The 144,179-nt window shown below is 39.9% G+C and overlaps 1 protein-coding gene across 1 annotated transcript; it reads right to left on the reverse strand.

The window, feature by feature from the left end:
• Positions 1–4,809: 4,809 nt before the first annotated feature.
• Positions 4,810–104,374, reverse strand: LOC108711531 (tetraspanin-15). Its single transcript, XM_018253385.2, has 8 exons — positions 104,168–104,374; positions 77,539–77,724; positions 59,777–59,851; positions 43,139–43,234; positions 42,227–42,343; positions 14,119–14,172; positions 11,376–11,492; positions 4,810–7,888 (listed from the first exon to the last, which is right to left on the reverse strand). Exons 1-8 carry the CDS (start codon positions 104,252–104,254, stop codon positions 7,682–7,684), a joined length of 939 nt encoding a protein of 312 aa, XP_018108874.1. The 5' UTR covers positions 104,255–104,374; the 3' UTR covers positions 4,810–7,681.
• Between the last annotated feature and the right edge of the window lie 39,805 nt (positions 104,375–144,179).

Here is a 144,179-nt window from a genome sequence, read left to right on the forward strand (position 1 = left end):
ACCACTGATAGAACATGCAGCTAATGCCCCATAGAACACAAACTGATCCATGGCAGGGAGGAATCAAATACGTTTGCTAGAAAATGGATGAATCCCTGGCTTTCCTACTTAAAGGGGGATCTAAACTCAAGCAGAAAACAAATGTAAACTTAGAGTGCTCCTCTGAGCATTTTTGCAGTTATAAATTAATTTTCTGTTTTAAGAGCAGAGAGTGACTATGTGCCATCTGTTTAATGGAACAATCAGGGCAGATTTATCAAAGGTCGAGGTGAATTTTTCAATGAAAAAAATTCGAATTTCTAGCTATTTTTTTGGTTACTTCGACTAGGGAATAGTCCAAATTTGATTCAAATTTGAAAATTCGAATATCGAAATTTATTATGTACTGTCTCTTTAAAAATTCGACTTCAACCATTCGCCATCTAAAACCTGAGTGAATGCGCTATTCCTTCGATTCGCACGATTCGAATTCGGTCGAATACGGACCTATTCGAAAAACCCTTCGACTTAGTTTCGGTTGGTCTTTTTGAATAAGAATTTCGAAGTTTTTTTAATTCGAAATTCGACCCTTGATAAATATGCCCCTCAGTGTCATCATCTTGGAGTCCACTGCCTACTTTTGTTTCAGATAACACCCAAGTTATCAGTGATTCCTAAACAGTGGAGTTGGCCCCTTGGGGCACTGGAGCAATAACTAGGTGCAGTGTGATCTCTCTAACTTCACTCTTTGAATATACCCCATAGAGTTCTCTATAGTGAAATTCCGCCACTCTCCATTCACTTCTATGGGATTTTTAAAAGAGTATTTATCAATGGGTGAAAGTGAAAGTTCATCCTTTGACAAATACGCCTTTCAAAATCCCATAGAAGTGAATGGAGAGTGGCGTGATTTCACTGTGGTGATCTCTAACTTCACTCTTTGATAAATACACCCCTGTGTTGTTTGTAGGATACAATGGGGTAAATTTACCGGAAACCAGTTACACAAAATATTTTCTTCGGACTTTTGCAGCCTATCACCCTGAAAAAAGGAAAATACGACCAGCGTTTTTGGAAGTTTTTCCACTCACAAAACATGATGTAAATCACTAAGGATTGAGAAAGATCTATGCACTCCATTGCACTTCATCTGGTCGGAGCTGGCGAAGGCAAGTCTGGCAAAAGAGGTAACGCTCAGTAAAATCCGCATTTTAGTGAATATCCATTTGCCAGAGCGAAAAGTCGCCTGGCGATAGAAGGCGAATCACATCTAGCGTCTGTCTCTTTCACTAACAAAGTGACGCCTGCGCCCGTTCGTAAATCGGCGAAGTCCCTGCGGGTAGTAACGCTGGGGGAATCGTTGCTAGCATTAGTCACTTAGTACCTTTTAGGGATGCACCGAATCCACTATTTTGGATTCGGCCGAACCCCCGAATCCTTTGCAAAGGATTCGGCCGAATACCGAACCGAATCGCAAATTAGGGGTGGGAAGGGGAAAACATTTTTTACTTTCTTGTTTTGTGACAAAAAGTGACGTGATTTCCCTCCCCCCCTAAATTTGCATTTGCAAATTAGGATACGGATTCGGTTTGGCCGGGCAGAAGGATTCGTCTGAATCCGAATCCTGCTGAAAAAGGCCAAATCCTGGCTGAATCCCGAACCCTGGATTTGGTGCATCTCTAGTACCTTTAGTTTAGAAAGAGTTGTAAAGCCAAATGGCTGCTGTTACTTACAATATAGAGGAAACCCGGCTAATCTAAATGTATAGTGCCAGTGGGTCCTAGAAAGAGTTAAAGTAGGAAATAGAGCTGACCTGCCAATACTGATCAGTCTGGAGTTAATATGCAGCCCATAAAAATGAAAGATGAGGATGAAACGAAATGAAATGAGGATGATTCATGACTCCTGCTAGCAATGTTCCTCACATGAATGACTAATCAGCCAGCTGTCCATTTTACATGAACCAAGGCACCGTCGGTATTCCACCAACTCTTCATTGTTTGTAGCAGAAGCATTGGCCCAGCAGGTTCATGCTATGGAATCACCAAAGACTCCAGTCTGAGATGGTACAGAAGCTTTGTGCAGCATATTCTGGAGGAGGTGCCCGTACCAGTGTGTTTGTCCCACTGAGACTTTTATACTGGGCAGATCTCCAAGGCCAATACCCAAAATAAAGGCCCATATCCTTTCTTCATCTTAGCGATCTCTCCCCTATAAAAAAGACAGCTGTGACGGTTCAACTGATGAATGAATGTGTTGGCCAGGAGTCTGGACTGAGGGAAAATACCAGAACGGCCAATGCTCAGGGCTTTGCACTGGGAGGCTGCAAGGAGTTAAACTTCAGATGCGCAGATCTATGATCTTCCAATTTGATCAAGTGAAGCAGAAAGAGGTTATAGGAAAGATGAAATAAATTACAATTTTAATATGTTTTCTCCCCGTTGATCTCCACGTGCCTTTCATTTCCTCTCTCTCAAAGGCTCAAATTCTCCGTTTGTTTGGGAAACAAAAGCACTCGGTGATTACCACCCTTTGACAGGTGTGAAGGCCTCATCTCCTGCCTAATAACTAATCTGTGTGTGTCGGGGCAAAGATGTGTGGGGTGAACCCTCCTCTCTCCTGACATTAGGCTTTTCAATGGAATGCAGCCGCTGTCCTAATGGAGGGCAATTCATTCTATAGATTTAGCAGTTTGTGTATTGGAAAGAATCAGGCCAATCTGATGACAGTCATAGAGCTGAAAGATGGGCAAATCAGAACAGTGTAAATCAGTTCAAATCCTATTTATAAGGGGCTTATATCCACTGCTATTGGAATTGGATTTTAATGATTATTAAACAGCGAAAAAGCCTCCTAAGAGTAGCAAAAATGCTCACCCCTTTTTCCACGATGACATGGGTGTATAAACCCCAGGTCCCACACTTCTGGACTCACACACACTATAACCATGCATGAAAGTAATGGGAAAACCACAATCACCAAAGTGGATGAATGGCCCGGGTGCATCGCCCCAAACCCGTAAAAAAAATAAAACGTTCAAGTTTATTTCAGTAAGTTAAAAACGTCACAATCCAGTGCACAATAGGCATGACTTTGTATATTCGATACGAAATGCGTCAGGTTTGTGATGTTTTTAACTTGCTGAAATAAACGTTTTATTCTACGAGTGGATGACAGGTGCTTGCCATTCTTTGAACTGAAAGATGGGGGCTCATTTATTAGGGGGGGGAACTGAGTATAACACCACTACCCTTTCTTCTTGGGGACATTACTTATGATAGTGCTCACTGACATAATTAATTATTGAACTCTGCAACAAAATATTACCATATCATGACAGTTTGGGGTTGTTCACTCATGGAAGAGACCTCTGCCCCCAGTTCCAGCTTGTATACAGCAAGGCATGCCCATTGTGTTGGGTAATCAAAAACTTTGACCCCACCCCAGATAGTGATAATAGGACTTAACGTAGTGCCCACATGAATTCAGTGCAAAATCTCCCAATCACGGACTTTAAACTATACATTAGTTACTTCCTTCTATATTAACCTTGCTTAAAGGGATCCTGTCATCGGAAAATATGTTTTTTTTCAAAACACATCAGTTAATAGTGCTACTCCAGCAGAATTCTGCACTGAAATCCATTTCTCAAAAGAGCAAACAGATTTTTTATATTCAATTTTGAAATCTGACATGGGGCTAGACATATTGTCAATTTCCCAGCTGCCCCAGTCATGTGACTTGTGCCTGCACTTTAGGAGAGAAATGCTTTCTGGCAGGCTGCTGTTTTTCCTTCTCAATGTAACTGAATGTGTCTCAGTGAGACATAGGTTTTTACTATTGAGTGTTGTTCTTAGATCTACCAGGCAGCTGTTATCTTGTGTTAGGGAGCTGCTATCTGGTTACCTTCCCATTGTTCTGTTGTTAGGGTGCTGGGGGGGGAAGGGAGGGGGTGATATCACTCCAACTTGCAGTACAGCAGTAAAGAGTGATTGAAATTTACCAGAGCACAAGTCACATGACTGGGGCAGCTGGGAAATTGACAATATGTCTATTGCTAATCTGTTTGCTCTTTTGAGAAATTGATTTCAGTGCAGAATTCTGCTTCATTTTTAAAAAAAAATTTTCCCATGACAGTATCCCTTTAAGATCTCACTTACGAACTTCTTTACAGGTATGGGATCTGTTATCCGGAAACCTGTTATCCAGAAAGCTCAGAATTACGGGAAGGCCGTCTCTCTTTGACTTAATTTTATCCAAATAATCACATTTTTTCAAAATAATTCCCCCTTTCTCTGTAATAATAAAACAGTATCTTGTACTTGATCCCAACTAAGATATAATTTATCCTTATTGGAAGCAAAACCAGCCTATTGGGTTTATTTCATGTTTACATGATTTTCTAGTAGACTTAAGGTATGAAGATCCAAATTATGGGAAGATCTGTTATTCGGAAAACCCCAGGTCCCGAATATTGTGGATAACAGGTCCAATACCTGTATTTTTCTCTCACTCTCTGTCTACTGTACCTAATAAACTTTTCTCTCAACAACCTCCTTTAATTGGCTTGTACTCCCTCTCCGTAACTGCCTCCATTCTGCATTCTGACTGCATCTCACACCCATTCCCCTATGGATTCTGCCTGCAAACTCTTTCACTCACCAGTTCCCTTCTATATTTCCACCTGCACACACTATTGCTCACTGACTTTCTCCTGCCTTCAGGCTTTCTCACTCATTGGCTTTCTTCTATATTTCACATTCTCTCATGATCACTGCACACTCACTTCACTCACTTCGGCACCAACTCCGACTGAAAACAAACACATTGCTTTGCAAAGTTCTCTCATTGATTTTTATTGTAAAACATGGTACTGGTAAAAATACCTCCATAAAATGACTTTGTGTAATTCCTGTCGTTCAACACATAAATGATTCTATTCTAATTTATTATAAAGATAAAAAAAGGCTCAGACAAAATATAAATCATCCCTTGAATTGTGAGAGGAAGTTTGGCCCTTTGGTAGTGAAGAGGTTAAAAACCCTTAACCTCCACACCAAGCTCAAGTTTTCAGCATGAATAAAGGCAATATTGACCTTACAGACAAACAAACCCCACCCAGTTTTGTCTAGGTACACTAATTATTTGCATCTACTCCTTACCACTATATAGTGCAATTGCCCCAAAAAACAAGGAAAAAAATGACAGAATTGCTACATTTTAGAACTTAAATACCACACAAACATTTATTCACACATATGCTGTTTTCTCAAACATGCACAGGGGGAAATAAGAAAGGGCTGCTGGGAGTTTTTCCAGACTGGGGCCCGCCAGGAGACCCTCTGGTACTGTTGCAGCCCAGTCCTAGTTCCCTTCTGTCCAATAGTAATGCAGTCTCTAGGCACAAGCCGCCGTGTAAGTGGTAATGTCACAACTTGCAAGTAAAGGTGGCCATACACAATAAGATCTTAATTTGCAAGTAAAGGTGGCCATACACAATAAGATCTTAATCCAATATGCCCAACAATGGCAAGGCAATATCAGGTTAATCCCTAGGGCCAAACGATTGGATGACAACTAAGGAAATGAGTGGCAACGGGGTGATGACCACATCAACTAGCCCTTGCATTCCTCGATCGCCAAGAAAAATCAAACCTGCCCAATCGGTATCAGGCCAATTTTTGGTCTGATATCGATCTGGGAGACCCGCAGGAATGCCCCATACATGGATAGATAAGCTGAAGCATTAGTCTAAAGGACCGATATCAGCAGATTTAATCTGCCCATGTATAACCACCTTAAGCCACCTATTAGCTGCCTGATCAGGGCTTATGATAAAAGCAACAGGTTCCACAAAGGGACCCTGAACTTGCCCATGAACTCAGTCTTTAGTGAGTTTATGACTAGAACAGGGTCAAGGCTGCTCTTTTCACATTCTCCTCGCAGGGGACAAACACAGAGCAAAATAGGAAATATGTAAGGGGCGGACACTGAGTAATTGGCGTGAATGTTACTGTCATTGAATGTTTGAGAGTGATGTGAAGTAAATTTGTTAATGTTATAAATCTGTGGTTAAAACAAAAGTAATGGGAATAATTGTAATGTGTTAGAATGGCCACTTTTTAGTTGTAGTTTACACCCCAGCCACTAGAGGGGGGATAGATTGCACAGGGTGTAAAAAGGGAGGACACAACCCGGGTGGGGTTCTTCTTCTCCTGGACATCGGCTGGACAAGATCAGGTAGAGTGAGGGTCTCTAGTAAGAAGTATTAGGTAGTTCAGCTAGATATGGTGACAGCCAGTGGGAACATCCTGAAACAGGGACCAGATATATTCCTTTGTATTTGTGTGTATGTTAATTATAGATCAGTTGCTTCCTTCACATGGATGCACAGTATTAAATAAGGAGGCACCTGAATCGCTCCAGGTAAGCAGGCTGTGTGAGTCGCTTCAACACATTGCAGCCTGTCTTCAGCAGAACAGCTTAGTCTCCAAGGAAGGGCATGACTGTTTGCACCCACAACAGGCCAATATAGCTATTAGTCAGAGCTGACTTCTATAGCCTGCCTATCTTATGTGTACAAACATGCATAAAACAACTGCAAATGCTACATAGAGAATTTAATTGGGTAAAATACATTTCATAAAAAATAAAAACTCTGTTTCAATGTTTTTATCCCATCAATCAACACACCATTAAAATATGCCTCCCCCTGACATGCGCCAGAGTTTATAGTTCAGCCTCATCTACACTGTCATCTCCATTCCACTGGCCAAAGAAAACATATAAGAGCACAACATTTAAAATTGCAAACATTACTGCTAATTCCTCCTAAGTGCTACACTTAATATATGGAACTAGTCCTAAGGGCAGTGATAGGCTCCCCCCCCCCCAAGTGGCACAGCAAAAACATCATTTCTTTTAAAATCCCTCTCTACAATTTAAATTTAAAATCATTTTAAAAATAAAAAACCTTCGGTCAGTTTCCTAAGTTCATGCAATATAGTACTCACTAAATATAAAGCACAGAAGTATAGAGTACTTGTCTGTGGGGGAGCAGTGGAAATACTCACATAGGCACTACAGTATGTGCTCATAGGAACACGTCAAAATTAGGATTGTACCAACACATAAAGGAATACATTCACATAGAATGAAGTCAGTGGGTGCTCATCAGACAGTTACTACTATGGAAGGTGAGATGTTTATTGGGCTTGTATTGTGGTTCATGACATTTAACCACAAATATCAACCTCAAGCGTCTTCCTTCCCTGGATAGAAGGATATAGTGACACCAAAACATTTCTGCTTCAATAGAGAAATGCCACCAAGGGTATCAGAAAGCCACTGAAGCATTGTAAACCTTCAATATGTGAGTTGGAAAGGATTCAGTGAAATACTCTTGGTTTTGTTTTCTGTTGGATAAGGCTACATATCCATGGTTTATCCATGTTATACACATCGGTGTTGTGAAGGCTATTTAGTAACTGTATGAGGTGTATTATTTTGCTACTAGAGGCACATTGCTACCTGAGGTTTGAATTCCAGCATGAGAAACTTTTGTCTTACGCACTTCTTCTTCTTCTTCACCTCCTTGAAATGTTCTGCGCAGCTATATTTTACTTAGTGAAATCTAATATTTCCCAAGTTCCCCCAGCAACGTTGACTTTAGCAGACACAATCTGCAGCTACTTTCTCATGATCACAGTTCAAATCCAGCGTTATCACTGCCCTGGTCAACAGGGAGGTATCCGTCCTCACGAGGTAAGCACAGGCACCACCCAGCACCACTTAGGTCTAGGTCATTGAATGAATAATGCTTCAGGCATCTGAAATCCACATCATCATAACGGGAGAGAATCTCCTTTAGTTTCTGCCAAAAGAGATAGGACAAGCCAATGCCCAGGCCCTAAGTGAAAAGAGAGAGTAAAAGAAAAAGGTTAGAGAGGAGCACATGCCATGCAATAATTATTAAGTGTATAGAAGAGAAGGATGAGGGATTTAGTTGGATCTGATGGATTGATCTGTGGCTGCTAAATATAAAGTAGGGTTTGCAGCCCATGGCTTAGAGATGAACAGAAGATTGACGCATGGCTGAAAGAAATACGGGCAGGGAGTGGATAATAGGCAGTGAGTAGCATTGAACCTATGGATGATCAATATTAGATGACTACTAGATGACTCATGGTTCCATGAATGGATCGGTTATGAACAGCTGCAGGGACTGAAGAAGGACATATACTGTAGATGGATATTTCATATATATAGGCTATAGATGGAGGTAGGTCATCAACTAAGCAAAATGCTGATGGTAACATGATGATTCCCAGTCTCGCTAATAAGAGAATAAGAATATAAAAAATGCTTTGATTGATAGGAGCAGTGGATGTATAAAGCCTTGAATGGACTGTTGGGAAGGGGGTTGATAAATATGTTCCTATAGGAGAAAAGTAGGGCTAATTGGTTCACGGCACAACTTCCTTATATGTCTTTAGATTATAGAGCTCCCAGACTGTAGATCTTACTATCACACAAATCTTGTATGAATAAATCATAGAGGTTGGGAACCATACACAGAGATTGTCTGCTATTATGCTTTTATTTTTGTCCACACATAAAAGCATAATAGCAGACAATCTCTGCCTAAGTGTATGATTCCCAACCTCTTTGATTTATTCATACAATATTTGGATGCCTAGGATGGAGTATCCGGGGAACCACTACACGGACAACATTTGGCTTAAATTGCAGCTGACTGTGAGAAATTACACAAGTATCACACAAATCTGACTGGCTGACGATTAAATTATGGAATTACTGCCCAGGAATGGGAGGATTAAATCATGTAGAATCAGCACACCTTACAACAGAGGTCTAACAGCTATATAAGCATGGACACGGTATCATTGGCCAATTATTTTCTTCCTAGCAAACAATTCATTTTTGTTGAAGGATGGCTGGATAAAGTTGAATAGACCGGGCATATATTATCTGATTATTAAAGGGGAACTATTGAAAAAATGAAAATGTAATATAAGCTTCCACATACTTAAACAAGAAACTTTCTAAATACAATCAATTAAATATTCTGCATAATTTCTGAAATAATCAAGTTTATCTTCACTATCCCTCTCTCAACATCTGTTTCTCTTCATTCTGTCTTCATGCAACAGTTGGGTGTCAGATATTCATTGACAGTTCGATCCAATATATCTTATAGGAGGGCTCCCTTTCCTAGCAGATGTATTAGAGCTCACTCAAATAACTGATTCCAGTACAAACACAATCTAAAGAAATAACTGCCTTTTGCACAAATCGTGCATGTAGAGAGACATGATTTCTGGTGGTTTTAATAGAGTGAGCTCTAATACATCTTCTAGGCAAAAGGAGAACTATCGTGCAAATGAAAATGTAATATAAGCCTCAGCATACTGCAACAAGAAACTTTCTAAATACAATCAATTAAAAATTCTGTACGGTTTCTGAAATAAACAAGTTTATCTTCACTATTCCTCTCTTAGCATCTGTTTCTCTTCATTCTGTTGGGTGTCAGATATTCATTGACAGTTAGAGCCAATATATCTTATAGGGGGGCTCCTTTTGCCTAGAAGATGTATTATAGGCAGAATATTTAATTGATTTTATTTATTTCAGCATGAGGAAGCATATTACATTTTCATTTTTGCGACAGTTCCCCTTTAAGCTCCTTAATCAGCCTGAGGTGGGAGCAGGGCTGTTGCAGTGTTAATAGATTAAGGCAAATGCATGTCCTAATAAAAACTTTTTAATTTTATAAATAATTTGGCTACTGCTTCACTAATAGTAGTATATTTAATTCTTTCTATATTTCCTAAACAATTGGTAACCCTTCGACTGGGGGTTCCCTGGGATGAGACAAACATATAACTTTTTCCTACAGACTTTTTGACCTGATGATACTTTGTTCCAAGAGCAGAGTCACACACCGTTGTTTATTCATTTAATGGATTAACCTTAGCCTTATGGCCTGTCTGTATTGAGTGGTGAACTGAATGCCAGCACCTGCTTAGCTCTCTCTTGATCCTGCTCAGCTTTTGGCTTGGCAGCTCTAAGTAGGCAAATTACATCAACAGGCTTCAAAACAGCAGGAGTTCAGACGCCCCAGCATTAAGTGTAATTGAACAAATTAACATGCATTAAATCAATTTCCATTCATAAGTTGGCATAACGAGTGGCAGGGAAGCTGAAGATCACTCTCGGTGCCCTGGGTCCATATGCATACTCATTTGTTACAGATGCGAGCACACACACGTCTCAGAGGTTCCTTGTAGAGAGCTGCAACAGGTGCAATGTAGAGGGCTGCTCAGAAATAGCTCCTTACTGAAAACGTCGATTGGAGGGGATACAGGAGGTGGGCACCTATGTACTACTGCCTTAAAGGTTTTCTTATTTCATGAGGCACCGAGGGAATACGTATGCCACATGGGTCATATAGTAATGGGGCACCAGGGACTTCTGTGCCAAATCATAACAGGCTTTCTACCATACCACCATTTTTGTATCACATGAATTGAGCCATTGGCACATGAATACACACTCACTATAGGCCTTCTGAACTATGGTTCTTGCTCTTAATTAGTACTAACACTCCCAGGCATGGAATTCCCATCTATATCTTGGCAAGCTAGTTTTAATTCAAAAAAATAAAAACATGAAAGTATGTCTTGCAATGAGTGTCAGTGGGCCCTCCTGCTTCAAAACATTTGGCATATTTCATGGCCATTCCCTATTTCTATGAGGACAAATAGACTAAATAGATTGAATAATCGATTATAGTATGTAAAGAAAAAAGACTAGAAGAATAGAGGTTGCGTGATGAGTAATTATAATAGTACTGAGAGTGGGCCCCTGATTTAAGATTTTTGGGTGGGCCCCTGGTGTCCCAGTCTGACACTGAATGCCATGTACATGGACAGCTGAAATGGGTTATGGAGCAAGCAAACTCTCTTTTGATATCTACACATAGTAGTCTAGAGGCTCCCTAACATAAGAAGAGGTCATTCTGTCCAATGGTGCATCTCCTGACCAGCATAGACATCCGTAGAACTGGGAATCAGTACTGACATTAGTTCTACCACAAGTCCAAGGAACGCCATACAGCTGGCAACTAGAGCTGAAAACAGGTAGAAGGCCTCAGTCTGGACAATGCTGCACACTACCAGGGTTGAATTAAGGTAACAAAAAAAAAAGATTAAATACATGCCGGCCAATTATTTACTGATGAAGGGAGAGCAGGATGGATCAATGAATAGGAGACGGATTGCAGGCTTTTTAATGCTGTTTTTGCTACTGGTGGGTTCGACCCAATCCTACTTGAGTGTTGGGTGGCCCAGACCAAGATCAAGGTATATCATTACCTGAGGTGCAAGGAAAGCTATTACTAATCCAATCGTCACGCCATAGTTATCACTGAGCCACAGGCCCACAGCATGGATGCAGCCTCTCACGTGGATAATACTGTGGACTTCCAGTCTCTGTGGAAAGAAAATAAGAGAGCTCAGCTGGAAGAATGGAGGAGGCCACACTGGGTTAGATGAATATACAGTATGAAGAGAAAGCATTTCTCTCAACCTGAATAATCCCCAAACCCACAATTAAAAGGCAACTACTGTTAAACTTGATCTTATCTGAGTGGACCCCTGAGAGGACACTCTGGTTTTACTGCTTGTGTTTCCAATAAGGCCTTTATCACGTCATCCCAAGCAAGCACATTAAACAGTTTAAAATGCAAATGGCAGAACAAATAAAACAGACCAACTGCAAAAAGCTCATACAAGACCTCTGACCATAGTGTTACATAGTTAATCGTGGTTGAAGAAAAGGAGACAGCTGTCCATCAAGAAACTACCGTAAGCTTGATGACTTTGTGCCTCTGTCCCTGGGTATTTATTACAATGTACACTGTATATATTTCTTATTCAGCTCATGTATATTGGTTTTGCATTGCACTCGTTTCTCATATTTAAAGGCGGGTGGGGGGGCCTGCATGCTCCTCCAAGGGGGGATATATAATAGGGGTATTTTATTTTCATTTAGCCAAATAAACTCTCCTTTTCTATTAATGCAGATTTGGTTTGATATGGTGTTCATTTCCCTTGGGCCCCCCTGTCTTCCCTTTGTGCGGATAGATGGTCACATATGAAATTGATTCTGTGCAATTGTGAAGTCATACAGCATTTTGGGTCGGTTATATCTATATTGAGATTGAAATTGATTTAATCAGAATAATGCAAGTGGCAGAAATTACCATAATGCATTCTCCCATCATAGTCTCTCCCTGGTGGCGAGACTTGCATAACACATAGCGTGATTGAATGCTAGCTCTCTGGCACTTGCTCAGGGACTACAATTCACTTGGAATAATAATGACCCAGTGCTCATGCTCCCACTGATTGGAGGAAAGACAAGTCGCTTCCTGCGTTCATCAAACAAAACAGTCCCATAGTAATTAAGAGCCGGTTGCCATTTCTGTAGATGGCAGTATGGGAGCTAAAATAAGTATAGAACTCATTTACAATTTGTAGGAACAACGTGGGGCACAAGTTAATCTCATTTATTAAGGCGCTTGTGGCTGCTTTGATACATATGGTGCACGGAGACCCAAAATCACTGCCTGCCTTGAGCTCCCTTGAAAGTTGCGTACATAGGTGCTACTAATAGTGCCTAATTGACAATATGGGCAAAATAAACTGGAATTCTATGTGAGAATGCTGTATTATGGTAAAAAAAACAAAACATGGTGAATATCTCTTGGTTTCTGTACTTAGCATTCATTTAGCAAATGAGCCTTCGTATATTTTAACAGTTAAAAAGGATGTGCCCGGTTGATGTGAGTAATGCATTTTCATTTCCAGGGAAAATACGTCTAATGAGCCACGGTCAACATCGAAGGTATGACTACTAATTATTCCACGAGCTTTGTAGATTACATTTTGAATCAATTTACTGGTAAGCTAAGGTGCTCAACTCCTGCCTTCGAATTAAAGGGTAAACTGACCATACTTTATGAAAAAGCACATCTAAAATTTAAAAACGAAAAACAAATATACTAAAGCAAGAAAGGGAAAGTTGTGCTTGCCACTATTTTTTTTTAAACTTAAAAAAAGTGGGGTGCAATGAGGTTGTGAGCACTCAACTTTCATCTGATTCATTAAGAATTATACTGCTTCATTATACAACTTTCCCTTGTTTGTTATAGTTATACATATGTAGCGCCCAATCTTTCTAGCTATAGTCAGGTGATCCCAGTGGTGGCCAATAAAAGGGCAACCATGTTTGGGAGTTTTAACCTTGAAAGCAGCAAGTATAAGTTGCAGGTAAAGTTAGTAAGCAGAGAAGAGTCAGCTGATATTCTCTGGCCAGTTCTTAGCAAAGCAACATCACAACTTTAAATTAATTTTCAGCTGACTGTAATCAGTTGGATAATATGAACAGCAGGTGGAGCTGTTGTTTCAAATTTGTTATATTAGTTTAAGGGCAGAGACAGGCAGGAAGATTTGAGAAAATTAGTCACCCGGCGACAAATCGCCTCTTCTTCAAGCGACTAATCTCCTCAAACTGACTCCCCGCCGGCTAGAATCTGAATCGCCGGCGGGATGGCACTTGTAGCGATTTGTTTTCTGATGTCGCCCGAAGTTGCCTCCTGAGGAAACTTCGGGCGACTTCGGAAAACGAAGCGCTCTGAGTGCCATCCCGCCAGCAATTCCAAGCAACTTACTTTTTTTAATATAGTTTTTTTTTTTAATATTGGCCTTCCTCTTCTGATTTTTTTCCAGCTTTCAAATGGGGGTCACTTACTCCAGCCAAAAAAAATATGCCTGCCTAGTTGCTAGGCTAAATAAGTCCCTAGCAACCAGCTGCTGAAATACCAAACTGGAGAGTTGTTGAACAAAGAGCTAAATAAGGAAACCATGAAAATGAAGATCAATTGCAAATTGTGTTAGAATATCAAAGTCTACATCATACCAAAGAATATCTAAGTCTAAATCATACCATACCAAGTTAATTAAAAGGTGAACAACCCCTTTAATAATTGAATATTATACTGAATATTACGAAATATTATACAAGGCTGACTGTGTAAACGAGCACAAATAATACCTCTTTATCCAGGGTCTGGTACCCGCACAGTGTGTTCTTCACTCCTTCATCCTCCTACAAAACACAATGGCAGTACATCGGTTAATGAGTTTCCAAACGCATGCAGATTTGAAGGCAAATCAATCAGTTCCCCAGCAGGATTCCCTACACTGCCTCCTCTGTACCGACCAACATCCCCGAGCCTGGAAGTTCAGAGCCGCAGGACTAATACAAATGGATAAGTCACATTACAAAAAGTTTCAGAAAATCAACAACTTCAGTGAAATACATTTAAAGAGAAAATCATGTCTCGCTTTGAGCGATGAGACGCCCTAAGTTTACAAAGCGAGATTTACAAAACTGTTTGCTCCAGCAGAGCTACTTTCTTCCGCTGGGCACGGTAGTAGGACGCCATCAGTCTTTTGGTTTTTGACAGAGTGTTTGCACGAGGCAATACGTGGGCACGGAGTCGGATAGGCCCCCCTTGGGGATTTATGTAAAGTAGGCCGCAAAGTTAAGCAACTCACAGCAATTGTTTGCTTTCAAATAGGTGGCCAGTAAATGCTAACTCCGGATTGGTTGTTATGTTCTACTAAACCAAATGCAAACATTTTTTACATTACCCCTTACGTGGCATTATAAATACAGTGCCATCCATCAGTGCAGGCATACAGAGCAGGCTAATTTGCAGGCTCAAAATATAAAGCTGTATATAATATAGCATAGATGAATCCTAAAACTCTTCCTGATAAATTGCACATAACTAGGACTGGCTCCATAAAAACAAAGGGGATGAGTGTGAAGCTTCAGCAGGTTAGCAGCATAGAAAGTTGCTACAGTGGCAGAAAGTGGTTATTGCTTGTCCCCTGGTAGAGAGGGCTTATTACTACAGCAGCCTTTTATGCACTTAAGGGCAAGGGCACACCTGGAGACTCGGGGAGATCACCTCTTCTTTGGGGGCAACTAATCTCCCCGAACGGCTTCTCCTGTGTCTTCCGTCAGCTTTAATGAAAAAACGCATGGGCCAAGGCACTCACGGCTCTTTGATTTCCAAAGTCGCCCAAAGCTTCCTCACGAGTAAACGTCGGGCGACTTCGGAAATCGAAGCGCCACGAATGCATTGGCACAGGCGTTTTTTCATTGAAGCAGACGGAAGACACGGGGAAGCAGTTTGGGGAGATTAGTCGCCCTAAAGAAGAGGCGATTAGCTGCCAGGTGTGCCCTTACCCTTATACACAGAATTCTACATTTGTGTAGCTTCTGCCTGGTTAGCTGACAATCTTGGGAGTCTTAAAGGAACAGTTGCACCAAAAAAAGGAATGTGCTTTAAAGTGCAGGTAATTAAAATAAAATGTACTATTTCCCTTAACTTGTAAAACTGATCTGTTTGCTTCAGAAACACAAATATTGTGTGTTATAACAAGCTGCTGCATAGCAATGGAGGCGATTGAAATAGGGCTAAGGGCAGAGACACACGCTGCTATTTCGGAAGTTTAGTCGTCCAGCGACAAAACGCTTCTTCTTTGGGCAACTAATCTCCCCAAACTGCCTTCCCGCCGGCTAGAATGTAAATCACCGTTGGGATGGCACTGGGATCGCTTTTGCTTTCCGATGTCGCCCAAAGTTTCCTCGTGAGGCAACTTTGGGCGACTTTGGAAAACAGAGCGCTCCGAGTGCCATCCCACCGGCTATTTACATTCTAGCCGGCAGGAGAGATTAGTCTACACAGCATGGCTACACAGCAGCAGTTTATTTATATAAACTATAGTAATATTTCTAAAGCAAACAGACCCCTTGTACCAGTGCAGGGCAACACTACATTATATTTTAATTACTTTAAAACACTTTCACTTGTTTTGGTGTAACTGTTCCTTTAAGGCAACACTAATGGAATAACAATCCTAGGTTAGCTGTCTCTAAATGTACTACTGTTCATATGCTTTGTGGAAATACATCACATACTTCTAGGTAGTTATACTTTATGTAGCAGCTACTCTCTGTGTAGCACAAGTAATCTGTATGACACATAAACAGGTATATATAAAATATAGGGACTCACAAGGGACAACCCTGTAACTATGTTAAAGGGGTTTTTCACATTTGAGATAACTTTTAGTATGATCTAGAGAAAGATATTCTGTTTTATTATTTGTGTTTTTTGACTTTTGACTTTGCAATTTCAGCAATCTGGTTGCTAGGGTCCAAATTACCCTCGCAACCATGCACTGATTTGAATGGGGTATGAAATAGGAGAGGCCTGAATAGAAAGTTGAATAATAAAAATAGCAATAACAATATATTTGTAGCCTTACAAAGCATTTGTTTTTTTAGATGGGGGTCGTCAGTGACCCCCATTTAAAAGCTGAAAAGAGTAAAAAGAAGAAGCAAATAATTCAAAAACTATAAAAAATAAATAATGAAGACCAGTTGAAAAGCTGCTTAGAATTGGCCATTCTATAACATACTAAAACTTAACTTAAAGGTGAACCACCCCTTTAAGGGTAGAACTACACGGACGTTTTCAGTGCGATCTGACGCGCTAGGACAAAACGCCTTCGACAAATCGCATGTAACGGAAATAAGGTAAGTGAATGCATTGTCGGATGAAGTCGCTGTTGATCCGTTGCGACACGACTGTCGGATGCAGACGCTGCAGTCGTGCCGCGTCGGATCAACGATGCGACTTCATCCGACATTTCTATCACTTACCTTATTTCCGTCGCGTGTTATTTGTCGCTGGCGTTTTGTTGCAGCGCGTCGGAACGTGCCGAAAACGTCCGTGTAGTTCTACCCTAAAGGCATCATATCACTGGCACCTGAAGGGTAACCAGCAGCAAAAGAGAATTTACAAATGAGAAGAAATATATAATCAGTTGTGCGGAACTGCAGAGCGAGTGTCTAGACAAAGACAAATCTGGCAGAGACCTACCAAATGCACAGCTGGTAAATAATAAATAAGAGCAATAAAAAAAGCTTTGCTGAAAAACTGTTGCACTTTACTTCTGTATCTTTTATAAATCAGGTTTAAGGATTTTTAATCAGGTTTGCGGTTTCAGCTTCTGTCAGGTTGCTAGGACTTAATTAGTCCAGCTAGAATGGAAGATTAGCAGGAGCAGGCCTGAAAACAAACATAAGCAATAAACACGCAACCTGTATCTTGGTTGCCAGGGTTAGTAGCCCTGACAACCACACAGCCTTTTCGGATGCCAGGCTGGAAATAGGCAGAAATGGAAGGCAAATAAAAAAAAATAAAACATACGAAATAATGACGAGCAAATGGCTTCATTTATCAGATACCAAAGCTAATATAAGGGTGAAATTGCAAAGGTAAAGAATACATTAAGGATTCAGCCTCATCTAGTGGAATTGTATCGTAATTCCCATCAATAACTTTTCCAGCTCAGGGCTCACATATGCTGAGAAATCTGATTCCGACATGCCAGGCTCAATTGACTTGTCATTCAGCCAATCATATGTAGCATATTAGTATATTCACTGCACATTATGGCACGAGGGTTCCAAGGATCGTTACACAGATATAACTTATTATCACCAGCTGACAATGTAATGGGACGGAAAGAGCACGTTTGCTGGGAGCGTATATTTACATTTGCTGCTAACAGAGAGAAGCCGAAAATGTTGCAGGAATCCTGCTCTGTTTTCATATAATGCTTCAGTTTACAGGATATAAAGGATCAATTACGGAGGGGGAGAGGAATGAGCATAGTGTCCTCCTGGAATGGAGTGCAAAGACTCACACCAGCCTCTCTACACAGGTTTCCATGCCCTCATGCCAAGCAACGAAAAGGAGCTAGGGGAGCAATATCTTCTGGAGTCCTGATTAGGGCAAACTCTATTGTGCAGAGGTCTATGTATTACATCTGTCATTAGCAATATATTAATTACCATCACATCACAGAACTAATGTATTTATTGGGTAAGATAGGCAAAATTTCACCATCCAGTTACTTAGTCCAGGAACCCATAGCAGCAAAGCAAATAGGATGTGGAAAGTAAATGTCTGATTGGTTACTGGAGCACACAAACATTACCCACGTGATAGGAGGTGCAAGGGTGTCTCTTCTAGTATTGGAACGGCTGATTCTGAGGTTGGTGCAACAGGGTGACATTACCATGATGCAACAATTAGGACTGCTTTAAGATTATATTGGATTGCAGTCAGGCTGTCTACGCTGAAGACCTTTTGTTTTTTAGATTATGAAGGCTACCTGCAGTGGCATGTATTTGGGGGCCCGGGCCCCCTCAGCGAAGATTTTTTTCCGGGCCCCCTTTGCACATAACCACAGGTGACCCTCAATCCCCCCGCAGTAGATAATTATGGATAACCTGCTTTCCTCAATCACACATACCAGCGACCACCCAGACGCACATACTGCTGAGGTAGCAGACCCCCTGTACCAAGGCGTGGGGTCTGCTGCCTCCGTAGATACGCCACTGGCTGCCTGGGTGAGCTTTCTTCTTGACACTTTTTTTATTTTGTCCAGTTTACCTGTTACATTGGATTAATATTGGCCACTAACCACTGCCTGTGTTCTGTACCCATCGGATCAGCACCTGCCTCAACCTTCTCTGGATCTGCCAACTTCTCCTTCCATTTCATCTATTGCAGCTGTTCCTAGAGGAGGTGTAGTAGTTGTGCTTCAATCCTGCTGGTAGTATTGGAAAACTCCACACAAACAGAAAGAGTTGGTGCCACTGCCCAGTTTTGGGCCCTTTAGACTGATTCAGCAGCTTATCTGCCCTTGTATGGGGCCTTTCGATTGGGCAGCTTTGATTTTCCCGTCAGCTAGTTGATGCGGCCCTTTCTCCAAGGGTTTTATTCCAGCCAATGCAAATCAATCATTTGGCTCTGGGATCAACGATCAGATTAAAGCCGATCACCCTGTGTTGGGGCAAAAATCCACTAGTTTTGTGCCCTCGTGAAACAAGAAAATCTTATAGTATAAGTCTAGCTTAGGGCAGAGATAGACGAGAAGATTCCGGGAGATTGGTCGCCGGGGGACAAATAGCCTCTTCTTCGGGTGACTAGCCTCCCCCCAAACTGTCTTTCTGCTGGCTAGAATCTAAATTCACCGGCGGGGTGGCAATTGGAGCGCTTAGTTTTCTGAAGTCACCCTATGTTTCCTCGTGAGGCAACTTCTGGCGACTTCGGAAAACGAAGCTCTCCGAGTGCCATCCTGCCAGCAATTTAGATTCTGGTCGGCAGGGAGGCAGTTCAGGGAGATTAGTCGCCCGAAGAAGAGGCGATTTATCATCGGGCGACTAAATCTCCCTGAATCTTCTTGTCTGTCTCTGCCCTTAAGAGTAAGGATGCAATTGAGCACTTCAGTAAATCAGCCCTCTAAATTATATTTGACTTTCTCTTTAATCACATTACTCTGGTTAAACACCACATTTAATTTGTTGTGGCTACTTGAGAACAAAAAAAAGTGTGAATTTTCTTTCTTGAGAAGAGAACACAGGTAATAATAAGGTGTTTGCTGTGACCTGTTGTTCAACCTGCAAGCTAGCAATGCAAAGCTAACGGCAGCAAGGTGATAAGCTGCGCTCCCATCACAAGGTAACCCCGAGCCTTGCTGACAAGCTGCAAAAGATCAAACACTTTGTTGGAAGATTCAAAAATAATTGTGTGTTTGGCATCTTTTATCATTCCTCAGGTCACATCTTCCACTGCTTCTAAGGCTCGGCCCCGGCTCAGGCCCTGACACTGTCACCATATCCACGCTCTGTCTGCCGAGATCAACATCAAACAGCAACCCTGGCTGGGAGTCAGTATAGCAACAACAAAGAAATCTTATGTGAATCATAGATGCACAATCTGTATGCTGTGTATGTACACAACTGTGTGTGTTATGAAGAAATTGTGTGCTGCTCTGGATTAACATGCCAAGTCTTTTGCTTGCTGTCCTTCTATTAACAACATCCACAAAGTCATGACAAATACAGGCAGATGAACCTTTGGATTCTAGTTTGAAAGTGAAAATAAGAATTTAAAAAAAGAAAAATGTATTTTTTTTTATTAATAAAGCCACCTTTTGTTGCTCATGTGTTTTCATCTTTCCCTCCCTAATTACAGTTTTCGGACAGATTTAATTTGCAGGATTTTCAGCTGAGATGCAGGACTCCTAATCTTTTGTAACATTTTATTTCCTATGGGATGAAAAGCATGGGAGATTACATTTGAAAATTTAAGTGGAAAGTGCATCAATTTTATGAAAAGTTTATATTCTTGCCTTTGGTCTTCTGAAAATATGCAACAAGTTCAAAATAACATTGGATCTGAAAAAATGATGACGTTTGTAAATGCAAGTATGGCTAAGTAAAGAGTTCATGAAACTATTAGAAATGTAACATAATAAGGCATATTATAACACATAAGCAACAATCAGAAGAGACACTAACATAGATACATTGTGCATCTATTGTTACTGGCTAAAAGATAGACTACAAAGAGTGGTGGTAAATGGAACATTTTCTAATTGGACCAGTGTTGTTAGTGGAGTACCGCAGGGCTCTGTACTAGGTCTCTTGCTTTTCAACTTGTTTATTAATGACCTGGAGGTGGGCATTGAAAGTACTGTTTCTATTTTTGCAGAGGATACTAAATTGTGCAGAACTATAGGTTCCATGCAGGATGCTGCCACTTTGCAAAGTGATCTGTCTAAACTGGAAAACTGGGCAGCAAACTGGAAAATTACGTTCAATGTTGATAAATGCAGGTTATGCACTTTGGCAAAAATAATATAAATGCAAGTTATACACTAAATGGCAGTGTGTTGGGAGTTTCCGTAAATGAAAAGGATCTAGGGGTCTTTGTAGATAACACGTTGTCTAATTCTGGGCAGTGTCATTCTGTGGCTACTAAAGCAAATAAAGTTCTTGCATAAAAAATGGGCATTAACTCAAGGGATGAAAACATAATTATGCCTCTTTATAGGTCCCTGGTAGAATTCTATTGTTTATACCTGTATATCTGACAATTCTACTCTACACGTGTGTATTCCGTGTGCTTCCATAAGTGGCGCGGTTCTGCGTGAAAGTAAAAGGAATATAAAGGTCTTGGTCTACTGAGACAAATATCTGTGGCTGGAATGTACAGTTGTTTATTTATTATGGCAGTGTTCTTAAATCTTGACAAGGTTCAATCTGTCTTCCAAGTATCTAATGCATGTGAGAAATCAAAGCTGGACATAAATATACATGTTTAATCATCTTAGGCTGTGATGATTGGTGTTCCGCAGACTGTGGAATACAGGACAATGGTGCTCTATGTAAAAAGACAGAGCTAGCTAGCACCACCATAGCTCACACTGACAGTTAGTTGCGACTACTATGAGCTTCCAACACCTTAAAGGGGTGGTTCACCTTTAAGTAAACTTTTAGTATGTTATAGAATTTTGAAACAACTTTCCAATTGGTCTTCATTATTTATTTTTTGTAGTTTTTGAATTATTTGCCTTTTTCCTTTGACTCTTTCGAGCTTTCAAATGGGGGTCACTGACTCCATCTACAAAACAAAGGCTCTGTAAGGCTACACATGTATTGTTTTTGCTACTTTTTGTTACTTATCTTTCTATTCAGGCCTCTTCTATCTATATTCCAGTCTCTTATTCAAATCAGTGCATGGTTGCTAGGGTAACCTGGACCCTACAAATATTTTAGTGGGAGCACTTACAGAACCTTCACAGGCTTCAGCATGCTAAACGTCCACCGCCATCCCATGCAGTGAGTTCAAGTCTTGAGTAGATACAAAAGACGGAGCACCGAAGAAGCCGGTTTAAAATTGTAAAAAAGTCTAAATTTATTTAGTAAGCATTAAAAACTCCAACACTACAGTCTACAGCAGCATATCTCAAAACTTTTGACGCGCTTCATGGCACCCCGCCACTTCATCAGAAATGGACCCTAGCAACCACATTGCTAAAATGGCAAACTGGAGAGCTTCTGAATAAAAAGCTAAATAATTTAAAAATCACAATTAATAAAAAATGAAAATCAATTGCAAATTGTCTCAGAATAGCACACTTTACATTATACTAAAAGTTAACTCAGAGGTGAAGAACCCCTTTAACATGTCCTTCCGTTGCCTTTATGCCAAGGAAGCACCTTTTCCCACCTACAGAATTAAGTGGTGCTTGGTTAAAGGAACAGTAGCAACAAAAAGTGAAAGTGTTTTAAAGTAATAAATAAAAATGCAAAGTAATAATGCAGTGTTGCCCTGCTGTGTAGCCATGGGGACAGCCATTCAAATTAGAAAAGGTTCAGGTTACACAGCAGATAGAACATAATGATATCTGTTATCCACTATTTAACTTTTGCCATGTAGCCATTTTTCAATTTCCACCATTGCTCCACATCAGCTTGTTTATATAAACAATAGTAGTGTTTCTGAAGCAAACACATCAGTTTTACCAGCGCAGGGCAACAGTCCATGATATTTTAATTACTTTAAAACACTTTTTTTTTGTGTTACAGTTCCTTTAAGCTGTGCCTTTTGGGCAACTTTGCCCTGGCTTCTAACTGATGTTTGAAAGTTATAAAAAAAATAGCTTGCTTAATATCACATAAATCCCAGGGCCCTGTTTATCATTAAGGCACACTAAAGGCCGTATTTCAAGAAGCGGCTCTTGGAAAAACAGCTTCTGAAAAAAAATGTTGCCCAGCCTGACACTGGATACTTGCATCTAAATACAGCACTGGAGCTGAGGAGTAGTACCCTGACTCCATAGATGTAGGCCCACGTCAAGCCGATACAGGGACTGATCCGATTGGCATTTTGGAGTTAAGTTGGCCATAGACGCAAAGATCTGATCGTACGATTGAGGATTCGTACGATTTTCGGACCATGTGTGGAGAGTCCAGACATTTTTCGTCCGGCGGAGATCGGTCGTTTGGTCAATCGACCAGGTTAAAAGCTTTCTGTCAGCTGCGGGTAATTTCTCTGCATGTATTGCGATCTTACGATTTTCAGAGGGAGACTGTCACCAGCTTTTGTCGGACATAACTATCGTATGATTGCCGTCAGGGGCAGAACATCAGCTGATTTGTTCTTTTACTACTTTATTTGATCGGAATGGTTAGTGGCAGGTCGGGAGATGGGGGAAGTCCGATCGTCCGAATCATCTTTATGTCTATGGCCAGCTTAAGGAAGGACATTTTTCCCCCTCTGAGGCAAATTGGAGAGGCTTCGAACTGAGTTTTTGCCTTCCTCTGGATCAACTACAGATAGGCAGTTTATATATAGACTTAAAAGGTTGAACTTGATGGACGTGTGTCTTTTTTCAACCTAACTTACTATGTTACTATGTCACACTATAGCCACAAACCATGGTTTCTTCACAACCTTTTATAAATACAGATTTTTGCATAAGGTACAACACAGCATCTCCTTAAACATAATCTATCAGACTGGCTCTTTATACTCCAAATAGATACGACACTACTCATAGCAAAAGTTCAGGTTGCGCCTTCATTTCAGGGTTTGAGAAAACGCCCTGCATTATGGTCAGTAAAGATTAATGATTAGATATTGGAAGCTGTTAACCAAATTTCCCTCAAGAGGGAGATCCAGTTTCTCCAGTCCTCTAAGCAACGGTGACATTTCCCAATGGATCGATATGCTACTTAGGAACTCATTTATTGCTTCATGTGTTAATATAAAAAAAAGGATATCTAACATTTTGGTATAACAGAAATCATCGACATCAAACGGGTAATGGGATTTCATTATTGAATTCTTGTTAATATGATTTGTCCCCTTTCTTCTAATCTTAAAGTCAATCTGACATGCTTAAATCAATGGCCTGTAAGTATTCCACTAGAAATATAATTATGGACACTAGAAATATAATTTGTAAAGATGCCAGATACATACCTCCCAACATTTTGGAAATAAAAAGAGGGACAAAAATATCTTTCTTCCTTCCTTTTTTGACCACGCCCATGTGTGTGACCACACCCCCTAATTACCATGTTGATTTTACAAAATTTGGCAGGTTATGAAAGTTTGAACATATTTCTGTGTTTTTTTCAGTTATTACAGTTTTGCTAATGAAGGTGAATTGTCCTTTAAGCTGTGAGTCTAACTTTTTCCAAGGGACCTGTTATCTTATATTGTTACAATTACTTTTTTGCTTATCTTGAAATTGTTACAAAAAGTATCTTATCAGCTGCTGTTCTGGGCTCTCTGCCAAAAGCCAATTAAGTTAGAAACATTGTTTCTTTTTCTGGCTGTTCACTGCGGAGCAAACTGGACTTTTCTGTACAAATGAGTGACTGCAGGTTGAGCTGTCAAAAGAGGGACTGTCCCTCTAAAAACGGGACAGTTTGGAGGTATGTCTCAGGTAAGTATCTGCACTCTAACATTCAGAGTTTATTGAAGAATGTAGTTCTCCAACATGGGTAAAACAGGTTTTGAAAATGTATTCTGCCTATTTGTTTATTATTTTAAAAATGTATTATGATATATACAAACTGATCATTGTTTTGTTTTTACCATATGAACCCCTGCCCCTCGCTTATTAGAAGAGTTTGTGTAAATGGAGATACTAATACTGTTTGGAATGATTACATACAGCATCAAATTTCAAGTCACCACTTTGAAGGTTGCTTTGTGCTACACGGCAGGGCACATAAAAGTAGGTGTATCTATACGTGTGCTCACATATGGCATATGTTTGCAAAGCTCTTGCAGTGCATTCATCTGAATCTAATTCGGGTTAAGTTTATGTTTGTATATGATAAGAAAAGTACTTTTAAGGCACTTCAAGCACAGCTCCAAATCCATATCAAATGTTATACATGCATCCTTGGTGCAAACTAATCAAGCTGTGCACACACACACACAGCAAGCGGCATTTAAAACCCCCCTGTGAACATACACGCACACACACGAAACAGTAAAGCAAATATTTTGACTTGGAGAAAATGTTGTACATAGCCAAAGTCAAATGTGGATACAAAGCCATCAGGGCTGGAACTAGGAATAGCCAGCAAACGCAGATGCCTAGGGTGCAATGGAATGGGGGGCAGTGAGCTACTGACTGGCGGGGAGAAGGCATATGGTGGCAGTTGGGATGCCACCTGGTTGGTATTTGACCATCCTAGCCATTAGATCAGCAGCTAGGGCTGGCAATGGTATTAAAAATATACTGGTAATGTATTTACCGGTAAATTTGAAATGCCTTATGAATCTCTCCTTTGCCTCAGAACCCTAGGTGGCAGGGGGAGTGGTATCCCTGGGTACTGGGCCATGGCCACCGATAGCCATATATCACCCTAATGGGCAGATTTATTAATTTTTAGAATGGTCCCAAACTGGACACTAAAGCAGGTAAGTAGGATCCCACACTGGCTCCATATGACTTTTTATAACTCACTCTGTGGGTCCCAAATATTGACTTTGGGGCAAATATCTGGGGTGGGGGAGTCATAAGGTATAGAGCAACAGTAACCTATAGCAAAAAAGGATGCACCAAATTCAGGATTTGGCTGGAGATTCGGGCAAATCCTGTCACTTTTTGTGAGAGCAAAGGGTTCGAATACGAACTCTTATGATACTAAATCTATGAGCAATTGAATGTGATGAGTTTCTGTTTGCCCATCATGCAATTTTTTTTTTTTATATGTGAATGTGCAAATCTTATTGAGGATTCATGTATTTGGCCAATCCAAAAATGATGAATATGGTGCATCCTTAATAGCAACTGTCTCTACATGATGAAGTTCAAATATTCTGTATAATTGTCCTTGTCGGTTAAATGCTTGCTCACCGTGGCTTCAGTTAATGACAAAATGAATTAAGAAAGCTGAACGTACAGTACAATAAGCTTTTTTTCCAAGATAATGTCATTATAAACCATAAAGCCCCAGTGGCCTAGAAAGCCTGATGAGTCTTTTTACACCCCGTTGTTAACTGCCCACCGAGTTAATTCACATTGAATAGCACGCAGTGAAGCATAGACAGAGCCTGGATGGGAAGAGGGGAACACATGGAAAGTAATGGAAGAGAACAAAGTGAAGCACGGGGATAAGAGTGAGAAGGACTGTGCAAAGGAGAAAAAGCAAGAAGTTGGGATGTGAAATCTAGAGAGAATATGTGCTGCATACTCTACAAGCGAAGGGACAGAAAGAAATCATGACAGTGCTGCCCGACTCTTCTTATCCACATGAAAAATGGTGTTAAGTAAAACTTCATTAGTATCTGAAGACTCCTGAGCACAAAGTCATTTCTTTGGACGTGAGGAGACACATTATGGGTGCTTTGTTTGGACCACATTTAAATAATTCAGTTCTGTCTAGCCTGGAACATTCCAAACTGTCCTCAAGCTATGCCTTGCTTGCAGCTTTATCCCACTACTATGGGGATTGATACATTTTTTACAAGCTTATTGTCTTAATAGGAGTCATCGCTGAGACAAAATTAGCCCACTCAGGAGCAAAATGCAATCTTGTGTCCCGGAGACATCGGTGCTTGTCTTCGATTGAATTGCACCTGTAAGTGAGAGATACTTGACAGCTTTCAATTGGAAACCCATCTAATTATGGCAAGGACTGTCTTTGTGGCCAATTTGATTGTAAACAAAGTGCACAGAAAAAAAATAAAATTAATATTAGTTGTTGCTATGTGATTGTCGGGGTCACACACCTCTAATTTATTATTAATATTAACATGTATTTTTAGAGCGCCAACCTATTGCACAACGCTGTAAAATAAATATGTTTATACAAAGAAATCACATGAATTACATACATAGAGCATACAGAATTACATACATAGTGACCAGTACCAGTACAAAAGGCAGGGAAGGCCCTGTTCAAAAGAGCTTACAATCTAAAAGGGGAAGGGATGAGAATTTAGTATAGCAATAAGACTGAAGCTGAAAGAAGACCCTTGAGGCATACTGTCCATAACACTTTACAAACTGATCCAGAGGAAGACATACAAAGTCCCAGCAGGTCAACAGATTCAAAAGGCAAGAAAGGCATCCAACACATTTTTGAACTCTTCTCATTTCTCATTCTTAGGTGCCTCCAGTTTGACAGTTTCTGATAACATGCCTGAATCTACCCATGATATTTTGAAGTCAAAGATCGAATACCGTATATACTCGAGTATAAGCCATCCCGAGTATAAGCCGAGGTAACTAATTTTACCTCCAAAAACTGGGAAAGCTTATTGACTCGAGTATAAGCCTAGGGTGAGAAATGCAGCAGCTTCTGGTAAGTTTCAATCAAAAAATTGAGGGTTTCTGCTCCCATTGGAGGTGCCGGCGTCTCGTTTTTGGATGCCGGCGACCATTCTTGGAGGCCGGCAACTATTCTTGGAGGCCGGCAACTATTCTTAGGCGCCGGCGACCGTTTTTGCGCTTGACCCGAGTATAAGCCGAGGTAGCGTTTGTTAAAGAGCCATGTGGCGTGTTAGGAGGATGAAGGTTTACACATGTTATACTAATCATCTCCCAAAGGGATTTACCAATTTACCCAGATTAAATCTTGATTCTGATCATATTCTTGTTTAAAAACACAATGAGATGTAGGGTTTAAGATTATAACCAAATTTAGGCCACCACTAAACTCCTATTTTAGGCCCCTACTAACCTGCTAGCAAATATTTTGGTGTTACCGGTACATTGGACAGTGTGCCGAAGACTATATTAAGAGAAAAGTAGAAAACTATACAAATACAGGTGATAAACTTACAAAATATTACTATGGTGTATTTGGTTTTATTAGCTACAATTATATGTCTGAGGGAAAGACCCAACTGGCCCTACATTATAAACCTTGCAATATCCAGCCATACAATGAGCAATTTAGTGGAGCAATTATTCTAATGACTGGAAAAAATTTTGAAGGGGTTGTTCACCTTTGAGTTAATTTTTATTATGATGTAGAGAGTGATATTCTGAGACAATTTGCAAAGGGGTTTCATTTTTTTTTTTGTGTTTTTTGAGGTATTTAGCTTTTTATTCAGCAGCTCTCCAGTTTGCAATTTCAGCATCTGGTTGTTAGGGTCCAAATTACCAAGTAGCAATAACAGTAAACTGGTAGCCTTACAGAGCATTTCTTTAGATGGGGTTAGTGACCCCCATTTGTAACCTGGAAAGAGTCAGAAGAAGAAGGTAAATTATTCAAAGACTATAAAAAAGAAAAGATGAAGGCCAATTGAAAAGTTGCTTAGAATTAGCCATTCTATAACATACTAAAATGTAACCACCCCTTTCAATGTAGTCCTTTATGTAGCACTTGTGTCTGACTTGTGCAATTGCATCTGGTCACACTTGGTTCCACTGAATGGGTCTACTGATGCCTCCAGCTTGTGCCAGTGGGAAGCCAGAAGCACACACAGAAAGTACAAGTAAGCACTTCTCTGCAATCCATTCCTCTTGTTTATGAGTCAAATGGGTTAATCTAGTAATTTTGGAACAAAGCTACACAATAGGCTTCTTTGGACCTTAGACATAACTGGGAACTCACAAGGGAACTGGGCAGTGCCAGGGCTCCAGTTGCCTTTCTTTAGTTTTTCTCTACTGTTTTAACTGTAGCCTCCAAATGATAACTAAACAATTCTGCAACTCTTGGTGTTTGCTCTGGCATTATATAAAAAAAATCCAATGAACACATACTTAGATATCGCCACCCTATTCCAGAGAGATGTAAATGCAAGGTACAAATATTACCTCCACAAAGAGAAGAGCACAATTACCAACTGACTGTAACAGACATAGGACGATGCCCTCCATATTCAGATGTGATCCTAATCGCTGGCACTTCTGCAAATAACAGCTCGGTAGGCAATTATTCACTCTAGCTACCCATTGCACATCAGAGAGCTTTTTTAAGTGTTATGTTTGTTTTTGTATTGCCCAGTGCTGTTTAATAAAGTTTATGGTATAATCCTGAGATTAAGCTTCACACTCATTAACGCTGGCGTCATCTGTTGCCTGGCACATTCCCCGTTCATAGAATTGTTACTGACATCTCTTATCTGTTTGCCTTGATGACAGTTTGTGCAACTTTTGAATCCCAAAGTATTATGCTTCTTATTAAAAAGAAAAAAATGATGTATGGTCAACCACAAAAGCACACTATTTGGATAAGTAGGAACTATTACTAATTAGTGATTCCAATACATTTGTTCATATAATACTGTGAGTATGGGGTGAAGGCAAAAAGAGTGAAATGTAAGGGTGATCCCTTTTTTATGGTCTTTGATATCCCACCTAAAACTGCCATGTTTTCATTTATCTTTGCTTTGATATGAGCTAAGCATGCACTGAACAAATGATTGGCTGTGAGTGGGTGACCTTAACCCAAAAGGTATAAAAATCATAAATTTTGTTAAATAGTGCCTAAAACAGGGAACCACTAAACTCACCACATATGGAGGGATTTATGAACTCCCCTTATAAGTGGGTGCCTGTAAAATGGTCTCACTGTATTTGCTATGAATTACCCCCACTCTCATGCCCATAAACAAAACGCAGGACAATCTGAAGGAGTGCAATAGGTGCTATTAGCTTGAAACAGGGGCAAATATTCATAAACCTGCATGTAATTAATGAAACCTAATAATTATTACGAATAACTAACATTTGTGTGCATGTGGCAGCAATGACAGTTCCCCTTTAAGAGACAAAGGCGACAATCCCCTGTCTATTCTCATGCTGTGTTTTGAGGATTCATCTCTCCGGTTCATAGCTCCACTCATATCATAATGTTGATATCATTAATCCTTTGGAGAAGAGCAGGCAAACTCCCTATCTGTATCCGGCTTGGTATAATACTGCCGCTGCTTCTGACAATATCTCTCTAATGACAGATTTGTCCCACAGCCCTTTACTCCGTAGATGCAATTTAAATGGCTCCCTTATTACATATACTGCGGTTTACTTTAAAAACAGAAATATAACAGTCCCAACTGTGCCATTCGGCCATTAACTCTTGTTCTATCAGCCGACAGGAGTGCCTTTTGCAGCATGAAAATTCTATTATGCACTAAATATTTATATGTGGGTGCGAAGGAGTATGTGTTAATTGCTGTCAGGGATAGATATAAGAGCAGCTATTTGGATACACAGCTTCATGTTTTACTACAGGTACTTGCACATTCATATAGTTACACTACTACACCTGTCCTACCTCTCCTGCACCTGCTCACACTGGGGAACTCTGGAGCTACCACCACCCGGAACATGGCAGTAATTCCACTTTAGGGGAGCCCTCCCTGTTGCTCATTTTAGGTTTTGCCTTCCCTCTCCCTGAACTTGTAATTCTGGCCTGGAACTGCAATGTTTGCCATCTTCCCTGGCCTGGTACAGGGATTACATGAGGGGCTATAATACACGTGTATTACAATGTGCTGCCAATTACATTCCATGGTACAGGACAGCAGCTTCCATTATACAACGACAGTGGCATTTTGCACTTCTCTACCAGCAGAAGACTTTTGGCATCCAGGGATCAGGGTGGCCAAGACAAAGTAAGAGACTAGGGTCATGGCAAGCTGCTACCTAATGGGTAGGACAAACTGAAAGACATTTTGTACAAAGAAGTACAACAGAAAAAATGTTCACTCTTTTGAAGGGGCAGATTTATTAAGGGTCGAATTTACATTTTTTTATGGTCAAAACTCTCAAATTTAAATTGTGAATGATCCAAACTCGATTTGAATTTGAATTCAAATTTTGAGATTTATCAAACTCTGGCCCTTTAAAAATTCTAATTCGACTATTCGCACCTAAAACCTGCCTAGTTCATGTATAAGTCAATGGGAGAGAACCAATCTGGACATGTTACTAGCCTTCCTGACAATCGAGTTGTTTTCAGAGAAAAAACTCGAATCGAGTTTTCGAGTCAGTAAAATTAGTGCGAGTTTTAGGTATTCGGTTTTTTTTATTAAATAACCCCCCCAATCGAATTTTCGAGTATATGCGAATTTAAAGGAGTTAAAAAAAAAAAACACACAAATTCGAAATTTGACCTTTGATAAATGTGCCTCTTTATGTAGCACCCATCAGGGGCATCCAAAACAAAGGGAAACCATTTGGAAGCTTTAATCTTGTAAAATAGGTGCAGGTAAACTTAGGAACTACTAAAAGATATTTGTAGAAAATGCTTAAAGGGGCGGTTCACCTTTAAGTTAACTTTTAGTATGTTTTAGAATGGACAAATTCTAAGCTGTCATTTTTCTTTTCTATATTTCTTGAATTATTTGGCTTCTTCTTCTGACTCTTTTTTTCAGCTTCAAATGGGGGTCACTGACCCCATCTAAAAGCAAATGCTCTGCAAGGCTACACATTTATGTTACTGCTAATTTTATTATTCATCTTTCTGTTCTGGCCTTTTCCGATTCATACTCCAGTCTCTTATTTAAATCAATGAATGGTTGTTAGGGTAATCTGGACTCTAGCAACCAAACCGTTGAAATGGCGAACTGGAGAGCTGCTGAATAAAAAGCTAATTAACGCGAAAACCACAAGTAATAAAACATCATTATTATTATTATTAACATGTATTTATATAGCGCCAACATATTGCGTAGCACTGTAAAGTAAATGTGATTATACACCTACATCACATGAATTACATACATAGAACATATGGAGTAACAAACATCACAATCAATACAGGTACAAAAAGGTGAGGAAGGCCCTATGCATAGGCATACAGTCTAAAGGGAAGGGAGTAATACACAAGGTGTGGGAGTGGGTGAGAAATGTGGTATTGTATTTGGTGTTGCGTTTGGTAGTTAAGCAGAGTGAGGGTAGGCTTCTCGAAAGAAGTGCGTTTTAAGAGATTTCTTGAAAGCAGAAAGGTTGGGAGAAAGTCGGACACCCCTCCAGAGGAGGGGTGCAGCCCTTGCAAAGTCTTGAATGCGAGCATGTGAGGAGAAAACTAATTGCAAATTGTCTCAGAATATCACTCTATACATCATACTAAAAGTTCAATAAAAGGTGAACAACCCTTTTAATGTCCATTAATATACGGATACTGGTGAGCGCAAATGTTCTGTCTATATAAACTATTGCAGCATCCCTTCAAAAAGTGAAAATGTTTAGTGGGAATGGGGAGGAACGTTATGTCTCTAGCAGCTATTAATGCATAAAAAGGACAAGGGCTAGAGATGTGGGGGCCAAGAACTGCAGAAATCAGGGCCCAAACTCAGGGGGGAAATAAATGTATGTAAGTCAGGGAACATGGAGATCCAGTTGGATGACTAAGGGTTGGCCATCCCTGCTGTATCTACTAAACATACCTTATTAAGGATATCCAGTGTAATATACTCGCCCTTTCAGCCTTTCCCTAAAAAGACTGACTCAATAGGAAATAAGCTAAGCTTGAGTCATTCTTTATACATTATTGTCATAAATGGGTCCCAGTATGTCTAAGGTGTAACAACAGGTGATATCACAATAGAATCACAATGAATGGATCATGTTCCTAGCTCAGTTAAACTACTCTAACTTCAGTATGTTCCTTTACCAATAATAATCTATATTATTGTGCATGGGATTCTCTATCATCTGGCCACAATCACCCAATCCTCAAACAACACAAACCTTGGTCATAAAATATGATATGTTTAATATAATCCTATAATATTAATGAGTTACCCCAAAGACCAGTATTGAGGTTAATTATTTAGCAATAGAAGGGTGAGTTTGTGTTGGGGGGGGACTGGCTCACCAAGTAATACTCTACCCTCGGCATATATCACACACCTTATCAATAACTTTCCATATTTCCTCTGTATACAACTGAATAAGCCTTCAGCCGTCACACAGAATTATCATTCCACATGTTCATCAACATCTTGTTCATGATCTTATTGCATTAATGTATGTGCAATCAAACTGATTCTGCATGTATAAGTTATAAGGAACCACTGAGTAGAAACAACATTTTTATAAATTCCTATTGACTTGTAAATAGAAGATAAAAATAATCATCTTGTTCATTGGGAGCACTGGCTAAGTACACCTGCTGTTTAATGCTGGCACAGATTGGAAGATAGGGATTTGCAGCACATAAAAATATCAGTCTTTGCTTTGAAACAAAAGCCTCTGTTAGTTACTTGCTACTGACAGTTATACAGGGGCCTCCTGAACCCTTTGTTACTGTGATAATGGCAATTAACTAAAGGGATATTAAACTGCAGAACATGAGCTACTGCAAACTACAACTCTCAGCATTTCCAGTTGGATGCAACCAGCAGCTTTCTAGTACAGGTATGGGACCTGGTATCCAGAATGCACGGGACCTGTGGTTTTCCATATAACAGATCTTTCCATAATGGATCTCCATACCTTAGGTCTACTAGAAAATCATGTAAACATTAAATAAACCCAATAGGCTGGTTTTGCTTCCAATAAGGATTAATTATATCTTAGTTGGGATCAAGTACAAGCTACTCTTTTATAATTAGAGAGAAAAAGGAAATCGTTTTTAAAACTTTGGATTATTTGGATAAAATTGAGTCTATGGGAGACAGCCTTTCTGTAATTCGGAGCTTTCAGAGTTTCCAGATAACGGTTCCCATACCTATAGTATGACAACTACACCCAACGCTGTGAAATGGAGATCAAGAAAGCTATTGAGCTATTGTATTAAGGTGGCCAAAGACGTAGAGATCCTCTCATTTGGCGATGTCACCACATTGAAGTGATATCAGCCTGATCTTATCAAGGGCTCTAGGGCCCAATGATCGGATCATAATGGATCAGATACGGGCGGTCGGATTGTGGGACCGCATAGATGCACAGATGCACAGATGCGCACGCGATCCGGCGGGATTTTTTAACCTGCCCGTTCGAGAACGGCCAGATATCGATCGGGGAAGACCGTCGGATGGCCCCACACACAGGCCAATAAGCTGTTGACTCTTTAGAAACAGTGCAGAATATTTAATTTATTGTATTTAGAAAGTTTCTTATTTCAGTGTGCTGAAGCTTATACTAAATTTTCATTTTCGCGATATTTCCCTTTTAAATTTTAGTATGATGTAGAGAGTGATATTCTGAAATAATGTGAAATATTCTGAAATAATGTGCATTTGGTTTTCATGTTTTATTATTTGTGGTTTTCGAGTTATTTAGCTTTTTATACAGCAGCTCTCCAGTTTGCAATTTCAGCAGTCTGCTTGCTAGAGTGCAAATGACCACAGCAACCATGATTTAAATAAGAAACTGGAATATGAATATGAGAGGCTTGAATAGAAATATAAGTAGTAAAAAAGTAGCAATAACAATAGATGTGTAGCCCTACAGAACATTTGTTTTTAGATGGGGTCAGTGACCCTCCATTTGAAAGCTGGAAAGAGTCAGAAGAAGGTTGCAAATAATTTAAAAAACATATAAAATAAAAATTGAAGGCCAATTGAGAATTTGCTTAAAATTAGACATTCTATAACATACTGAAAGTTAACTCAAAGGTGAACCATCCTTTTAATTAAGCCTAACAAAAGGTAAACAATAAATGTCATCAAACAGGACTGTAAAGGGTAAAATGACTAGGTTTTTCTTCTCCAAAAAGACACAGGGAAAAAGCTCATTATGAAGTGGAGACTCAGTAATTATTGGTAGCACTGAATCTGTCTCATAGATAACTGATGGCCATTGAGAGGCATAATAGCTTTATAGTTCCAAACCTGCCCGAGGGCTACACAGACTACTGATCTGATCTGAACTGCAAACATTATGTATGTATTATGTAATTGCCTAAGATACATAAAAAAATGACAAAAAATTAGGAGGCTGACTAGAAGTACTGGATTATATGATACATACATGGCTGAACTCAGTACAGTGTTTCAGCATTAAGAGACCTGGAGTGTCCAGCTTTTAATAAAGATGAGCCAAAGTCACCATATTCTGATAAATGAAAGAATAAAATACTTTGATGTCTTGGAGAACCCTCTCTTTTAAGCTCTATTGCCAGACGCTCTGTTATGAGACACATTTATTAAATGCTGGAATGTAAATGGAAGCTCTTTCCTAGTTCTCAGAAGGCGAGAATTATTCTCCAGTCACACTCCAGTGCTTATTGAAATGAGATGCTGTTCTCTTGTGCTTGTTCCGTTTGCACAAGGCTCTGTAATGAATTCTTTTTCTCCTGACCATGTATTCTCCTCACTTGGTGCACACATCATTTGTAGTCACCGATTGTTAAAACGAATGTAAAAGACATAAAGGATGTGTTTCAGTGGCATGCTCATATATACCCTTGCATCGCCCCTCATTATGGAATGAAAACATACAAGCAGGTAACCTGGCTCCTGATGGAAGCTTAGCTAAAGGTACGGAGCTGCTGTGAGTGATGAACATTGGTTGCCACTACCAATTAGCAGTGTTCAGAGCAGATCTCAGGGCCCATTAACCAATGCCAGGTGCAGGTAAAACTGTGTTAGCACACATACACATAGTGCTCATGCATAGCTGATGCTCTCTACCCTTTTATTCTACTTTTACCTTTGGTTGTGCAACCAGCGAAAAGCAACAGAAGAGAGCCCTGTGCATTACTGCCAAAAAAAGGTGCTAAGTCCCAGACTCCAAATCACCTAGCATCTACTGGCACTCATTAAGTGTGTACCATGCATGCCAAAGGATGCCTATGTCCTACCATATACCACCCTTCTATTATGCAGCAGGTCCTGACAGTGCTATGTATATACAGACAGGTGCAATTCTCTGCAGTTCATTGAGCGTTTACAAAGTGCTGAGCCTGTGAACAGCAAGTGGTGTCAAGGTGCATTAAAGGATAAGTAAGTGAATGTAGAATTGATGAGGGTACTATTCTAAGCACGTTTGCAATTTACATTCATTTTATTTATTTTTTTAGTTCCAAGATTTTAAAGGATACATGCACTGTTAACATGAATGACAGCGCCACTTGCTGGTCATTTTCTGACCATTCTGACCACCGAGTAGTCAAGGAAGTTGTCAGGAGAATGAGGCTGCTCTGATGTTCTTCTACTTAGGAAAGATTTGAGAAAGGTTTATATTTTTTTTCCTAAGCAGAAGAACATCAGAGCAGCCTCTTTCTTTCTCCTGACAACTTCCTTGACTACTTGGTGGTCAGAATGGTCACAAAATGACCAGCACTGTTCTAACAAAATTCATTCATGTTAACAGTACATGCTTTAAGGGCAAAATGCCTGGCATTTTAACCTGTATTTGGCACTATTGTAAGTGATCTGTCTTGTATTCTCAGACAAAATGGGTTAATTTACACAAGGTGTAGGGCAAAATGCAAATTCACAAAGGTACATCTGTTCATACACACTCATTTACACGTGTGTCCTTTTGTTTGGATTAAAGGCTGAGCTCCCCATCCAATGCTTTGACTCCTCTATGTGGCTATTGCACACAGATTTGGAAAATATACCCCAAAGGGCTTTTTATTTTTACATGAAGTAAATGTGGCTTGTGTCTGATAAAGCAGTTTACTCTGTTTCCTGCAAAATAGGCCACTTCCTACTGCCGGTTTTGGCAGGTAGCTGGCTAATATGAATGAGTTGCGTTGGTCTTGGCCATAGTGGGACCTTTATTCCTAAAACTTCTTTCCCATTAACCAACATACCTTACATGGAAATGTTTGATTTGCTATAGTTGGTTTCCTTTTTCAGGCAGTTTCAGAATGATTATATTGATGGCACAATTTGTGGTTTTGGGTGGCCCAGAACATTCTGTGAATTCAGGCTGTTTACTATTATTTCTAAAAAGCATTCTGGTTCCTTACCAGAATTCCTTTTGCTTTGCAAACAAATAAGGATGTATCTCCTCAACCATAATGCTTTATAGTGGATCCACTTCCCTGGCTCTACATATGTTGATTGGAAAACCCTGCATTGAACTGACGAGTCACAACAAGGGTGAATCCGGCACTTGGGAATCCAATTAGCATACTGCCCTGGCTGTGCTTTAAAACCCAGTGGGCGAGGCTCAGTTTCTAGGGTATTCCAGGTAAATGTACATTTTAGGAGCTTCCCTCCCAAAATTCCTTCTGCTTTTATTGCTAAGCAACAAACAGGACTTTGAGCTATACAGATTTTGAGTTTCATTAATTGTAGACGTTACTAAAATAACCCATCTCCTGGTCATTGTTTGATCTCGGCAAGTGGTTTCTCATCTATATTTATATATCAATTTGAGTTTTACTGTCATGGGGCTAGAACGGTGAGTAGTTTCTGCTTGCCAATGTTCTAATTATACCCCAGCTCATTTCTGCAGTGTTTGCCATTGTATAAAATATGTGGAAGAAAAGTCTTGAAGAATATCCTTGGCATCATCATTTTTCTGGCCCCCCACAACTCCAAAATTATAATATTGTATAAATAAATGGAGCTCATCTTACTACCACTCCATAAAGATAATTTGTTAAAGGGCAAGTCAAATCCAAAATAAAAATGTTGCCTAATAAAATAAAACATGATTCTAAGAAAAGTTCCAATATACATTTAGTAAAAATGTTTAGTACTTTTGAAGTTATTTGTAAAACCAATTGCTATTGAAAGAAGCATTTGCTCAAAGGGGTGGTTCACCTTTCATTTAATTTTTAGTATGTTATAGAATGGCCAATTCTAAGCAATATAATTCATTATTTATTTATTTTATAGTTTTGCCTTTTTCTCCTGATTCTTTACAGCTTTCAAATGGGGGTCACTGACCCCATCTAAAAACAAATGCTTTACAGAGCATTTGTTTTAGATGGGGTCAGTGACCCCCATTTGAAAGCTGTAAAGAATCAGGAGAAAAATGCAAATAACTTAAAAACTATTAAATAAATAAATAAATAATGAATTAAATTGCTTAGAATTGGCCATTCTATAACATACTAAAAATTAAATGAAAGGTGAACCACCCCTTTGAGCAAATGCTTCTTTCAATAGCAATTGGTTTTGCAAATAACTTCAACAAATGTATTGTTACTTTTTATGACTCGTCTTTCTATTCAGGCCTCTCCTATTCATATTCCAGTCTCTTATTCAAATCAATTCATGGTTGCTAGGTTAATTTAGATCCTAGCAGCCAGATTGCTGAAATTGCAAACTGGAGAGCTGCTGAATAAAAAGCTAAATAAATCAAAACCCACAAATAATAAAAAATGAAAACCAATGGCAAATCGTCACATAATATCACTCTCTGCATCATACTAAAAGTTAATTTAAAGGTGAACAATCCCTTTAACTCCTGGTTGGTAAACAATGCAGCAATAGTCTTAGTTCCCCAGCAAAGACAGGAGGTCTGTTAAGCAGCTTCCTTGCCTTATATTGTACAGTCTTAAGCTGGCCATAGACTCAACGTACGATCGGACTTTCCCATCTCCCGACCCTCCACTAACTATTCAGATCAAAGTCTTTACCATTCCGATCAAATAAGAACAGATCACCCAATGTTCTGCTCCTGAAAGCAATCGTACGATACTTATGTCTGACAACACTAGTGACAGTCTCCCACTGAAAATCGTACGATCGGCAATACACGCAGAGATATTATCCGCAGCCGACAGAAATTTTCTAACCTGTCCAAACGACCGATCTCCGATGGACGAAAAATGTCGGGACTCTCCACACATGGTCCGAAAATCGTACGAATCCACGATTCGTACGATCGGATCTTTGCGTCTATGGCCAGCTTTAGCCAAGAGGGCAGAGAATAGAAGGGGACAGACAAACACGGCTTTCGATAGCGATATATATATCCCTCTCTTTTCTGAATAGGTAACTAGTTCATTATACAGAGGATTGGAGAAGTGGAGGCAAGAGAATCTGTAAATCTCCCTACATTCTGAAGGCACCGCGAGGCAGGAGTAATTATAAAATAAAACCCTCCTATATCGTAACAACATGGTTACATAGTTAAATGGGGTTGAAAAAAGACAAAGTCCATCAAGTTCAATGCTTCCAAATGAAAACCCAGCATCCATACACACACCCCTCCCTACTTTTAATTAAATTCTATATACCCATACCTATACCAACTATAGAGCTTAGTATCACAATAGCCTTTGATATTATGTCTGTCCAAGAAATCATCCAAGCCATTCTTAAAGGCATTAACTGAATCAGCATCACAACATCACCCGGCAGTGCATTCCACAACCTCACTGTCCTGACAGTGAAGAACCCCCTAGGTTGCTTCAAATGAAAGGTTTAAATTAAAGCTATATATTTAAACTACAACAAAATAAAGAACATATTTTCAACACAGGCATCTTTATGGGGCTCCTGTTGAATACTGGTTCATAATGACTCTTTAATACGGATATGAAAAAGCTTGGCTGTGCTACATTTACAAGTCGGTAAATTATAATTTTTGGTCACAAAACAAGGAAGTAAAAAATGTGCCCCCTTCCCGTCCCTAATTAGCATATGCAAATTAGGATTTGGTTCGGTATTTGACCGAATCTTTCGTATAGGATTCTGGGGTTTGGCCGAATCAAAAATAGTGGATTCGTTGCATCACTAATTATAACTGGAAACCATATTTCAGAGAACTGCTGGCATTTTCAAATTGTATTTAATAATGTAAATTAAGGGCACAGTCATTCTTGGTATGTAAAGGGTTTTACATATGTTTAAGCCACAAGCATGCATGAATGCAAAACAAGTGCATGTGGCAGCAGCTTGCAATAATGATACAGTTGCTTGGCTGTACCTGGCTCATGACAAACAATATAATGGAGGCCCGGGCAGGGTCAATTTGGCCACTCCCGACCAAGTTGTCAGAATACTGGCATATGCAAAATAATAGTCTGCCCGATAAACTGAGAGCTAAATCCAGCCATGATCCACTTGTCTGGCAACTGAAAAAATCAAGCAGGTTTTCAGATGTACAGCCAACTTTAAATACTAGCTAAAAAGTTAGCCATAAATGGGTAAAAAGCTGGCGATTTGGCGCCTCTAGGCCTTTCTGTCCCCCTTGCCAGACAGACATCTGGTCCAGAGGTCAAATGATTGGATCAGCCCGATTTGGCCCAGGGATTGAGTGGAAAGCTCAAATGTGAGAATTTTCAAAAATTACATATGCTGAATTAGTAAAAATAAAACAACATTTTAGGACAAAAGGGACAAGGCCTAACGTGTTTCGTGCCTACTGGGGCAGTTACGCATAGGCTAATGGACACTCCCCTGTACATTCCTTATACCGAGGCTGTGGCCAATGACAAGCATACATACATTGACCAATCACAATTGTGATTAAATTCAAACATGGGCTTTTTTAGTGGTGAAGTGCAACAAAATTATCACACAAACTGAATAGGGAAACGTAGCAATTAAGAAAAAAAGGAAAAGTAGAAAAATAATAAAAAAGAATGTGGAACAATAAAGAGTAAAAAATAAAGGATAAACAAAAAATGCTAATTACTCCAAAGAAGGACTTTTCTTAGGACAGAAACTCAGGGAATATAAATAATGTATAACCATAATGATAGGAATTTGTTTGGCCTTTTTAGTATTATCCTTCACAGTATTCTCACACCATTTTCAGTCAACACTTCTTCAGTATGTTCTTTCAAAGGGAATGATATCACTATTTCCAAACCTTTAGTAAATAAGATATGTGATAATGACCCAAATCCTCATGATTCATAGTATAGAGAATAGATACATGTGAACATAATGTATACACATGTGCTTATGCATGAATAAAGTAAAAGGAAATGTTTTTGTGGTCATATTAGATAAAAAAATATATTAAATTGTCACTTGAAAAAGTATGTGACATCAAAATCACTATTGACACCAGAGGGTTTCCTAGTCTGCAGATAGAAAATCCACTTGGTCTCTAGGCAAAGTAATTTAGGGATTATGTCTCCACCCCTCTTTCCACCTACTCCTTTATCTATACCTATAGCTACCAATTTATTAATGTCCAGTGATTGAGTGGCCAAATTGGGGCAGAGATCCCCTTGTTTGGTGAATGAGCTATCCCATGAGCTATGGACAAATACAGGTAGGGGATACGTTATCCGGAAAACTGTTATCCAGAAAGCTCAGGATTACAGGAAACTTTATTTTAATCAAATAATTCAGGAAACTTTATTTTAATCAAATAATTCAAAATTGTATAAATGATTTCCTTTTTCTCTGTAATAATAAAACAGTACCTGGTACTTGATCCCAACTAAGATACAATTAATCCTTATTGGAGGCAAAACTATCCTATTGGGTTTATTTAATGTTTTATTTTTAGTAGATTTAAGGTATGGAAATCCAAATTATGGAAATATCCCTAATCTGGAAAACCTCAGGTCCCCCATATAGTACTTATTAGAATGAGTCAGGAAGTAGATATACCTAAAATAGGATATGATTGACATTTTAGATAACTGGTCCCATAGCTGTATGTCAATCATATCCCATGTTAGACAGGTGTGTCTATCTCTTCACTCATTCTAATAAGTAGTACATGTACTGCATTTTTACCTTTTATGGGATTCCATGGAGACTCAGCAAGTGGGCTGGGATCAGGTCCAGACTGAGAATTAAAATAGGCCCTGGCATTTCAGGTACACGGAGGCCCAATCAGCCCACAAGGAGGCCCAAACAGCCTGCACCAGCCCACTAAATATTGACTTTCTATGGTACCTTATAGCAGCCCCTCTGGCATTTGCCAGAACCCACAGATTGCCAGTCCGGGCCTGGCTGGGATTGAACAATGTAATGGGGGTTAAAGGGAATCTTTACAAGTGAATAACTAGGCAGTTATTTTTTGCTATTTGTTACATATAAGAGCAAATTTAAATTTTCATTATCAATTATTATACAAGCCTTTGCAGATGGGAGAAAAACACTGTATTGTAATATTTACTGGTGGATATATATTAGCATGTTAAGCTCCACGTCTTAATGATGCCAATATTTGAGTTTAAAGTGAGAAATACCCTTTTGATATCATAATACACTATAATTAGGAGACAAAAGCAAATGCTGATAATGGGACAATGCCTGATTTCATATAAAGTACAAGCTTAAGCGTCTGAGATACACTGCTCTAGCATATCCATGTTTCACAGGCCTCGAGGTCAATGTCCAGCTATATTTGAGTCAAGCAACAGTCTCAGTCACATTTTTTTATTCATTTGCATTACATGAGTTCCTTACCTTCCCCGATATGCAGCATGTGTAAGGCACTCCGCAGGCCAAGGGCCCGGTGCTATTGCATGAATGATACTGATTCACCTTCCAGTCTTTAAAATCATCACCTCCACAGCACGAGAACTGTAGGATAAAAGGGTAAAAGACACCATGAAAACGATTATTTGCCATCTATGTTATTTATAGACAGCCTATCAATAACTCAAATCAATGGTACATTCATATGCAATAAGTGCTTTGGATGTATTTAACAAAATAATCGATATATTACACGAATGGGCTATATTGAGGTTTGCGTATTATTGCTGGTTCTGGAACTCTATTATTATTATTTATTCCTTAGTTGTCATTGCTATACAATAAGGGGCCGATTCACTATGGGTCGAATATCGAGGGTTAATTAACCCTCGATATTCGACTAGGAATTAAAATCCTTCGACTATCAAAGTTGAAGGATTTAGCGCAGATAGTTCGATCGAACGATCGAAGGATAATTCCTTCGATCGAACAATAAAATCCTTCGAATCGAACGATTCGAAGGATTTTAATCCAACGATCGAAGGAATATTCTTCGATCAAAAAAAGTTAGCCAAGCCTATGGGGACCTTCCCCATAGGCTAACATTGACTTCGGTAGCTTTTTTTTAAAGAGACAGTACTTAGACTATCGAATGGTCGAATAGTCGAACGATTTTTACTTTGAATCCTTCGATGGTCGAAGTAGCCCAAAAAAACCTTCGAAATTCAAAGTTTTTTACCTTCGAATCCTTCACTCGAAGTTAGGGAATCGGCCCCTAAAACTCACTCAATTAAATTGATGTTTTACTAAATGAAATTTGTTTCACATAGAAGCAAAAAATAAGAATGGGATTTGTAGCAAGCACAAAAACCTATGTAGTGGCCCATAAACTCCACATACCTTTTCTTGAACAAAATCCATAATATTCTTAAAATCCAAGTCATCATAATACTGCTCCATTCCCACCAAGATGTTTGCATGTGCAAATTTTTTCATCTGTAAAGAAGGAAATATAGTTCTCAACACTAAATACAACCGGAACCCATAATAATGTACTTCTACTCGTTCAAAACAAAAACAATAAGGCATAATCACTTTTTAAACCTTTGTGAATATATTCACTCTACCTGTAAATTTGCAGCCACTTCAGATAAAGTCCACCCCACAAAAAGATCAGACTATTTAGCCAGGTGTCCAGTGAGTGGATAAGTGTTTGATTTGGCCAGTTAAAGGGGTGGTTTACCTTTAAGTTAACTTTTAGCATGATATAGAATGGCTAATTATAAGCAACTTTTTAATTGCTCTTCATTATTTATTTTTGTTTCTTCTTCTCTCTGTTTCCAGCTTTCAAATGACCCCATATAGAAACAAATGCCAGTTGCAAAACACATTGAGGGGCCGATTCACTAAGGGTCAAATATCGAGGGTTAATTAACCCTCGATATTCGACTAGGAATTAAAATCCTTCGACTTCGAATATCGAAGTCAAAGGATTTAGCGCAGATAGAACGATCGAAGGATTATTCCTTCGATCGAACGATTAAATCCTTCGAATCGAACAATTAGAAGGATTTAAATCAAACGATCAAAGGAATATCCTTCGATCAAAAAAAGTTAGCCAAGCCTATGGGGACCTTCCCCATAGGCTAACATTGACTTCGGTAGCTTTTAGATGGCGAACTAGGGGGTCGAAGTTTTTTTTAAAGAGACAGTACTTCGACTATCGAATGGTCGAATAGTTGAACGATTTTTACTACAAATCCTTCGATTTGAAGTCGAAGGTCGAAGTAGCCCATTCGATGTCGAAGTAGCCCAAAAAAAACTTCGAAATTCTAAGTTTTTTTACTTCGACTCCTTCACTCGAAGTTAGTGAATCGGCCCCTAACGCCAGTTTAGTGCTGGGCCTGTAGGATTTTCTGCTTGACCCAGTCCTAATCATATACTGATAGGGAAGGCAATCAGCTGTAAAAATACCTTAAAGGGCACCTGTTGGGTGAATATATTTTCCTCAACCAAAGGCAAGGGCTAATAAAGACTACACTCCAGTTGGGGGTAACAGTGCTGGGACACCCAGAGCTCCCAGTTTGAGCGGCCATGTTGGGGCACATGCCTGCGCATAATGAGCGAATGCCACAACTTGCTTATTACGCACATAACGTTAGAAACTCATTATGTGCATACGCAGTGCATAACATGACCGCTCGCACCAGCAGGGTATAATAAAAAAACAAACAAACTACTGTTACCTCCAATCACAGTGTGGGCGCTATTAGCCTGCACCTTTGATAGGGGAAAATATTTTCGCCCAACAGGTGCCCTTTAATATAGGGGCAGATTCACTAAAGGGCGAATTGTCACCAGTGACCAATTCGCACACTTCGTACCACTTCGCCAGGTGCAAATTCATTACCACTATGCTAATTCACTAAAATGCGAGGTTGCGTCCTGGGCACCGAACACTGGCGACTTTTCACTAGCGATACTTATTCAGTGCGAGCATTTCATATCGAAGATTCGCTAGCGTTTGTTTGTGCATAGCGAAAATTCGCTAGTAATCTTATGCTTAGGTCAATTTGACTTGGGGAGGCGCATAAAAGTCGTATAGACGTCTTTTTTTTTAGAGATGTTGGTGTAAATGCTTGAAGTGGCCACTTTTTATTATAAATATCCAAGGGAGCTTAATAAAGACATAAACGCTCCTCTCATGCCCTAGACATGAGCCCACCCTAAAATATATGTGGCATGCCCCTCAAATGTGTTAAAAAACAAAGCTTTAATAGTTCGGAATTTAGAAGGCAATCCCACTTTTAAAATAGAAAACTCGTCTGTGTTTTTTTACACTTTTTATGACTTTCCAGGGGACAGGATATGATGTCACTGACATCAGATTGAGGAAGATCTAGCTTTGTTTCAGCAGTTCGCCTGGTCTGAGGTGGCGAAGGAAACTCTGGCGAAAGAGGTAACGTTCAGTAAAATCCGCAATTTAGTGAATTTGCAGGGCAACGACCATTCGCCAGAGCGAAAAGATGTCTGACGATAGAGTGCGAACGAACGCTAGTGACGGTCTCTTTTGCTAGCTAATTGTTGTCTGTACTTGTTAGTGAATTGACGATGTCCCTGTGGATGTGATTTCTGGTGAAAAGTCGCTAGTGTTAGTCGATTTGCCCTTTAGTAAATCTGTCCCATAGAGAGAGACAGAACTCTGCAGGATTAATATATTAAAATAAATTTTATGGGCTGAAAGTCTTGAAAAAATGAGGCGTTAGAATGAATAAAACTAACGTATTATTTTTATATATATTCTTTAGTGTCATTATAAATAACCAGCTAGCTTCTAGCCCAGTAGCCAACATCCACCATCTTTGGGGTCACAGTAATTTAGATATGGAATCATATAGTCATAGCTGCTGCAGCAGAAACAGAGTTTTCTCAGCACCAGAATTATATTAAACTAATAGATATTTACCTGTACTGAGTATAATACAGCAAGAAAATTTGCGTAAAGTAGGACAACTAAATTAGGAGCCTGCTCCATTTTTTCTGTCCTTGCACAACCGGCACCATCTGGCTCTCGTTCTGTACAGCTTGGGGCACCCGTGTAGCCAATAAGATGCCCCATTTTCAGATAAAAACAGATTGTCACCAAGTCAGCATGTTGTTCAGGTGTATATCAGTGAAATTCCTTAGGATACAGACCGCTGATGCTGCTTGCCAAGTTATTATGTAGACACAGCAAAAATGGTAGTTGTCATGCTGCTTTGTTAATTATACATCATGCCCATTGTGTCAGCAGTGCAGTTTACTTGTTCACATAACTGAAGATGAACTTGACTGCATAGGTAATTGAGCTGAAGTTTCAAGTTGAACAGATTACATAGTTACATAGTTACATAGTTAAATTGGGTTGAAAAAAGACAAAGTCCATCAAGTTCAACCCCTCCAAATGAAAACCCAGCATCCATACACCCCTCCCTACTTTTAATTAAATTCTATTAGCACTGATTTTCTTACACAGTGCATCAGGTTCCCCATAAGATCCCTTCATGTCATTAATAATAAAGCCAGTGATTACCATTAGCCATCATAAGTAATTTAATAATGTCTAGTAAAATTGAATTAACCTTACAATGGTAGGGGACTGATAAATGGTATCCTCATTAATTGTGCATCCCCCTAAAGTTTGGTCAATAAAGGGGCCCTAAGTCTTTGGAGGGAGTAATTCTTCCCTTCCTGGGTCAGAGGCTGACCCCTAGCTTTCCCAAGTTTGGCCACTAGATGGTAGAGTGCTATAATATAAAAGGGCAAGCCATGTAGCTCTAGAGGCTTTTTTGTCAGAGGTTTCCCCCAGGGAAGAGAGTAAAGGTGAAACACCCATCTGAGTACTAGTTAGCTTCCCATAAGGGGTCTCTCAAGGAGATCCAGTCAGATTTAGGGTTACCTACATGAGCAGCTCTTGGCTCCACCCGGAGAGCTCAATGGATCTGTACTATTAGAGCAGGCATGTCCAAATTTACACCGGCCCTCAGCCTCCGTCAAGAAATTAATAATAATGAGGCACAGTGGGAACAGGAATCCCATAGCAGTAATATTAAGGCACATTAGTGAAATGATCTGCCACTTGGTCTATACTGCTGCCTGTGTGCTGACGGTGTTAGCAATAGACATGTACTGGTATGTAGAGATGTCGCGAACTGTTCGCCGGCGAACTTGTTCGCGCGAACATCGGGTGTTCGCGCTCGCCGGAAGTTCGCGAACGTCGCGCGACGTTCGCCATTTTGGGTTCGCCATTGTTGGCGCTTTTTTTGCCCTCTCACCCCAGACCAGCAGGTACATGGCAGCCAATCAGGAAGCTCTCCCCTGGACCACTCCCCTTCCCTATAAAAACCGAAGCCCTGCAGCGTTTTTTCACTCTGCCTGTGTGTGCTGAAGAGATAGTGTAGGGAGAGAGCTGCTGCCTGTTAGTGATTTCAGGGACAGTTGAAAGTTTGCTGGCTAGTAATCGTTTTGATACTGCTCTGTTATTGGAGGGACAGAAGTCTGCAGGGGTTTGAGGGACATTTAAGCTTAGGTAGCTTTGCTGGCTAGTAATCTACCTTCTACTGCAGTGCTCTGTATGTAGCTGCTGTGGGCAGCTGTCCTGCTTCTGATCTCATCTGCTGACTGCTGCAATAACAGTAGTCCTTGTAAGGACTGCTTTTATTTATTTTTTTGTTGTTTTACTACTACTACTACTACTACTACTATAAGAGCCCAGTGCTATTAGTCTAGCAGTGTTGGGGAGTGGGACTGGTGTGCTAATCTGCTGCTCCTAGTAGTTCAGCAGCACCAACTTTAATTTTTTTTTTTTAATATTCATTTTTTTTTTATTTTACTTTTTTTTATTTTACTACCGCTGTAGTAGTGTATAAGTTGACCTTTTTAGGCATTATTTGCCCTGTAGGCATTATTTGCACACTGTTTTCTTCAACCCGCCATCTAGCTGTGTGACCTTGTTCACATTCTGTCTAAATATCCATAATATTACCGTCTCCAGAAAAAACACAGGAGTGACTTTTTTCAAGCAGCCATAATATATTTTACGTAATCCGTATCCACCGCTGTAGTAGTGTATACGTTGACCTTGTAGGCATTATTTGCACAGTGTTTTCTTCAACCCGCCATCTAGCTGTGTGAGCTTGTTCACATTTTGTCTAAATATTGATAATATTATCGTCTCTAGAAAAACCACTTGAGTTACTTTTTTTCAAGCAGCATTCATATATTTTACGTAATCCGTATCCACCGCTGTAGTAGTGTATACGTTGACCTTGTAGGCATTATTTGCACACTGTTTTCTTCAACCCGCCATCTAGCTGTGTGACCTTGTTCACATTTTGTCTAAATATTGATAATATTATCGTCTCTAGAAAAACCACTTGAGTTACTTTTTTTCAAGCAGCATTCATATATTTTACGTAATCCGTATCCACCGCTGTAGTAGTGTATACGTTGACCTTGTAGGCATTATTTGCACAGTGTTTTCTTCAACCCGCCATCTAGCTGTGTGAGCTTGTTCACATTTTGTCTAAATATTGATAATATTATCGTCTCTAGAAAAACCACTTGAGTTACTTTTTTTCAAGCAGCATTCATATATTTTACGTAATCCGTATCCACCGCTGTAGTAGTGTATACGTTGACCTTGTAGGCATTATTTGCACACTGTTTTCTTCAACCCGCCATCTAGCTGTGTGACATTGTTCACATTCTGTCTAAATATCCATAATATTACCGTCTCCAGAAAAAACACCGGAGTGACTTTTTTCAAGCAGCCATAATATATTTTACGTAATCCGTATCCACCGCTGTAGTAGTGTATACGTTGACCTTGTAGGCATTATTTGCACAGTGTTTTCTTCAACCCGCCATCTAGCTGTGTGAGCTTGTTCACATTTTGTCTAAATATTGATAATATTATCGTCTCTAGATAATATTATCGTCTCTAGAAAAACCACTTGAGTTACTTTTTTTCAAGCAGCATTCATATATTTTACGTAATCCGTATCCACCGCTGTAGTAGTGTATACGTTGACCTTGTAGGCATTATTTGCACAGTGTTTTCTTCAACCCGCCATCTAGCTGTGTGAGCTTGTTCACATTTTGTCTAAATATTGATAATATTATCGTCTCTAGAAAAACCACTTGAGTTACTTTTTTTCAAGCAGCATTCATATATTTTACGTAATCCGTATCCACCGCTGTAGTAGTGTATACGTTGACCTTGTAGGCATTATTTGCACACTGTTTTCTTCAACCCGCCATCTAGCTGTGTGAGCTTGTTCACATTTTGTCTAAATATTGATAATATTATCGTCTCTAGAAAAACCACTTGAGTTACTTTTTTTTCAAGCAGCATTCATATATTTTACGTAATCCGTATCCACCGCTGTAGTAGTGTATACGTTGACCTTGTAGGCATTATTTGCACAGTGTTTTCTTCAACCCGCCATCTAGCTGTGTGAGCTTGTTCACATTTTGTCTAAATATTGATAATATTATCGTCTCTAGAAAAACCACTTGAGTTACTTTTTTTCAAGCAGCATTCATATATTTTACGTAATCCGTATCCACCGCTGTAGTAGTGTATACGTTGACCTTGTAGGCATTATTTGCACAGTGTTTTCTTCAACCCGCCATCTAGCTGTGTGAGCTTGTTCACATTTTGTCTAAATATTGATAATATTATCGTCTCTAGAAAAACCACTTGAGTTACTTTTTTTCAAGCAGCATTCATATATTTTACGTAATCCGTATCCACCGCTGTAGTAGTGTATACGTTGACCTTGTAGGCATTATTTGCACACTGTTTTCTTCAACCCGCCATCTAGCTGTGTGAGCTTGTTCACATTTTGTCTAAATATTGATAATATTATCGTCTCTAGAAAAACCACTTGAGTTACTTTTTTTCAAGCAGCATTCATATATTTTACGTAATCCGTATCCACCGCTGTAGTAGTGTATACGTTGACCTTGTAGGCATTATTTGCACAGTGTTTTCTTCAACCCGCCATCTAGCTGTGTGAGCTTGTTCACATTTTGTCTAAATATTGATAATATTATCGTCTCTAGAAAAACCACTTGAGTTACTTTTTTTCAAGCAGCATTCATATATTTTACGTAATCCGTATCCACCGCTGTAGTAGTGTATACGTTGACCTTGTAGGCATTATTTGCACACTGTTTTCTTCAACCCGCCATCTAGCTGTGTGACCTTGTTCACATTCTGTCTAAATATCCATAATATTACCGTCTCCAGAAAAAACACCGGAGTGACTTTTTTCAAGCAGCCATAATATATTTTACGTAATCCGTATCCACCGCTGTAGTAGTGTATACGTTGACCTTGTAGGCATTATTTGCACAGTGTTTTCTTCAACCCGCCATCTAGCTGTGTGAGCTTGTTCACATTTTGTCTAAATATTGATAATATTATCGTCTCTAGAAAAAACACTTGAGTTACTTTTTTTCAAGCAGCATTCATATATTTTACGTAATCCGTATCCACCACTGTAGTAGTGTATACGTTGACCTTGTAGGCATTATTTGCACACTGTTTTCTTCAAACTGCCATCTAGCTGTGTGTATTATCGTTTCCAGAAAAACCAACTGAGTTTTTGTTGTTGTTGTTTTTTTAAAAATAATGCCAGGCAAAGGCAGGCCGCCACGCAGAGGCCGTGCTAGGGGCCGTGCTGCTATGCAATCCTGTGGCCCTAGCAAATTGCCCAGTTTTAAAAAGCCAATGACCCTGAACTCCCAAAATGCTGAAGAGGTAGTTGACTGGCTTACACAGCACACCCCATCCTCTACCGTTTCTAACTTTACCACAACATCCTCCTCATCCTCCACTGCTATGGCCACCCCACGTAACACTTCCTCCACCACCGGTGCCCCTTCTTCACTGGAGTCAGAGGAGTTATTTTCCCATGAGTTTCTTGAACTGAGTAATGCGCAACCATTATTGCCAGAAGAAGATGAAGGAGATGAGGACGTTACACCAGATTTAATTCTGGCAGAGAACACGATAGAGATGGACATAATGAGTGATGAGGAGGAGGTCCCCGCTGCTGCTTCCTTCTGTGATGTGTCAGAAGAAATTGATGCATCTGAGGAGAATGATGATGAGGAGATTGATGTTTTGTGGGTGCCTAGTAGAAGAGAGCAAGAGGAGGGTAGTTCAGATGGAGAGACGGAGAGTCAGAGAGGCAGTAGGAGAATAAGACTTAGAAGAAGCAGGGAGGACAGCCCGCAGGGATCAGTAGGGCAACAACATGTATCGGCACCTGTGTTCAGCCGGCCAACGCACCCGCCATTGCCGCCAATGCCGCCAACTTCTACTGTTACCGCCAGATCGCACACTTCCAAAAAGTCAGCAGTGTGGGATTTTTTTAATGTGTGTGCCTCTGACAAAAGCATTGTAATTTGCAATGAGTGCAGTCAGAAACTGAGCCTTGGTAAGCCCAACAGCCACATAGGTACAACTTCTATGCGAAGGCACATGAGCGGCAAGCACAAAGCACTTTGGGAGCAACACCTCAAAGGCAACAGGCAAACTAAAAGCCACACTCCTTCTGGTCCAGCATCTTACTGCTCTACCTCTGCTCTCCTTGACCCGTCTGAACCACCCTCCACTCCGCCTTCCACCTTGACCACCTGTTCCCATTCCCAGTCATCTGCCACCAGCCAAGTTTCTGTGAAGGCCATGTTTGAGCGTAAGAAGCCAATGTCTGACTGTCACCCCCTTGCCCGGCGTCTGACAGCTGGCTTGTCTGCACTCTTAGCCCGCCAGCTTTTACCATACCAGCTGGTGGACTCTGAGGCCTTCCGCAAATTTGTAGCAATTGGGACACCGCAGTGGAAGGTACCCAGCCGCAATTTTTTTTCTAAAAAGGGAATACCACACCTGTACCAACATGTGCAGAGCCAAGTTACCGCATCTCTGTCACTTAGTGTTGGGCCAAAGGTCCATATGACTACTGACGCATGGTCCTCCAAGCATGGTCAGGGCAGGTATGTCACCTACACTGCCCACTGGGTGAACTTGGTAATGGCTGGGAAGCAGGGAATGGGTAGCTCAACAACAACAGTGGAGTTGGTGTCACCGCCACGGATTGCACGCGGTTCTGCCACCACCTCTACTCCTCCATCGCTCTCTACCTCGTCTTCTTCCTCTTCTTCTTCTTACTCTGCTGCTGGGTCCTCCTTCTCCTCCTCCACACCTGTGCACCCCCAGCTCCCCCTAGGCTATTCGACGTGCCAGGTACGCCGTTGTCACGCTGTCTTGGGGATGACGTGCCTGGAAAGCAAAAACCATACCGGATCTGTACTCCTGTCATCTCTGCAGTCACAGGCCGATCGGTGGCTGACCCCACACCAACTGCAGATCGGAAAAGTGGTGTGTGACAATGGAAGCAATCTGTTGGCAGCGTTGAGACTGGGCAATTTAACACATGTGCCCTGCATGGCACATGTGTTAAATTTAATAGTCCGTTTTGTCTCCAAGTACCCAGGATTCCAGGACGTTCTCACCCAGTCCAGAAAGGTGTCGGCCCATTTCAGACGTTCCTACACAGCCATGGCACGCCTTGCTGACATTCAGCAGCGCTACAACATGCCAGTCAGGCGTTTGATTTCTGACAGCCAGACTCGCTGGAATTCAACGCTCCTTATGTTGGAACGTCTGCTGCAACAACAAAGGGCCGTCAACGAGTACCTTTTTGAACTGGGTGGTAGGACTGGATCTGCAGAGCTGGGGATTTTTTTCCCCCGTTACTGGGTGCTTATGCGCGATGCCTGCAGGCTCATGCGACCTTTTGAAGAGGTGACAAATATGGTCAGTCGCACCGAAGGCACCATCAGAGACCTAATACCCTTCGCTTTCTTCCTGGAGCGTGCCGTGCGACGAGTGACAGATGAGGCTGTAGACCAGCGTGACGAGGAGCTGGAAGCGCACGATTTCTGGTCGGAATCACCAGAACGAACCCAGGCACCTGCTGCAACGCAGGGAGAGGTGCCAGAAGTGGAGTCAGAGGAGGAAGGTGGCTTTGTGGAGGAGGAGGAGGAGGACCAACAGGAGCAGGCTTCCCAGGGGGCTAGTGGTGACCTTTTGGGGACCCCTGGTCTTGTACGTGGCTGGGGGGAGGAGACCGTGGATGATGCAGTCCTTGATAATGAGGAAGCGGAGATGGATAGCTCTGCATCCAACCTTGTGAGAATGGGGTCTTTCATGCTGTCATGCCTGTTGAAGGACCCCCGTATCAAGAGGCTTAAGGAGAAGGACCTGTACTGGGTCGCAACGCTACTAGACCCTCGGTACAAGCATAAAGTGTCAGAAATGTTACCAACATACCACAAGTCCGAAAAGATGCGGCATTTACAAACCAGCCTGCAAAACATGTTGTACAATGCTTTTACGGGTGATGTCACTTCAGGAACTCATCAACATTCCAGGGGCAGAGGTGCCAGTAATCCTGCCACGAGCGCACCTGCAAGGACAAAGCCCTTTGGCCAGTCTGTAACGTCAGACATGCAAATGTTTTTCTGTCCAAGGCAGCGCCACAACCCTTCTGGATCCACCCTCAAAGAACGCCTCGACCGGCAGGTAGCGGACTACCTGGCATTAACTGCAGATATCGACACTCTGAGGAGCGATGAACCCCTGGACTACTGGGTGTGCAGGCTTGATCTGTGGCCAGAGCTGTCACAATTTGCCATGAACCTCTTGTCTTGCCCAGCCTCAAGTGTGCTCTCAGAAAGGACCTTCAGTGCAGCAGGAGGGATTGTAACTGAGAAGAGAACTCGCCTAGGTCACAAAAGTGTCGATTACCTGACCTTTATTAAAATGAATGAGGGGTGGATCTCGGAGGGTTACTGCACGCCGGAAGACTTGTTCTGACTTCTATGCAGCTGTCCTTCTCTTCAAGCCTCATGACTCCACACACAGCTGTCCTTTAGCGTCCTCCTCCCTCCGCCACCGTTACAAACTAGGGTGCAAACCCTACTGGTTTAATTTTTTCTGGCCTCTGTGCTTCAGTGGCTGCAACCAAAAAAACTGGGCAAACAATGTCTACAAGGTCAACGTATGGCAAAAAATGACTATTTTCAGCATTTATATGGCATATTTTTTCTGGCAACTGTGCTTCAGTGGCTGCGACCAAAAAAATGCATATTTTCAGCATTTATATGGCATTAATTTTTCTGGCCTCTGTGCTTCAGTGGCTGCAACCAAAAAAATTTATATTTTCAGCATTTATATGGCATAATTTTTCTGGCCTCTGTGCTTCAGTGGCTGCGACCAAAAAAATGACTATTTTCAGCATTTATATGGCATATTTTTTCTGGCCTCTGTGCTTCAGTGGCTGCGACCAAAAAAATGACTATTTTCAGCATTTATATGGCATATTTTTTCTGGCCTCTGTGCTTCAGTGGCTGCGGCCAAAAAAACTGGGCAAACAATGCCTACAAGGTCAACGACGTTGACCTTGTAGGCATTGTTTGCCCAGTTTTTTTGGCCGCAGCCACTGAAGCACAGAGGCCAGAAAAAATATGCCATATAAATGCTGAAAATAGTCATTTTTTGCCATACGTTGACAACGTATATGGCAAAAAATGACTATTTTCAGCATTTATATGGCATATTTTTTCTGGCAAACTGTGCTTCAGTGGCTGCGACCAAAAAAACTGGGCAAACAATGCCTACAAGGTCAACGTATGGCAAAAAATGACTATTTTCAGCATTTATATGGCATATTTTTTCTGGCAACTGTGCTTCAGTGGCTGCAACCAAAAAAACTGGGCAAACAATGTCTACAAGGTCAACGTATGGCGAAAAATTACTATTTTCAGCATTTATATGGCATATTTTTTCTGGCAACTGTGCTTCAGTGGCTGCGTCCAAAAAAACTGGGCAAACAATGCCTACAAGGTCAACGTATGGCAGTTGTTTAAAGAGAACAGTAGATTACTAGCCAGCAAAGCTACCTAAGCTAAAATGTCCCTCAAATCCCTGCAGACTTCTGTCCCTCCAATACAGAGCAGTATCAAGCAGATTACTAGCCAGCAAACTTACTATCATCTGTCCCTGAAATCACTAACAGCTCTCCCCCTACACTATCTCTTCCAAGCACACACAGGCAGATTTTTCAGATACATTTTTGCCCTTGATCCCCCTCTGGCATGCCACTGTCCAGGTTGTTGCACCCTTTAAACAACTTTAAAATCATTTTTCTGGCCAGAAATTTTTTTTTTAGATGTTAAAGTTCGCCTTCCCATTGAAGTCTATGGGGTTCGCGAACCGTTCGCGAACCGCTCGCATTTTTGCGCAAGTTCGCGAACTTTTTTTCCGACGTTCGCTACATCCCTACTGGTATGTAGAGATGCACTGTTTTCGCATACTTCTTTAGGGCTGAAGGTGTCAATAGACGTACTGATGTGTCAGTACAGTAAACTAAAGAAGTATGCGAGAGCAGTGCATCACTATGTGCCAGTACGTGTCTATTGCCAACACCGTCAGCACACAGGCAGCAGTATAGACCAAGTGGCAGATCATTTCATTAATGTGCCCAAATATTACTGCTACGGCTACTCGACTCCTGTAATTTAATGTTAATGGTTCAAAGCAGGTCGGGCTAAATGCATATATATGCAAGGGGATGACATTTTTATTAGGATCTTCCACGTGGAAGAACGTTAACTGCCAACTACATCCATCTGAAATGATCTGCATTTCTTAAGAGATCCCTTTTATTCTGTACTTGCTCCATGTGAGGATTTAAAATAAGGGCTGATGATGCAATCTCGTATGGCTATTGCTGACCCACCATTACAATGTAACCTTTCAAATTGTTGAATTATTTCTTCATTTGTGGTCTAGAGTTAACAGTAATGAGTATTGATTTCTGGCATCCTAAATCCAGAACCCAAGCTAAGCTCTGTGGTCTTGGATCTCACTTCTGCCTATAACCGCTGCCTTTCACCTCGGGAGGAGCCCTCGGCTAATCAGATGCCGCCAGGTCTTAATTGAGAGAGGAGCAAAGCTAACGGTTCTGGACGAGCAAAGGGGCACGATCGTCTCACCAGGAGACTGGAATGAAGAACACCACTTGGAAAAGGCTGGCCGGGCCAGCACAAGCAGAGAATAGTCAGACAGGCCGGAATCAGGATTGGAGAGTTTGGGGTTAACAGGCAGGCAAGGGTTAGGATTGGAGAGGTCAGAGTAGTTAAAACAGGCAGGCAAGGTTAAAAACACAGAAGATCAAATGGGAATCACGTAGAATAAACCCAGGAACTTTAACAAATAGAACCTAAAAATGGGCAATGTGCGGATACCTGAATTCCCCTTTTATACTATTTGAATTTCACGCCAGGCATGATGACGTTATCACGCCGACGCATAAACCCGGAAATGCGCCGGCGTGTGCCATAGGAGAACCGCCACTCGATGGGACAAGATGCAGGTGGCGGGCATCCTTGCCGAGGGCATGGTGAGCGCCCCCGCATGCCACAGAACATGCCACTTGACCACAAGGGTGAGTCCTATTCTTTACACTGACTATTTACATTGCTATAAAGTACATCTTGAATTCCTTTATGTATTACTTTCAAATTACAGGTTAAAAGTGTAATATTTCACTGAAGTCTCTCCTTAGCAAATGTTCTCAGTTATCACACTTGGTGGTCTTCTTAACTTGATATTTTTGATAATGTTGTTAACCAACACAAGCAGCACTGGACCAAGCCATAATGCCTCCTAACCCCCCCCCCTCCCATGTGTGTGCAGGAATAAGTAAATTAGTTGTTAGTTATTTAGTGCCTGGACTAGGGGTAGACAATAAAAGACGTATATGCCAGGGCCCCCCACCATTGCACCTAGACATATGCTTCTTCTGCCTTCCCCTAACTCTGGCCCTGATCTCAGGTGAAAGTGAAGTTCCTCTGAAGACCAGTCCAGTTTGCATCAAAACGAGAAACAAAATGAATTCACTAATGCAGTTTAAAACCTTTACATTGCTCGGGGTATGAAAATCTTTAGAATCTGGTCACATTTAAATCAATCTGATCATTTGCAAGGTAGCCAAGCAAGCAGATCTTTCCCCTATTTGGCCACCCATGTTGGCTGCATAGACAAAGGGGCAGAGCCCCGCAACGTTGCACCACCGCAGTAAAACTCTTGCAAGGGCTTGCCCTGCAGACACAAGTCTCGTGTGCTAGTGTGGTTATTTTCTATGCAGTTCACTGGGAGGTTGCCGTATCCTCCAATCACTGTGCACCGAGCGAACCCTAATATTTACACAACGGGTGTGCGAGTTTCCTCTTCAATTGTATCTTAACGGTGGTCATACACGCAAGTTTCATACGATATTCGGTGCATGTGTGGTGGGAGTCGAGGCATCTGATTTTGGCAAAAGACTTGGATATTGGTCATTTCGTCAATTGGCCTAGATGGAAAATTTTAAATTGGGCACCTGAACATCAGCAATGGGTTACTATCAGACAATTCAGCCCTTAATGTTTGTAATGAAATAAACAATCTTTCATGGGACCAATGGTTGTAAAGAAAGAAAGATCGTAATTGTAATGTGTATGGCCACATAAAGTGGGTCTACGTGCCTAATGTGGCCCTCGCCTGATGGATTGGACAGATTTTCAGATGGAAATATGTCAGGCAGGCCATCTATTGGGGCCCATACTGGGCCAATATGGGTCAATGTATGGCCAGCTTTATATTATAACAGGTTTATTATGCATGAAAAGAAAGGATGAAACTACAAGGAAAATTTCTTCTTTGTTGTGCTCATGTACTTCACAAACTCTACCTTCAAACTAAACCTTCCCTCTTACCTGCTTTTCCGTTACCCTCCTATTGCCTGTTCATACAAACTCCTATATTATGTTACAGCTTATCATCAAGGCCCATCATGGTTCCATTATCTACATGGACAGGCACTACTTGTAAATCCCATATTACTGTTGCCTTTAATCTGATGCTGTAATCACAGAGCATAACCGCACTATTACCTACTTCACTGCTGCTGCACATAAACATCTTTCTTTAATCTTAATAAATGCACCCTAATAATAGGAAATTTCAACAAGGGCAATTTGTTACAGCTGTTACTGAATTTTCCCATATTTACCAACACCTAATATCTTTAATAAATGGATGCGATGGTGGTCCATGATAACAAGGGGGAAATTGCAGGACTTCCAGATCACAAAAACAGAACCTTTATCTCCTTTAACTACTATTGCACTCATACATAGCAACAGCCCACACATTTAACATAAACTGGGCTTTTCAGCATCAGCAGCGCTTGTTACTGTCCATGAGCACAAATCCCTCTGGGCTATTGATACCAGACAAGTATTGAAGAACATGCATTCCAGCATGGAACATTATTACAAACAAATGAATGTATTGGGTAGAAGCAGCTCGCAGGGAACTAATGTGCAGCAGAATAAAAAAATGGAAAGATTCAAGATAGTTCGATGTCAACCTTTTTTAAAAGTTATATCCAGTATATTATTTATAAGAAATATTTTGTTCAAGCAAATTCCCAAATGTAATGCACACTAAGTCACATAAACAAAAGAACTGTCAGAGATAGGCAGATGCATATTCCTAGGTGTATAGCACCTGTGTGTGTACAGTAATTAAAGTAAATGATTCATATGCCATCTTCTCAGACTTGCGGCACAAACGATCCCACAGCAACTAGACAGATTATTGTACACAGTGCAATTATGACATGTGCTTGCTCCAAAATCACAGGTTGCAAGCAATATATGGGATCTTTTATTTGCACATAATGGTTGTATATTGTTTGTAGCAGCTGCTCAACTCCAGGGTGTAGGTTAGTCAAAAATAGCAGCTGGTCAATGCTACTGCATGAGTTAGTCTGAGTGTTCATGATTTCTCATTGTTTAATATAAGGGAGCTTCCAAATGGGAGTGTTTCATTGTGTTCCAGTGGGGTGACAGCAAATGTTAACTGGCCCCACTCTTCTTTATCAGGACTGTGTTTGTGTGTTGTGGAACATCCAAAAAGTCTGACCGCACAATAATTCTACTGGAAACACCTATCTAAAAGCCCTTATAGAAAGCTGCATTGCCAGGCCTGGGGTTCAGCATCGTCACAACAAAAAGAGACACTTGTTCCCACACTCCCACTACAAGATACAAAATACCCATATTGCCCTTCACTGTGCTAGTGTGTGGGTGCAGCTAGACTTAGATAAGGGATACTTGCATTAAGGTGAAGTATCACAGGAAATCTGTTTCATGCACATATTAATGGGTAGGGATTTATTCTAAAATATTTATAAGTTTTGGAAATATTTAATTAAGAAATAGTATAGTAACTTGAGCAGGTATTAATTTGTACAGCAGGTTGGCTGCAATGTCTGTGAGAAATGTAATCTTGTCTCTCAACTGTCTCTCAATATTTACATGGAAGTTGGTAGAACTCAAGGTCACGCCTTCTCTTTCAAGGCTGCCTCTACAATCAAACTAACGCCTAAGGCAAAGCAGCACCCACATGTCTCTTGCTCCACATTCAAGGCCGGGGCAAAGCAGCCGGGTGCCCTAGGCAACTCAGCAGGCCAGCTTGCCCCCCTAGCCAATGCATGAATGAGCATGTATATGTGTGTGCTTTGACGGCGAGAGCATGTGAGTTTACAAGACGAGCGGGCAGTGGGAGGACAAGGGTCAGAACTAGGGTAAGGCAAAGCCACCAAGTTCCATGATCATATAAAGGCATGATGCGAATGATGGGTGCTTTTATACCGGTCATGGAACTCCAAGTTGACATCACTAAGCACAAATTATAAATTATGACCATTAATACAATTTATTAGGCTGTACATTTACACAAAAACTCCATAGACCCCCCCCCCCATGCTTATGCTCCTATCTGTCTTCTGTTTGATTCATTGCTCCCAATGCAAAGCCTGTGCTCTACATTGATTGTTTCCCACTCCAATCAAACATGATGCAAGAACGTACCTGATTTTCAAACACCACTTCAATGATTATCAGCAGGACCTCAATAAGGAAGATGGCTACAAGCACCCAGAAGAACTGTTTTTTAAAAGAAAAGATAAGACGTGTTAGAGATTTATACATACCAAGTCACAAATAACATTGAGAAGCATCAAACCAGCCTGTTAATTAACATGTACCAAATGCTACTGAAATGCTAAGGTTGTCCCGTAAAAAAACCTTTAATATTTATTATTATTATTTTGGTTAAAATAGATTTGATTTCCCAATTTTAAGAAGTTGGAGTAGTCTGGATTTCAGTTGCCAGATTCCTCATAAGGTATTTATAAAGGCTCCCCAATCGGGAAACATATATATAGGGCTTGGTAAGAATCAGCGATTATCAAAGACTATGAAAGCACCCGGTTGGTATAAATGCAGTAGGAAAGGGCCCCAGCTATTGTGAACAATGCAGGGGAGTTTGCTTGTGTAGCCAGCATAATAGGTAGCCATTTGTTGTATTATGTGTGAAAAGTCAGAGATTTGTTTAGCCATAAACGGTCATAGGTTTATTCCATTTTAGGGATAAAGTCATTTGAGTTCAACTAGTGCACATGGCTGATAAAAGCATATTACTAGAAGTTCTGTGTAACGCTTTGCAAGCAGTGTATTCACTGCCAATTTATTCTGTTTCTGCTTAAAAAGTGTGGTTGGTAGAAGAAGCAAGATTACATCTATAATACTTAAATAATATCCTCTGTTTAACTGCAGTGTTTCCACAGCAATTAATCAGTTGAATTGGCTAAAATTGTTCCAAACAGCCCCCTACTGGGCACGGCAACATGCCAGACAGTGATGAAGAGGTGCAGCTGCTTCCCTGGGCCAAGTCCATCAGTGCCAGAAGGTTCCTGGTGACTAGAAAGCCAATGAGTAGAGTTGGTGCTATTTTAAATTCAGTTCAAATCTGTATCATATGATCAGGTCCAAAAGACACAAGACATTATATACAAGTAGAGATTTCAACCACCCCATATATGTAGCCAGGGGATTTTTGGCCATTCCCTGTTCCACTCAGAACCCACCATGCCCTGTTCTCCCACTCTACCAAGGTTATAAATACTGGTCTGAGAATGGGAATCACGTGGTGTCATTGCACAGTGTTTTATTTTCCTTCCCTACTGGTTACATAGTTACATAGTTACATAGTTAGTTACATAGTTAAATCGGGTTGAAAAAAGACAAAGTCCATCAAGTTCAAGCCTTCCAAATGAAAACCCTGCATCCATACACACACCCCTCCATACTTTCACATAAATTCTATATACCCATACCTATACTAACTATAGAGTTTAGTATCACAATAGCCTTTGATATTATGTCTGTCCAAGAAATCATCCAAGCCATTCTTATAGGCATTAACTGAATCAGCCATCACAACATCACCCGGCAGTGCATTCCCCAACCTCACTGTCCTGACTGTGAAGAACCCCCTAGGTTGCTTCAAATGAAAGTTCTTTTCTTCTAGTCTAAAGGGGTGGCCTCTGGTACGGTGATCCACTTTATGGGTAAAAAAGTCCCCTGCTATTTGTCTATGTCTTCTAATGTCTTCTAATGTACTTGTAAAGTGTAATCATGTCCCCCTGCAAGCGCCTCTTTTCCAGAGAAAACAACTCCAACCTTGACAATATACCCTCATAATTGAAGTCTTCCACCCCCCCCCCCCCCAACCAGTTTAGTTGCACGTCTCTGCACTCTCTCCAGCTCATTTATATCCCTCTTAAGGACCGGAGTCCAAAACTGCACTGCATACTCCAGATGAGGCCTTACCAGGGACCTATAAAGAGGCATAATTATGTTTTCATCCCTTGAGTTAATGCCCTTTTTTATACAAGACACAACTTTATTTGCTTTAGTAGCCACAGAATGACACTGCCCAGAATTAGACAACTTGTTATCTACAAAAACCCATAGATCCTTCTCATTTAAGGAAACTCCCAACACACTGCCATTTAGTGTATAACTTGCATTTATATTATTTTTGCCAAAGTGCATAACCTTGCACTGCGTATCTTGACAGCACTATATAAATAAATGATGATGAAAAATGATGATGATGATTTATCAACATTGAACCTCATTTTCCAGTTTGCTGCCCAGTTTCCCAATTATGGTCATTAGAAAATGTTCCATTTACCACCACTCTTTTAGCCAATTCTCTATCCAGGTACACATACTATGTTCGAGGCCAACATTCCTTAATTTAACCAGTAACCTTCTGTGTGGCACTGTAATAAAATGCTTTAGCAAAGTCTAAGTAAATCACATCCACTGCCATCCCAGAATCGAGGTCTCTACTTACCTTCTCATAAAAAGAAATTAAGTTAGTCTGGCAAGATCTATTACGCATAAAACCATGCTGGCACACACTCATTGTATTATGATTTACTATAAAGTCCAGTATCTTATCCTTTATTAACCCTTCGAAAAGCTTTCCTACCACTGACGTCAGACTAACTGGCCTATAGTTTTGAGGCTGAGAACGGGATCCTTTTTTGAATAGAGGCACCACATTAGCAATTCCCCAGTCCCTCAGCACTATGCCAGATCTCCATGAATCCTGAAAAATTAAGTAAAGAGGTTTGGCAATCACAGAGCTAAGCTTGCTTATTACCCTGGGATGAATACCATCTGGCCCCAACCTTTGTTAATTTTAACATGTTCTAGTCTCTTTTGAATTTCCTCATGTGTGAACCATGCATCACTAGTTATAGTACTAGAATTGGGACTATTAATAAGGAAACCTTCATTAAACTGGTTCCTCAATTGTGTAGACAAACGAAATATATGAGTTCAGAATCTGCGCTTTTATTTTTGTTTTCATCAACCAGCTGATCCCCCTCTGATACTAAAAGTCCCACCCCTTCCTGCTTCATTTTTTTACTATTTACTATTAACAAATTTAAAAAATAATTTTCGATTTTTTTTTACTGCTTGCTGCAATATCCTTTTCCATATCAGTTTTAGATTGCTTTATAGCATCTTTGCATGATTTATTGGCCTCCTTGTACCTTATAAATGATTCTGTAGATCATGCTGATGATCAGCATCATTAAATTCATTTTAATTAATCTTAATGTATATTATAGGATTAAAGGGGACCTGTCAACCTAAGAAATAAGTCCAAACCCTATTTTATGATGTTAGTCAAGCAAAACAAACTTTACTTACACTTTATAAATGATTTAAATCTTGTTTCTTTTAGTCTAGGAATTCTAAATCACATGAAGTAGGCAGGCGCCTTTTTGTGGATATTTTTATTAAAGGAGAAGGAAAGGTTAAAACTAAGTAAGCTTTATCAGAAAGGTCTATATAAAAACCCTAGGAAACCCTCAAAGTTATGCTGCTCAGAGTCCTCTGTTAAAAGAAACACCATATTGCTTTCCTTCTATTGTGTACACGTGGGCTTCTGTACCAGACTTACTGTTTTCATCTTAAAACTCCAGGGCTTGGGCATGCTCAGTTTGCTCCTCCCCCTCCCCTCTCTGAGGCAGGAAGTGATGTCACAGCAAGCAAATATGGCAGCTGCTATCCTAAACAAACAGAGACATTGTCAAGAGCTGTTTACTCAGGTATGGAAAAGCATTCTAAAGAATAAAAATAGTGTTCTAGCTTTCACTGGCTAATCTATTGGCAATAGACTGCATTTGTATCTTATATATGATTGACAGCTTAGAGTTGATAACTGGTATGGTATTTTTGAATAAAAAAATAATTGGATTTCATGTTTAATTTGAAAAGTTATTTTATTATATAGCTTTTTATGTATGGGTGACAGGTCCCCTTTAAGCAGATTTCACTTTCAGGTGCTTTTGGGGGGAGGGTGCAGAAGAGTAATTGGGCCTAGGGAGGCAAGAAATGTAGATCCAATGCTGCCCATGATTAGTAAATAAGCCCTTATTTTGCCTTGATAATAGAACTGGGAGGTTACTTTCCCATCTGTTTCAAGGTGAGGCAGTGGTTCAATTCCAGCCAGGGCAAAGAGTGTTTATGGCTCCCTTTGCTTGCATATCTTTCCTCCAGGTTCTAATATCCTCCCACACTCCAACATTCAGGCAGGCTTATTGACAGTGTGTTTTATAGGGACCAAGATTCTCACTGGCTGATGAATATGAATGACGTATAATCTCTGTACAGAGCTGCAGAATACGTCAGCACTATATAAAGGATAATAAATAATAAATCGACTAAAGCCAATACAAATGTATGTTTATTTCTGCAAGTGTATGAATATTATACGAGTATATCACACATTTAAAACCATTTCCACATTCTCCATTTGTGTAGTAACAAAGATGTATTGTTTCTCCTTTGAGCTACAGGACTAGTACCATTTACATGTTTATGCATTCATGCATCGCAATGTATTTATTTCCTATCCTGATTTTGTGACTCATTTTGTTCATCTCCTGTGCCCTTTTTGTATCAGTTGCATTGAATATGGCAGCACAAATGGGAATATCAGATAAGTAAAATGCACTCAGTCGGCTGTCACAGGAGTAAAACAATACAGGGGAAAACTTCTCAGTTTGTCACACACACACACTGACACTACCTGCTCATCCTCCGGGATATTAACCCATCACGTAAAAAGGCAACCTTTCTTGCGTGCAAATCCGCTGGCTCTCAGCACTGTGATACATTATTGGTATTAACCTCTGTGCATCTACGAAATGAGCAGGAAAGTAAAACCCGCGTTTCTCTTCCCAGTACCGCCGATGATAAATTAGATCATTACGTTAGGATGAAAGAACAATATTTTGTTACTGAAAATGGTAATCATTTATACAGTGAACACTATTCTGTGCAAGGGCTAGACTTCCAAGGTATTAGCTTCACTCTTTAGCTGCCACAGGCAAGGTGCCAAGGGCAATACAGAAGGTGCATAACACCTTGTTAGTTGCTCCGTGTCTGCAGGTTGCACCCTGAGAAGCAGCTCTTAAAGGAGAAGGAAACCTAGTCGGCGCAAAAACCCTCCCCCCCTCCCGTGTGTTGCCCACCCTCCCTCCTCTCCCCTGGTCTACCTGTCCCACTGGGCAAATGCCCCTAACTTGTTACTTACCCTTCTGCGCAGGTCCAGTCTATGGAGTTCACAGACGCCATCTTCTTCCAAGCGATCTTCTTCCTGCTTTGACCAGCGCATGCCCAGTAGGAGCATTTCGCCGGTACGATCTACTGTGCATGTGCCAAAAGTCACAAAGTAAAATTGGAAAACTTCGTGACTTTTGGCGCATGCGCAGTAGATCCGTACCGGGAAATGCTCCTACTGCGCATGCGCCAAAACGCCGGTCAAATCAGGAAGAAGATTGCGTGGAAGAAGATGGTGCCTGTGAACTCCGTGGACTGGACCTGCGCAGAAGGGTAAGTAACAAGTTAGGGGCATTTGCCCAGCGGGACAGGTAGGCCAGGGGGGAGGAGGGAGGGTGGGCAACACACGGGAGGGGGGAGGGTTTTTGCGCCGACTTCTCCTTTAAAGAGTTGCGCCTAATTCTAGGAGCTTGTCTCTCTGTGTTTGGTGGTATTTTATAACTGCATCTGTTAATACAGACCCCCCCCCAAAAAGCCTGAAGGGAAGTCAGTAAATATAAAGGGCAATATAATAACAGGCTCATGTGCAGCCAATCAGAAGTTTTCTTTCAAACAGAAGACCAGTAAATACTTTTTGGTTGCTATGCGTTTCTAGACCTGAGTAACTAATGGAAGAGACATTAAAAGTATAATTTATGACTGCAAATGCAGTGTGCAAAGTGCAAATGTTTGGATGCAAGTAGCCATGTTTTTTTTTTATCCATAATGCAGTTTCCCCTATTATTACAGCATACTTGCAGCCATGACTGGGAGATACAGGGGTCCAAATATGTGCAATGACAAGTTTTTAAATGATTTGCCTTCTTCTTCTGACTTTTTCCAGTTTTCAAATGAGGGTCACTGACCCCACCTAAAAAGCAAATGCTCTGTAAGGCTACTTTTTATTACTCATGTTCCACTACTATTCATATTCCAGTCTCTTATTCGAATCAACGCATGATTACATGATTAGGGTAATTATGGGATTAGCATCCATATTGCTGAAACTGCAAACTGGAGATCTGCTGAATAAAAAGCTAAATAACTCAAGAACGGCGAAAAATAAAAAATGAAAACCAATTGCAAATTGTCTCAAAATATCATTCTCTGCATCATACTGCAACAGTTAATTTAAAGGTGAACAAGGCAGGAAGGGAATTGGCATGGTAGTCAAGGGGTGTGAAATTACATCACTGGGGAGACGGTCAGTCAAATGGAGTCATACGTGGCACTGCCCATAGGTTTTCTCATGGCCTGTAAAGAGATGGCATAAATATACTCCAGCAAAAAATTTGAGGTTATATTGATGCTTTATGGCACTGCACTATGATGTGTAATAATTGCAATGTTGTTAACGTGAAGATGGGGAAACAGAGAGGAATCTTGTCAGGAACACAGTTCAAGCAAGGGACTTGTTGTAGTGAAAGAGGTGGACCTTCAGGGGCAGGGTTTAGGCAGATTGGAAGAGTGTTAGTCAAATCAGAGGTGGGATTGGGAAGATCAAGGGTGGGATTGGGAAAATCAGGGGAGGCATTGGGAAAATCAGGGGTGGGATTGGGTAGATCAGGGATGGGATTGGGAAGATTAGGGGTGGGATAGGGAAGATCGGGGGTGGGATTGGGTAGATCGGGGGTGGGATTGGGTAGATCAGGGGTGGGATTGGGAAAATCAGGGATGGGATTGGGAAGATCAGACAGGTATTAAACTCTACAGGCGGCACTACCAACTGTGATTCTTCTTCAGATATTCTTCTGTTCTGGGTCCTGTGCTACCGTTTTGGGTGTGAAGGAGCATTTTGACACAGACGTTTGCATCAAACATAATAAAAAACAGGTCAGTTAAAGCACCAAAGATCCACCTTTTGTTCAATTTAAGATTCAAGGGGAACATGGCAGCTGCTTTTTCCTGGTATAGGCTTTATTATATTTCATAGCTATCTCTTCATTGCTTATAGTACATTATTTAACTATGTTATAGATTTTTTTTAACATCATAATGTTTCACCCAACTGTGGTTACTATTTTTTTCTTCAAAACTTTTATGCAAAAGAGCGACCCCAGATCAATCACCTAACACGTGTACTGTGTCTAATGGACACAGAGCTGGAAAGAGATTATTTATATCGAGGCTGAAAATATTTCTGTCTGGCTTTTACTCTTGCTGAATGTCACACAGTCTGAGGCACTGGTGGAGGCAGAATGAAGACTTGCATCTAAACAAAGCTTTTGCTCCGGGAAAGACAAGACTTTAAAAGCAATTGTAACAACTGTCAGAAAAAGGAAAGGCCAAACCTTTATCTACATATCAAGGTCTCTCACAGGCCTCCAACTTTATGCTTGAAGGTCACTGATCCTTTCAGCAGGTCAATGTATGGCTTGAGGCAGTACAATTCCCTCAGTAGGCCCTCTGGGATAGTGGTTTGTATAAAAAATTTTTTTTGAAAACTGCAGACCTGTTGTGCTCACATAAGGAATTTCTAGGTGGCCCCAATGCAGCCATAATTATTATTAACATGCATCTTTAGAGCACCAACATATTGCGCAGCGCTGTAAAATAAATGTGTTTATACAAAGGAATTACATGAATTACATGCATAGAACATACAGAGTTACATACCATTACGAATGGTATCCCAAACCCAGAACAAACCCCAAGCTCTCGGGCCTTGGCTTACCCTTCTGCCTATAACCACCGTCTTTCTCATTGGGAGGAGCTCTCCGCTACTTGGATGCCGCCAGGTATTATAGTGAGAGGACCAAGGGGGAAGTTCTGGGCAGGCAAGGAAACCAAACATGAACTATAGAACAGGGAACAAGGAATGTAATCAAGGACAGGCCGAGTCGATACCAATCAGGCAGAGCAGTACCAAATCAGGAGACAAGAGTGTAGTCAAGGTCAAAAACACCAATATCGCAGTACAGTAACAGGATCCAAGAGAGTAGTCAATAAACGGGCAAAGGTCAGGACAGGCAGCAAACTAGGAATGGTCAGGGACAGGCCCTGAGCTTACAATCAAAAAGGGAAGGGAATGAGACCCTAGGGGGCCAATTCACCAAGCTCGAGTGAAGGATTCGAAGTAAAAATACTTAGAATTTCGAAGTGTTTTTTGGGCTACTTCGACCATCGACTTTCGACTACGAATCGAAGGAATCGGACTAAAAATCATTTGACTATTCGATAGTCAAAGTACTGTCTCTTTAAGAAAAAACTTCGACCCCCTAGTTCGCCATCTAAAACCTACCGAACTCAACGTTACCCTATGGGGACCTTCCCCATAGGCTTTCCTAAGTTTTTTTGGTCGAAGGATAATCCTTCGATCGTTGGATTAAAATCCTTCGATTCGAAGGATTTAATCGTTCGATCGAAGGATTATTCCTTCGATCGAACTATTTGCGCTAAAATCCTTTTAATTACAAGTCGAATATCGAGGGTTAATTAACCCTCGATATTCGACCCATGATGAATTTGCCCCTACGTGTGGGAGAGGACATAATATGGGGGGGAAATCATTTTAATAATTTATTATGACATTATATATATATATATATATATATATATATATATATATATATATATATATATATATACACACACACACACACACACACACACACACACACACACACAAGATTTCACATATCCACTAAAAGCAGAACTATTTGTGTTATGCAGCCACAAAAAAATGACAGGGCCCCCAAATCAGCATAAACGCATACAGTGCCTCGACAAGGTCCCGCTAACACTTGCTGGGCTACATGTCCCCGCAACACCCATTCCCCTGGGAATATATGGCATCAGAGAGAAAACATACAGCAGTGCATGAATCACATCATTGAAAATATTCCTAGGCTCCCTACTCCTAAAATCTGCCCCCACGGTTCAAGCAATATTAAATGCATGCTGGTACAGATGGTAGAAAGTATCGCAGCAAGACAGTGACCCAGAGCAGTAAAAGGCACATGGACTCCCAGCATTAAATGTCACAGTGACACAGAGCATTAAATGCCACAGCCATTCCAAGAATTAATTAGCACAGTGACCCACAGTATTAAAAATGTATCATGACCCACAGAATTAAACTGCAGAGTGGCTCCAAGAATTAAGTGGTACAGTGACTCCCAGGTCATCTCAATAGCAAAAATAAAGAAATAAGGTATACCCATTTACTGCATTCAGTGAATGACCCTTAGGTGGTGTAAAAAAAATAAGAGATCAGCACCAGGTTTATTTCATCACCATAACATTTCCAGACACTTAATAAATATATATATATATAAACAACAATTCCTAATTCTAAGCTGTATACACAGTGAATGCAGTAACATACAGATGCCTTAACTCATGCACTAGTAAATAACAAAACATATACATATATACATATATATATATATATATATATATATATATATATATATATATATATATATATATTTATTTATATATGTGTGTGTGTGTGTGTGTGTGTGTGTATTCAATAAACAAATTCCTCCAGTTAACAAGAACTCATTTCCCCACATAGCTGCCCAAACTCATAAAAAATTCATAGTCCATTTGTTCTAAAGCTACTGAGAAACCATAGTCCATGTTGGATTACTGAAATAAATAGATATCAGTACAGGCAAAATGATACAGCCTGTGGAAGCATTAGTCCAACCCCACCTACAGGACACAATTATGGTACTGGCTAAGGGCAGTATTGTTGTTCATTGTTGTTCATACTTTATATAAATATATATATATTCACTTGTTTTTGCTTCCCTCATTCCATCAGTCACTGATAAGTTTTATTTAGTAGGATTAAATAAAATTTATTAGTACAGGTATGGGACCCGTTTTTCAGAATGCTCTGGACCTGGGGTTTTCCTGATAATGGATCTTTCCGTAATTTGGATCTTCATACCTTAAGTCTACTAGAAAATCATGTAAACTTTAAATAGGTTGGTTTTGCTTCCAATAAGGATCAAGTACAAGGTACTGTTTTATTATTACAGAGAAAAAGGAAATTTGCATTATTTGGATAAAATGGAGTCTATGGGAGGCGGCCTTTACGTAATTTGGAGCTTTCTGCATAATGGGTTTCTGGATTGCGGATTCCAAAACTGTATTAGCATTAAATATAATATGTGCTATTATTTTCAGTTTATTAGTCTAGTAGTCTAAATCTAGTAGCCAATTTGTTAGTAAATCACTTTTCCTCTCTCTTATAGTCCTGTGATTCTGTAGAAACACTATTGATGCATATTATTTAGAATGGTTCCATTTCTAGATCACCCCTTTTCTTTCTTATTCTTCTCTTGGCAGCCTTAAAGAGATACTGACACCAAAAATTAAACTTTTTTTTTTTTTTTTTTTTACATCTATCATAACATTGTCTTGGCATTCTCTTTATAATTTTGTGATTGAAGTATTTGCCCAATGCCTTTACATTAATTATTTATGAGGAAGCTGCCATATTTGTACAGCAGTAGTCCGTTAGCAATAGAAACTCTAACAGGCAGGTTGAGAAGAGACAGTCAATTTTAGGAACCTAAAGTATCAATTACTTACGAAAGCAAAAAACGATCAATATGACCTATAGGTAACTTTAAGGGGTATATTTATCAAGGGTTGAATTTCAAATTTGAAAAACGTCGAAATTCACATTCAAAAAGACAAACCGAAATTAAGTCTAAGTTTTTTTTGGCAGAATAGGTCAGTTTTCGATCGAATAGGTCCGTATTTGGCCGAATTCGAATCGTACGAATCAAAGTAATATCGCATTCGATCAAGTTCGAATCAAAGTTTTTCCCAAAAAAGACTTCTACCACCAATTGACTCCAAATAGGTTCCCCATAGGCTAAAACAGCAATTCGGCACGTTTTAGATGACTATTCCCTAGTACACAAAAAATAGCTCGAAATTCTAATTTTTTGAATTCTAGAAATTCACCTCGACCTTTGATAAATCGGCCGCTAAATGTACTGGTTTCAGTGGGAGGGAGTTGTACTGTATTGTATAAAAATATCCAATAGTGTCCATGCCTAGAACAGACTCCAGGACTTTAGCTATTTGATTTACTATTACATCATAAGGGTCATTTATTGATGGCAAAGAACCCGTTTTTCGTGGTACAGTCACGATTTTGACAGCTCAGCCCGCAGTCCCGGGTTTCTTACGTAAATGTCCCCAGTTTCTCTTTAATCTCCTGCACTGAACATCCAGAAAAAAAAGTTTCTAAAATGTAATTAATAATAGACTTTTGGCAGAGAGCCCAGAATATTCGGCACCTTCACTTAGATACATTTGTAACTATTTATGGCAGCCCCTACACAAATGTCTAAATATGAATTTGCAGGGGGAGTTCTATGCAAGCCAGAAGCTATGTATGCATTATTTACTATATATGGGGGGGGCCCTGATATTCAAATGGTCTAGTGGTTTGTCTGTTTTTGTTTCTTTTAACCAATTTGACATTTCTCTTATGAAGAAAAACAATTAAAAATCACAGACAGGAAAAAGTAATGAAAGCAGTTAGTTTTGTAAGCCTTCGTCTGCCAGGAAAAGCGACTTTCCCTTTACATTAAGCGCCTTATTTCTCATTAAATAGTTACTTTCACTAAACAAAGAAATACTTTCTTCTTTTCAACTGTAGTCCCAAAAGAAAGAAAAATTATGCAAACATGAACAAAAAGAATGTAAATACTCTCGAGGCTGGAGATATTTCATGTGTGCTGCAGGAGGAAGGCAAGGTTAGCCCATGAATAATTGATAGCACTCAGTTAATCAGCACCAGTGATTATATCAGCAGACTTCGACGCTTGGTAATTTCCTGATTTGTGTCGTGGAGCGATCGATGTGCTGAAGGTGCTTGCAATGGCCAACGGGGACTTCACATATTTAAATGGAAAGGGAATATAAAATGTTGCCTGTCTTAGTTATGTGGGGTAGAGGGGGTCAGAGAAGATGGGGCCCTGGGAAAAAATACAGATGTGAGCACTGTTCAACATGCAGCTATAGTTGAACTATAATATTAGAAATATATTGATAATCGTCCAACAGCCAGCGCTGGCCATGAATCCTATTAAGGTTACTAAAGGGATACTGTCATGGGAAAAACGTTTTTTTTTTTCAAAAGCATCAGTTAATAGTGCTGCTCTAGCAGAATTCTGCACTGAAATTTTTTTCTCAAACGAGCAAACATATTTTTTTATATTTCATTTTGAAATCTGACATGGGGCAAGACATATTGTCCGTTTCCCAGCTGCATGTGCATGTGACTTTTTTTTACTGCTGTACTGCAAGTTGGAGTGATATCACACACCCCTCCCTTCCCCCCAGCAGCCAAACAACAGAACAATGAGAAATTAACCAGATAACAGCTCCCTAACACAAGATAACAGCCTGGTAGATCTAAGAACATCACTCGACAGTAAAATCCAGGTCCTACTGAGACACATTCAGTTACATTATGACTATGAAGATTTTCATTCATCCAGGTCATGGTATATCTAGTATAGGTAAATCTAGTATATTTACCTATACTAGATTCAGTTACATTGAGTAGAAGAAACAACGGCCTGCCAAAGCAGTTCCATCCTAAAGAGCTGGCTCTGTCTGAAATCACATGATCAGGCAAAATGACCTAAGACGGCTTGCAACTAAAAAAATACACTTGCTGGTTCAGGAATGAAATTTTATATTGTAGAGTAAATTATTTGCAGTGTAATTTAGAAATAAAAACGACATTATAAAAATCATGACAGAATCCCTTAACAATTTTTTCTGGATACATGACCCGCTCTAGACTGATAGGGCATCACTACAGTACAATATGTCCAGGGCGGAGTTTGTAAAAGTAACCAGGGTTTGGAGTAAGGAGGTTCTGAACTACAACTACTTTCAGCTGTTTGTAGGGTTGCTACCTTGTCAGTATTGAAGCTGGATCCCAAAGTAATTAATAGGAAAGAAAGAGAAACGTATACTGTAGAAGGCTGTTAAAGGTGTTGTTCACCTTTAAATTAACTTTTATTATGATATGTAGAGAGTGCTATTCTGAGACACTTTGTATTATTATTATTTGTGGTTTTTGAGTTATTTAGTTTTTTATTCAGCAGCTCTCCAGTCTGCAATTTCAGCAATCTGGTTGATAGGGTCCAAATTACCCTAGCAACCATGCAGTTTTCAATAAGAGACTGGAATATGAATAGGAAAGGTCTAAATAGAAAGAGGAGTAATACAAAGAAGTAGCAATAACAATCACTTTGTAGCCCAACAGAGCATTTGTTGTTTAGATTTGAATGTTGGGAAAAGTCAGAAGAAGAAGGCAAATCATTCAATTGAAAGGTTGCTTGGAATTATCCATGCTATGGCATACTAAAAGTTAACTGAAAGATACTTTTTCCAGAAAAGGTGGCAACCCTGTCTGTAGTGGATTGGTTTAGGTGTTAAAACAGGTGTAAATAAAATGGAAAAGTCCAATCTCCCAGGAAAGATATTACAGCAAATGCAAAATGAATTGCAGCAATGGAAAACAAAAGGGCTTAACTTAAATAACTATAGCTCCTATAATGTATGATGGAGAACTGGAATGGGTCTCCTGGACAGAATATCGGTCATCTCTCCCTTCTTTGTTATAGGTCATTAGCCCAAGAAGAACCCCACCGATTACTTCCTTCCCAGTCATAGCAAAGCATTTTATTTAAAATAATACATTCTCCATTATAACAAGCATAAATTGGCCAAACATATGACTCAATAAGTCTGCAGATGGGATGTTTTAAATACTATAAAGCATGTGGAGATGATCTTTGGTGCACTGCCACTTCTTTAGCAATGGACACAGGCAATCTCCATCCATTCCTTGAGGAATATGCATGACTGGACAGTTGATCAAGTGAAAAGTGTCATGTTATTGTTGGACTGCATACAACGACCAATACACAGATGCAGGAGTAGTTCCTTAGAGTTGTCCCATCCCGTTAGCACTGAGAATGTAAAACAATTCCAAGGGCCTGGTGCAGTTAAACAACAGATACTTTAGCTTGAAGAAGCCCCCTAAAAGTAAAATGAGCCTATGGGCAATGATGCTGTTTGCCTTCTCCCAAACAAAGAAACAAGGGTTTGTGCCATAGAATGGTTAAAGCTTATGTGTTTGAAATAAAAATATGCCCAGTGTGGCCTCCCTCCCCAAGCTTTGCTGCTAGTGCGAGCACAGTCAGTACATTTACAACAGAGCATATTAGGCTCAAAATATGACTATGAAGATTTTCATTCATCCAGGTCATGGTATATCTAGTATAGGTCAATCTAAAAACAACTGGACTTGCTGAGTAATCAATGAAAACTCCTAGAACTCCTTCTAGGAGTTGCATGACACATTGGATAATCCTATCACAGTAACTACACAGAATCTACACCTCTGTGAATTTCAGATGTCACCTCTTTGAAGAGTTACAATGTGCCATTGTGATTGGATTAGTGGAAGAGTTTATATGCCGAGAACTTCCCACACCAGTCAGTTGAACTGAAGAAGCTGCTCGGATGAGTAGTGAAACGTCTTCATTGATTACTCAGCATGTCCAGTTGTTTTTAGATTGACCTATACTAGATATAGGCTCAAAGTAAAAACTGCTCTTGTGAGGTCACTAGAAAAATGGTTTCCCTAGTTTTTTTTCAGAATTGACCTGATCTAATTTTATCTCCCCAGGCCAAGGTCAGATAGGAACATACAGGAGAAAGGTAATTTGCTCAATGCACATTCCCTGGTCCCCTGTTTCATAAGTAATTCAGTATCTATGTAAGTGCATTTAATTTCAAAAATAGGTGTTTTTAGTTACCAAATTATGATCATAAAATTGCCAAGTCACCATGCCATGTCAAGGTAAACCCCTTGTGGTGGTCTTAACTATTTCCCTCCGGTCATATTTGTTGGCACTTCCAGACATGGTATCATTTCTTGGGAAAGGTATCTCCTGACCTGGGTATTGGTCTCAATAACAAGCTTGATCCTCCCCTGCCATTATCTTTCATAAGGAGAGAAATTGCCAAGATCAAACTATTCATTTCACAAGCTTAATTCTCCTCCCCGATTGCGGCTATGACAGGTAATGTTGCCACCACCTGGACAGCCTGGTTTTCAGAGGGGCTGTTCAGGTGAAAACTGCCTGTCTGGAGTTCCAAATTAGGAAATGCAGACAGGGCTTTAAAGTGAATGGCTTGGCTTTCAGCCAATTGTCAAATGCCACGTCATAACCCGGCCCTCTGATGACGCCACCCCTAAAAAGTCACCTGGTCCTGATGTCATCTGCCCATCCCTGATATTATCGGCACCAGAAGGTAGCAACCCTATTTAAAGGAGAGAGAGAGATCACCTAGACTTACACCTATTTTTAAAGGCATACAACCACCATTCCTCCCCCCCCCATTCTATATTGTTTTGGGACCATATTTATAGACCAATGGGTGTGCAGCTAAAATCTGCCTGGGTATATCTAACTTGAATCCACAGAGTAATCTCTGCCATTTCTCAAGTTTTGCAGGGTACAGTGAGGCCAGAGCTTCTTCTTAAAGGAGAAGGAAAGCTCCAAGACAGTTTATTGCCAATAGAATAGCCACAATAGTGCAAGCTAGAACACTATATTTATTCTGCAGAATGCTTTACCATAAACAGCTCTAGACACTGTCTCTGTTTGTTTAGGATAGAAGCTGCCATATATGCTTGGTGTGACATCACTTCCTGCCTGAGTCTCTCCCTGCTTACTAACAGCTCTGAGCTCAGATTACAGTAGGGATGGGAGGAGGGAGGGGGAGAGGAGCAAACTGAGCATGCTCAAGCCCTGCCTTGGAGGTTTCAGCTGAAAACAGGAAGTCTGATACAGAAGCCCATGTGTACACAATAAAAGCAAAGAAATGCTGTGTTTCTTTTGACAGAGGACTCAGAGCAACATTACTTTGAGGGTTTACTGGTGTATTTATATAGACCTTTCTGATAAAGCTTACTTAATTTTAGCCTTTCCTTCTCCTTTAAGGAGATTGACAATTATTAGCTTTTCATAACGATTTATGCTTGTACCGTGAATTTTTTATCAGATAGCTTCAACTAAAAAGTAATACAAATGTGATATTCAAACTGAACGTGGGAAATATTCAAAAAGATGAAACGATACTATCTGCTTTGCATTCAGCGGAGCTCAGTAATATCTCTTTCCTCAGAAGCCACTGATGATAATATTGCAAATATATCTCTCATTTGCATGATAGTAAAGTGAATATGTGTGATTAAATAGACAGCAGCACTGGGACAGCATGTTGAGTTTACACAAATGGATGCGTTAGATTAGTCTTGTAAAAAAAACAAACTGATTTTTGTACTTTCTTAAAGGAGACATTTTGTGAAAAAAATAAGAATGTACCAGTTCGTTATACTCATTTACATATAGAAGTATTGTGCTTAAAAAAGTAGGATTTCAAGCCGATATATTGAATATTTATGCAAAAACTCTAATAATCCTTCCCTTCCCTGCTCCCTGAATTCCCAGGCTGTGCAGGGGGAGCTGGTGGCTCTCAGCTCGCTGCACTGTAGGACAGGAACCAATCAGCAGCTAGCAGGACCTGATAGGGAACTGAAGCCTGTCTGTGCTTGTGTGACTGCAGGGCTGTGATTGGCTGTCCCTCTCCTACTGTGCTTCCGGCAGGGACCATTAGGACACGCCCACCCCTCATTTGAAACACGGACAGGGACCAGTGAACATCTATAGGGAGCTCCAATAAAGCGGCTATTTTTAAAAATAATATTAATTTTTAGCACCATGTAAAAGCAACACCATACAGTATATCACTTATAATTGCCTACAAAATTAGGCTTTATTATTTAATCCTATATGTCTCCTTTAATAGCAAAAGATTAGGCATAATCAGTGGTCCTTATTTAAATCACCAATTATTGTTTTAAAGCCTGAGAAGATAAAGATTGTTAAAGGAATATTAAAATCCTATTTTTTTTTTTTTTATATCGTCAACTTCTCTCATATAAACAAATCAACATATACTACATAAGAGAACAATGGGATTTCAGACCATTGATCTTTTTTTTCTGGGTGAAAATACTGAGCTGGCTGGACATAATTGCAACTTCTTTATTGTACTTTGTATGCCAATAATGAAACTATATAATTTGAAGGAACAGCAGTAAATAACTTTTGTTTTACCCTTTGGATTATTTGTTTTCTATGCTAAGAAAACAACAGCTGTGCATTAGATGGGTACAATAGCCCCTACAGTCAAGCACTGGAAGCACTACAATATACACTAGAGTTTGTAATACTTCATTTGATAAAGATTGTGCGACCTTGATAAACTAATTTACCATACAGAGGAGTAACCTACTCATTATATTCCTCTGTTATGCCAATATCAGTTATTAACGCTGACTCCAGAGAGCAACCCATTGTCAATCCCATTCTAGGGGAGGACGTTGTCACATACTTTGCCAATTTACCAACTGTAACAGATACAATACAGTCCTGTGTTAGAAAATGCACATTTTTCTCACTTCATATCAGTGTCATAGCTTGCAACGACCATGTAATGTTCTGCCTATATTTTGATTTCCCAGAGATTCTGCATGAAGTGCATTTTAGTCACCTTTTTCCTCCAAATACAGAACTCATCTTGCAAACACTTACTATTTTCACCAGCAGTATATTGTCTCGGAGGGATCCAACCATACCGATAAAGGAGACCGCAAACATAATGATGCCAAGTAGAAGCAAGATGATCGCTGGTGCCAGAAAGATTCCCTCTAGAGTTCGGTGCTTCTGTCTTTCACTTTCTGCATAAATGCCAATACACAGGATCAAAAGACCTATGAGCTAAAGGATACAAGATGCCTGGTTAACTTCAAAACACCGTAAGTTCTCAACAGACTTCCAAAAATACGTAAATATTTTTTAAAAAAAAGGGCTTAAAGGAGAAGGAAAGTTGTTAATCACGTGGGGGTGCCGAATGTTAGGCACCCCTAAATGAATGTATTTACTTACCTGAAACCCCGGGCCGGTGCTCCTTATTCCAGTGAGCACCACGGAGCTTATCTCCCGCTTCTTCTGTCTTCAAATTTCCCGGGGCAGACACATGCGCAGTAGAATGAAAAAGTTAATTTTTTTAGTTAAAGTTCGGTTTTTCACTCTAATGCTCATGCGCAGCCGCGAGAAGCCGGAAGTGATGCGATCCATGGTGCTCACTGGAATAACCCCAGGTCGGTTCCGTTTTCTGCTGATAAGAGCACTGGCCAAGGGTTTCAGGTAAGTAAATACAATCACTTGAGGGTGCCTAAGATTTGGCACCCCCAAGTGGTTAACTACTTTCCTTCTCCTTTAACCTTTGTCAAAAAGGAGGATTAGTAGCTGTTACTTATAGTACTGTAGTTGTGCCCTATAGGAAACAATTAAACCTATTATTAGACACCTACTAATAACAATACATAAAAGTATTACATTTAAAGGGCAAGTCAATCCCAAAATAAAGCAACTTTCCAATATACATTTATTAAAACATTTCAGTGCTTTTAAAGGGGTGGTTTACCTTTAAGTTAACTGTTAGTATGTTATAGAATGGCCAATTCAAAACATGTTTTATGGGATGCAGTTTGACAGAAAGGGATTTTTAAGTAGATGCACATACAACAGGCACTGTAATCCTAATCTTACTAACTCATTCGTGACTGTTGCACAGGTATTGTGTTCTTTGTCAAACAATGAGAAGAGGAAACGAGAAATACAATCAAAATATCAATAAATGGTTTATCATCTACACATTTTCCCATACTTTATCATTTTAAAACCAATTATATATCCTAAACTAAAACACCAGTTCAATATGAATTATTTGCCTTCTTCTGACTCTTTGCAGCTTTCAAATTGGTGTCACTGACCCCATCTAAAAACAAACGCCCTGTAAAACAACACATTTATCGTTATTGCTACTTTTTATTATTTGTCTTTCTATTCAGGCCTCTCCTATTCATATTCCAGTTTCTAATTGAAATCAATGCATGGTTGCTAGGGGAATTTGGACCCTAGACAACAGATTGCTGTAATTGCAAACTGGAGAGCTGTTGAATAAAAAGCTAAATTACTCAAAATGTCTTAGAACATCACGCTCTACATCATACTAAAAGTTAGCTCAAAGGTGAACCCCTTTAAAGTTAAGTGTACAAACAAGTGCTGTTACTTTTTTTTCCCCCAATGTTGCAAAAGTCTTAGTTCCCCAGCAAAGACAGGTCTGTTAATCAGTTGCCTTGTTTTACATTGTATCAACAGTCTGAGCCACCAGGGCAGAGAAAAGACAAAAAAAAGGAGGTTGTGGGTGCACTCCTAAGGCTAAATTATAATATGTTTAAGTACAATTGAAGTGCTACTGACCTGGCCAGTTAATCAAAGCACATTCCCTGGTCCCCTGTCTAAGTAATTCAATAAATATGCAAGTGCATGTATTTAAAAAAAACAAAAAAAAACAGGGGTTTTTTTTGTAACAAAGTTATGATCATAAAATTTATAAGAATAGACAAACTTTCAATAGCAATACATATACAAATAATTTAAAAACCATATACATTTTTAAATGACTGTATATTGCAAAGTTGCTCAGAATTGTTTTCTTTTATTAGACAAAAAGGTATATTTTGGCTTGACATTCCCTTTAAAAATGAATGCATTTTTGCATACATTTGTGCAATAAATGAAGGTAGGATAGGCATACAATTCTCTGACAGGATCCCTTCCTCCCAGGGTTTTCAAAAGTGCCCTTGCCATTTCTGGGAGATGCTTCATGAAAAAAACCATTCTATTTCTGATCAATATATTATTAGCAGCAGAAATCGTTCAACTACTACCTCTATGGTGAGAAGAAATTATGCAAGTGATAAACCATCAAAACTGTTTTTCAACTGCAATAACCTTTGAGATATGGCAAACCCCCTTATGTTTTAATATGTCTTTACCAAATCCCAGCTGTTAAAAAATGTCTATATCATCCACTTTGTGGCCACTAGGCCAGGATCAGCTACACCTAGAACACTAATTCTTCTGATTCTATACTGCCTGGGTTTACAAGAATTTTTTTATACAAAAAATATTCAATGTATGTATTTCTTTATGTACAAAAGTTGCACTTCACATCTATCTTTGGTTGCTCTTTTCTGCTAGAGCCAACCTTTATCGTCTAAAGAGGCTGGTTCTGTAAAGTGAGGGAATACAGGGTTATGGAAGACAGCTTATAGTACAATCCAGGGACTAGTCCGATTGTCATCTTGTAGTCAGAAAGGAATTGTTTCCCCCCTCTGAGGCAAACTGGAGAGGCTTCAAATGTTTTTTTTTTTTTTTTTGCCTTCCTCTGGATGAACTAGCAGTTAGGCAAGTTATATATAGACTTAATGGGGCAGATTTATCAAGGGTCGAGTTTCAAAGTAATGGGAGTTTTTTGAACTCCTATAACTTCGAAATTCGAATAAAAAAGACCAACCGAAATTTATTAAAAAATTAAAAGTTTTTTTTCTGCGGGTGAATAGGCCGTATTTGGTCGAATTTGAATCAAGGTAATATTGTATTCGATCGAAATAGATTCAAAGTTTTTTTAAAAAAGATTTTTCAAAGTCCACCAATAGACTCCATATAGGTTCTAGGTGTCCCCCATAGGCTAAAACAGCAATTTGGCAGGTTTTAGATGGCGAATGGTCTAAATCAAATTTTTAAAAAGAGATAGTAAATGATAAATTTTGATATTCTAAAAATTTTTTCAAATTCAAATCGAATTTGGACTATTCCTTAGTTAAAGTACACAAAAATAGCTCAAAAGTTGAATTTTTTTACTTGATAAATCTGCCCAAAAGGTTGAACTTGATGGACGTGTGTCTTTTATCAACCTTACTTACTATGTTACTATGTAAAATGCTAGAAACATCACAGTGCTTGTATCAGCTACAGCTTGGTTCAGGCCCCAACCTCTTTCAGTTGGTTACACACAAATTGGAATAGAAAAATAATAATTGAAAGGGGTTGAACCCGAAGTGAAACACACCTATTGTTACCAAATCATGGCATACAATTTAGCAATGGATCTCCAAAGATGAGCAACTGCAGAACGACACTCACAGTCAACCAGTGAGGACTAGGTTACTTTGGACAATCCAGAGTGTTACAAAAACTAATAATCTATAGACTTCCTCATAAGCAAAGAAGAATATGTTTCATCAGCACCAGTTAAATTCTGGAAGTGCTCTAGGCCTAGTGCTAAGGCTCCAGAAGGATAACCAGCAAGGCCGATAAGAATATGGTGAGTATTACGCAGTATCTATATCTCTGTATAAATCATCTTCTACACTAAAAATAACACTTTATCCACTTTGTTCGCTTCTGCAGGCTTTAGAATGATCTCTCTCAGATAATGAATTCCCAGGCACTAAGACGGTGTATCCCCCCACGAGCAGGTTAGCAAGGACTGACTGGCAGTTTAATAAGTAGTGTGTTCTCTGCGACAAGTGTGGGATTTCTGCTCTGGTATGTCTGTTCTCCTGGGATTCTACTTCAGTGCTAGATGAATTCAGATAGTGGGCATAAAACCTTCATTAAGTACCTTATTATATTCAGAAGACTGACAGGTTGCTTGACTAATTTAAGCAGCAGTGCAGAATAAAGTTTCAGATGTTGTGCAACATACATAATTTGAAATTTCTTGAATATCCCCTTTAAAAAAACGAAAATCTTGTTTGTAAACGGAAAATGGTTATATAAAAAGAAATTCATTAAAATGGACTTGTTTCCTTATCTCTTGTGCTGCCACAATATTGTAATACAAGTCAATGGGTATATTTGAAACTAGTGAATTTTTCACCAAGTTAAGCCGTGAAAAAACACCCATAGAAACAAACCCATGTGCCAGTACCCTAAAGCTAATCTGCTATACTGGAGCCAGGGTCATATAAATAGCTCTATCTAATGAAGCTCTAGCTAATGTTTTCAGCGGAATATTAGCAAATATGGATTCATAAAACCTGTATAATAAAAGGGTTATATATTATATAGTTCTAGCAATGTTCCTTACACATACATACATGCTTTCTCTCTCTCTCTCCACTCCTTCGGTTAATATGGAAGAATAAAAATGGAAGTTAAGGTCCCAGTTCTAATGGTTATGTGAAATATAGCATTATTTTCTTGGGTTAATGCCATCGACTTTAATTAAGGCTCATTTCATTGTTGATGCCATAGGGCTTGTGCCAGTAATCCGAAAACTAATGAGTATTGTTTTCTAGAAAGATATTGTTTGTATCCATCCCATTATGGCTTGTACTTTGTCTGCAAACAAACAATAAGCAGAAGGGGATGTGTGGGCATCATTAGAACTCAAAGGAAAAAAAATATTATCATAAAAATTAGCTGCAGTATTGGAGATACTAGGACTTATTTGCAAAATCGGTGAAAAGTGCAAAAAGTTGGCACAGTTTTGTGATGTTTGTATACCTACAGTGCGCTCAAAGAGAAAATAACACCCTAATAGATGTAAGAAATGTGTAGACTCACCGGTAGAAATGTTAGGCTTGGGTGTCCCAAACCTGTAGCCAGAGTGATGGTATTTTTAGTAGTACCATTTTGACCTTGTGTAAGACAAAACTCAGTAAAGGAAAACCTTTATTAATAGTCAGGCAATTTATTCATACAGAATACAACATAACAGTTTTGTCTGGGTAAGCTGTTGGAGTAACACACAGAATGTCACCCAAGGACTCACCAAAGACACACCTCTTGGTCCAAGCGTTATATAGCTTTCAGAAGGCATTTACAGTAATTGTGACAAGCGGTACACGGAAATACCATACATGGTCTGGCGAGGAGACTTACTGGCATATACATTTATACATTCCTGTAAGATGTGCAGTTTTGCAACATAAGAGATTTCTGGTTCCAACTATCCACAGCCTCGTAAACATCTGTTGGCTAAACATAGCCATTGTGATAAAGCCAGTAATTGAACAACACTTTTGCAAAAGGGCATAAGAGACATGCTGACACTATGCTGACACTCTGTAATCTAAGTAACAGAGTGGAGATCATTTATTTGTATGGCCTAGTATAAGTTATATGAGTGACCATTGTCCACAGTTGACCATTAGCCCTTATAGTCCATCCTGCCTTGGGCCCTATAGCGTCATAGAGGGCGGGGGTAATAGATATCGACCCTCTGACACTAACCATTCGTCCGTCATAGGAAAAAGACCGTTTCAGATATAAAAGATATAATATATATTAACAAGAGGAAGAGGATCATACCATATTAGCAATATTGGGCAGGAAATCAAAAAACCCGATCTTGACATTTCAGTTAAAATAAAGAGTTCATCTTTATTAAGGTTAATAGGTAAATAAAAAGCCTTAAGCTGGCTAAAGACGTGCAGATTTACCTTCATATTGGATTAACGATCGTTCGGTGCCATCTCCCGACCTGCCACTAACCATTCAGATCAAATAAAGTAGTAAAAGAACAGATCAGCCAATGTTCTGCCCCTGCCAGCAATCGTACCAAAGTTATGTCTGACAAAAGCTGGTGACAGTCTCCCACTGATATCGTCAGATCAGCAATACATGCAGAGATATTATCGGTAGCCAACAGAAATTTTTGAACCTGTACGATCGACTGTACGACCAATCGCAGAAAAATTTCAGGACACTCCACACGGCTCGAAAATCATACGAAACAGAGATTCGTACGATCAAATCCTTGCGTTTATGGCCAGCTTTACACATTTCACACTACAAGGCACTTAGGGGGTTATTTATCAAAGGTTGAATGTTAGAATTTTTAGACCCAGAATGAACTCACAACTCAAATGGTTTCTTATTATGAAAAAACTTGATTCAGTGAGTTCGAGTTGCAAAACCCAAAAACTCGAATTAATTGAGTTTTCCATGAAAAAATTTGAATTGTTTAAATTGATCAAGGTTTCCGTTTTTGATAGAGTAGGTCCATATTTGGCTGAATTCGAATCATAGCAATCGAAGGAATAGCGCATTCGATCAAATCTGATTCAAAGTTTTTCCCCAAAAAACTTCGATTTTTCAAAGTCCACCAATTGACTCCAAATAGGTCATAGGAGGTCCCCCATAGGCTAAAACAGCAATTTGGCAGGTTATAGATGGCGAATGGTCGAAGGTGAATTTTTAAAGAAACAGTACATGATAAATTTCGATATTCAAATTTTTGATTTTTTTTTTTAATTTGGACTATTGCCTAGTCGAAATACACAAAAAATAGCTTGAAATTCAAATTTTTGTCATTCGAAAATTCACCTTGACCTTTGATAAATCTGCCCCTAAGTGCCTTGTAGCAAGAAACGCGTAATACTTTTTGTAGACCTGTAAACCTTAGTAAAGTTAAACTTTGTATTTTAATCTAAGTCAACTTTAGATTTTTGAGTGCTTCTCAATTTTGCTAATATTGTGTAGTACCTACAGCACACTCCCTGAAAAAAATTGTTCTAATGTGTTAATTGCTGTGTAAAGATTTTATCCATTAGGTGCAAGTTGCATTGCTGTCAATATGTCAATATGGGTACTCTGTGGCACGCACTGTTAGTAACTCCTTTGCATTCGATTCATATGTTCCAGATGTGACTCCTAGGGTTGCCACCTTTCCGAGGAGCGGGCCAGTGATGTTGTGAGCGGAGTAATAGCCATCATCGGGCGGGACTATGGCGTGGCGATCAGCTGATCCCCGTCAATCAAGGAAGATTCTGAGATTTCCTTATTTGGAAAACCCGGGCAGACTATCTTGACCCAGGCAGTCCTTCTGAAAACTGGACTGTCCGGGTCAAATCTGGACAAATGGCAGCAATCTGAAAGGAGTAATTATAAAAATACTGAAAACTTTAAAGGAGAACTAAACCCTAAAAATTAATATAGCTGCAAATGCCATATTTTATATGCTGAACTTATTGCAGCGGCCTAAAGTTTCAGTTTCTCAATAGCAGCAATGATCCAGGACTTCAAACTTGTCACCATCTTGGAAAGTGTCTGTGACACTCACATGCTCAGTGGGCTCTGAGCAGCTGTTGAGAAGCTAAGCTTAGGGGTCGTCACTAATTATCAAGCAGAAAATGAGGTTGGCCTGTAATATAAGCTGATGCTACAAGGCTGATTATTAAATTCTGATGCTAATTGCACTGGTTTCTGTGCTGTCATGTAGTAATTATCTGTATTAATTACTAATCAGCCTTATATTGTGACATTTGTGTACTGTATATTGTGAGTGGGTAAGTTAGCTCAGTAAGTGACAGCAGCACAGAGCATGTGTTACAGAAGCCCAAAACATAGGGCAAGTGTACCTAGGGTCGAATATCGAGGGTTAATTAACCCTCGATATTCGACTGCCGAATTGAAATCCTTCGACTTTGAATATCGAAGTCAAAGGATTTAGCGCTATTCCTACGATCGAACGATCGAAGGAATAATCGTTCGATCGAACAATCGAAGGAATAATCGTTCGATCGAAGGATATTCCTTTAATCAGAAAATTGTTAGGAAGCCTATGGGGACCTAGGTTTTAGATGGCGAACTAGGGGGTCGAAGAATTTTTTAAAGCGACAGTACTTCAACTATCGAATGGTCGAATAGTAGAACGATTTTTACTTTGAATTGTCAATTCGAAGTCGTAGTAGTAGTAGTCGAAGGTCGAAGTAGCCAATTCGATGGTCGAAGTAGCCATATTCGACCATTTGAAATTCAAATTATTTTTTCTTATATTCCTTCACTCAAGCTAAGTAAATGGGCCCCATAATGTACAACATTTCTACCTACTTCTTTAGTTAAGCTTTAGCTCTCCTTTAAGCCATGGCCATCCGAGTGACTTTGGCCCACAAAGTCTTGAACAAAGCAGAGTTAAAACATCTGGCTTTATTACTTCTGAGGGCACAGAATTTCAGGACAAGTCTGGGGAGGCTTTGTAAGAAATCTAGCAAATATCTGAATGCAAAATGTTGTTCTTGGGGGTCAGCGGTAGAAAGGTGGAGCCCCATGATACTGTCCTTTTGTGTATCATAAATATGCTTATACTGTATGAATACTTTGCCCTTTTCTCCCTCGCTCCGAGCCCTTTATATGAATGTAGGGTTCTGTTTCCTGCCAAGATATGTGAATTACTGCCCAACAAAGCCGTGTTCAGCTAGATTACACATGACCTTATCTAAGTGCTCTCCACTAATGCACTTGTAAGCAAATTTGGTGTAATATTAATGTAGCCAGAGAGCGACGCATTAGCCCTGTTTCAAAGGAAATAAGTTGGTGCTTGTCACTTCAAGGTTACAGATCTCTTCTTTATGCATGTTGTTTCAAAGGAACCAGCCAGCCATCAAATTACCTTGTCTTGCAGATCAAAGCTTCTTTTGCTGGCTCCCAAAATCTAGGACATAGGGTTTTCCTACCTTGTCTTTGCTTTAAGAAACAGCACTGCTAAAAATCATGCTTACAAAATAAAATGCTGGAAATACATTTCTTTAAAATGGGATCAGTCATCCAGAGCTAGTTCACATTCACATGTTTAAAGGCAATTGTCCCATGGGATTTCTATCTACAATTTAGCCCAGCAAAGTGACTAATTAAAGTGAATAAGTCTCAGAGTTTACCTTTTGCACTATTGCTCCCATACGGATCAATACTGCTGGTTCAAACAGAAATAAGCAAAACCCGTAGGCATAAAAAATACCACCCACCGACACTCTAGGGGGCAGATATAAGTGTCAGATCTTTGATGAGCAAAAATATACCCGTTGCCAGTGCAAGTCACTTTACTGTACCCAACTCGATTTAGTAGTCTAAGAAAAAGCAATATCATTTTCAAGGGGCAGAAAAGGTGCTCATTCCTTAGCAGGCAATATTTCTCCTTTTCTGCGTCTCATAGTGATTTCATTCCAACTGTGAATTATTATGACAATCTAATTAAATGATTTAGCATTAAAAAACAAATGTTCAACCTGTCCCCATTTCATTATTAGTTCTAATGTAATTAATTGTGGGTCCACAAATCACATTTTCTAGACAATACTTGTACTCCTAAAAGACTGAAAATTGCATTTATAAACAATGTTGTAGCCACAGGATTTAGAAATGTTTCTGCATTAAGAATATTGAGTATCATTAATACATGACCCATCCAAGGAACTGCTGAAATGGACAGAGGGGACATTTGTTACCTGCACATTTTAATTATGGTTTTTGGATAATAAACTTTCTCTATAAAGGGGGATAAATAATGAAAGGCACGAAGTTTAAAACATATCTAGCAACCAATCAAAAGGTACCAATTATTAATCGGCTTTTTGAAAACAAATAACGGATTGGTTGACAATAGTTTCAAATCCTGGGCAAACGTGAAATCTTTTACTACATTATCCCAAAAATCATATTTATTATTCCTTCAAAAATACAATTTCTTGAATGCAGTGTATTTTTATTGTTTAGCCTTCTTTGAACTAAAAAAACACACCCATGGGCATAAAACAAACATGATTAACTGCACCAAGTTTTGGGATTTATATTTGAAAGTGAAACTGTACTGATATTGCTAAAACGTTAGAGAAACTAAAGTGAAAATGACAATTTAATTTGAGCTTTTGTATACTGAAATTAGAAATGTTCCAAATATAATCAATTAAAAATTCTGTACCGCTTCTGAAATAATCAAGTTTATCTTCACTATTCCTCTCTCAGCATCTGTTTCTTTTCATTCTGTCTTCATTCAGCAGCTGGGTGTCAGATATTCATTGACAGTTAGATCCAATCTGTCTTACAGTGACATCCAATATATCTTATAGGGGGGCTTCCTTTCATAGCAGATGTAGTTTCTTTTTTGCAATAGCGCCCCTTTTAATAAGCTACACCTCTTATTAAAAAAGTGCCTGTATTTGTTCAGCTTGTACAACCCCTGGGCAGAAGAGATCTATTAAAATGCTTACCAATGTGAAAAAATAGATTTTGTTTCCTCAAGTGTCAGCTTTATTTAACTGACATTGATTGGCACCACATGAGGAAGTAAATGATCCAAACTGACCTGTCTTTCACTCACATCATACAGTGGAATCCCAATTATACTGCATTTTCCACAATGTCTAAATAACAGCATGTGTTTTCCTCCTTTTTACTGCCATTACAAATTGGAAGTATTTTTATAGTTGCACAACTGGCCGGTGTTTTGCCTACAGGTGCAAATGCCTGTTTCTTATTTATTCATATAGTGGCAATATTTCGGGGCACATTTACTTAGCTCGAGTGAAGGATTAGAATGAAAAATATTTCGAATTTCGAAGTATTTTTTTGGCTACTTCGACCATTGAATTGGCTACTTCGACCTTCGACTACGAGTACTGTCTCTTCTAAAAAAAACTTCGACCACCTACTTCGCCACCTAAAACCTACCGCGCACCAATGTTAGCCTATGGGGAAGGTCCCCATAAGCTTTCTAAGCTTTTTTTGATCGAAGGAAAATCCTTAGATCAAAGGATTTAATCGTTCTATCGAACGATTTTTCTTTCAAGCGCTCGGCGAAGTCGAAGAATTTTACTTCGAGGGTCGAATATTGAGGGTTAATTAACCCTTGATATTCGACCCTTAGTAAATGTGCCCCATAGTGTAGGGATGCACCGAATCCAGGATTCAGCAGGATTCAGATTCGGCCGAACACTTCTGCCCGGCCAAAACGAATCCTAACTTGCAAATTAGGAACGGGGAGGGTAATTGCGTGACTTTTTGTCACAAAACAAGGAAGTAAAACATGTTTTCCCCTTCCAATCCCTAATTTGCATATGCAAATTAGGATTTGGATTCGGTTCGGTGTTCGGCCGAATCTTTCGCAAAGGATTCGGGGGTTCGGCCGATTCCAAAATAGTGGATTCGGTGCATCTCTAACATAGTGGCACTTTACGTAGATTATACAAGATTCACATTGGTCCCTGCCCCAGTGGAGCTTACAGTCTAAAGTCACTATATCAGTCACCCGTTAAGATCCGTTTTATCATGAGCCAAATTACCTATTTGGATTGTAGGAGGAAAACAGAGAACCAGGAGGAAACCCATGCAGACCGGGGCCAACATGCAGACTTAATTAAAATATGACTTTCTGCTCCTCTCCAATGATCATGAACTGCTCAAAAACCAAAAAAGGATACACCTGCAAAAACATGTGTAACGTTAAATCTATAACCGAAAAGAGCAGATCAGTGAAAACAGGAAACGAGATAAAGAATCATAAAGAATCAGTGACACTATAGGCATCATAACCATGGAACTATAGAGATTCTTGTCGTGTCAAACTAAAAATGAAAAAAAGTTAAGAAACAAAATTACAATGCATGCCTACTCTCTCTGCATGCTCGCTGATGTAAATCTCTGGGGAATATTGGCCAGCAATGGAGAACAGCAGTTCAGTGTTGCCCAAGCCATACACAGGTTTGCCATGAGGAATGGTGGGTCCCCATACACATGCCTGGTTTCACCCCTCAACTGACAATCCTGCCCCCAACTGCCCAAACTCTATCTGCAACCTGGCCATAGGCTATCTCTTTAGAGGGTTATAAGGGTTTGATTTACTAATGCTAATGATAAAGGGAACTCATTGAGGCTTTAAGGGCTTGTTCACCTTAAAATAGAGAGTGATAGTCTGTGACAATTTGTAGTTGGTTTTAAATTTTCATTTGTGTTTTTTGAGTTTATATTTAGCTTTTTATTCAGCAGCTCTTCAAAACCGTATCTGAGAAAGCACAGGAAGGGCTTCATACAGAATATACACTAAGGGCCCCATTAACAATCAGATTTATATTTTTTCCACGAATCTCTAAACCACTAATACAAAACTTTGCCAGGTAAAAGTTGTCGAGGTCCTATAGAAGTCAGTGGGAGCTACTCTGATCCTATTGAACTACTTTTAATCACTTTTTTTTCCACTAGGAATTGTCTGAAAAACCCCAGATTTTCGAGGTTTTTGAGGTACTCATATTTTAGCGCATTGTTCAGCGTAATTTTCCTTTCATACTTTTTTTATTCAGATTTATTAATAAGTGTCACGACATTCGTAATTTTAAGTGGTGGTTTCAAAAACCTCTAAAATCCGACCTTTAATAAATAGGCCTTCTTCTCCAAAAGGTCTATGTTCCTTTAAAAGATCCTGCTATTCTGCATATTTGGTCCTATATAAGACTCATTATTAAATATTAAGCAAGAGATTTACCTCCTGTGACTGGTTATACTGAAATAACACCTCCAGCAAGGCCCAGATACCAGTGGCCAAGTGTCTTGCAGAATAACCAGAAGTGGCCCCTCTAGTAGACAAGCATCAGCCAATAATGAAAATCATTTGCAGGATTTAAAACTTCTAAAATTTACTCTCAAAAACTCTGCATGGACAACAAAACTGTAATAGATTTTTTTCTAGTATAAAAGGTCATATTGTTACACCAATATCTCAGCGTGTGCATTAATATTTAAAGCTTATAAAACAAGCCGATATGTTTATTTTCATGTCAGAAGTCTGGATCTCAATACCAACCAAACCACAAAGCAGATAAGAGAACAGAATTAGCCTTCTCTTGTGCACGTGACAGGATGAATTGGTTGTGTCGCATGATCTCTCATGCAAATGTTTTAAACTATGAATAAACCATTGCTCTACGGCCATAAGCATTAGATATATCTATTGACCTCTGGAAAGGTAAATATCTATGAGTAATGGATCCATTTCAATTTAATAGCGACAGAATACCCCACAAATGTGGAAAATTACCTCAGTGGGTAAAGCACCCAAATGTTTGTCATATAAATCCAGTTAAATAAAAGATTGATTAACTGGAGTCTAATTTCTGTGGCATTATAAAAAAAAAACAGCAGTGTTGGAGATTTTTTTTTGCAGAGTCCTATAACTTTGCAAAAAGCTGGACAACCGCTTTAAGTGACACAAAAAAAAAATCACCTTGAATTGCATTTTCCAATCATTTTCAGGAGAGCTGAAAAATCAAGACTGGAGTAAAATCATGGGAAATAATATTTAAAAATCTATTTGCTTGGCTGGCCATACAGAAGAAGATAGAAGGTGCTGATTCAGCTCTTCAAGACAGAGTTGGACGCTTACTTGCCTGTGTTTGTGGATTTCCTGTCAGACAGTTTCTAAAATTTCATTTTTTGGTGGATTAATTGAGCAAAGATCCACTCATTTGGCAGCCTGCCTAAATTAACTTACCTTTAGTAGGTCAACTTTTTTTTCATAACTTTCTAATTATCTGCCTTCTTCTGATTTTTCCAGTTTTCATATGGGGGTCACTGACCCTGGCATCTCAAAAAAATGATTGCTCTGTGAGACAACTATTTGTTTATGTTACTATTTTTTATTTACCTTTCTATTCAGGTCCTTTCCCATTCATCTTTCAATTTACTATTCAGCCTGATTGCTAAAAAAGACGCCAGTTACCAGCTAGCTATAAAATTGCTGTAGAGGTGAACAAAAAATAACCGAAACACCATGAAACAAACCCAGAAAAACCCAGAACAACCAATTGCAAATTCATCATAATAAAAGTTAATGAAAGATTACTAACCCTTTAAGATCCTTTCTTTCAAAGTTCGATAGTGATGGCTGCAATTTATATAAATTGCTGCTGTGGTTGAGGGGGGTCTAGCAGATGGGTGCAAAGTGGTACACCAATTCTGTGCATTGCTGATGTCAAGACAGATTCTCTCAATATCATTGGCATGCTCTCTAGTAAAGTGGGTGCCAGGAGGAAAACTGGACTGGTCTCAGAACAATACAGGACACAGTCAGCGTTGCCATCCACAGGGACATTGCCAATTCACCAACAGACACAGGCGCCAATTCGCTAGTGAAAGAGACCGTCACTAGCGAAAGAGACTGTCTCTATCGTTCGTTCGAACTATCGCCAGGCGACTTTTTGCTCTGGTGAAAGGTCGTTACTCTGCAAATTCAGAAGTGTGCGGATTTTGACTTCGCCACCTCAGACCAGGAGAAGTGCTAAAAAGAAGCTAGATCTTCCTCAATCTTCTGACACTTACATCATATCCTTTGTGCCGAAAATGCATTAAGTTCAAAAAACGCTGGCGACTTTTTTTTTTAGAACATATGGAGTTACATACATCACAATCAATACAGGTACAAAAGATGAGGAAGGCCCTATGCAAAAGAGCTTACACTCTAAAGGGAGGGGAGTAATACACAAGGTGTGGGAGTGGGCAAGATCGAATTGAGTGGGTGAGAAATGTGGTATTGTATGTGGTGTTGCGTTTGGTAGTTAAGCAGAGTGAGGGTAGGCTTCTCGAAAGAAGTGCGTTTTAAGAGATTTGTGTAGGGCATTATATTAATTCTCTTGTCTTTATTAAGGTTCCCTAGACATTTTTAATAAAAAGTGGTAACTTCAAGCATTTGAAGCAACTTTTATAACAAATACAACTTTGAATTACCCGCCCTATGCAAATCAACCTAAGCACAAGATCACTAGCGAACGCTAGCGCATCTTCGCTATAAAAAGCTTGCACTGCTGCAGTAAGGATAGAGAAAAGTCGTAGCGTTCGGCGCCCAGGACGAAACTTCGCATATTAGTTAATTGGTGTAGTCGTATCACATCTGCGCCTGGCAAAATGGTGCGAGGTGTGCAAAGCTGACGCTGGTGAAAATTCGCCCATTAGTGAATAGACCCCCTAAGAGAAGTCTACAACAAGTAGAATTTATTAATTTGAACACATACAAATAAACTGAATGATGAAAAAAAAACCCAAGGCTAGAATTAGAAGTGATATTGGAAGGAGGAGGAGTCGTCATTCGCATAAACTGGTGGCCAAATTGTAGTGGATGTGTGCCAGTGGGTTTTATTATGTTGCTGAGAAATCAATAGTTTATTAGTGTTCTTCATTTTAGCATGACATTTACTGCCCGCATCCCTCAAGACTAAACTGCCATGTATTCATTTACAGATACAATTAAAAAAAAATGGCAGAGTATGATTAAAGATTAAAGTGCAATAGTGCCAGTTAATATTTAATTATAGAATACTTTTTGAAGCTTGTTTGGGCATTAAAACAAGTATGACACTATTTACATTAATATGTTACACTAGTTTATGCGGGGGGACAAATCTAAAAGCAGTTCATTAATTTTAGTTAGAGAACATAAGCTGAGGGTGTTTATTATCCAAGAGCAGGTATGCAGCTGTTATAAATTTCCAATAATTCTGTAATGGGACCCTGAAATCAATAAGGCAGGGTTCAACAGCATGGGGTGCACCTGGGTAAGACTGATGCTATGCTTCACTTAGGTAAGGTGCATACATTGATAAAAACCAGCATATGTTGATCCTCAGAATATTTACATGAGTAAATTACTCCTATAGGAGGGTAGCACAGACCAAGCAAAGTGCAGTCTTTAAAGTTGTAAAATTCTACTGAACTTCCACAGTCTATTGATCCTGTTCTGCTAACTACCGATGTTTCCGGTTCCATTTAAGCAATTGTCACGGGGATATTATGCACCAAGTGATTGTTTTTGTTGATATAATCAACTGTAAAGTCTCGCTAGTGATATAATTACTCGCAATGTCGTTACCAGGCGTTTATATCAAATGATTATCTCTTGTCATATAATCGTCATCTGCTGAAATCTACTGTATATTCCAGGTGCTGGAACAGGAGAGTCAGTCACCTGCTTTGTTATATTCAGTTTCCCTGACATTTGTTCAGGATACACATTTTTGCTGAATAAAGGAATGAATGAATGGTGTTCCTAAAAGCTATACAAACACAACAATATATGAATGCTCAATAGCAAAGCTTGACCATTGTCTACATCATCAATTTTTTTGAGAAAAAAAAGCTGTGTTGTGCCCCGGATCTTCCCTACTGCCCCCTCTGCTCTCCTGAGTAATTAGCATTTTTTAATTGGTTTTAAATGCAATTTCCAGTTGGCAAGTGAGCAGAGTAAGAACCCTTAACCCTACACATCTTCAGAGGCGAAGAACACAATTTAAATGCAACCGACTTAAATGTTCTCAGTGGGAAAATATGAAGTGGCATTTAGGCTGAATTGAAATGGAACCATTAATTAAACATCCGTGTTTTTAATCAACCGAGTCAAATGCTTCTTGAAACGACTTCAGACAGTTTGTAAGAGAGAATATTATATCTCTGGCTCGTTTCAAAAAAGCCTAATTATATGTTGCTTGAGTTAACCCATTATATGTGCATTTTATGAGCTTATGGCAGAGACCATACCAGCTGTTTTGCTACCAGCATTAGTCCAGCTAAGGATAAGGTGGAAATGCCCATAGACTTATGTATTGTGCGCTGAAAAAGTCACAGCAAAAAAAAAAAAAAAAAAAAAGAAGGTGCGCAGTTTGGAAAAGGTTGCTGTGAACGTGTTTCAAAATTTTTCACGTTTTGTAAATGTTTTGGCGATTCAAAACAGGAAAGATTCACCATCGCTAGTGAAAACTATTATTTTTTTGATCCATAGTGGCTTTTGCTGATTGATTAGCCAAAGAAGGCTCATTTATATGTTCTAGCTGCTGTGTGATCGTTTTAATTGCTCTCTGCGCCACTGCATTCCTAGTGAAGGAACAGCAACTGTATTCACTAGATCGCCATCATACTGTGTGGTCTTATAGAGGCACTCTGTTGACTTTGATTTGTCTAAAACCCTTAAACCACACTGAAATGTAAAAAGAGTTGGGGAGCAACACTAGCATGAAAAAAAGTTCCTCAGGGGTGCCAAATAAGGGCTGTGATTGGTTATTTGGTAGCCCCTATATGGTATGGCAGCCTACAGGAGACTCTGTTTGGCAGTACACCTGGTTTTTATGCAACTAAAACTTGCCTCCAATGCTAGAATTCAAAAATAAGCACCTGCTTTGAGGCCACTGGGGCAACATCCAAGGGGTTCACATGCTACTGGTTGGGGATCACTGTTCTAAAACTTTCTTGCTGCAGGACTCAAGCCACTTGTAGGCCATGTTTCTGGTATAGGAAATTAAAATGTCACAATTGCTAAACGACAAACCGTGTGGTTTCCATTTCCAAAAAACAAAAGTACCTCCTCAAAAGCACAAAGAAAGAATTGACAAGAGATCACTACATTAATAAAATGTAAATAAATACAAATATAGTTACATTCAAGAAGTGCCAAATGTTAAGCGACAAGATGAACAAGAAAGATAAAGGTAGACCTAATCCAATATATTCTCACAACTGTTTAAGGGCAGATCACGGTTTGGGGGCTGATTGAAAATGTTTTTTTTCAGGTGGTGATTTGGTTTCACCCATCAGGAAAAAGGTTAGCAAATCAGCAAGGAGATAAAAAAAAGGACCCGTGTCATTTCCAGTCATGGCCAAGGCTCTGTGGCCACATTTCTTTACCGCACTGGTCTCTTGATTTACTGTTTTAGTCCCAGAAAACAATCTAAAGCCTTCACAGTTATTGTAAATGGGCCCGGAGATGATGTATTCTCTGGTACCCACAGTTACTGACAGCACAGCTTGTGGTTGCTTTCAGATATCACAATATACTCATCATCATCATTTATTAATATAGCGCCCACAAGTCATGCAGTGCATGCTGTATTCTTTCTAGTCAAGGCAGTTTGAGATAAAAATATTTCCTGTAAGGGCACTTATGTCCACTCAAAGGAGCGGGACTATGTGGAAGAACAGAACTTGGCACAAAATCACATTATGTACTTATCAAATGCAGCTTAAATTTGCTAGCTACTGGAATGACTCAAGAACATGTGGCGTACCCAGCTGCCAATTTTTACAAAATTGTCAAACCCTGATCTACCTAGTCTCCACATTGATCAAACCCAATCCCTACTGCCTCTCAGAAGAGTCTCAGCCTTTTTTCCACTAATCTCAGGATTCCTCTAGGAAAAACAGGTTTGTAGCAATAGCAACAAAATCTGCTACTGCAGATGGCTTTGATTGAATTGTGTACGTGGCTTGTGCTTCAACAGCACAGCATATTAATACAGATGGCTATGCCTTCCCAACAACCACTGAGTGATGACAACAGTGTTGGACTCTGGTGGATCCATCAAAGAACCTGACATCAAGGGCCCACCCTGAGATCCACCAAATGGAGACAAAGCCAAATGTAACTGAGGCTATAACTGCTTATGGTGGAAATAAAGTGCTAATGGTATTTTTTCTATACTGGGGCCCACTAGGACCTGGTCCTAACGGGAGATACTCTGATAGCCTAGAAGGCCAGTCCAACCCTGGGAACTGAGATCTTACAGGAACCTGCAAGAGGTTAAATATGTCTCATATCTATAAGTAAATATAGCTCATCCCTTTCCTCATGAAGCCCTATAAGAAGTCTAAACTTCGTCTAGTACCACACAGGGACTGAAATTGGCCTGCTGAAATACACCATCAGAAAATTAGCCTCTACATAGGCATTAGCCTCCTCCCCTGCCTGCACTGGAAAGCATTATGTCAGCTTGGGTGCAGGCAGACACAAGGCTGATTTCAGCAAAGAAACGTGAGAGTTTCCATTCTTGTGCCGAAATCAGCCTGTGTGCCTGCACGGTTCCAAGAGCAGGCACGAGAGGAGGATAATGCCTGTGAAGGGGCTGATTTTCCTGCCTATTTCAGCAGGTTGATTTAGCCCATGTGTGGCACTAGCCCAGGAGTGTCAATACTTTACTAATGCAAGGTCAACTTTTAGTGATGTTTTCCCATTGTGATCTACATCCATAAAAGCATTGTTAGCATTCTGTTCTATGGAAATATGACTTAAATATTCATTAATGGGAAATTATATATTGCAATATTCAATAAACATCTATTTCTTATGTTACCTTAACCTAATACAGTAAATATCTGAATGAAAAGCATGAAATAGGACAGTAATTTAGACAAGCTGTTTGTTGACAGCATCTTGAGATCTACTGATCACCAGCTGAAGGTCTACTGGAAGATCCCAATCTATCTTTTGGGCTCCCCTGCACTGGCCTAAAGAGTTGATGGTATATTGTACATTGCAATATAATAATCTGAGTAGGTTTGTAAACCACTAAATTAAATCACTCATTTTATGAAAATTAGCCAGGTCCGAACAAATGGTTCAAGTCCAACAAAGTGCTACAAAAAGAGGCTTTTTGTCATTTAGTTCTAGACTTAAAAAAAAGAGCCACGTGAGGTTCGAAATCTTGTTCCCTTGCACTACAGACTGGTTCATTAAAATAAATCCTATTGCTTACATCAACTTTGCGAAATTGAGCGACTGCTAAAAAATGCCATAGACAGTTATTTTTTTATTGGGTCTATGGGGGACTTTTTTGGCCTCTGTGTACTTAAAGTGCCATGGCCTATTTCAGTCAAAACCTGATCCGTGCCTGGCGTATTTGTACACATCTTGCAACAGCCAACTGCATTTGACACAAGTGCTATATATGTATTGCTTTTACCATGACCTGTCCTGTACCTCTTATATAAAAATACATACCAAGTCCACTCACCTCCATTAGAGGTGCCAGAGAATTAAATGCTGACACATTCATTTTCTAGTTATTAGGATCACTAATAATAGCAAAAAGGTAACTATGTCAATGGAAAAGCAAAATTCATTGTAAAAAAGAAGGAAGAAAAATATAAAGTTGCTAACTGTCAAAATACTAAAAGGCAAATTAGATGGATTTCAGCTTATCCATATGACATTAGCCTAGGGAATAGAGAACTGTGTGTGTAATGCTTTGCCTACAAGACAAACACTGTAGGCAGATGAAGAGGAGGTTTTGATTCACCCTGAAACCCCTGCTGTCTACTGCAGTCATTAGAGTAGGATGATAAAATGGTATGAGCTCTTATAACCATGCAGATTAAATTACCTTTGGATACATAATTGTAGATAAAAAAGCATATAACCATAGCTCTTGTCATCTTTGCTATTTCATGTTCTCACGTCTGGATATTTGTTTATTTTCGGAAGCCCTCTCCCTCCTCCCCTTTAGAAAATCCTGTCTTTGCCCTTGAGACTTTATTTAACAAAAAGGCAGCAAATAACAAATTATTCATTCATTGCAGTTATTTATTATGTGTCATAACAATGTCTATGTCAAAAACGCATACAGCCTCATTAGAAATGTACTTAATTCAGATACGGTGAGATGGGCATACGCTGGCGTTCTACTGGGACACATGCCACAAGGCCACACAATTTCAAGTGTATGTGGCCCGTTAATACATCACTCACATTCATTTAGATGACTGAATTACTGCTGAAGAATGTCGATGACAACAAAGTGCTGTCATCAAGGAGGATAACTGTGACAACAGAACACGGCTCTAAATAAATTAACCGTTATGCTGCCCGAGCATCTGGAATACACAACAAAGTAATTAGTCTTTAATGACAGCTTTAATTCACTGGGAAACCAATTAATTTTGTTGTTGCTGAGAATACAGCAAATAGTTGCTTTCTACGGCACATTAAAGGAGTCCTTATATATGGACAGCCTTAATTACTACTCATAGAAGCATAAAAAAAAAAAAAAAACCTTACTTTCGTAAATACATAGTTACCTGAGCGATAAGAACTCCGGGTGCATTTATGATCCCACTGTAATTAGTTGAAAAACAGTGGCAGTAAAGACACTCCAATTCGCCTGTCGCTGCTTTCCATAAAAATCTATGGATAATCCGAAACCAAAAGCAAATGTAGCAGTGACAGTGAGCATTTAGAATAGTGACAAGAGGATAATGGCATGTGCCATGTGTTTTGTGGCTCACTGGATAGCAGCCATGACTTGCAGCACCAGTGTCTGGAGGCTGATTCCAGCCTGGACACTATCTGCGAGGAGTTTGTATGTTCTCATACCTCCCGACATTTGAAATAAAGAAAGAGGAACCAAATGTTACCACACCCCATAAATACCATGTCAATATTACAAAATTTGGCAGGTTATGGAAAATCTGAACACAGTTCTCTGGGTTTTAGGGTTATGTTTTATGTGTTATTACAGTTTTGCTAACAAATATGAATTGCCCTTTCAGCTGAAAGTCTAAGTTCTCCCAAGAGACCTGCTTATCTTAAATTGTTACAATTGTATCTTTGCTTACCTAAAATGTATCTAAGTGCAGGTGCTGAGTATTCTGGGCTCTCAGTCAAAAGGCCTCTTGTTTAGTTAAGTTTAAGAAAACTTTTTAGAAAAGTTTTAGAAATCTTTTTCGGGCTGTTCAGTGCAGGAGATAAAAGAGAAACTCTGGACATTTCAGTAAAAATCCGGGGCTGAGCCGTCAAAATCAGGATTGTCACACGAAAAACGGGACAGTTGGGATGTACATGTTCTCCCTGTGTCTGCCTGGGTTTCCTCCAGGTACACTGGTTTCTTCCAACTCTCAAAAAACATACATGCAGGATAAACTTGATCTCAGAGTGCATATGTGCATAGACATGTGAACTGCTGGTGCTACACACATAGCGGATAACAATAATTTAATTTAAACTAGCAACAGCGATGCCAAACCAAGGAAAAAGATGTTTATAAAATGTTTAAAATGTAACTATGTATGACACAGGCAGGCATACTGCTGGAGAGGCATAATTGTGAGTTTTAGAGCTGCTGGAGTGACAAATACTCAGGGTGGTTGCATCTTATAGCTTCCCCAATACTGTGCCACTACTACTATCTGTAGTCAGGTTACTAAAATTTTGCACAACATGGGTGCATAGTTAATTACAAATACAAGTTACTGGGCTACACAGGGGCCTAAGAACATGTGCCTAGGTCATTCATTATAGGATTTATGTTCTGCAATAGATATGACACGAATATGAATATTTGGAATAAAAACCAGGCCAGGTGGCAAGCTTCTCATGCAAAACCTGTAGCAAACAACTCTACACATCACATTTGCATGCTCACTCTGTTGAGCCTGATTCTTCCTGCTGACATCCTGCATGCTGGATACAGCCTAGCAAATAAAAATGATAGCACTGCTGGCTTACACCAGTTGTAGAAAAATCCCCATCATGTCTTCTGGAGGTCCCACAAAATGCTGGAGAGACCTATCAATGCAGTGTCTGTGGATTGTTGTTCATGGGAAAAAAGCAGGGTCCCAATTGTGACCCAAATGCCTAAAATAAAACCATAAGTATGGTTAAAGGGTTTGTTCTCATAACCTGCAAATGAGGATAAAGGGAAGAGTAATTCTGAGTTTGGAAGTACCAAATAAAAGAAGATATGATCAGGAGATATTTTGGTGGGCTATACTTTGTTTATTGTAATTCATCTTTATAACTCTTCATTGTCCCACATCATGCAGCACTTTACAGAGATTGTTCATTATTCACTCTCCAGCAGAGCTTACAATCTAAGGTCCCTAATACATTACCATAATACACTACAGGCAAATTTATCACCAGCCAAGTAACCTTCCTGTATAGTTTTGGACTGTGGGGGAAAATTAGAGTACCCACCAGAAAACTTGAACAAAAAAGCCTACTCTCCAAATTATGTTTCCTCCTTTCCTCTCACCCCTTCTTTATTTTCCCTGTCTCTACTCTTTACAAGCTATGATCTATTTTTATCGATCTGATATTTCCATAATTTGGATCTGTATATCTTAAGTCTACCAGAAAATAATGTAAACATTAAAACACAATAGGATTATTTGTCTCCAAAAAGGATTAAATGTATCTTAGTTGGGATCAAGTACAAGGTACTCTTTAATTATTGCAGAGAAAAAGGAAACCATTTTAAAAATTTGGATTTTTTTTTGGATAAAATGGAGTCTGTGGAAGACAGCCTTTCCGTAATTTGGATCTCTCTGGATAATGGGTTTCCGGATAACAGATCCCATACCTGTATAGCCGTAAAAGGCCAAACAGTTAGGTGAGCAGTAGTGCCCACTGACATTGGGAGTTTTTCTGATACCCTGGTGGGTGAGTCCACAACTATTACAGCTAGTGCCCTGGCTGCCCTTCAATGTTAACAACTACATCACCATACAATTCAATTGTTTAAAGGCCCAAAAACAAGCTACACTTTACCAGGGAAAACATATTTTTTCAGAACAAACACCACTTTTTAACATTAAAAACAAGACAGCAGTCTGCAAAAACCTGCAAAACAAGAAATCAGAGATATTTACTAAGAAGATAATTGAGCATGACTTTACTTGATTACAGTCTTAAGCCTGTCTGGGCCTGTAGAACAACTAATTTTGCAAATCAGCGAGAGTTCTCAGCTTGTACACTAACATAGGAGAGAGGATGTGAAAAACAACTTGTAAGTCAGAGCTTAGAAACTACAGATACATCCAGGCTACAGTATTCAGTTAGATATACTGTTATACAACCCACTCTTGAAATACTGTCTGGCCCCATAAGAGATCAAGAATATCATTCTTTTATATACTGTATATTTAAATATTGCAAAGCCTGGTATGGGAAACGAATGAGGAAGTCTCTATTCCCCTATTAGGCTAAGAGACAGCTGTCCAAGGTGCTGGACTGAGTTCCCCATCTCACACGCTCTGCTAATTAAAACTGAAGGGGAAGGAATCACAGAATACTATATATATATATATATATATATATATATATATATATATATATATATATATATATATATATATATATATATATATATATAGATATATATCTATCTGCCTGGGTGCAGGTAAAAAGTGTACAGGCAGCAAAAATAAAAACAAAAAAAGTACCGCCACTCAATGGGCAATAGGCAGAGTAACTGATTTTACTAAACAAACAAAAGAAATGTTTTAATTTTGGTTTGGATTTTTTTTTTTTGTTTATTAAAATCCATTACTCTGAGCCTGTTGAGATATATATATACAGTATATATCAAACCGAGGATGTTTTATAACAGAAAGGTTGTAGACACATCCATATGATAAATACCAGGGACACAGAAGCACAAAAGTGACAAATAAAAAAGGTTTTGAAATCTAAAATAAACATTTTTCTTGTCAACATGGATGTAAATACCTGGTTTTTATGCACAAATACAGTAAAAACTACAGTATGTAGTAAGGTTACAAAGAAGTTCTCCACTTTTCACGTGATGACTTGTGATTACTTTCAATGTCATAGGCAGGTTTTGTAGTGCAAGCATAATCGGTAGTTTCTATATAACACCAGAACACTTTACTTTATGTATTTCCAGTGTCTGACTGGGGGGAGGGGTCTGGGCCCACACACACCCGATCTGGGCCCCCAACTCCCCCCCACCAACTTCAGGCCCCCCCCTTTGAAAGCCACTCACAACCTGTCTCCCATCCTGACCATCGCGTAACAGCGATTTTCTTCTGTTGTTCGGCAGGGAAAAATGGCTAGGCAGGTGGGAGAGGATCTGGGCCAGCAGGGCCCACAATGGCCGGGGCCTACCGGGTTTTCGCATGGTGTCCTGCTGGCCCAGTTCGACCCTGTGTATTTCATCGCTCTACAGGTTTCCATGAGTTTCTACATTTTTAAGGGGTCCCTGCTAAAAAAAACCTTAATGCAAAACTATGGTATTATCATAATCCACAACACAGAGGGTTTTTTTTTTTCCTAAGTATATAAATTATATTATTGTCAAACAAGACCAACCAACTTACAAAACACCAAACCATTAAACAAGAAGGAAAGACAATAATCACTGGGGTGTTGTTATGTTTTGGGTAGCCAAGGATGCGTAGAGTCTAACAATGCTTTATTAGCAGAGTCATGCAGGCATTACACAACAGTAAGCTTTTTACTTTCACTTTTAAGCTGACAGGAAGTATGCGCAGTATGTCTTGAGCACAGTGACATCTACAGGCCATTTGTATAAACACCACAGGTGTGCCAAAAGTTAGGCGCCTTTCAGTGACTGTATTCACTTACCTGATACCCCAGGATGGTGTTCCTATCAGCAGAAAACTAATAAGAACCTCGGGCCCGGGGCAGTTTTCTGTCAACAGAAGCACAAGCCTGGGGTATAAGGTAAGTGATTATAATCATTTGGTGGTGCCTAATTTTTGTCCCACCCAAGTGATTCTGACTTTCCGCCTTCCTTAAGGCTAGAGCTCTGTTTGAATCATTTAGGGTAAAAGAAAGTAGCACATATTTCGGCTTTACAAGGCACAACGGAGCGATGAATCAGCTGGAACAAAGCAGTTGTATTCCCTGTTCAGGGCACATAAAGAAAGCAGATCTATCCCATAGATGTGAGTCTCTGACTAATAATGACAAAGGTCACAGAAATTGAAAATATATATCTCCGCGTAGGTGCAAAGTCACAGCAGCACAAAGTGTAACCAGCCGGCTGCCTTTATTATTATTCTGCTGCCCTTTCTGATGTTTTGGAAATCAATTGAAAAACGCAGACTAATAGATACGGCCGCCCCACATATAGGCAAGACAAGCATAGGGTTAACTTACAGACGTTTCTAAACGCTGAATGTTTTTTTTTTAATGTTTATCAACCAGTTTGGAAGCACTGTACAAAACAAAGCAGGAACCCTGTGCACATACACACTGCTACACTGCAGGATACTGAGTCTCACTGAAGACCCCAAACTTTCAGAAGACATTATAGAAGGAAGAGGGGGGCTCTTATAGCAAAGAGCACAAGGATAGTATACATTGTATTGAAAACAGCTTGGGACGTGGGATTTATAAAGAGGGTAAAGGTGGGTAGTGTCAGTGTCAGCACAAGGGAGCACATTACAATGTTTATTTGTACATTTCATTCAAAGAGAGCCCTATGAGCTAAGGGCTGACAACTACTACTAGCAAAGTAACACATTCCCACAACAGATGGTGGGAGGTATAGTTCTGTACCAGCTAACCATGATGTGAGTGAGGGGTTACTATAGTTCTGTACCAGCTAACCATGATGTGAGGGGTTACTATAGTTCTGTATCAGCTAACCATGATGTGAGGGGTTACTATAGTTCTGTATCAGCTAACCATGATGTGAGGGGTTACTATAGTTCTGTATCAGCTAACCATGATGTGAGGGGTTACTGGCAGAAGCAAGAACTGTCCCACTCTGCTCCTCAGTGATTTTACTACTTGGTCCCCAAGCAATCCCCTCACTGTTGTAAGCAGAACACACCTTACAATGAATGAAGCTAGGCTGCACAGAGCCACGCCTCCCCGGGAATATTCTTTATTAGAGCAGCTCACTGCCCCAATGGAGTCCCGCCCACCCGACTCCCAAGCAATAAGCAGCACGTCTCCTTCTGTACAGCCTCCCACCCTGCAGCTGCAGCCCCAGATACAACAGGCACCTACCGAGAATAACGTAGAGTAGAAGGACAAAGACCATTTGCTGTAGTAATACGGCCGCTGGAAAGCTTTCCAGTCTTCCCGCTCAGCCATGTCTGTGACTGGCACGTCAACAGGGCGGTCTGTGTTGTTACATGGGCACTGGGCAGCCACCACCCGACTCACTGTATCACTAGTGGCGGCAGCAGCCACTTTACCCACAGCACTTCCGTGTAAAGTAGTAGGGAGGGGCGGGGCTTTGTTTCTTAACCCTTTGTGCTGTAACTGGAGGCAGCAAATCCTGTGTCTGTAAATAATATATAGGAAAAATGGGGAAACATAACGACAGACTGGCTTCTGTATAATCACTGGCATAACTAGAGATGGTGCCTATAGTAACAGTGGGATAATAGTCTCTGGGAAGGGACTGTGACTGTAGGATAGCAGGTATAGTAGGGAGAGATGGTGTCTATAGTAACAGTGGGATAATAGTCTCTGGGAAGGGAGTGTGACTGTGGGATAGCAGGTATAGTAGGGAGAGATGGTGCCTATAGTAATAGTGGGATAATAATTTCTGGGAAGGGACTGTGGGATAGCAGGTATAGTAGGGAGAGATGGTGCCTATAGTAACAGTGGATAATAGTCTCTGGGAAGGGACTGTGACTGTGGGATAGCAGGTATAGTAGGGAGAGATGGTGTCTATAGTAATAGTGGGATAATAATTTCTGGGAAGGGACTGTGGGATAGCAGGTATAGTAGGGAGAGATGGTGCCTATAGTAACAGTGGATAATAGTCTCTGGGAAGGGAATGTGACTGTGGGATAGCAGGTATAGTAGGGAGAGATGGTGTCTATAGTAACAGTGGATAATAGTCTCTGGGAAGGGAGTGTGACTGTGGGATAGCAGGTATAGTAGGGAGAGATGGTGTCTATAGTAACAGTGGATAATAGTCTCTGGGAAGGGAGTGTGACTGTGGGATAGCAGGTATAGTAGGGAGAGATGGTGTCTATAGTAACAGTGGGATAATAGTCTCTGGGAAGGGAGTGTGACTGTAGGATAGCAGGTATAGTAGGGAGAGATGGTGTCTATAGTAATAGTGGGATAATAATTTCTGGGAAGGGACTGTGGGATAGCAGGTATAGTAGGGAGAGATGGTGTCTATAGTAACAGTGGGATAATAGTCTCTGGGAAGGGAGTGTGACTGTAGGATAGCAGGTATAGTAGGGAGAGATGGTGTCTATAGTAATAGTGGGATAATAATTTCTGGGAAGGGACTGTGGGATAGCAGGTATTGTAGGGAGAGATGGTGTCTATAGTAACAGTGGATAATAGTCTCTGGGAAGGGAGTGTGACTGTGGGATAGCAGGTATAGTAGGGAGATATGGTGCCTATAGTAACAGTGGATAATAGTCTCTGGGAAGGGAGTGTGACTGTGGGATAGCAGGTATAGTAGGGAGAGATGGTGTCTATAGTAACAGTGGATAATAGTCTCTGGGAAGGGAGTGTGACTGTGGGATAGCAGGTATAGTAGGGAGAGATGGTGTCTATAGTAACAGTGGGATAATAGTCTCTGGGAAGGGAGTGTGACTGTAGGATAGCAGGTATAGTAGGGAGAGATGGTGTCTATAGTAATAGTGGGATAATAATTTCTGGGAAGGGACTGTGGGATAGCAGGTATAGTAGGGAGAGATGGTGTCTATAGTAACAGTGGGATAATAGTCTCTGGGAAGGGAGTGTGACTGTAGGATAGCAGGTATAGTAGGGAGAGATGGTGTCTATAGTAATAGTGGGATAATAATTTCTGGGAAGGGACTGTGGGATAGCAGGTATTGTAGGGAGAGATGGTGTCTATAGTAACAGTGGATAATAGTCTCTGGGAAGGGAGTGTGACTGTGGGATAGCAGGTATAGTAGGGAGAGATGGTGCCTATAGTAACAGTGGATAATAGTCTCTGGGAAGGGAGTGTGACTGTGGGATAGCAGGTATAGTAGGGAGAGATGGTGTCTATAGTAACAGTGGGATAATAGTCTCTGGGAAGGGAGTGTGACTGTGGGATAGCAGGTATAGTAGGGAGAGATGGTGCCTATAGTAACAGTGGGATAATAGTCTCTGGGAAGGGAGTGTGACTGTGGGATAGCAGATATAGTAGGGAGAGATGGTGTCTATAGTAACAGTGGGATAATAGTCTCTGGGAAGGGAGTGTGACTGTGGGATAGCAGGTATAGTAGGGAGAGATGGTGCCTATAGTAACAGTGGGATAATAGTCTCTGGGAAGGGAGTGTGACTGTGGGATAGCAGGTATAGTAGGGAGAGATGGTGCCTATAGTAACAGTGGGATAATAGTCTCTGGGAAGGGACTATGGCTGTAGGATAGCAGGTATAGTAGGGAGAGATTGTAGCCATAGACTTAGCTGCCTAGCAAGAGGTAACACAGCAGTGGGCCACACCCATTTTATTATGTTTGTAGTGCCTGCAGCAACTCTAGGTACAGCAATCTCATGTAGGAGAAGGAAAAAGTAATCAGGGAGGGAATAGTTCTTTCTAAAACCTTTGTGCAGTCGGTGGGGCAGAGACACTTCCTTTGGTTCTCTGTGACGCTACAACCCTGCTTATGCGTATAGAAATATACATATGAAAGAATGGTGAGCCTGAAGTGCTATGTAATCAGAGCCCCAAAAAAAAAAGAATTTTAGGCTCCCACTATATTTATAACATGTATTGAAACTGCTTGTGTTCCAATAGGCCTGCCCAAAAGATCCCCAGGGTCTGCTTCTTCTATAATTACACCGCCTTTGTATAATATATGCTTTATTGTTTCCTAATACAAACCCGACTTCTAAACAAAAACTAATTCTTCTTTTGAAACAAAATGAAGTAGTTGATTGCCACCATTTAATATATCATCAGAATAATAATATGCATTTTTGGACGCAGTGTCAATTTTACACGAGTCACAGGGATGTGGCGCCCAGCCAAATCAGATTGTTAATTGTTTTCCAACCCACACAATAACAGCCATCTGGCACAGGAACAAAAATAAAAATATGTGTGAAACTATTCTTTATGTCAACCAGTGCTTGGCCAATGGCTCAGTGTGGCCCAAGAACCAAATGTTGAGATTAGTCTGATGTGCCACTGTCAGGGGCGTAACTACAGAGGACGCAGACCCTGCAGCTCCAGGGGGCCAAGGGGACCCCACGAGGCCCTGATTAATGAGTAATTATAATAAATATTGGTAAAACAGGACAACTTCTGGACATGCTGTGAGGCCCAGTCACATCTAGTTACCCCACTGGTCACTCTGCTTGGGTGTCTATATCCGAGTAAGATTTGCTGGTTTGTGCCATTTACCAGGCTAGCACCCCTTTATATCACCCCTTTATATCACAACACACTTATAATAAAAGTCAATTCCCAGGTTTATTTAAATATTCACAAGATATTTTCAGGGTGGATAGTTAACAGTACTAATCAGACATTACTATGAAATACACCATACAAACCGATTCTGTGACAGTATTTCTCTTAAAATGATCAGGAAAAGTTAAAAACAATTGCACAATTCCAGCTTTTACAATATGGATTTCCTGCACATAGAACTCAGTGGCATAAAACACTTTTTATATCTATATAGGGTCACTTACTCCGAGCTCCCCTTATAAATCCTTTAAGTTGCAGTTTAAAATAGCACTAAGAAACCTTCCTGTCGATAAAACAGTTTACCTACTGTATATAAAATTTGTGTTCCCAGCTGGGGTCTACCAGTTGAAACTTAAAACAAGGGAGCTCTGCTTCACCCTTCCCTGCTGTGTGTAGTATATCACACCACATAAATATTGCCTCCTGTGTTACCAAAGCAGACTCGGGCAGAGCAAACTTTTGTGCGTTTCACACTTTGTGATTTCTCAAGTCCCATTTCTGCTGGTAAGGGCCAGATGATATAACTAATAATTGTATTTTCATTAAACTGTTATGATTTCTATAATAACCACCCACAGTAAGTGTGCTTATCTTTAGAACATTACCCAGATCCCATCTCGTAATGCTACTGGGGCACGAATAAGAGTGGTTACAAACAGATGCAGTGGTACTTCACAATACAGCAGATAATGTATTTTCTCCAGGGTTTTATTGCCAGAAAATCACTTTGGTAAATACATTTCACACCATTATACTATGCAAAAAATCATGGATATACCACTTCTGGAATATGCTGAATTTAAAAAATTTTTAAGGCCTTATACACAAAGCAAATTCACTAAAGGACGAAGCGCCTAACACTAGCGTTAATTCGCTAGTGTAGCGCATTTTCGTTAATTCGCCGATTCACTAACGGACACTAGCATAAATTCGCTAGTGTTACTTCGCACCCTTACGCCTGGCGAATTTGCACAATGGACATCACTACGCAAATTCCCTGACACGCGCATTTTTCTGAACGCTACCTTTTATGCCAGACTTCCTTCGCCACCTCAGACCAGGCGAAGTGCAATAGAGTAGATAGGGATTGCTTCAAAAAAGGTTACATTTTTCTAAGTCCCAAAAAACGCTGGTGTTTTTTCTTTTTTTATGGGTGATAGGCTGAAAAAGATCAAACATTTTTTTGGGGCTACCCTCCTTCCCCCCTACATTTCCTAACTCATGGTCAAAAAAAAATGTGAAAAACATGTGCAAACCACTATTTTTGCACTTCTGTGCCCTGCACTTTCAAGAATATGTGCAGTCCTATGCACTCCAATATGGAGCACAAAGTATGCCTCATGAATACAGCATCGCCTGTGTATGGCAATTGCTTTTATTGAAATTAAATGCGTCCATGTTAAACCATCAAATTTTTGCTCACCTTTAAATTAACTTTGAGTATGATGTACAGAGTGATATTCTGAGACAATTTGCAATTGGCTTCCATTTTTTATTATTTGTGGTTTTTGAATTATTTAGCTTTTTTCTTAGCAGCTCTTCAGTTTGCAATTTCAGCAATCTGTTTGCTAGGGTATAAATTACCCTAGCAACCAGGCATTGCTTTGAATATGGATAGGAGAGGCCTGAATTGAAAGATGAGGTATAAAAAGTAGGGATGCACTGAATCTAGGATTCGGTTCAGGATTCGGATTCTGGCGAATCGAAAACAACTCCTTATTTGTTTATGCATATTTGGGGCAGGAATGGAAATCACGTGACTTTACATCACAATACAAGGAATTAAAAATATATTTTGCCCACTTTTTCGTTTCCCACCCTTAATTTGCATAGGCAAATTCGGTACAGTATTCCGCCGAATCCCCAAATAATTCGTAAAAGATACTGTGAGATAGTGTGAAAAAGTATAATATTAAATATTAAAAAGTATTTACATTAGCAGCATTAACAGTAGATTTGTAGGCTTACAGAGCAAGTTTAGATGGGTCAGTGACCCCCATTTGAAAGCTGCAAAGAGTCAGAAGAATAATTAAAAAAACTAAAAAAAAAAAAATTTAAGGCCAATTAAATAGTTGCTTAGAATTAGCCATTCTACAACATACTACAATCACGTGAAAAAAGTTGCACACGTTTTTTTGGATTTTTATTTCTCCTGCAATTATGTTTCTAAAAAAGCAGCATTGAAAACTGGTAACTTGGGCCCCCTGTGTTCTGCCGTTTCAAATCCAAAACCCTTAGGAATCTACTGAATTCTGCAAAAAGTCTTGGGATTTGGTCAACGCCTGAATTTGCTGCATCCCTATTATATGTGTTTGTGTATTATATATATATGTGTGTGTGTGTGTATATATGCTTGCCTATTTTTGCAATAGGAAAATAATCTTTGTAAATATATATCCAGCACATGGAAACTGCACATAAAATTAAACGGTAGCTAAGGGGACAGTAGTAGACCTATTACACAGCTATCATAAAGGAGTCATAAAAACCTTAATGAAAGTGCAATCAATACAATAAATATATACAAAGTCCCGCAAGGTCTGGTCTGGGCAGTCACTCGGCAGAAGTTATTTTCCACACTTCTGGTACATCATAAAAGCCAACAAAATCGTTTATTAAAATTCAGTGTATTTCACTCCAAGGCACTTAAAGAGAGTTTGTTATTCCCTAGTACTTCCTTTCATGAGTCACTGGCTCTGTTCGAAGTTAAGGGCAATGGCACCCTGTGCGCATTCGTGACTGGTGACTTTCGCTTGATAAGGTGCCAGTAAGCACTTTTGAGCAATAATCGCCTGCCATGAAAGTACATTGGGTAATTCCCATTCAAATGAATTTTTTTTTTACATTTTTGAAAGTTTTGTCTCCTTCCTCCCGAGCTGCAAAATGCCAGGTCAAAAAATCACTCAGTATCACTCCCCCCAACTGTTTATACATACATTATACAAAAGGTTCAGTACTACCTGTAATAAGATTTGTTATTATTACTTTAGATGCTTACGATATCTGCTGGCTGCAGTGCAGTAAATATAAATGTACCTTTCAGGCAAGGTTATTGACCCTGCTTTGTGTCTTTGGAGACACTGGTCTTTTTCCCCATGTCTTTTCTACCATAAATGATGTTCTGATTGAAAGTTTTTAGTTTAAAAAGAGTTAACAATACAGAAGTACCAGCAAATACACTTCCCCATGCACACACTTAAGGTGACTGGAAATTCAGAAGTATGAAACAATTTCCAGTATTACATAATTATATGGTTTTATTTTGTCAGTTTCCCTGTAACGTGGATTTTTATAGACCTTTTGACTTCCAACACCACTTTAAACAGCACAATATCTTATCAGTCCCTCTTAACCTTTTATCACCCAAACAAGTCTCTATTTGCAGAAGAACAAGCATGAAAATAGTTCACAGGGATGCCAAATAAGGGCTGTGATTGGCTATTTGTTAGCCCCTATGTGGACTGACAGCCTATAGGAGGCTCTATTTGGTAGTACGCCTGGTTTTTATGGAACCAAACCTGCCTTCAAATCTGGAATTCAAAAATAAGCACCTGCTTTGAGGCCACTTGGAGAAACATCCAAGGGGTTGATGAGTAACATGTTGCTTCAGAGCCACTGGTTGGAGATCATGGCTCTAAACAGTTTACTCTTTGGATTATATGTGATACACATTAACATTCATGATCTGGTACAAAATATTTAACATTCATGATGTGATACAAAAAGACAACTGGTGTGGATGGAGGTTGTTGCAAGGTGCAGTAGGTGGACAGCAGTAAGAGATCATATTGGCCTGGGGCACCACAAGGTAAATCTTACCCTGCTTTTCGTGCTACATTAGTTGACAGAGATACTTGTGGTTATGCCTACACCTTGTGTTTTAGGAAACAATATACAAGCTCATAAAATGAGAAATGAATTCAATCCATTGACCTGTTATACTCATAACCCCCTGGTATGGAAAAGTGCAAGGATGCAGCTTGCTGTAAACTGTTTTAATTTCAATTATCAACTCCAGGGATTCAAGGAGAATTCCAATGAACAATTGACCTGCCCATCTGTTTTGGGTCAAATCCTAGTAACCATCTAGTTTAGTCATGTAGTCCACAAATTAGTCAAAATCTGGCATGGCCCCTGCCACTTCTGGGTCAGCCAATGCCTTTTCTATACAACTCTCAGGAGCCATCAGCAGACGAGCTTTCCATCAGGACAGATCACCTACACTCTGATAGAAATAAAAGCTTTTTATAGCAACTTCTTCAGGAGTCTTCACATGAAACAAGGGCCAAACATTGTCTTCATTCACACAGTTAACTTATTCATATCTTTTTACACCCCAGCCATAAGTTTGTCTTGTGTCTACTTATTGTACTGGGTCAGAGTCCACAAATACTTTTTAAAAATGGTTTATTGCTGCTCTATGAACACCATTTTAGGCTAGAAATACTTGTTTTATAATCTTTAACATTTATTGAGGCAAATGTCTACATATTCTCCTAGAATAATGCTTCAATTTACAAGTCCAATTGCTGGTTGCCATTGTATTAATGATCCCTATAATTCAGGAAATGAGTGTTTTGTCGCCTTTGCGCTGGTAATTACAGTCTTTCCCATGATGAGCCCTCAGAAGAACACAAATGCATGATTCACGTCTAAAGTGTCCCTTCGCATTACTCTATAATGAATGGGAGAATTGCCTTTGATTAGACTGCGGTAGAATATGAAATTCAGGTTTATTAATATGAAGACGTGTGAAACCACTGCAGCCTGAAATAAAACAATTAATTGTTCTTAGGTCTCCTCAAAATATTCTCTGTAAATTTGCTACAGCATCTGAATAATGAAGACCAATACATTCTCCTGGATTCTTTTTCATGCTTACATGATACGGTCTCTTGTTTTTGGATTTGTGCCTAGAGTGGGAATGGAGATTCATTACTCTGCAACTGTTCTAGCACTGGAATGGTATATTTGCATAGTATGATAAAAATAATTATATATATATATATATATATATATATATATATATATAAAATAATATAATATATATATATATATATATGTGTGTGTGTGCATTGTTCATTATATTAAATCCCCTCTGAACTTAACACAGTGAAATGATCTCATAATGAATGCTGCAACTTAGTGAAGGTATACAGTACCATTATATAAAAATGATCATTATTGAACGTCTGGTGACATACAGGAGGAGTATAACTGCTTGCTGGCGCTGCACTAGGCAGTCTCCATCCACAACAGCTGCTTTGGAGCTTAGTATTTAAACCTTTCCCTGCTCTAAACATATTTACAACTAAAACCTGGGCTTTTGGGGCTGCTACAAAGGAAGATATCATTTGATTATCGGTTGCATGTCTTGCAGGTCGTGACAAAAATGTGAAAATGTTTCAGTTGTGCATCATAGGTGAAATGCTTCTATAGTTCTAGTTTCCTTTTTATCCAGCTCCAGCTGTTTCACAGGGAAGAGTAGAGAGACAGAACATGCTGAAGGCAGTTGTTATAGACCATTATCTTTGGCTCCAACGCAGAGTCTGTATGGTTTTCCATGGCATCATAGCAAAACATAGAGTTTGCATGTGCATTAAAAACATTTATTCCTGCTGATGCTGACAGTTTGTGTACTTGATTAATTACCCGTTATCCAGAAAGCTCTGTGTTATGGAAAGGCTGCCTTGCATAGCATCCATTTTATACAAATAATCCAGATTTTTAAAAATGATTTCATTTTTCTCTGTAATATTAAAACAATACCTTGTACTTGATCAAAACTAAGATATAATTAATCCTTACTGGAAGCAAAACCAGCCTATTGGGTTTAATTAAACGATAAGTAAAACCCTAAAATAAATGGAAAATTGCTATTCTAAGCACTTTTGCAATATACATGTATTATTTATTTTATTTTAATTCCATGATATTAAAGGATATTAAAGGATACATGTACTGTTAATGTCAATGAATTGTGTTCAACAGCGCCACCTGCTGGTCATTTTCCGACAAGTCTGACCACCAAGTAGTCAAGGAAGTTGTCAGGATAAGGAAAGAGGCTGCTCTGATGTTCTGCTTAGAAAAAAAAATAGAAACCTTTTTAAAACTCTTTCCTAAGCAGAAGAGCACCAGAGCAGCCTCTTTTTTTTCTCCTGACAACTTCCTTGACTACTTGGTGGTCAGACTGGTCGGAAAATGGCCAGTAGGTGGCGCGGTTGTAACAAAATTTATTGACGTATCCTTTAATATTATGAAATTTTAATAAAATAAATAATGAATGTATATTGCAAAAGTGCTTAGAATAGCATTTTCGTGAATTTTACATTCACTCATTTTTAAGGTTTACTCATCCTTTAATGCTTACATGATTTTCTAGTAGACAAAGTACGAAGATCCAAATTAAAGATCCATTATGCAGAAAACCCCAGCTACCAAGCATTCTGAATAACAGGTCCCATACCTGTACTTAATTCTTTGTGTCTCCATTCACTCATACCATGGTTCTGTCACATACAGTGATCCAAACCCAAAAGAGGAGCTTAGTATCTCATCATGTAGTGGTCTTTCATCTATAACAGGGACCTCTGGCATCTGTCTCCCAGTTATTGGGGCGCTGACAGGTCTTATTGCAGGAGATTCCCAGTGCTTTCAGGAGGGTGCATGAGTGTAACCAGTAACAAATAAGCTAAGTGTATTTTGACATGCTGAGTCAAAACCATACAGGAGAATGGGGTACCAAATCGCAAGACTGAAGCAAAGGCGGAGACAATCTTTAGACACCAAAAAAATGAAGATCAAACCCGAGATAGGACTGAAACAGACTGGGGTAGGAATGGGATAAACAAGGGGTAAAAAAAAACAAGTGTAAGTGGCAAGTGCAAGGAAAACATTAACGTAGATCAGTCAAGAACAAAAGCTTGGCAATGAATTTTAATGGGATGCTTCACCTTTCAGATCATGTTTAGTATGTTATTGAATGGCCAATTCTAAGCAACTTTTTAATTGGTCTTTATTATTTATACTGTTTTCATTACTGGCCTTCTTCTTTAGACTCTTTCCAGCTTTGAAATGGGGGTCACTGACCCTATATAAAAACAAATGCTCTGTAAGGTTAAAACGTTATATTTAGAATGGACAGTCTAACCCACAAGGGATCGATCTTTCTTACCTCTAAATGTGCTTGCAGATATAGTAAATCTATTACCCTCCCATAATGCAAATACAGCCTTGCACTCAACTCTCTTGCTCTACCTCTTCAGTTACCAGTGGCATTCCAATTTATTTTAAACATTCTCAAAGCCTAGAAACTGCAAAAACTGTCAGATCCCAGGGGCATGCATAGGGTTAATGGATTCTTATCCATTAGTTGCTTTCTTACAAATAACTTTCTTTCTGTGCATTATTGAAGTCACAAAAGGTCCAAATTCAAAGCTGCAGTTTTACTCCTTCGCTGTGCCGCTCCTGTCCCCGCTAAGGTCCCTCTAAGTGGTTATATATCAGATCAATGGAACATTATTACCAAGGGCCACATTTGTGTGTGTTAGATGTATAAATGTATAAATCTAAAAGCTTGCTGTAAACAGCCGCTCTGTCTTACCTGAAGAATTTTTTTGGGTATGCTAAGCTAAGAGCAAGGAACCCAGCTGCTATTGAAAATGTTATATAAATGGAAATGTAGCCACAAGAGAAATGGCAATCATTATTTTAAACACCTGGCAGTTTTTGAGAAAACAAATGTCCTTTTAATGATGACCAGGAAATATTTTGGAGCTGTTATAGAATGATCTGTATAACACTTAAAGGGGTTGTTCACCTTTAAAGGAGAACTAAACTATAAAATTCTATATACTGAATTTATTGCACCAGCCTAAAGTTTCAGCTTGTCAATAGCAGCAATGATCCAGGACTTCAAACTTGTCACAGGGGGTCACCATCTTGGAAAGTGTCTGCGACACTCACATGCTCAGTGGGCTCTGAGCAGCTGTTGAGAAGCTAAGCTTAGGGGGTCGTCGCAAATTATCAAGCAAAAAATTAGGTTTGCCAGTTACAGGGCTGATTATGAAATTCTGATGCTAATTGCACTTGTTTCTGTGCTGCCATATACTAATTATCTGTATTACTTACTAATCAGTGTTATATTGTGACATTTCTATTCTATGTGTACTGTATATTGTAAGCTCAATAAGTGACAGCAGCACAGAGCATGTGCAGTGAATCAGCAGAAAAGAAGATGGGGAGCTACTGGGGCATCTTTGGAGACACAGATCTTTACTGCTAAAGGGCTGTGGTTGCCTTGGGCTGGTAAAGAAGCCCAAAACATAATGCACAACATTTCTAGCTACTTCTTTATTTAAGCTTTAGTTCTCCTTTAAAATAACCTTTAGTATGATTTAGAGAGTGCTATTCTGACATAATCTGCCATTTGTGTTATTTTTTTCATTATTTGTGGATTAAAGTAATGAAAATATAATGTACTGATTGTGCTGCACTCATACAACTACTGTGTTTGCTGCAGAAACATTACAATAGTTTATATAAACCAGCTGTTATATAGCCATGGGGGCAGCCATTCAAAGCTGAAAAGGAGAAAATGCACAGGATACTCAACAGATAACAGATAAGCTTCTGTAGTATACAATGGAATTCTTCAGAACTTGTCTTTGATCCATTGTGTATACTGTGCTTAAATGGCTGCCCCCGTAACTGCACAGCAGCTTGTTTATATAAATTATAATAGTTTTTCTGAAGCACACACACCAGTTTTACCAGTGCAGGGCAACAGTATGTCATTCTTTTAAAACACTTTCATTTTTTGGCGTAACTGTTCCTTTGACTTAAAAGAGAAATGACTGTGAAGGGATAGTGATACAGCCAAGTCAGCTGAGGCATTTAAATGGCTCAGAGCATTTTTGTGCATTCTTGTAATTGTGACATCATTTTTAGGAAATGTTGCATAAAAAGAGCCCTCATTAAAAAAATGTGGGCTATAGCCTGCTTCCTTATCATTCCGGCTATACTCTCATACTGTAAGGGGGTTATTTATCAAAATCCAAATATTTCTGATGTTTTGAATAAAAAAAAGTCCAGCCAAACTAGAATCCATGATTTATCTTTATTATTAAAAAAACACAAAAAAAAATTGGATCGACAAAAACCACAACAGATCACACAAAACCGTTTTTTTGTAATGTTGCGCAAAAAAATCTGAATTTTTCAGATTTGACTCCCAAAAAGTCCTCATTTTTTCGGATTTGATGCCTGAAAAGTCCGAATTTTTCAGATTTGACTCCTGAAAAGTTTTCATTTTTCGTAAAATCCACGAAAAAGCCTGAAATGTTTTTTTACACTAAACATTTTGAGTTTTTACCATTCGGTAAATAACCCCTCAGTGTTTTCTTCCCAATCCCAACACATACAGTATACCCTCTACCACTGCATATTCTACTGTGTGTTGACCTCTTCCTACTGCAGTATTTTCACTTCACTCTAAAATAATCAAATGTTTTGTTCCCACAGAGCCATAGGCCAGATTAACTGTTTAGCCTTTATTTAACACCACTGGGAGAGATACAAGGAGCACAAAGGTGGAAAAGTGTGCGTAAGCCGTATTATTAATAGCTTCCTTTAATTATCCAAGATGATTTTACATTAGTCCCTGAACACTAAATGATTACATAAGGCAGTTAAAGCTGGAGAAATATGCAGAAGCATCAGAAATAGTAAAGCTGGGTAGCAATTTTTTTTTAAACTACCCACCTAGGAAAAATAAAATGCTCTAAGTAAAATATAAATATATATTAATATATAACATTTAAAAAAAATATATAAATGTAAATATATGTAGGGGACAAGAGGAATCCTTCCCCTGTTTTTCTGCCTGTGACATCATCCTGCCCAGTTACAGGCTGGAGAGCGATCTGATTGGCTGGGCACCCCAGTGCATCCTTGGGAGAGAGGGTGTGCCTGACTTTGGAGCCAAATGCACGGGGTCTCACAGAGAGCTGAACAGAGCCAGCACAAGTAGCTGTAAGAGTGTCTAGTACAGAGAAGCTGTTAAATCTGTGGAGGTACAGGTTGAGCCCAGCCTGTTCCCTGCCAAGCTGCTAGAGACTCAGAAGGAGAAAGGTGCCACTGGTGAGATTTATCCTGCTGCAGAGCTGCCTGTAATCTCCAGTGTCATTGCCTCTGAGAGCCCCCGGTAAATGAGCCACCCAAGGGAGGATACAGGCACGGATACAAGCGTGGGGCCCCAAAGTGAAGACAAGTCTTGTGTATTTACCTGCTACGTGGGAGCTGCTGCTAAATCCCAAAGGGAGAGGTACTTTTGGGAAAATGGTAGCGCTACCTGGGGAATAAGAGCTCTGGGGAAGGGACATTTCATTTGAACTGTCTGGTTATTAACCCCTTCTGGAGGATTGGGACTTTGATATTAAAAAGGACTGTGTTGGAGCAACAGTTAAGTACCTAATAGTGATTTAGGTAGTGTCCCACGTGTCCCCAGTGTAGGAGTGCATGGTGTATTCGTTTGCCCAAGTTTTACTGCAGTTTATATAAAGTTTATATTTGTTTCATTTGCAAACTGTGTGTGTTTATTATTCCTAGTTGAATCCCCCTGAGGTGTGTTTCCTAGGTGGAGGCACTGCGCTGTAATTCCCAGTTCCCGGTACTTTTCATACGCAAAAGGGACCCAGGGCCCCTGGATTGCCAAGGGTAAAATACTATTTAAAGAGACAGTAACCAAATTAGTATTAGTTTAAATATTTAAATAACTATACATCTCCTTTAATACATAACATAGTAGATAAGGTTTCATAATCCAAGCAGGAGTACATAGAAGTACAAAGACAAATTATAGCCAATATGTACAACTGAATGTTGGATTCAGATCTCTGGTTTATATAGTTCTTTGCCCCCTCAGGTGGCGACCCCATCCTTCACTGGCACTTAAGTTTAAAATTATAAATTCTCAATCCATTTTTAAATCATTTACTTCCTGTTTTATAATGGGATTTTCTCTTGATGGCTTGTTATTAATGTATTCTAACTAGGTTGCCATGGGAGAAGTGGAAAATGAGTGCTAGTAATTGCTACTGTAGACATCGCACATGAGAAGAAGCATTGTGGCTGTATCCATGCTGAGATCCACAGCATTGTTGCTTAACATTTAATGGTGAATAGTCACACTATAACCATTTTAATATGTTTAAAGGACAAAGACAAAGATGGCAGAATTCACTAGGGAAGGGCAATATGTTTGGCACCCTCTAATGAACTAGCCAAGTTTACTCACTTGGATGGTGCTTCTCTGCAGAAAAAGTGTATGTGGGAAATTTCTAAAGCAGCACCATGCCATTATAATATAATACAATACATGTATCTGTTATCCAGAATGTTCAGGACCTGGGGTTTTCTAGATAAAAGGATCTTTCCTTAATTTGGATCTTCATTAGTGATTGCATGGATTCGGGGGAAATATCCGCATTTCGCCACCCATGAAAAAATGTGAAGCTGCGAAAAACCCACCGCAACAAAAAAATTGGCTTGCATTTAAATTGTCACATGCAAATAAAATTGATACGCGTCAAAATTATTCGGCCTCTTGTTGACCTTAATGCATTTGGACAAAATAGTCGCACATATAAAAACTGACGCTTGAGTCAAAATTGTTGTGCGTCAAAATAATTTTGACCAACATTGACTTCAATGCGTTTCGCAAATTTTTGACTGTTTCGCAAATTTTTCGGTAAATTTGCAAATTTTTTGGCCAAGCGAAACGCCACTAATCTTCATACTTAAGTCTACTAGAAAAACATTAAATCATTAAATAAACCCAATAGGCTGGTTTTGCCTCAAATAATGATTAATTATATCTTAGTTTGTATAAAGTACAAGGTACTGTTTTATTATTACAGAGAAAAAGGAAATCATTCTTTAGATTATTTGTATAAAATCTCTAAAGTCTATGGGAGATGACCTTCCCGTAATTTGGAGCTTTCTGGATAACAGGTTTCCAGATAACGGATCCGATACCTATTGTGGTTTATTGGTTCAGGGATGTTACAGCATATATGAAAAGAAAATGGTCATGAGTCAAAAAAAAAGATCATGGTTGGGCAGGAGGGGTGATAGGCACATGTGCAGTAAGCAGAAGAGGGAACAGAGGTGGAGTGGCTCCTGTACAAAGATATTGGCCATATTCACTTCATTAGAAAGTAGGTGAGTGAGGTGATCTATGGGGGGTTTGCGAGTGGGTCAGGGTGTGTGAGTGGGTAGGGGTGTGTACATGCAGGGTGGGGGGCAAGCGCCTAGCAGTGCACCGTTTATAAATCCGGCCCTGAGAGTGCCAAGCTCAGATTTTTCCATGCTCTTTCATTTAATTTCTTTATTATTTGACCATAAATTTGTATTTGGGGTGAAGAATTTAAAATATATTTTGAATGTGGAAGACCATTCCACAGTTAAAGGGCATGTAAAGGTGAAAAAATAAAATCCAATTTTTACTTTCTTTAATGAAAAAGAAACTCATCTCCGATATACTTTAATTAAAAAATATGTACCGTTTTTTTTATAAGAAACCTGACTGTATGCAGTGAAATTCTCCCTTCATTTACTGCTGTGGATAGGAATTGTCAGACGGTCCCTAACTGCTGAGCAGGGAAACAATCATACTTATGAACAGCAGGGGGAGCCCCCGCCTTACTTCCCAGCCATGCAGAACTCAAGCAGCTTTGTTTATGACGATCCCTAAGCAGCCCAGACCACACTGAGCATGTGCACAGTCTTAGTCTTGCAAAGATGTTTAACAAAGTTACAAGATGGTGACCCCCTGTAGCCAACTTTGAAAGCATAAATCATTTGTTTGATCAGGCTTGTGGTGCAGTAAGTTCATGTTTATATTTAGTATACAAAATACAGCATTTCTAGCCTTGTTCTATTTTAGACTTTACATGCCCTTTAACAATGAGGTACTATAGAATCCTGAATTAGATTTATCTCTCTTAGAGATTGTTTTTCAGAGATGCTTTAAATTGAATCCTGATGCATTGATCTGTATTAATGCTTAGATAATTTATAAATAATATATTAAGACTATATGCTGCAGATAATCACTCTTTAAGGATGCTTATGCTTTAGTTATTACCCTGCATAGCAGACAGGCCTAACTAATGGCTTTTCGGCTGTTGTTGGACTACAATTCTAGCACCCCCCATCTTTGACCATTGATATATGTAGTTCTTGTAATTGCAAGCTGACACTATTCATATAATAAACTATTCCAGTATAGAAAGTAGAACTACCCTACTATCTCCCCTAATGAGCCATTCTTATGTCCTTCCCCAATAATCCTACTCCCCCGAAGCAGTCCTACTTCTTTTAGTCACCTTTGAACCCTCTTCCAAACAAGAGTTGTGGCATGGAGAATGCTCTGTGTGCCTTTATTTATCAAAGCTCATTGTGTCCATTAACTCTTTACTGCACTTAACCAGTAGTAAGACTCGTTGCTACTGTTTTGCTACCAACATTTCATTTTTCAGTTTTTGAATATGTATTTTTTCTTTCTGTGAAAGGAAAATAAAATCTGATTTGGATTTAGAGCACTCATGATTTTGTTTATGATAATTATCTTGGATATTGTTCTGAGATTAATAAAAGCTTCTGACGTCACTAGAGTGTTTGCCCATTTGTAAGCATTGTCATCTGTAAATGAAACAATAAAACCAATTTCAATTCTGAACTTTAATAATTTGCTTTGTTTTTACGTTAGTGCTTTGGTAACTTCAGGATGAAACATGTACAGTTGCTGATAGCTTAGTTCCCGATAACCAATTTGAAGGGGGGGGGAGGAGAGTGTGGAAGGAATAAGAATGCATAAGAGAGAGACGGATACCTAAAAATGGAGGCCAAAGAACAGGGTGTCTTTTAGTTAGAATGAGATCCTAGAAGATAAAAGGGGAGACTGAAGAGAGAAGTGAAAAGATATGTATAGAAACTTGATGGTAAGTCTGACTTGTTTTGCTGAAAAATGGCCAGAAATTTGCAAAATTCATTGAGGTCAATAGGGTTTGTTTGCTCAACATTTTTCAAACTGTGTGACAATGTTTAAAATATACATTACAATTTATGGGTGTTTTTTGCAGCAAACATGGCTACATATTTCGCTCATCCCTAAAAACATATAAATAGATAGACTGAGATATATATACAGACAGACAGACAGATACTGTAGATGATAGAGAGATAGATAGATGTAGATACATACAGTAGCTAAATAAGAAAGATAGAAAGTGATAGGAAGATTCTAAGTGGGAAGAGAAAACCTTATAATTTAGAGGGAAGGTGGATAATAGAAGAACAAATTAGAGGAATTAAAAAAAGATAAATAAAGACAAAAGGAATACATAGCATGCAGGATGGAACACTGAAAAAGAAAGAAAACAAAAGAGATGAAGGATAAGCATTGTCTTACAACCATATATTTTGAGAATGAAGAAGATGACACGTGGCCGTTGCCCTTGTACATGTAGTTGCTAAATGAATGATCTAGTGAGAAAAAAAAAATCTGAACCTTCACCAATGTCTGAGAGAGAGCAAACTTTCATTCTGATAATAATATGGCTATTTGAAGAGACCCTGAATCAACTGTTAGATGGACAATAGTAGTCACTGTTGTATAGGCCTGTATTCATGGAATAAAAAGTAGATCTTCTCATTTATGCAATAGGAGGATGCAGGCTTAAAGGAGAAGGAAAGGCTTGTTGCACTTGAGGATGCCAAATGTTAGGCACCCCAAGTGATTGTATTTACTTACCTGAAACCTGTCAGGACTGCCAGAAGTACCCGACCCAGAAGTACCCGATTTCACTGTTTACATTCCCGGCATTCACAGTGAAGATCCAAGATGGCGGCGCCCATGCTGAACACATGGCTGCAGCGTCGCTGCATGATGATGTCATCACTGGTGCCGGGATCTCGTCATAAAAGGGCGCCCAAAACACTGTGACGGCGCCCAAGAATAGGATTCAAATCACTACTGACCCTGGGTTCCTGTACTGCTTGTTTTCCAGCCTTGATTCCTGCTCCCAGCCCTGCTTCCTGCTTCCAGCCTTGATTCCTGCTCCCTGTCTGTGATTCCTATTACCTGCCTGTGTTATTGAACTCTGCCTGGACTTTGGACTTTTGCATCTGATCTGCCTGCCCTCATTAACTCCTGCCTGTGACCACTACTGATTCTGCTTATCCCTTCGGATACCGCAACCTTGCTCCCACTAGAGGGCTTCCTCCTTGATCCTGACTACCTCCCTGGAGGGAGCTCCCGGCTCCCTGACAAAACCCCAGGCCGGTGTTCCTATCAGCAGAAAACTGCACCGGCCCGAGGTTATACCAGTGAGCACCACTGAGTGATCCTCTTCCATCTTCTTCTGTCTTCAAATTTACCAGGGAAAACGCATGTGCAGTTAAACGAAATAGCCGACTTTTTAGTTAAAGTTCGGCTTTTCATTCTACTGCCTATGCGCAGCCGCGAGAAGAAGGAGGAAGCAGGAAGAAGATTGATCTATGGTGCTCACTGGTATAACCCTGGGCCGGTGCAGTTTTCTGCTGATAGGAGCACCGGCCCCGGGTGTCAGGTAAGTCAATACAAAACATTTGGCACCCCCAAATGAAACAAGCCTTTCCTTCTCTTTTAACATTGCCACCTTTTCACTCAATTAGTCTTAGGCTATATTATTATATATATTCTAAATATTTGATGCAGATAATTGCTCTCTCACGGGCTCTGGAAACCCAAAGATGTTTCTTTTTGTAAACTTGCTTCCACAGTGTTTACATTACTTGGTTGAAAGATTTGTGTATCTTTCCATAGTGACAAGATTTCCAGAGAAGTGGTTGCTTAAATGATGTTTGTACCCACTGAAAATGTGTTTGTCATATCAATGGGAATATGCCGCGACTCCTCGCATTAACAATAAAATAAAACAGTTTCTTTGCAATGTTCTAACAGAGGCCCTGTGATGTTGGCAGGAACGAGTGGTAAATACACAAGGAGAGATGTATCAACTTGGCAGAAACCTTACAAATGAATTACCAGATTAGAAACATACCTGGGAAAATAAACTTCCGAAGGTTGAGTAAAATCTTGTGATGAATGGACGTTCCTACTGCACATGAACAAATCATGGTGTGCACAATTAAGGATATTTTTCCTTATGTACAATCTGGACATTTTCACCTGGACAACCCTCCCGAAAACCCAGACAGATGGCAACCCTAAGCTTGAGGGGCATTCCTTATATAGGTGGTTTAAAGTAGTCAGACAAGACGTCTGGTCCTTTTCCAGTTTGGCAATGTTGGAACAGCATACAACTCTCCCACCCTATTAGGGCTCCTGGGATTGGGTGTTGGGTGGGGTTTTTTTTACAAAAAACTATTGGGTGCTAGAGAATGCTTGCCAGACTAGGAAGGGAGGGACTGGTTTAATTTAGTTCAATTTGGAACCTTTTTAGGTAGTGCTCAAATAAGGTAGGGGTTCAGAGTGATGCACGCCTAGCTTTCACTTGCCCACCTGAACATGGCTGTGCTGAGTAACATGGCAAGTGCCCCCTTCACTCCTAAAGAATACTGGCAAGCTTTTTGAAACCACCATTAAACTCTACTTCTCTAAAATCACGAATGCCATGTGAGTTATTAAAAGATCAAAATAGAAAAGTATAAACAAAAATAGCTGTTGAAAATTTTTTCGTGAACAAACAAAAAAATCAGTATAACAATGAACGTTTTGATCTTCGAAAGCCTCTAAAAATACAAATAAAAGGCTGATCTTTGGAAGAAAGCAAAGGGAACTTCCATTTACTTTTACATGACCTCGACAGCTTTTACTTGCTGTACTTTTGTATTGGTAGATTTTATGGTTTTTACACTTGATAAACTTACGAAAAATCGGGGATCAACTAACTATACAAAAAAATTGTTTTCTCTAAAAAGTACGATTCGGAGAAACGAACATTCTACTAACTTGGACCGAATTGAATTATTTGGTCAAAATGGATTCTATGGGGCAAATTTACTAAAGGGCGAAGTGACTAATGCTGGTGAAAATTCGACAGCGTGACGTCATTTCGGAACTTCGCCGAAGGATATAGACTCTAGCGGTACTTCGCTCCCTAACGCCAGGTGAATTTGCGCTCTGGCGAATGGACGTAAATATGCAAATTCACTAAGATGCGGATTTTACTGAACGTTACCTCTTGCGCCAGACTTGCCTTCGCCACCTCAGACCAGGCGAAGTGCAATAGAGTAGATAGGAGTTCCTCAAAAAATAGTTGAAAAACGCTGGCCTCTTTTCCTTTTTTCAGGGTGATAGGCTGCAAAAGAGCGTAAATTTTTTTTGGGGTAACCTGCTTCCCCCCTACATTTCCTTTCATATGGCACATAAACTATACATTGGGCTCATGTGTAGGGCAATATAACAACTCTATTTTATTTTATTAAGGTTCCCGGGCTTGTGTAGTGTAATGTATTTGGCACAGTAACGCTAACACAACTTCGCCAGCGTTCGCTGCCCTGGACGCAACTTTGGATTTTAGTGAATAAGCGTTGGCCTGGCGAATCTACGCCTGGCGAAGTGTTGCGTTGTGAGTGAAGCATCAAATGAATTTTTTTTTTTGCCCTACACATGTGCCCACTGTATAGTTAAGGTGCCATGAGTTAGGAAATGTAAGGGGGAAGGAGGGGAGCCCCCCAAAAAATTTCGATCTTTTTGAGCCTATCACCCATAATAAAGAAAAAACACTTGTTTAACTTTTTTTGAAGCAATCCCTGTCTACTCTATTGCGCTACGCCTGGTCTGAGGTGGCGAAGGAAGTCTGGCGTAAAAGGTAGCGTTCAGTACAATGCGCGTGTTAGTGAATTTGCGTAGTTACGTCCGTTGCGCAAATTCGCAAGGCGTAAGGGTGCGAAGTTACACTAGTGAAGTTACGCCATCGTCCGCTAGTGAATTTGCGAAGTAACGAAAATGCCCAACGCTAGCGAATTCACGCTAGCGTTAGTCGCTTCGTCGCTTAGTGAATTTGCAACAATCGGCTGCCTTGATGCTACCCAGGTCATGCTGTTTATATTTAAGCCTAGCGCTAAAACAACAAGTGTTCCTGTTTTACTTCATTAATGGATTAAAGAGCTGTTGCTTGCAGGGCACAATTTGCCTGCTGCACCTACATGTACAACTGACACCTAATGAGTTGGTAGGCAAACAAAATCACTGGCACACGTGGCAATTCAGGTGCCGGGTTACCCTGTGCTCTTTATTGTGCGGACGTGCAACGTTTCGGGGTGACAACCCCTTTATCAAGCATACTAAAAAAGACCAAAATGCAAGTATATAACATGTGATCAATTAACATGTTTAGCATAATTAATAAAGTGACCAGCCCCTACAAGGGTTCATACAAAATAGTAAAACATTCATAAAATTCATGTGAAAGTGTCCAAGCAGATGACATTGTAGTGAAGAGTAAAAGGTTTCATATATGCAACAAATGTATCAAAGTGTCCGTATTGTGAAAAAATGTGTCGCTTGTTCCACAGTTACAACATTGTTGCATCTATAAAAGAATAAAAGATGTACTGATAACAAGCTCCTTGTGCTAAAATTTCCTATAAAAATGTGTTACAAAACATTACAAAATACAGAATATACATAATTAAAAGATGGTTAAAAAAAAAAAAAAGGAATTGGAGGTAAAGATCGAGAAGTTACAGCAGGAAATTCTACAGGTCAAACTTCGGAAATTCACCAGAGACACCAAGGATTACGAAAGAGGGGAGGTGTATACCTGGAAGGAAACCAGAAGACGCACACGTTATTACAGACGCCAGGATACCTCCTCAGCCGAGACCTCGTCAGTAGACAGCGCGGATGGCGGGTTCATTACACCAGCGTCTTCCCAACAACAGCATGCGGTTCCTTTTTTAGGAGGAGGCCAGACAAGGCATATCGGAAGATCCGGAGGGGGCAGAGGCAGACAAAGCGGCATGTACAGGAGCAAGTACAAGGGACAGTATCACAGGTAACATCGGTGTTTAATCTGTCTACATATGAACTGAATGCCTGCGAACTGACTGTTTTAGAGAAAGGTTTGGGGTTTGTTCCGTCTTTTCTAACCCCTGCATTCAATGTTTCTGTGGATTTATTCAAGTTTTTGCGCTCTTTAAAACTAAAAGTATTTTTTGCTGATAAAAATGATACATATAGGCAAGACCCGAAGTTGTTAAGTTTGAAAAATAAACTGGGTAAGAAAAGTAAGTTTATGCCCCCTGGAAATTATCCTTGTATTGACGCCTTTGAGGCTGTAGTCTCTACTGAAATCAGCCTGTAAGGAAATCTGTTTTACCTGGGATTGGGGGTGCTGTAAGTCGGCCGCGGGGACGCCCGCCACGCCGGCCGCGGGGACGCCCGCCTCGTGGTTCCACCATCTTGCCTCCTTAGGACGCGCGCGCCCGCGTCTCGTTTCCTTTATTTTGACGCGGACGCGCGCGCGTCGATCCTGACGCGTGTGCGTCGATTTTGGCGCGAAAACCTTGGCGTCCAAACAGGGTATAAATAGGCCACTTCCACTCCCAGCAAACTGCCCGTGATAGAACTTGTTTCTGGTGCTCTGTTCTGAAGCCTTGTGCTATTTTGCCTGTTTGAATCTGATTATCCGTGTTTGACCCAGCCTGTACCTTGACCATCCTGAATTCTGTATCCTGACCTGTGCCTGATATCCGACTACTCTTCTGCTTGTACCCTTCCTGCTTGATACCCGGTTTTGACCCTTGCCTGCCTGACGACCCTTGCTTTCTGCCTGCCACGACCCAGCCTGTCTGACGATCCTTCTGCCTTATCCTTGTCTGTTACCGTGATCCTCGGTCCCAAAGACTCTAGCTACCAGCCGTGCCCCATTGCCTGCCAGAACACTTGCTTGAACCTCTCGTAAGACCAGGTGGCACCCGATTAGGCTGAGGGCTCCTCCCGAAGCTCAAAGGTGGTCACACCACTGGTGAAGCTTAGCTCAGAACCAGGATTCGAGCACTTGTTCTGGTGTTGGGTGCCGGCCGTGACATTATCACGGGCCATGGAGGACGACGATCACACCGAAGCTGCTGCCGCTGCTCCACTTCCATCTTCTTCCGAGCTGTTGCTAACTACGCTGCTGGAACGCATGGAGGAGCAGGAGCAAAAGCAGAACTATCTACTCCAGGGGTTTCATAACCTAACACGCCAGCTGGAACCCTCGCAGCAGCCAGCCAGTTCTGTTCCTACTCCTTCAGTGGGTTCCCTGCCTGATAGGGGTGCTGTATTCAGACCTCAGGAACCCAAGATTGCATTTCCGGCCAAGTTTGGTGGGGACAGAACCCAGTTTTTTGTTTTTCAAGAAGCCTGTAAGCTGTACCTCAGCTTTTTCCCCCACTCATTTCCCTCTGACGAGGAAAAGGTCAGGTTCGTAATGACCCTATTAGTGGGTGACCCCCAAGTCTGGGCACTTAGATTGCCAGCCACCGACCCTGCCCGTTTCTCTTTAGATATTTTCTTCCGCTCTATGGCCATTCTTTACGATGACCCGGATCGCGCCTCTTCGGCCGATTCCGCTATTCGCAAACTACGCCAGGGTAAACGGGAGGTGGAAATTTACTGCACAGAGTTTCGTAGGTGGGCGGTGGAGACTGGCTGGAACGATGCAGCTCTAAGGAGCCAGTTTCGCATCGGTCTAGCCAAATCTGTCAAAGACAGCCTGGTCAATTACCCCCTATCTACCAGTCTGGATGACCTTATGTCTCTGGTTATCCAGGTAGATAGGAGACAGAGGGAAAATCGGGAGGAACAGGGTACTTCTTCTTTGTATAAGCATAATTTTAGTGCTAAGTTGTCAAACCCCTCTGTGTCTCAACCTCAGGAGGAGCCTATGCAGCTGGGCATCTTTCACCTCTCTCCTGAGGAAAAGGCACGGAGGCGGTCTCTTGGGTTGTGTTTGTATTGTGGGGAGAAGGGTCACTTCCTCAATCAATGTTCCAAGAGGCCGGGAAACGCTCTAGCCTAAATGGAGAAGGGGAGCTCCATTTGGGTGCAGGCGTTTCCTCTCCCCAATCTGCCTCCAAGGTCCTATTATCTGTTAAATTAACCTGGCCTACGGGCACTGTTAAATTGTCAGCCTTCATTGATTCTGGGGCGGAGGGTAATTTCTTGGACGCAGCATTCGCTGCTAAAAATAAAATTCCTTTGGTTGCCCTCAATCCTCCTTTGAGAATTCTGGCTGTCGATAAAAGACCCTTGGGATCAGGGGTGGTTTCCCAAAAGACCACAAATCTTTCCATGTGTGCAAATGATCTACACTGTGAGGAGATAGCTCTATACCTCATTGAGGGAGCTTCCTCTCCTCTTATTCTTGGTTTACCATGGCTCCAGAGGCATAACCCTCTGATAGACTGGGTTTCTAAGGGGGTGACTCAATGGGGTACAGGATGTAGTGGGGTTTGTTTTCCCTCTGTAGTAGCCACTACTTCTTTTGAGGGGTTACCCACAGCATATTCTGTTTTTTCTGATGTTTTCTCCAAAAAAGCAGCTGAGACCTTACCTCCGCATCGGCAGTATGACTGTCCTATTGATTTAGTTCCTGGGTCAATTCCTCCACGTGGTAGAACCTACCCTCTTTCATTGCCCGAAGCCCAGGCAATGAAAGAGTATATACAAGAAAATCTTGACAGGGGCTTCATTAGGCCCTCCTGTTCCCCTGCGGGGGCAGGGTTCTTTTTTGTGGGTAAGAAAGACGGTGGTTTACGCCCCTGTATTGATTACAGGGGGCTTAACAAAATCACTGTAAAAAATCGCTACCCCTTACCATTAATCTCCGAACTATTTGACCAGGTCAAGGATGCTAAGATCTTCTCCAAGCTTGACTTGAGGGGTGCCTATAACCTCATTCGGATCAGGGAGGGGGATGAGTGGAAAACGGCTTTTAATACTAGGGATGGCCACTACGAGTACCTTGTTATGCCGTTTGGTCTATGTAACGCCCCAGCAGTGTTTCAGGAGTTTGTCAATGACATCTTTCGGGACCTGCTGGGGATATACGTAGTGGTCTACCTAGATGACATCCTCATCTTCTCTGCCAATCTGTCTGATCATCGTCTTCATGTTTGTGAGGTATTGCGTAGGCTTAGAGCTAATAACCTGTATGCAAAATTGGAAAAATGTATTTTTGAGGTTGCTTCCGTACAGTTCTTGGGATTTAATATTTCTTCCAAGGGTCTCGAAATGGATCCAGACAAAGTAAGAGCTGTCCTGGAGTGGACCCAACCATATTCTTTACGTGCAACCCAAAGGTTCCTAGGTTTTGCCAACTATTATAGGCAATTCATTAAAAATTTTTCTCTTATTGTGGCTCCTATCACAAATCTTACTAAAAAAGGTGCTGACCCCAGTATGTGGCCTCCGGAAGCTATCCAAGCTTTCGAGTTCCTCAAAAGGGAGTTTAGTTCTGCCCCAATCCTCCGCCATCCCGATACAACACTACCTTTTATAGTTGAGGTAGATGCTTCTGAGGTGGGAGCAGGGGCAATTCTCTCTCAAAGGCACCCGACTACTAATAGGTTACATCCCTGTGCATTTTTCTCTAGAAAATTTCTTCCTGCAGAGGCAAATTATGACATAGGGAATAGAGAACTATTAGCTGTCAAGTGGGCCTTTGAAGAATGGCGGCATCTATTAGAAGGGGCTAAACACCAGGTTACGGTCTACACTGACCATAAAAATCTGTTGTATATTGAGTCAGCAAAGCGTCTAAATCCCAGACAGGCAAGGTGGGCTTTGTTCTTTTCTAGGTTTAACTTTACCTTGACGTTTAGGCCTGGTACAAAGAACGTCAAGGCAGATGCTCTTTCCAGAAGCTTTGACTCAATATATTCTGAAACTGATGACTGTAGTACAATTATTCCGGGTGAAGTCATTGTGGCTACTTTGGAATCTGACCTCTCTTCTTTGTTATCCCCTGTTCAGACAGACGCTCCCTCTAACACTCCTGTTGGGAGATTTTTTGTTCCTGAAGATCTTAGAGAACAGGTTCTAAGAGAGGTTCATGATTCCAAGATGGCAGGACATCCTGGTGTAAGTAAAACTATTTCATTACTTACTCGAAGTGCTTGGTGGCCGACCTGTAAACAAGATGTTAAATCTTTTGTGGATTCTTGTCCTGTCTGCCAACGCTCCAAGTCTTCTAGAAATTTGTCCCAAGGGTTACTGATTCCCCTCCCTATTCCTGAAAGACCATGGACCCATCTTTCTATGGATTTTATTGTGGAGTTGCCTGTGTCCCAGGGGAAAACAGTAATTTGGGTGGTGGTGGATAGATTCAGTAAGATGGGTCATTTTATTGCTCTTCCCCACCTCCCATCTGCCAAAACTTTGTCCGAACTTTTTATTCAACATATATTTAAGTTGCATGGGTTTCCCAGTAATATTGTTTCAGACAGAGGTGTTCAATTTATCTCTAAGTTCTGGCGCGCATTTTGCTCGTTAGTGGGGATCGATCTTTCTTTTTCAACCGCCTATCACCCACAAACCAATGGGCAAACCGAAAGAGTGAACCAGTCTTTAGAGCAATTTTTAAGATGTTTTGTGTCCGAAAATCAATCTTCCTGGGCAGAACTGTTACCCTGGGCAGAATTTGCCTACAATAACGCTACCCACTCCTCCACTGGGGAGTCTCCATTTTTTGTTGTTAATGGGTTACACCCAAAAGCCTTTTCCTTCTCTAATTCTGGTTCTTCTGTCCCTTCCGCTAATTCCTCTGTCGAACAATTTTCCTTGATTTGGTCCCAGGTACATGATTCCTTGTCTACTGCTACTTCTGCTCAGAAAAGGGCTGCTGATAAAAGACGTAGAGAAGCACCCCAGTATAAAGTGGGAGACTTGGTGTGGCTCTCTACCAAAAACATCAAGCTAAAGGTTCCTTCCCTTAAGCTGGGTCCCCGTTTCATTGGTCCTTACCCCATCACTACTGTTATCAACCCTTCGTCTGTTCGCCTTAAATTGCCTGTTAATTTCAAGATTTCTGATTCTTTTCATGTTTCTTTACTTAAACCTGCCGCTAATACTCGCCTTACTTCTGTTCCCCCTCCAGTGCAAGTTGACGGTCAGCCTGAATTTGAGATCCAGGAGTTCCTTGATTCCCGAATGGTACGTAACAAACTCCAGTACCTCACTAGGTGGAAAGGATTCGGTCCTGAGGAGAACTCCTGGGTCTCAGTTGATGACATCAAGGCTGATCGTCTTAGGAAGCAGTTCCATTTAAAGTTTCCTGGGAAGCCTGGGGGTCCGGTGTCCCCCCCTAGAGAGGGGGGTAATGTAAGGAAATCTGTTTTACCTGGGATTGGGGGTGCTGTAAGTCGGCCGCGGGGACGCCCGCCACGCCGGCCGCGGGGACGCCCGCCTCGTGGTTCCACCATCTTGCCTCCTTAGGACGCGCGCGCCCGCGTCTCGTTTCCTTTATTTTGACGCGGACGCGCGCGCGTCGATCCTGACGCGTGTGCGTCGATTTTGGCGCGAAAACCTTGGCGTCCAAACAGGGTATAAATAGGCCACTTCCACTCCCAGCAAACTGCCCGTGATAGAACTTGTTTCTGGTGCTCTGTTCTGAAGCCTTGTGCTATTTTGCCTGTTTGAATCTGATTATCCGTGTTTGACCCAGCCTGTACCTTGACCATCCTGAATTCTGTATCCTGACCTGTGCCTGATATCCGACTACTCTTCTGCTTGTACCCTTCCTGCTTGATACCCGGTTTTGACCCTTGCCTGCCTGACGACCCTTGCTTTCTGCCTGCCACGACCCAGCCTGTCTGACGATCCTTCTGCCTTATCCTTGTCTGTTACCGTGATCCTCGGTCCCAAAGACTCTAGCTACCAGCCGTGCCCCATTGCCTGCCAGAACACTTGCTTGAACCTCTCGTAAGACCAGGTGGCACCCGATTAGGCTGAGGGCTCCTCCCGAAGCTCAAAGGTGGTCACACCACTGGTGAAGCTTAGCTCAGAACCAGGATTCGAGCACTTGTTCTGGTGTTGGGTGCCGGCCGTGACACAGCCGCTTGTCTCCTAAAACAAAAAGGGAACATACTAATAATTTATTGACAAATGAAAAGGCTGCACTTAAGACACTTAAGTGCAGCCTTTTCGAAACGTTGCACGTCCGCACAATAAAGAGCACGGGGTAACCCGGCACCTGAATTGCCACGTGTGCCAGTGATTTTGTTTGCCTAGTATGTATTCCTGAGGGTTGCCGTGCCCTCTACACTGTGCACCGGGCTCAAACTATCAAACTGTGAGGAGAGGAGTGTGCGCTGCTTCATCCGAGTTCCTACCTAATGAGTTGGTAACATCATGTACAGTCACAGACCTATTGTAACATCTACACAGGGAAACAAAAAGATTCACTAATAATTCCCACAATGCAACTCAGCTGTTCTACTACCAATGGTGCACCCAGAATCATAATAAGCCACTCACCTTTGCAAATAAGTCTCCAGCTGTCTTGCATCATGGTTCACCTCTTAAAAATTCATCTCTCCATGTGTATTCTTTCTCTACCCATTTTCGGATGAATTTCTGAACTTTTTAAGAGTGATATACTGTATGCAGTAGGGAGGAAATTCTCCTTATTATACATCTCACAATTCAGTAGTAATCTCTGTGGTGCATGATAAGGGAACTGAAAGAAAACTCAATTTGGACCGGAAGGAGGTCACTTTGGCTGAAATTATTTTAGCTGTGGCTTTTAAGGCTGTACTTACATACAAAAATGATTTTCCACTGCTGTGAAAGAACTTCATTTTTGAAACTAGAACGAGGAAGCTCTGCACACCACAAAGCCGAATCTGCCGACTATTCCATATAGATACTTGCTATAATGAGCTCAAATACTTTTTTCTGACTAGGCAAACTACAATATAAGGACATATGTGGCTTACCTTATTATATTTTAAAAGGAGAAAATGTAATCGTGCTACATAAATTTCTTTGTCCACTGAATTATAGTTGCATACCCACAACTACCAAATACACAAAATATACAAAATTGTGTACAAAAAATATTGGAAAATAATATAAATTTTTTCAAAAATGCACCAGTTTTTATTTGCTGAAAATAACATTGCTATGGGATTCACATATGTATAAACAGGTATGGGTCTTGTTATACAGAATGATTGGGACCTGGGGTTTTCTAGATAACAGATCTTTCCGTAATTTGGGTCTTCCTGCCTTAAGTCATGTAAATATTAAATAAAACCAATAGGCTGGTCTTGCTTCCAATAAGGCTTAATTATATCTTAGTTGGGATCAAGTACAAGGTACTGTTTTATTATTACAGAGAAAAAGGAAATCATTTTTAAAATTTGGATTATTTGGATAAAACGGGACATGCCTTTTCTGTAATTTGAAGCTTTCTGGATAGCTGGTTTCTGGAAAACGATTCCCATACCGATGTTATGTTTCCAATGGAACTGTACAAAAAAGCTGGTAACTAACTTTCATGTTATTACCTACAGAAATCCTAAAAGAGACAAAATTAGCAGCACCTTTTAAAAACCATACAACATATCTGGATTTCAAGCAGGTGATTCTCCTTTGCTTTGTAAGTAAACTCACCTGGAATGAGTTGCCGGCGCTTAGATTAAACCGATTTGAATGGTCTGTGAGTTTCAAATTGAAAATGGAGAAAACAAATAAAAAAGCAAAGAACTGGCTGAGGTTCTGGGACAGAATGTTGTAAGAGAGCATGGACAATCTCAAGGCTAAATTTCAATCTCCACAAACCTTAATGTTCCTCCGTCTGACATATGCAATGTTATGAAGGTTTGAGGCTCTTGGAAAAGAAGCCAATCTACCTGGATGAAAGGGAAACAGTGATTGGATAAAAATGAAAGAATTTTTCAAATTGTGGTGAAAAAAACCTTGATCAACTGACAGACAGATTCCATCTGACGTTAAGACACAAGGTACACATTTCCTCAGACTTGGCTGTATGGTATGCTATACAGGACCTAATGACATCAAAAACAAAATAGTAAAACTGGAGTTACCCAAAACACACCTGAGCAGGAAAAATCCTTCTGGGAGATTGTCCTTGGTAAAATGTGACAAATTGTAAAGTACAACATCTTTTTGTAGACAGGAAAAACTTTAAATAAAATAACACCATCAATACAGGAAGAAGCTTGTTGATATATTGGGTTTGCTTTGCTGGGTGCTGTGATTTTGTGCATGGCATCATGAATTCAGGAGATTAGCGAGGAATTTTGGAGCTCGGTTTTCATCTCAGTGTCAGAAAGCTGGGTCTCCATCACAGATCATGGGTCTTCCAGTGGGCCAATAACCTTTGGCATATTTCAAAAAGCACCCAGGAATAATTAAAGGAACAATGGTGGTGTGTTCCTATTGAGGAGTGAAAATTGCCCCTGGGAAAAGGCACCTTCCATCTGGAAGAACTGAAGTAGGTTGCAAAAGAAGATTGGTCCAGACTGTCCGAAGAGAGATGAAGAAAGCTCATTTATGGCTATAGGAAGCAAACCTACATTTAGAAGGTAAATATAAAGTAGACGAATGACTGTTGCCTGAGAGATGCCATGTGTACATTGTTTTAGCAATCCCAGATTCGAGTATGAATGTTAACAGTGAAAATCTGGCCTAAGTTAAAAAGTCTTCAGATCAGTTGGACTTTAATGACACTATCCCAATAAACAACTGCATAACATAATAAAAATAAATACATAAATAATTAAAAATACATTATAATACAAAAAGAATTCAACTTTGCAAAAAGAAAAATCTAACCCTCTATAAATCTGTCTGCTGTTTTGAAATATTGGTCTGGGCTGTTGGACTGGCTAAGATTTATTCACTGCATCAGTCACCAGTCAACAGTTTAACTTGCTTTTCAGAAGACTGATGGCCCATTAACCCTGCAGCCTTCACCCACATATATATATATATTTATGTTGTAACCGTTTATTCTCAGTTCTCTGGAAGGTGTGATATAACTGATTTTGTTGAAACATATTGCTAATACAATCACCTGTGCAAACTAATAATCTCAAATATACCAAAAGATCATGGGTAAAAAGGGGCAGAATACAGAGGATACAGAATATAGTAAGAGGCACAATGGGCAAGTTAGGTTTCTATTGGAGGATGCTTACATTCCTCCCCCCATCAACAATGAATAGAGCACTGTAGAAAAGAGGCACCACTGTATTTATGGCACAGACACAGGTCTTTTGATCTATTTTTCATATATATGTAGGGCAGGTCACAAACTGAAAAAAACATGGCAGATCATATAAACTTTGCACCCTGTACATAGCAAATTACCCTTTATGTCTTGCTGCAAACTCATCTGCACTATATTATGCACAAAGTATGTTTGCCACCTTTCCCTGTCGTCCTTTCGGAACGGGTGGCAGGAGGTGATGTAATGGGAGCAGGATGATGAAGTAGTGGAGGCGGGGTGATGATGTCGCTGGAATGGGCTATGATGTGGTGATCAGCGATTTGCTGTGTCTAGGAGATTGCTAATCTTTGCTTAAAATCTGGTTGTCTGGTTCAAAATCAGACAGGTGGTTGTTCTCCATCATCTTTAAAGTATTTTGATATCTTTAAAACATTTTAAAACTTTACCTCTAAAATGCAGCATTTCCCCCCTTGAATTCCAGTGGAAATGTGACTTGTATGAGGTGTCAAAAATGGCTCTGTTTGTTTGGTGCAAGTTAGATGCATACATGGACTAAATAACAGAAATCTGAAATGATCACCAGGTTCAAGTTGTGTGCAGTCCATCAGGGCAAAGTGAAGGGTTGCATTGGTGCTGGTTGCAAGTTGGTAGGGGTAAGTGTGGGTGCAAGTGAACAGCATCAATTTTGTGTTGAATACAGGTATGGGACCAGGGTCGGACTGGGGGGCCAGGGGTTGTCCAAGGTCCCCTTCCGGCTCCCCCTGCACCCTATTGTGACGTGAAGGCGCCGCTCGGCATACTTGCCGAGGCGGCGCATCGCGCATGAGCAAACATCACTATTCCACATCACTAGGCCCACCATTTTGTTCCCGGTGTCCCGCCGGGCCAGTCGAAACTGAATGGGACCTGTTATCCAGAATGTTTGGGACCTGGAGTCTTCCGGATAATGGATCTTTTCGTAATTTAGATCTTCATACTTTAAGGGGCTGATTCACTAAGCTCGAGTGAAGGATTCGAAGTAAAAATACTTCGAATTTCGAAGTATTTTTTGGGTACTTCGACCATCGAATTGGTTAAATTAGTTCGAAGTCGAACGAAATCGAACGAATCGAACGAAAAATCGTTCGACTATTCGACCATTTGATAGTCGAAGTACTTCCCCTTTAAAAAAAACTTCGACCCCCTACTTCGGCAGCTAAAAGCTACCGAAGTCAATGTTAGCCTATGGGGAAGGTCCCCATAGGCTTGCCTGTGATTTTTTGATCGAAGGATTTTCCTTCGATCGTTGGATTAAAATCCTTCGAATAATGAATAATCCTTCGATCGATCGATCGCAGGATCAGCGCTAAATCCTTCGACTTCGATATTCGAAGTCGAAGGATTTCAATCCGAGGGTCGAATTTCGAAGTATTTTTAACTTCGAAATTCGACCCTTAGTGAATCGGCCCCTAAGTCTACTTGAAAATCCTTTTAACATTAAATAAACCCAATAGGCTGGTTTTGCTTCCAATAAGGGTTAATTATATCTTAGTGTGGATCAAGTACAAGCTACTGTTTTATTATTACAGAGAAAAAGGAAATTATTTTAAAAAAATTTGGATTATTTGAATAAAATGGAGTCTATGGGAGACAGGCTTTCTGTAATTCAGAGCTTTTTGGATAATGGGTTTCAGGATAATGGATCCTACACCTGTACTACCATTTCCCACTAGTATTTCTTTTGTAGCCATAAAGTCTTTACATTTTTATTTCATATTCTGATAGGAAAATATAGATAAACTCAATGTGCCTGTAATAAAAATATAAATTTGCATACTTTATCAGCTCTATTGGTTTTCTATTGTGTACAATTTCTATATAATGAATGGGGCTAAATGTGAAGCACATAGTCATAACCGTCAAATGAGCTATTTTTAAATGCTGTATAAATCTTCTTTTGTAAGAAAAGAAAATATGTTTTTTTTCCCTACATGTTGGCGGTTCCAGCTGAATGGCTCTCAAAATGCACCTGCCTTAGTTAAATTGCTTCCAGAGCCAGTGGAGTTTAGACTCGGCTGAAAGCAATGAAACTTCCTCCTTCATTTCCTTGCGACGGTGGTTACTTTCAACGCGCACAAAAAGTTATTTCTCTTTGCTTTCTCCAGTACAATGAACCGTCTCCCTCAGCAGCGTCGGAATGTTTCTCTTTTTCTAATTTTGCCTCTTGCTGACTTTGCCACAGTAGCTGTAATGGTTGTTCTTAATGGCATGGACAGGGCATGGATGATAAACTAAATGATGCTCAAGTGAAATGACTGTAATCAAATTCTTTTAAAGGTTGCATTGTGTCTCAACAAATAAAACTATTCCAGAGGAGTTGATGTAAGTCACCACCTTGAACACACAGACACATACACCTACAAACCCAGGATGCCAAGTACCATCTATAGATGCAGCACCCATTCTCTAAGTGGATCTGTGCTAGTGTAGCTGACAGTGCTGGCCTTTAGGGTGTTCAACCTAATCTGCAGCATGGAGCATGATATGGAAAATTGGTACCAGACCAGGCAGTATACTAAATAATCACTTGAAACCCACAAATTACAAATTGATACTTTATATTATTAGCCCCTAAAGCTTCATGGAAAGAAAAAATGTTGTTGCCAGCTTTGCCAGTAGATCAAGGCAGCACTGTGCTGTAAGATCTTAGTATTCTGCTTTTTTACATATGAGTTCTCCCCTCCCTAAGGTGAACCCTGGTAGCAGGCTACCTCAATATGTAATAAAAGGCACAAGGTTTGCCTAGATGCAGTAACCCAAAGTAACCAATAAGATGGTTGCTTTCAAACAGATGACCAGAAAATGTTACCTGCATGATTGGTTTGCTATAGGTTATTATACCTATGGCAAAGTTTACATCTTACACTATATTACATTAAGGGGCCGATTCACTAACTTCGAGTGAAGGATTCGAAGTAAAAAAACGTTGAATTTTGAAGTTTTTTTTGGGCTACTTCGACCATCGAATGGGCTACTTCGACCTTCGACTACAACTATGACTTTGAATCGAAGGATTCAAAGTAAAAATCGTTCGACTATTCGACCATTCGATAGTCGAAGTACTGTCTCTTTAAAAAAAACTTTGACCCCCTAGTTCGGCATCTAAAAGCTACCGAAGTCAATGTTAGCCTATGGGGAAGGTCCCCATAGGCTTGCCTAACTTTTTTTGATTGAAGGATATTCCTTCGATCGTTGGATTTAAATCCTTCGAATCGTTCGATTCGAAGGATTTTATCGTTCGATCGTACTATCTGCGCTAAATCCTTCGACTTCGATATTCGAAGTCGAAGGATTTCAATTCCCAGTCGAATATCGAGGGTTAATTAACCCTCGATATTCGACCCATAGTGAATCAGCCCCTAAGTTGTCCAGTTATACAATCCCTTATCCAGAAATGTGCTATCCAGAGAACTCAGAATTTACAGGAAAGCCACCTCCCAAAGGGGTAAATTTATCAAAGAGTGAAGTTCTGCCACTAGAGTGAAATTCCGCAGCTCTCAATTCATTTCTATGGGATTTTGAAAGGCGTATTTATCAATGGGTGAAAGTGAAAGTTCACCCTTTGATAAATACGCCTATAAAAATCCCATAGAAATGAATGGAGAGTGGCAGAATTTCACTCTAATGGCGGAACTTCACTATTAACTTCACTCTTTGATAAATATACCCCTAAAGACTCTGTTATAATCAAATAATCCAAAATATTTTTCTCTGTAATAATAAAACAGTAGCTTGTACTTGATCCCAACTAAGATATAATTAACCCTTATTGGAAGCAAAACCAGCCTATTGGGGTTATTTCATGTTTACCTGATTTTCTAGTAGACTTAAGATCTGAAGATCCAAATTACGGAAAGATTCATTATCTGCAATATCCCAGGTCCCAGGCATTCTGGATAACATTCCTGTACCTGCAACAAGCTAAAAAAAAAAAGAGAAGCTTTTGGTCTTGAATGGCTTCTTTGACTTAAGTATCCATGAACAGTCTATGAAAGAAAATACTAGATGGTCTACTGCATAGGTCTAGCCTATGGGGACCTATAACTAAAGTTTAACTTGAGGTTAGCAGTACCTACAGAATGTCAATAACACAACCAATCCTTTTGAATAGCTGTATATCAGATATGCAGATTGTTCCAGTTAAGGAACGTTCTTCTGCCTACTCACAAAAGAAGGAAACCCACATCACCCATCACTTGAGACCAACAGACTGCAGGTGTAGCTTAATTTCTATACTACCGGGGTAAACCTCCAACCGTTTAACGATGCTGCAGCCCACAAACACAGATTTTGAACTCCTTGGGGGAAAAGTAAAATATTTATATAGAGTACGTACATGTCTGATGTACAGTATATTCTACAAGCCTAAGCTTTGCAATGTACAGGTTCACAGCAGAAAGAGCATTTCTCAGGCAAATTTGGAATTAAAAGAGGTAATTTATGAGCCTCACCTTAGTATAGGAGCAAGTACAGGTAGTAGAAAATTAATGGTGACAAATCTTTTTGTGGATTGTTCCCATTATAAAAGGGAATTTCTAACTGGCAAATGTATCAGCCTGTTTTGGTGCCCATGGAATTCCCTTTGATAACTGCAGAACTCGTTGTCAATTGCCACTATTTTGTTCAGAAACAATTGCAGAAATGGCACACGTGGATGAAGTAAAGTCATGTCAATTAGCATGGCATGTATTTTAAGTTTTAGTATATACATTTACATCTGCGACAAAAAGATAATGATAGTCTTTCTGAAAGGATTATTTTTTCATTGCTAGGATTTAGCTTGGTGGTAAAGGTATGGGACCTGTTATGCAGAATATTTGGGACCTGGGGTTTTCCAGATAATGGGGTTTTCTGTAATTTGGATCCTCATAGCTTAAAGGGCATGTAAATTCTAAAATAGAATAAGGCTAGAAATGCTGTATTTTGTATACTAAATATAAACATGAACTTACTGCACCACAAGCCTAATCAAACAAATAATTTATGCCTTCAAAGTTGGCTACAGGGGGTCACCATCTTGTAACTTTGTTAAACATCTTTGCAAGACTAAGACTGTGCACATGCTCAGTGTGGTCTGGGCTGCTTAGGGATCGTCATAAACAAAGCTGCTTGAGTTCTGCATGGCTGGGAAGTAAGGCAGGGGCTCCCCCTGCTGTTCATAAGTATGATTGTTTCCCTGCTCAGCAGTTAGGGACCAACTGACAATTCCTATCCACAGCAGTAAATGAAGTGAGAATTTCACTGCATACAGTCAGGTTTCTTATAAAAACGTTACACATTTTCTAATTAAAGTTTATTGGAGATAGGTTTCTTTTTCATTAAAGAAAGTAAAAATGGCCTTTACGTGCCCTTTAAGTCTACTAGAAAATCATTTAAACATTATATAAACCCAATAGGATTGTTTTGCGTCTAGTAAGGATTAATTATATCTTGGGTTGGATCAAGTACAAGGTACAGAAAAAAAAGGACATTTCTAAAAAAAGTATAAAAAGGAGTCTATGGCAGATGGTCTTCCCATAAGCTTTTAGAAAAATGGGTTTCTGGATAACGGATTCCATACCTGTACCATAAGAGTATATACTGTAAATGGGTAATGGAGGATTTTGCGCAAAATACATGACTTTCTAGTACAGTTATGGGATCCATTATCCGGAAACCGGTTATCCAGAAAGCTCCAAATTATGTGAAGGAAATGCAACATAGACTCCACTGTAAGCAAATAATTAAAATTTTCTCTCTCTAATAATAAAACAGTACTCTGTACTTGATCCCAACTAAGATCTAATTAATCCTTTTTAGTGGCAAAACCAGCCTATTTGGTTTAATTAATGTTTATATGATATTTTAGTTGAATTAAAGTATGGAGATCCAAATTATGGAAAGACTCCTTATCTGGAAACCCCCCAGAACCAGAGAATTCTGTATAACATGTCCAATGCCTGTATTAGACTAAAGTAAGCGATAGGATAACGTTTCTTGTTGCAGATGAGAAGCAGTCTGCATTTGAAGGACTTCTCTGTTGTGGGTCCGAACAGGTCAATAATAGCTCCGGTGGTTTACAACCTTAGTGTCATTGTATTCCTATATTTATGAGCTGATATGTTCCATTCAGATGCACAAATTAGGGAGGCAAAATGCAAAAAGGCCCTGTTTTTATCTATCATGAGGAGCAGAGTGCAGTTAAACCCCAGACAAACAGAGGGGATCCAAGATGGTTGAAGGGCCACTGAAGCCTTATGAAATCCTGCAGACAATTTGTTTTATTTTTCTAAACTAACAATGGTGAAGAAGACGCAATGTATTAAGTTGTCAGAGTAGGACAGCAGTAGGAATTGTGTGTTGACAGAGCATATTATTACCATTTTTCTGTTGTCAGAAGACTTTCAGCTGCATGTATATAATAGCTGCATGCCACAGGCTTCCACATTTAATATACGGATGGAAATTATCTGCTGTAGAGATTAAGCTATAAAGTAAGGTGTTTCATTACATTAAGTAATTCAAGAAAGCAGACAGCAACATATTTTAAAGGCACGACAACAAGGGCAAGAGCAAGAGGTCAGGCTCTGAAGCGTGCGGCAGGCTGATGACACTTGAACCACCGCTGTGCTTAATGGCTGAGAGATTAATGAATGTTCTCTCGGCAGAACTCAAAGAGGTGGGTGGCTCTGTTTCAGAAATGATCTGCTGTTTATAGAGCTAACCTCAGTGTTGGATAGGAAAATAGAAGAAAATCAGTTCGGAATCTAACCTCACAGAAATTATATATTTTCTATATGAAGAATTCTATTTTCATGTATATTGTTACATTGTACCATGGGGACATAGTAAGTTAGATTGAAAAAAGACACACGTCCATCAAGTTCAATCTTTCAAATATATATATATATATATATATACTGTATATATATATATATATACATATACGGTATATATATATATATAACCTGCCTAACTGCTAGTTGATCCAGAGAAAGGCAAAAAAAAAAACATTTGAAGCCTCTCCAATTTGCTTCATAGGGGAAGAAAACCAGACTCCAAAATGGCAGTCAAACTAGTCCCTGGATCAACTTGGACCATGAGCTATCTCCCATAACCCTGTATTCCTTCACTTGCTAAAAAGCCATCCAACCCCTTCTTAAAGCTATCTAATGTATCAGCCTGTACGACTGATTCAGGGACAGAATTCCACATCTTCACAGCTCTCACTGTAAAAAAAACCCCTTCCCAGTATTTAGACAGAACCTCGAAATGGGTGACCTCTTGTCAGCTGGAAGGACCTACTGGTAAATAATGCTTTTCTTGATTTTAAGAATAGTCACTATTATGCTTTATTTCTAAAATAATGACAGATGGAGAGTATGAATAACAAATAAGTAGGAGTCCTATTTGCGTTTTGATAACTATGTTCCTCTCCAGCTGCACTGAGGATATCAGAAGAGCATTGACTATGTGTATTGTAGGAGAAAGCCACTTTTTTGGAAGGTTTGCCTACCCCCACATTTATTTTTTAGGAAAATTGTAGCTAAAATCAACACAGGCTATCTACCACTGAATGCTCAGGGAATAGCCACAAGTAAACAGAGTCCTCGATTATTGCTAGAATTTGCAGAAGGATGCAATTTCCATTGATCGTTGAAAGCACTGGGCTACTAACAATTACAACTGCAATTCATCTAGTCATCTGCCTTGATTTCATCAGTAGCATTTTCCTGTCAATGTGGGCAAAATGTTCAGCAGTACTTGTACAGCATTACCATCAAACCTCTGGTGTAATGAGAATATATTGGGCCCTACAGCAAAAACTTTTTGGTGGAAGGGAATGAAGGAAGGAAAGGGAAGGCAAAGAAAGGAACGGGAAGGGAAGGAAGGAAATGAAGGAAGGAAAGAAGGAGAAGGATGGAAAATAAACGAAGGAAGGAAGATAGATCATGCCAGATCTATATGCTCCCGTCCACTTGACAGAGTAAAGAAAATGGTCAGTTGTTTTTTTAAGCTTAGACTATATTTAATAATATGAACATATTTTTAATACAGTATATCTGGACTGTAGTGAATTGTCATTTTCAATGCAACCAGAAAATCAGCTTTGGGCCATACAGTAATTGTTTTTCTATGTTTCATTATTCACCAGCCCTGACTTTCTGCAACCCTGCATTTCTGAATGAAGTCTCCAGCTGACATATTAGACACAAAAAAGTATTTACATATCATCTTTTAGGTTTTTCACAAGATGAAGCCCCACTTACATTCATTTTAGCATCTCACATTTAGGGGCACATTCACCAAGCTCGGGTGAATGAATAGAGGGAAAAAAACTTGAA

The sequence above is a fragment of the Xenopus laevis genome, chromosome 3L (genome assembly GCF_017654675.1).
Source record: "Xenopus laevis strain J_2021 chromosome 3L, Xenopus_laevis_v10.1, whole genome shotgun sequence".
NCBI classification, from domain to species: domain Eukaryota; kingdom Metazoa; phylum Chordata; class Amphibia; order Anura; family Pipidae; genus Xenopus; species Xenopus laevis.

Excerpts from the sequence above, each read along its gene's own strand:
- LOC108711531 (XM_018253385.2), bottom strand. The coding sequence starts at position 104,254 with ATGGCTGAGCGGGAAGACTGGAAAGCTTTCCAGCGGCCGTATTACTAC. Across the intron at positions 59,852-77,538 it reads ATATACTGCTGGTGAAAATA|TTCTTCTGGGTGCTTGTAGC; the intron begins GTAAGTGTTTGC and ends TTTAAAAAACAG. Across the intron at positions 42,344-43,138 it reads TGGATTTTGTTCAAGAAAAG|TTCTCGTGCTGTGGAGGTGA; the intron begins GTATGTGGAGTT and ends TTTATCCTACAG.